Raw genomic sequence first — 144,179 nt, forward strand, 5'->3', positions numbered from 1 at the left:
ATTTTTGATAGCCTTTTGTTACTATGTTAATTTTTGATAGTATATATTAGTTTTTCCCTTGGTATAAATTCAAAATTGCTCTACTATTACTTAATTAACTTGAGTATATGGGTGGTGGAATGATACTTTATCTATTTTTCATTTGATATGATTTTCAATTTTTTAAATTATGTTTATTAAGTTTATATTTTCATTTTTTAATTTACTTATACAAATTTATGGATTGTATTTGTAGGTGACAGGTATTTGACTTTTTCATATGATAGTTGAAGATGGTTGATAGTAAATTAGTTGAATTTTTATTTTATAAGACTTTGTTAGTTTTAGAACTCGATGATTTGTTAGTATTTAGTTAGCATTGAATTCAATACTTTTACATTAATATTGCATTTGTACTTTTGTGATGATGGGATGAATTGTGATGGTATGGTGAATGAATTGGATATTTTGGATGTAAAACGTTTATATTCTTATTGTGGTGAATTGTGATGATGATTAAATTGTGATGATGTATAATTTTTTCTATTATTTGATGAATATTTTGTATTCTGAATAAATATCAGTAATTTATTGTGGTGTATTCTAAATGTTTCTATTTAATGTCTTTATAAAATATTATAATTGACATTTAATAATGTCATTATAGATTATATAAGATGACAGTTTAAAATACCCTTATAAATTATCATTACTAATGTATTTTATTGTCCTTATATAAAAATTTAAAATATTTATAATTGTCAATATAAATTAGTTTAGGTGACATTTATATTTATCCTTATTTAGATAATAAAAAGACATGCATACATGTCCATGAAATATTTTTTCGTGATATTTTCGATTGTCAGTATATTCCTATATTTAAGACACTTTTGAAGTTAGCATAAATATTTTATAATGACATTATACAAATGTTAAGAATACTATAGGGTATATGCTAACACCGTATTTCAATATATTTTTTTTGATGATGTCACCATAGCTTTAGACCTTAATTATAGTAGTGAACCGAAGTTCTAATTGGATGCAACAAATAAGACTCTCCGTAATAGTATCAGTAGTAGTAATTTGAAATAAAACAATTTCTGCAACATAGATGCACTCTCACGGTATCCTTATCACGGGAAGATGTATTTCTACATTGTAATAATTACATAGAAAATGTAACTTGATACAATTCATACATTTTGGATGACTTTTAGTGAAATTTACAAACTCTTTATCTTCAACAAAATATTTATCTCGGATAAATTCATTTTATAATCTATTATACATTCAAGTTTTATTTATATACATTGTAACCTAATGAAAAATAAATTTGTATGGAAATTAACGTGTAAAAGTAAACATAGAGATAGTTTAAACTTGATCTTAAGAACTTAGACTTAATACTATCAATAACACTTAAACTTAAACTAAAACATTAAGTTTGAATTTGACCTCAAAAGATGCGCAGTAGCACTGAAAGAGAAAAATCAGAGTTGAGCTAGTGTCGCCTCCACAACCTGACTAATGTACATTAGAAAATGTCGTATACTTGAAAATAACAAAAAAACAACAAAAAATTTAATTTGCTAATTAAATCAATCACATCACATTACACAATATCTTAAATACAACAAGATATACAACAATGTGAGCTCGTGACCGACCAAAATCGCAAATAGGATTAGCTGAGGTCATGGACAGAATTAGCGATCGGCCAGCCAAAATCCATAGTTGTCGAGGAGATCTCGTGGTCACAAGCTCACAGCCGAACAAGTTTGTAGCCGCAAGTTCATGGTCAGCCATGTTCGTGGCCGCAAGCTCACGACAAGAAACCGAGAGGACAGAGAATGGAAGAGGAGCTAACGTACCGAAGGAGAAGAGTTTGCCGAAGATCGGAGATGAGTTAGTACCAGAGATCGAAGAGGAGAGGAATAGAGGATGACAGGGGCGTAGCCACCTTAAGGAGAGGGGGTGCGACCGCCCCCTCTCACATTTTATTAAAAAATTATATATATATAACCAAGTTTAATGTTAAACAAGTTGGAACGATTTAAAAAGAATTAGGATATTTTTGACGAAATCTTTCATTTTTCTCTCTCTCCCTCTTCTCCCTTCTCTCCTTATGCATGTTACATCCCAACTGTGTTGTATGTCACCCCTTCGCTCATTGCTCTCTTTTATTTTTTTTCCTTTTCTTTCTCATTTGCTTCTTCTCCTTATCTTCTTTAACGTTAGTAAACCTACAATTTTTTCCTCTCCTCTTCTAAACCACAAGAGCTTTTTTCTTCTCCTTTCTCTTCTCCAGCAAGCAAGAAATGTAACAGCAGTTGCTGTCCTCTTTTAGCAACAAGATCAAGCAGTCATCAACCCCCCTATCTTCTTCCTCTTCTGATATTTTTTAGGATTTTATTGGCACGAAAAAATATTTAGTTTTGTCTTACCTTGCTCTCTTTGTATTATTGCCGAGCTCACCGAAATTAGTTAAGGTTGCTAACGAAGAAAATAAAGTTCTCCTTTTTTTTACTTCTTCCTCTCAATTTTTATCTTCTCTATTTTTCTCAAAAGCAATGATCTTCCAAGAGTTTTAAGTTATTCCTTCCTCGTTTCATGAATTTTTGAAAATTGCCCCTCCTAATTGAAAATCCCCCCTGGAGGATGACCAGGTTCGAAGATGGGAGGATGTTGGAAATCACGAGAGCAGATCAGAAGGAATTAAAATTGAAACAAATTAATCCTAGAGGTAACCAGCTCTCTGACAAAAGTCTTTCACCAGCCACTAGGGTAAATCGAAAAATGCTCGAAGAAGTCCAACCAAACGGTCATCATTCTTAAAATTATGATTCTATTAGAAAAAAATCTTTACAATATATCGTAGTTAGAATTTGACCTTTAAATATATGATTAAATATTTGATGTTGCCCGGGGCAATTGAACATTACTGAGATGCCGTTTTTATTTTTTTTTAAAAAAAATCAACATTCGATGTCCCTAATTTAAGGGGAAAAAAACAAGGGAGGCAACCTTCCCCGTTTTTCCCTAGAAAATAAGATAGTACGAGTTGAACATGTCAATTGAATTGACCAAAAGAGGTTAAGTCAGACTAGAAGTTGGACTGACAGGGCAGGGCCACTGTTAACGTCCAAGCAGCGACCGCGACTGCAGCGGCGCCCGACTGCATGCGTATCCTTCCAAGCCGCCGCCCCGCGACGAAGAGTAGCGCACGAAGAGGCTAGGAAATTAACAAGATTTTCGTCAATCGAGAACGTAACTGGCTTTGACTTTTGGTGGATTCTGTCTTTATTTTTCAAATGAGCATGTGTTGCAATGCCGATAGATAGCTAGCTAGCTGTAGATCAGTCGGCTAGGAATTACGGCAGGCAATCGAGACCGCCACCTTCCTCTCTAGCTATAAGTCCACCGATTTCCTTTCCCTGAAATTCCCCACACACACCGCTAATACCTTTAATTTCCTCCGCCATGGAGGACTCCTCCAGCAAAGCGTCCGCCACTCGTACCGCCCTCCTCGTCTTCCTCTTCATCTCTTGCATGCCATCTTTGCATTCAAGAAAACTCCTCGGTGAGCCGCCGGTGAAGAACAGTACCGGAGCAGTACTGGAGGCCGCCGCTTTGGTCCTGGCCATGCTCCCCAGGGCCAGCGTTCCTCCATCTGCCCCTGGAGAAGGCGGCAACGGAGTGGGTGGTCCGCATCACGGGGACGGTGAGAGGTTGCTGGGGTCGGTCCCCAGCCCGGGGATCGGCCATTAATTTGCCCGCACGGATTCACTGAAGTGCTCTATTGCATGCTTCTTGGTATCATTATTTTCTTAATTTACTGTGAGAGATTATAGGAGATGATTGAGAATTAATTACATAGATCAATCAGTGACCTCTGTTATTTGTTTGTTCGCTCTCAATTCTCAAACATGTATGTATCGATAGATTTCTCCTCTATGAATATGATCATATATATGTTTATCAGTACTTCCGATCAGTGATCCTTGGCTACCTCTGATCAGAGGGCAAAACTTCACTGAGAAGTATCCAAACTCAATCTCTTAATGGCTGGCCTCAACATGCCATCGACACTATACCAATCAGTCGCTCAAGTTAATTGTGTTCAAATTTGTTTATTTACTTGTCGAGCTTATTTAAGTATGTTTATTAAAAAGATTACCCGGTAACTCTGAACACTAAAAGTATGAATCGCTCCTTCAGTCGTCCCGTACTTTCTGGTGCAGGCATTAATTATATGCTCTCGATGGGTAAGGTTAAGTTTGAGATCTTCAGTTAAAATTTAAATGGGTGTGATTGATGTTATCATATATAATTTTGATTATATAATTATCAAATAATAATATAATTAAAAAATAAAATATAATTTAATATTATTCAATCTTTGGAATACTCAATTTAGAAAAAATAAAATTGGAAAAAAATCATTTAAGATTTTTTGTTAACTCCAAAATCACATAAAACTTCACACTTTAATGTAATCACATTCCGGATTATATCCTCTATTTGTTGACATGATAGACATACCCTATTACTTGAGAATAACTCATTTAAATCAAATAAGATTAAATAACATAATCTTAGATAGATATATAATTAAAGTTATCATAATATCTTCAATCAAACATGCACTAAGTGACTTAGATTTAATTAAACTTTTGAAATTTACAATAAAAAATGTAAAATTTTATTTCTTTTACCATTGCGTACCATTGTGTCTATTGAGGGATGCGTTTAAAATTATAAAATTTTCAAAAGACACATGTAACTTTTAGATTTCCCAAAGGTTGTATTTGTTTTTAATTTGTTTTTAAGTTTACTTCTTTTATCAACCACTATAATGTTTCATTCAAAGAGTATTACCATTGTGATATTACATTTTAGCATCTTTTTGGTTTTGATTTTAAAAAATCAACACCATATTAGTATTGCATTTTAAAAATCAACACAACTTTAGTATTTATTGTATAAATTTAAAATTGATTTTGAAGATGTAATATCATAATGATACTATTCTTTGAATGCGTCACCATAATTGTTGGTGGAAAAGATAAAATGAGAAAAATAAATATATCCTTTCAGAATTCTAAAAGTTAAGAATTTCATCATTTTAAATTAAATGTGTGTTTTGATCATTATCAATTTTTTTAAATTCTTAGGTCCATTAATTATCCCTCCTAGGAACAAAAAATTATTAGCTTCTTGAAGAAATTAGTTGTTATTCATGTGCATGTGGGGTTTTAGTTTTAATATTAGTATAGTAGTTTTTATTTTGTCTCCTTATAACATTATTTACTATTGCTTGATATGTTGCCAGTGTACCTGTTGTAATCCAAAAAAACAAAGATGCTCTAACGTCTTCAATTTATTACTACGTAAACCACATCGACAATCAATTTCCAAGTGAGGAATTGTCCTTTGTAAATTTAGGCAAATTACCGAACACGTAGAAAGTTACATAATATTAAAATCACGTATTCAAATTTTAAAATTAACAAATCCCGTATTTAATTTTATTTTACCTTTCTGAATTGATTATTGAGTACAATAATATCCTAAATCGATTGTTACACAGTAATAATTAATTAAAAAAATATGACTCTTATTTAAAAAATTATTTTCTCAATAACATATCAAATTAATGTTTGAGAGTGAGGATATAATCAGAAAAACTAGATGTAGGGATATAAATGAACCAAACGGTTCGCGAGTTATTCGGAGCTCGATTCGGTAAAAAGAGCGTTCGAGTTCGTTCGTTTATCTTATCGAGCTGAGCTCGAGCTCGATTTCGAGCTCGACAATTTTATTAAGCCGAGCTCGAGCCAAAGGATATTCGGCTCGTGAACTCGCGAACATATTCGTTTATAGGCTCGCGAGTCAAAAAAACGAGCTCTAAAATGAGCCAAAAAATTAGCTCTAAAATAAGCCTTAAAATGAGTAAAAAAACGAGCTCTAAAACGAGCCAAAAACAAGCTCTAAACGAGCCCGAAAACGAGCCTGAGCTCGCTTAACAAGTTAGACTCGTTAACTTTTATAATCAAGCTAATAACGATCTGAGTTCGAACTGTTCGCGAGCTTGATAATTCTAAAACGAGCCGAGCTCGAGCCCGAATATAACTTAAACGAGCCGAGCTCGAGCCTAATACTGTTCGGCTCGGTTCGGCTCGTTTGCATTCCTAACTAGATGAACACAAATGATCTTGCTCCGAGGTTCTCCAAGAGGACTAGTCAGTGTGTTGGCAAGAGAGTTGACGCGACTGATCAATGCGTAGGGTAATCCCTTTAGAAAAGAGAAAAAAATGATGTCCTTGCCTTTTCTTATTAATATCCTTTTATACGTCTTTCTCTCAAATCTTTCACCTTCTTCATTAATGAGGTTGTATTTATTACAAGAAAATGATGAATCAATTATTGGTTCATTAATTACAAGAGATCTTTTGTCTCTTTCCAAACTTTTAATGAGGATATGATTGATAAGAACATAGTAAATACACATGACTATTAATTTGATGCTTCTGTCCGTTCCCCTTTCTCACGTATCTATGAACCCATAATGAACACTGCATATAAGAGACGTTCGGTATTTAATGTAAGTCACACTAATGTATCAAGTTAATGCAGTAATTCTACCGATCGATGACTCGTTAATTCTACTGATCGGTGATTCGATAGTCCTCTCGAGCAACAAGATGTCCGAGTTATGACATGATTTCTCAAAAACCTAGGAAGGGTACCTGAGTGTCAAGCACCGAGTGATGACTCTACTCTAAACCCGCTCAATAAGGTTTAAAAATGATAAGGGCTTTCCTGGTGAATGAATTGTTCACTCTCGATCAGCTTAATCATTACTCGAGCAGTGTATCTCCCTCCTTGACCTTGACTTTGAATGTCACCTCACTTGCCACATTGACTTCTTGACACATGTGACACCTCCTATGGACCGCCACATCATAAGCCTCCCATTTAGTTCAGTCGAAGGAAGTATACAACTGACTGACTAGAGATATGACTTAGTTAAAAGTTGATTATCGCTACCACATGGAGAGAGAGAGAGAGAAAGAGAAGGAAGCCTTCTGCATTTATTTATTGCTAAAAAAATCTGAGAGATTTATTCATTTATGAGTCATGGCGCCTATTAATGAGGCATGTCATGATTGGTGACGTGCCATCCTCAGCGAACCAGTAACCTCACGAGTCGCCATTTACTAAAATGAGGTCGCATCATGGTCACATAAAGTGATGTGACTATTAGCGATTCCAAAGTGCTAATGCAGATGAGTATACTCTGCACCCTTCTCGAAGTTTGCACCACATCCAACTACGTCAATTAAATCCCACCCCTTAACAACTCAATCTATGTTGAGGAATCAATGTTATATTAGGGTTTCTAAACATTTCATCTCCTTTATCGCCTCTATCTAAGTCGCTGACGTCTCTCTTCATCGTGTCTACTCCCTTATTCTCATGTAAGTCCTCACTTTCATTTGGCTCCCTTTGTTAATTAAGTCTCTTTCTCAAAAGTTTCCAATGACTTTCATCCCATGGTATGACTATGACATTCTTCCTGATTATGTGATTCAGGTACCTAGAAGGGACCATGTGACCTTGATTCCTCCTCCCGATTTCACTACATTCTTTTACAACCAGGTAGTGACCGACCTTCGTTTCCCTATTCCATAGTTTTTTAGAAACATGTATAGGTATTTTGGGATTTCTCTTCATCAACTAACACCGAATGCTATTAGAATTCTATGTGGAGTGGCTGTGATTTTCCAGTTATATAACATCCCGCTCACATCTACTTTCTTCCACTACTTTCATCCAAAGCGAGTTGAGTTAGGAGCTTTTCATTGTATGTCCTGAGGGGGATGTAAGTTTTTAGAAGACAACCCCTCGTTTCACAAAGGTTGGAAGAACAAATTTTTCTATTTGAAATCGCTGAACTCTTTCAACTTCCCAATCGGCTAGAGAGGAGAGCTCCTAGAACCACCGTCGCTCGGGAAGTATAAGAAGAATCCCAAGTATCAATGGACATTAGAGACACTAGTTAGCATGTGCATCAACTATACCACCATCATCCAAAATGAAGGTTTTCTCTATCGGACTCGTTTAAGTCCTAACGCAATCGATTTGGAGAAGTCGCTCGGTAAGCATTTCCTAGTCTTCATCTTATGTGAGAACTAACTTACTTTTCTAATCGACCTGCAAAGGATACAATGTTGGGTGCATTAATAAGCAAGCTCTTGAAGACCAACAAAGCGGACTTTCAGGCTCTGGCGACTCCAGAAGTTTCATCGGATGCCACTGGTGCTGCTCTAGGTGAAGCCGATCTACCTCCCCCTCAAGAGCCCTTGGGCACGGGCGTTGAGATTGTCTGGTCCAATCGAGAGACCACCACATCTGAGCCAGATTCTGAAGCACCACCACCAGTGGCCGAGCAAGTGGAAGATATTGTTGACATAGTCCCTCAACCAATTGTGGATCTAGGTTCTCCCTCTGTAGGATTGAGATCGTGCTAGAAGGGGGGGTGAATAGCACTCGTGGCTTTCACACGTTTCGTATTCGAAAATCATTCGAGTAAATGCAACAAAAATAAAATAAACAAACACACAGAGGACCAAGGTATTTACTTGGTTCGGAGCCTATAGCGACTCCTACTCCAAGGCCCACGTTTGTTGAACGTTTACTTTGGGCAACACCTATATCTCGTAAAAATATTACAAACTAAGTACAATTGGAAGCAGTAATAATAAAAATTATACCGACAACAAAAGACTAAATCTGAAGCTCCAGGTTGTCGGCGTCGAGTTGAAGCTTTATCAGAACGTCTTGTTAGCAGCAGGTTGCAGAAAGATTTTTTTGGGATAAGCTTGATTAACTGCTGCCTCGAGAGCTCCTTTTATACACTGCTGGAGGTGCCTCCAAGCCTGTCCGAGGCAACTCCAAGCCTCCTGAGTTAGCCGTGTGGATCAGCGAAGAAACCTTCGTCGCTTATCCTGCTTAAAGTGCCTCCATGGCCACTCCAAGGCGCCTCTAAGCTCTGTTCCAAGGCTCCTCCAGCTTCATCCGAGGCGCCTCCAGCTCTTCTTCGCAGCCAGCTCACACTCTATACCCGAGGCACCTCCAAGCTTCATGGAGGCGCCTCGGACACTGTTTATCCGAGGTTTGCCTTGTTTATTTGTACCTGCAAAGCATATTAGTTCATCAAACACACACATACCCTGCAAGACAAAGTTATCACACATAAAATATAGTAAAAATAGTAATTGACAGTCTCCGGACTATCCGGGTCTAACTTCGGATTTCCTATATGAAACCCTAGGTCGACCCAACGCCTACTGTTCCTTCTTCCGGGGAACGCACCCTCACCTACTCCACTTAGGAGAGTTTTACCTTTTGCCAGTTTGGTTCTCCAGACCGACTGGACTTTTGCTTAACGCTCGATGCGTTCGGTCTTCATGCTGGACGTCCGGTCCACGACCCATCCAGACTTCTACCCGGTTCGCGACACCAGGATTTTAACCTAGGGTTTCCACCCCCTAGGATTTTTGCCCGAAGCTCCGACCCGCTAAGACTTTCTGCCTAGAGTTATCACCCCCTAGGACCTAAGGTTACCGCCCACTAGGATTTTCCACCTGCCTAACCGCAGCTAGGACTTTTGCCTAAGTACACTTAGGACTTTTCCTGCAAAGCTCATTCAACATATCAGATAACAAAACACCTTAACTTTGAACCCTTTGACATAATCAAAACATAGGTTCAATCATTGATGCTTCCTGTACCAACAATCTCCCCCTTTTTGATTATGGCAATATAGATCAAAGTTAAGAAAATATTGTAGTAATATGAGGAATTTAAAGCATAGGAATAAATGAGATAAGAAAAGAAAAATTCCTTATATTCCCTCCTTACTTAACTTTGATCTCTCTCCCCCTTTGACATAAATCAAAAAAATAAATTACTTAGGGAGAAGGATTCTATTTTTCATGTAATTTTTAAATAATTTTTCAAATAATTTTTAAATAATTTTTCAAGAATTTTTTAAATAAATTTTCAAGAATTTTTAAATAAGTTTTCAAATAATAATTTTTAAAGAATTTTTAAATAATTTTTCAAATAATTTTCAAATAATTTTGAAATTGATTTTGTTTTAAGTTAAAATTAAATTGTTTAATTAAACATTGAATAAATTGAGTTTGTTCAACTAAGTTAACCCTAGGTCCATCTCACCCGATTCTAAGTTATCAATCAGGTAATCTTAAGTAATTTTGTGAGATGTTTATCTTTAATTTTTGGTTATTTCTAAGGATTAATTTACATTTGAGTTAAACTTAGGTTTTCCAATCAGTCAATTAAATATGTCTTTCCATGATTGGTTTCCAGGTCAGGGTGAGGCTCTAGGCCTTCTTGGATATGGGATCATCCACCCCTTCCTAGACAGAACCGTTCAAAGAATATATATTTAATTTTCTTTTTGAAACTCCTAGATTTAACTAGCAAGTGTAAATTACGCCTAGATCCTTAAGCTATCTTAGTATAAGCATGTATATTACAAGGAAAATAAATAAACAGACATCAATCAATTTTATCTATTTATTGAGATAGTTTTTCTATTGGCTCCCCCTGGATCATAGCCTCCATATGGTCTATCAAGGAAATGGATCTGATCCTTGGGGACCCAATAGTGACCAGGTCCAACTTGATTAACCAAGTTGGACTTTGGCACCCATGCTTGGACAATTTTCCTTTTATTTCTATTAACTAAGGATAGATATGCTTTGTATTTTCTTTTGATTTTAAACCCAAGTCTGGATTTGTTGAAAACAGCTCGCTGTTTTCCAAGAATCAGATCAAGATTCTTGGAACCCAGGGTGAACTGTTCCAACATTTCCTTGAGTTCTTTAATTTGAGTTTTCAAATTAGAATTCTCTTCCTCAAGTTGTTGGACTTGAGTTGAGTTTCCAATTTGAACTGGCTCAGTTAAGAAACTCGAGTCAGTCGCTTCCTTAAGGGTTGTTACCTCCTTTAGAAGTGACTTGACCCGGATGTTGAATTTAGCCAACTTCTTTAATAAATAAGGCACAAAATTCTTTAATTCATCTAATTGAGTTTCGGCGAGTAGCAAACTTACAGTGGGGTTCGGTCCTTCGGAAACGGATGCAGATCCGTGGCTTCGCTCGGACTCGCTTTCTCTTGGTTTCAGACTCGAACTCAGACTTGGTTTCGATAATGTTTGCTTGCACTGGTAACGCGAGGAAGCTCGACGGTTCTTCTTCATCAATCTCGGATTCGTCTGATGACTCAGACCATGTTGCTTTCAATGCCTTCTTTCTCCATTGCTTTTTGTTTGGGCAATCCGGCTTATAGTGCCCCTTCTGATTACAGCCGTAGCAGGTGACTCCAGATTTGTCCTTCGGGTTCGTTTGAGTCGCCTTCTTATTTCTACAGATCCTTCGTATGAGCCTTAATAGCTCGGAAACAATCTCGTCGTCATCTTCTGATTCGTCTTTGGTTTCAGGTTTGGTTTTGTGCTTTGCTTTAGTTTCCCGGTCTCTGCTTGTACCTACAACCAAAGCAACATCTTTCTCGACCGGGCGTGCATTAGTCTGCTCATGCAATTCGAAATCAGAAAAAAGTTCATCAAGTTCAATTAAAGATAAATCATTGGAAACTTTGCAGGCATCTACCATTGATGCTCATAATGTATTCCTCGAAAAGGCATTAAGCGCGTACCTTATTACGTAGCGATTTTCTATTCTCTGGCCGATCGCGTGAAGGTCGTTAAGGAGGTCCTGGATGTGCGCATGCAGCTAGCTCGTCGTCTCACTTTCCTGCATTTTGATGTTATATAATTTATTTAAAATTATATCGCATTTATTTACCTTAGCGTCGGGAGTGCCCTCGTGCAGCTCAATTAGCTTTTCCGATAGCTCTTTTGCGCTTGAGAATGGTCCGACTCTGTTTAGTTCTTCTTTTGTTAACTCGTATTGTAGCATGCAAGTTGCTTTGGCGTCGGCTTCAACCTTCTTCTTTATGCTGGTATCCTAGTTGAAATTAGTTCTCCAGCGCCGTCACGTGGAAGTTCGAGACCGGTCTGGATAATAATCCACATCTCGACTTACGTCTTGAGGTGGTATTCCATCCGGTTCTTCCAATATCCAAAGTCCTTGCCGAAAAAGAGTGGCGGGTAGACTGTGCTGAAACTTTCTTGGAGAGCCATTAAAGAATCTAGCACACAATAAAACGAAAAACAAGTCCCAGAACTTGATCCTAGATTAGCAGTGCGGGATGTATGATAAAAGTAAATGAATTCGAGTGGTGTTGCACCAGCTTCGAGAAAAAAATCGATTCAAACGAGAAAACAGATCGGAATATAGCAATTATATTGATTCCGATCGACTCTGAAAAATAGAAAAGACCACAAAAAAATTTGCTTGACTGGTGGTTGCACCAAATCGAAGCGACTCCGCTTTGATACCAATTGTAGGATCGAGATCGTGCTAGAGGGGGGGGGGGGTGAATAGCACTTGTAGCTTTCACGCGAGTAAATGCAGCGGAAATAAAATAAACAAACACACAAAGGACCAAGGTATTTACTTGGTTCGGAGCCTGTGGCGACTCCTACTCCAAGGCCCACGTTCGTTGAACGTTTACTTTGGGTAACACCTATATCTCATAAAAATATTACAAACTAAGTACAATTGGAAGCAGTAATAATAAAAATTATATCGACAACAAAAGACTAAACTTGAAGCTCCGGGTCGTTGGCGTCGAGTTGAAGCTTTATTGGAACGTCTTGTTAGCAGCAAGTTGCAAAAAGATTGTTTGGGAGAAGCTTGATTAACTGCTGCCTCGGGAGCACCTTTTATACACTACTGGAGGTGCCTCCAAGTCTATTCGAGGCGCCTCCAAGCCTCCCCAGTCAGCCGCGTGGATCAGCGAAGAAACCTTCGTCGCTTATCCTGCTTCAGGCGCCTCCATGGCCACTCCAAGGTGCCTCTAAGCTCTGGTCCAAGGCGCCTCCAGCTTCATCCGAGGCGCCTCCATCTCCTCTTCGCAACTAGCTCACACTCTGTACCTGAGGCGCCTCCAAGCTCCATGGAGGCGCCTCGGACACTAATCATCCGAGGCTTGCCTTGCTCATTTGTCCCTACAAACATATTAGTTCACCAAACACACACATACCCTGCAAGACAAAGTTAGCACACATAAAATATAGTAAAAGTAGTAATTGACAGTCTCCGGGTTATCCGGGTCTGACTTCGGATTTCCTACCAGAAACCCTAGGTCGACCTGACGCCTACTGTTCCCTCTTCCGAGGAGCGCACCCTCACCTACTCTACTCAAGAGAGTTTTACCTTTTGCCAGTTTAGTCCTCCAGACCAATTGGAATTTTGCTTAGCGCTCGATGCTTCCGGTCTTCATGCTGGACGTCCGGTCCACGACCCGTCCATACTTCTACCTGGTTCGCGACACCAGGATTTTAACCTAGGGTTTCCATTCCCTAGGATTTTTGCCCGAAGCTCCGACCCGCTAAGACTTTTCGCCTAGAGTTACCACCCCCTAAGACCTAGGATTACCGCCTCCTAGGGTTTTCCACCTGCCTAACCGTAGCTAGGACTTTTGCCTAAATACACTTAGGACTTTTCCTGCAAAGCTCATTCAACATATTAGATAACAAAACACCTTAACTTTGAACCCTTTGACATAATCAAAACATAGGTTCGATCATTGTTGCTTCCTGCACCAACACCCTCCTCCAAATGATCCTTGGAATCGATGAAGGGGAAGCCAACTTTAGAAGAAAGTGGCAAGCACCTTGAGCATCCCAGTCGAGTAGCAGCCTCGCTTGAAACACCTTCCTCTCAACCGAGAATTAGTATTATGATTAGGGAGCCTTCTAGAGAACCCTTAATTAGTTCTCTAGTCACTAAAGAACCCTTTGTATCCGAGACGCTGCCTATTGTTCTAGCAAGCTTGATCGAAAGTGACTTCATACCCAAGCTAGAAGTTTTCCTCAATCCCTGTCTTTCATCGGATTCCTCCCAGTCCCTACCGATCGGAAGAGATGGCGCGCTAGGCTAGTATGCTACAACCGTTGAAGACTGGTGATTATACCAAGTCTTTAGAAAAAATAGACCTACTAAAAGTTAGTCGTCACACTAATGGTTTCATACTTAAGGTATACATTTTACATTTGTTGTCTCTGCTTCCTTATGTGGTCAATTAAGGTAGATGGAAATTCTTCATGTAGCTATGGTCAGAACACATGCATGTCCATAGCCGCATTCTCGTGCTGGTTAACCAAATTAGTCAACTGCTACAACAAATCACCGATCTAGAAGCGTGTATTGAAGAACCTACTCGAGCGACCAAAGAGGCTAAAGCAAAAGTCGCTCGGGCAAAAGAAGAATGTCGCCTCCAGAGAAACTCGGCTGCTGGGCTCCACGAGGAACTCGAACTTTCCAGAGCACAAGTATTTTCCCTCTAAGACGATCAAGATGAAGCAATTCAGAGGGAAAAATCATCGTAGACTAAAGTTTTTCACCGGAGGTTGGTAGGGTTGAGCTTACTTCCCGACTCAATGAACAGGAGGTCCGGCTCACTACCTTGGATAAACAAGTAGCTTATCTGCAAGGCCATCTAACACAGACTGATGGAGAAGCCGCCACCCTTTGCAAGCAGATGGTTAATGCTATTCAAAGCAAGGTGAAGGTGGTGACTTTGCTGGAGGACATTCAATCAGAGGCGACTTCTTACAAAGCCCAAAAGGAGAGTGTCGAGTGGCTTTCAAAGCAAATTTCTTAAAATCTGAGGAATATTCTGATCTGCTAGTCGCTTAAATTTTAAAGAGACCAAAACAAGGTTTCAAAGGAGCTTCCTAACAATTTCTCAAAGCGGGATTGGTTCCCCTAGGAACCAATCTAGATTTTCTAGATTTAGATAAAGTGCGTGAGGAGTTACCTGAGTTTGAAAAAACTCTATAAATAATTTGTAGCTTGGTCAATCTTTGTACAGCTTTTGAACTCTAGAAGTCTTTCAGGCTTATATAAATTCTTGCCTTCCTTAAATCTATTTTAATTATATAGGCTTGTGTCTCTAAGCTTCTATATGTCTATTGTAAGTCCAATTAGAGAGAGAATAATGTGTGTCGAATAGATTGTGGCTACCCTCCCGAGAATATAATCACTTGGAAAATTTTGCTCTTGGTATAACTTTAGCTTTTGTTCGGGAAGGTTGAACCCTCATTTAGAGGATGTTTTTTTGTTAGCTTCCGCTCAGAAAGGTTGAACCTCATTTAGAGGATGTCTTTTGATTAGCTTTCGCTCAAGAAGGTTGAACCATCATTTAGAAGATATTTTAAGATATTGCATAGAAAAGTTGAGTAGTAATAAATTTTTATTTCTAAAAAAGAAGCATATATTTATCTTTAAACAATATGGAAGATATAAGCTTCATTGACTTCTATAAAGATGCAAATGGTTGGCACTCCATGGTCGAGGTAGCTTTTTCCTATTGAGCTCTTCCAGATAATAACTCCCCTAGTTTAAATTGGCGATCACCCAGAAAGGACCTCCCCATGGCAGATCAAGCTTGCCAACATCCCTAACTGGTTAGACTCTTTGCTATACTAGGTCCCCAACTTGAAATGATCGAGAGATTACCCTTTTGTTATACGTTTGTTTCATCCTTTGTCTATATGCAGTAAGCCGAGTGGCCGCTTTTTCCCTAACTTCAGTAGCCAAGTCTAGATCGATGAGGCATTGTTCGACATTAAGTTCTTCATCATAATTTTGTCCCCAAATTGACTCTTCTCCTACCTTGACAGACACCACTTCTTTTGCTTCATAAACTAAATCAAAAGGAGTTTCTCTAGTGCTCTCTCTTGGAGTTGTTCGATAAGCCCACAAGATGCACAGTAGTTCTTCCACCCAATTACCTTTCACTTGGTCTAGCTCGATCTTTAAGCCATAAATAATTTCCTGATTAGCCATCTCTACTTGCTCATTGCTCTGAGGATATGTTACAAAAGCGAAAGGTTGTTGAATACCAAGTCTTTCACACCATTCTCGAAGCTTGCACCCTTGAAATTGTTGACCATTATCAGATAGTATTTTATGAGGTATTCTATATCAACAAATAATGTTTTGCCATAATACCTTAATGACTACTTCTATGATCCGAGCAAGTGCCTCAACTTCTATCCATTTATAAAAATAGTCGATGATGACCAGTAGAAATTTCTTCTGCTTTGTACCGATCAGGAAGGGGCCTACTATATCCACTCCCCATTAGTCAAAGGTATATGGCACAGTGGATATTTTAAGCTGCTAAGTTAGGTGATATGATAGAGGTTGATATTTCTGTCAATGCTCACAAGAGGCTACAAATTTAGCTATATTTGCTTGTAATATAGGCCAATAATATCCATCCAATAATACCTTTTGAGCCATCGATCTTCATCCTCCTATATGATTTTCACATATGCCTTCATGAATTCACCTCATGACATAATCAGTATCATCACATCCAAGGCATTTAAGTAAAGGATGCACAAAGGCACGGTGATATAATTGCTCCCCGATTAAGGTAAATCGAGAAGCTCTTCTTTTAAGTATATGAGCTTTACCTAAGTCGATAGGTAATGTTTTGCTCTGGAGGAAGGAGATCATAGAATCTTGCCAATCTTCTTCCCTCTCGGTAGTATGGATTATCTAAGCTATGTATAGAGTCTAAGAGCTTGGACTATCTAACGTCCACGAGGCTAAAACACTTGCCATCTTTGCTAGTTCATCTGCTCTCATATTCTCCGCTCGAGATATTTTTTGAAGACTTACTTCTTGAAAGTTAATCTTTAACTATTCAAATGCCTCCACATATCTTTTCAGCTACTCATTTCAGATGTCAAAAGTACCTTCTATTGTGCCACGAGCTCTGAGTCAGAATAAATAATTACCGAAGCGACTCCTACCCTTCTTATTCCCTAAAGACCATAATGTGCATAGATTATATACTTTTATGCATACTTTAATGCACATCTACTTGTATTTCATTAGCATAATCTATGTTTAATATACCCTATTTTATTATAATGTCATACTTTCATTATATTCATAGCTTGGTCATACCTAAAAGGCACGGTCATGTCAATTCCACACGGGTGTGTCAATTCCATATAGCCATGTCATTTTCAACACTGCAGACCAAAAGTAAAATAGTCATAACTTTCTGCTAAGTTAGAGTTATGAGGCATTCCAGATATCAAAATGTAGATAACTTCAAGATCTACAACTATTATGAAGACTTCAACCAAAGAAAACCACGTAATGAAGGTCTAACATGTGTTTATATGAGACATGGCCTTGGCACATAGCCGTGCCAAATCATGCATTTTCTGCACTATTTACAAAGAGTAAAATAGGCATAACTTTGTATTCCATTGGAGTTTTGGGTCGTTTTTTATACCGAATTGTAAATAACTTCAAGATATACAACTTTGATGAAGACCTCAACTCAAGAATACCATGATAATAAGTGATAAAATGACATACAAGGCTAGGCCATGCGAGCCACACGACCGTGTCACCCCACCAGCACAACCAAAGCTAGGTCGTGTGAGTCACACGGCTGTGCAACATTTCCAGAGAGAACGAATAGCTAGGTCGTGTGAGCCACACGACCGTGCAGCATTTCCAGAGGTCAAAAAGAGCTAGGCCGTGTGAGCCGCGCGACCATGTAGCCCATGCAGAACTAAAACAGAACATGGTCGTGTGAGCCACATGGCCGTGTCACTAGTCCAGAGAAGAAACAAGACATGGTCGTGTGGGCCACACGGCCATGTGTACGGGTCGTGTCATGACCCGTGTCTAAGACTATAAAAGGGGTTTTTCTCCCCTTTTAATCCATCTTTAGCTTGGGACTCTTCCCTATTGCTTGGGGAAGGGTTGCTCCCTTTGGGGGAGTCCTAGATCTTCCATCTTCGCTGATTCGTCCTCCTTCGGAGCAAGGGAGTGCCTCCAAGGACGCCACGCATCAAGGATAAGCTTTCTCTTCTCTATAACTTCATGTATTGGGTTGTAGTTTGCTTTACTTATCGTCTTTGGTTGTAAATTCCCTTGTAATGAAGTAGATCTCTAGATCTAGCATGTAGAAAGTAGTTGTGATACGATGTGAAGTATGAACTATGTATTTGGATGTTTCCTTATGCTATGAAGTGTTTATATCATATTCTATTATGTATTGTGCCTTGTATGTATTTGACGAAATATGTGTGAGGATAATTCATGTAGATATGAGGGATTTATCTTTATGTTAAGGTTGCTACTAGATTGGATAGCCGGGGGATCCTTGTGATAGAAGGATACCCATTTAACCGGACATATTATATCCTTCATGACATTGATACTTACCTAATTTCTAGAGTCAAAATTGTTGGGACCTTGACGTCTGCTAGAGAGTGGGGGGGGGGGGGGGGGGGGGGGGAATAGCATCTCACCCAAATCGATCGCTTCTTCTTACACTTGTTAGTTACGCAGCGGAAATACAAACAAACAAGTAGAAAGCTAATCTAAATACAAGACAAGAAATACAAACCAAACTACATGATCATTTAACGTGGTTCGGAGATTAGAGCTCCTACTCCACGGCTGTCCGCAAGGTGAACGATCCTGATCCGTCGGTGGATGACTCTCCAGTAAACTCCAGCTAGCTCATGTAGCTCCTTGTGGGTGGAGAAATCTCACCACAACTCTCACAAGAACACTTGAGGCGCTAGGGTTCAGGTAGAATACTAATAGGAGTTAACCACCTTTATTTCGTCAACCTCAACCAAGCTCCCAAGTCTTAGTTATATAGGCCACGGGTTGGAAAATCCTGCCTACCAGTCGACTGCCAAAACCATCAATCGACTGCCCTCTGTGGAAATTCGACCGTTACAGCCCAACGACTCGATACCAACCGTCTGTTCGCTCCCAGTCGACTGCACTAGTCGACTACACCAGTCGACTGATGAAACCACTAGTCGACTGCTACAGTACTGCTACATTAACACTACAGTACTGTTATAGTAACCCTAATCATAGGATTTAACCCCCGAGTACATTCACTCAACGCACATCCTCGCTTGACCAACCTAGACCTAGCCTTCTAGCCTCCTCCATCAGCCTTGCATCCCTCAGATGTCTCCCTATCCTTCACGTCTTGCCTTATGGAGCTTCCATCGGTCTTGTCATTGTTGTCGGGTCTTCCTTTGCCAAGAGGTCACACCTCCGGGACTTCATCCATTGCCAAGTCACACTTGGACTTACGTTGCCAAGATTACATGCTTAGACTTACACCACCAAGACTCATCCTTGGACTTTCCTCCTTTGCCAAGATCACACTTGGACTTTCCTTGTTGTACCTGTATTCTGCACACTCACAATGCATATCAAATACAACAATAAACCTAACTTAAACCTTTTCCCAAACATCAAATTTTAGGGTACTCAGATTACTCCAACAAAAAGATCTTAATATAGGGATTGATCCTTGTTACGAAGATTAGTTAGAGTTAGAGAGTTTTCCCAAATTAATGTTAGGAAGTGATCTGTGTAATCTAGGAATGTGGACCGAGGGCCCTGGTGACAGAAGGATAGCTCTATAAATGGATTTCCTAAATTACCTGTTCTACTTAATTGCATTGATCTATCGTTACGAAATGACTTGTGTAATCTAGGAACGTGGACCGGGGGCCCTTGTGACTGAAGGATAGCTCTATAACCGGACTTCCTAAATTACCTCTTCTACTTAATGGCATTAGAACTTGGGTAAACTCTTCGGTGTGATCTTCGCTAGATTGTATCGAACATTAGTTAGAACTCCTACACGAGTGTAAGAATGGAGTTAGGTAAATGAATAATGCATAGGGACATTAACTAGCATCGTAACGAAACCTAAATCCTAGTATCTATCATCCTTCATTCACTTACGCTCTTTACTCTCTCTCATTTCTCTTTTCTTTATCTTTAGCATTTGTGAACTATTTTAGATTGTATAGATAATTCGTTGTGTAAAGTTAACTAGTATTTAATCAACAGTCCATATGGGATCGTTAATCTTTTATTACTGATGATGAAACCGTGCACTTGCGGTTGCGTAATAGACCATATAACATAGCTTCATATTTAGCTTCATTATTAGATGCTCGAAATTTGAGCCAAACGACTAACTATATGACATCTCCCTAAGGTGAAATTAATAAGACTCCTACTCCACTAGCCAACTGATTGGAAGGACCATCCACATATACCTTCCAAGTCTCATCATAATTTAGATTGGATATCTCTACCATAAAGTTTGCTAGATCCTGAGCTTTAATTGTCATACAGGGTTGATACTGAATGTCGTATTCTCCTAGCTCAGTTGTTCATTTTACAAGCCACTCAGAAACTTCAGGGTTAATAAGAACCCAGCTGAGCTGGCTATTTGTGAGAACAATAATAGAATGAGCTAAAAAATATGGTCTTAAACGTCAAACGGTTAAGACCAATCGTAATGTCAATTTCTCTAATACAGAATATATTGTTTCTATATTTTTCAATAAATGACTAGGAAAACATATAGGGTATTAAATAGTACCTTCTTCTAGTAACAGAACTGAGCCGACTACCTGCTCAATCGTAGATAAATATAGAAACAAGGTTTCACTCGCTACTAGTTTGGATAACACAGGTAATCCAACAAGGTATTCCTTGATTTCATTGAAGGCTTGATCATATTTGGCATCTCACTCAAATTTTAAAGCCTTATGAAGAATTTGAAGAAGGGCGGACTTCAATTAGCCATTCGGGAAATGAACCTTGATAGAACGGTTATTCGGCCCAATAACCTTTAAGTCTCCTAAAGGTTCCGAGGAGGAGTCATATGTTGCAAAGCCTCTACTTTATCTGGATTAGCCTGAATCCCCCTCTCGGTCACCATATATCCCAGAAAAAGGCCGCTCTTCACTCCGAAGGCACACTTCTTTAGATTTAGTTTAAGTCCATGTCACCTCAGAGTGTTGTAAGTCTCCTGAATATCCATGATCAAATCTTGGCCATGCACTGTTTTAATAAGTATGTGATCCATGTAGACTTCAAGGTTTCACCCAATTTGGTGTTTAAATACCCAATCCATCATCCACTGATAAGTGGCTCCTGTCTTTTTGAGATTGAACGACATAAAAACATAACAAAATGTTCTGTCAATAGTGACGAAAATTACTTTTTCTTGATCATTTGGATCCAACGGGACTTGATGATATCCTTGAAAGACATCCAACATACAAATATACTCACACTCAAAGGTTATATCGACCATCTGGTCTATGTGAGGGAGAGGATAATAGTCTTTCGGGTATGTTCTATTAAGGTCCTAAAAATCAATACAGATCAGCCACTTACTGACTGGCTTCGGAACTAATACTACATTTGTCAACTAGATCGGAAATGTTGGGTAGCCCGACGTAGGGTGCGTGCTAAAACATGTTTCGTAAACATGCGCAATGAAAAATAAAAACAATAACACTTCCTAATTATTACATCACACACACCATAGGCATACTAGGATACAACATGTCAGGCATGATCGTATAATTAAAATTTTATGAAAAATAAATTTAGACTAGGTATATCTGATGGATGATGTGTAGAAGATTCCATCGGATGATTCGGAGTGGGAAAGATATCAACCAAGCGATGCACAAGCCTCGTCTCTACTTGTATCTACGTCGAACTATCTTCGAGACGACTTCAATAAGTCCAAATCATGTCTTTGTTTCAGTATTAGCCAAAGGTAGCAGACGGTTAGATCTGAGAGAGGAATCACAGTCTAATTTGTACTGGGCAACAAATGAATCAAACAAAAAAAATCAACCGGCGACAACATCTTTTGTTGTCGCTATTTACCCTCTGTTTGGATGGGGTGAGGTAAGGTTCATTAATGGAAGGGGATGGAAGGGGAAGGGAGGGGAAGGGAGGGAAAGTAATATATTTATCTTGCCCTTGTTTGGAAGGAAGGGAAAGTTCAAAGGGATGGAAATGAAGGTTAAATATACAAATTTACAAAAATATCCTCTTATTTTTTTAATAAATCTGCATGTGAAAATATAAATAAGGATAAAATTGAGATAATTTTTCCTTACCCTTCCTTACATCCCAATTTGGGGTGTAAGGAATTTCGCTGATTCCCGAGCATGCAAGGGGAAGCTTTACCCTTCTCTCCCCTTCCCCTTCATGGCTCACTCTCTCCCAAACAAGTGTAAAAATTTTGTTTACCCATGTTTCCCTTTCCCTCCCCTTTACTCACCTCCTCCCAAACAGAGGGTTAGAGGCAGAACCCCGCTGCCTAAAACAGGACAGTGGGTCCGACATTGGCTCTGTTCTGGCAGAAACAATTGCTGGCCCGAACAGTGCTTCCGGGGAGGGCAGCAATTCCGACTGGCTAAACAAATTTCAGCCTTTGTTGGAATTTCCAGCAGCAAATATTGCTAATCCAGCAACCCCGCATCAAGTCCGGCAGCAGCTCTTCAAGATTGACAGTAACAGCACTAGTCTAGTAGGAGCAGCCCCTTCTCGATGGCGGAGCAGATCCACAGCCGAGGGGCTAGAGCAGAGAGGAGCAACAACCTTTGATGTCTCCTTTGGCCGGAACGGTTGTCGGTGCCGGCGGGGTTGGGTAGAATCCACTGATCTGGCGGCGTCGGAGCTGCCAGCAGCGTGTGGGTAGTAGTGGCGTCGGGCGAGGTGAACAGCTTCAATCGGCATCGGGGCGCCTGGTGTTTTGCTGGAAGTGGTTGGCTGGCATTGGACATTGACCGGCGGAGCTGGGCGGCGGCGCCAGGCAAAAAAGGCAAAGCCCTTTTTTCCCCCTTTCGTCGGCGGTGTGAGAGCAAAGAAGAGGATAGAGAGCAGAAAAATGAAAAAAAAAAAAAACCTTTCGACTTTTTCTTTTTAATCAACTCACGTTTTTTCGTTCTAATATAATAGAACACCAAATCATGTTTGATTCAAAACCAAATCATCAAAGAATTTCTTTTAATTAAATCAAATCAATATGATTTATAATTAAACTAAAAAGAGTCCCAACTTGTTTTTAAAAGACGTGACTCTTCCTTTTGTCTAGTTCAACCAGACTTAATCTCTCTCGATATGAGAATTCAATTCTCAAACTCCTTTTATGTCTCTTAGATAAACTCGTAGTGCATGTGACCTTATAGGTTCCTAGTTATGTTGGCCGCTCATAATTAACCATTAATTATGGAACGATATGAGTGACACCTAGTAGTACATCATAATTCTCAATTAATCAAAAAATTATAGGTTGATCTCGGAACCACTTCCAAACCTTTTAGCAACTACAGTAAGTCGTGTCATGTTTCTTTCACTCGTCTTATACTCAATTGGTTCAGGACATGGTCTATGTGTCAGTCCCCACTAGACTTATTACGTTTCACCTAACCCAAGTAATACTTTCTCGTTCTGCATATTCAAATTACTCTGGCATGTGTCTAAGAGTCTCGTACTTTTAACATGTGATGCTTTGGTCAAAGACTTTGAGTAATAATCCTAACAAGTGACCATAAGGTATACGTCTCCTCGTAAGGAGCGAAAAATCCTTTGTGAGCTATCCAAACACCTTCGAGTACTTCGACTTATACCCAATCATCCTGGGTTCACATTTCCAAGGAGATGCTTGCTTAAGATGTCAAAGTATAAGCCTCCATGACCAAGGTGACTTGTATGCCTCAAGTTGAAAGAAACTTGCACTCGAACTATAATAAGAACTTCACAGACATATCTATATATATGTAGAGAATCATACGGAGTCTTATAGTAGGTCACTCTAATGACTAGTTACCCTAACTAGCAGCCATGTTTAACTTCAGACATCCCAATGTCTCTAACTAATGAGAAATAGATGCTTGATTAGACCAATGAGTATAACCCGTGCTAGTCTATCAGAATTGATAATGTTCGAACTCATCAATTCAATGACTAGGAAATATTCCAATACATTTATAATTGCACATGTAGAGATATTTACAAGTTGTGATCCAAGTATAAGTTCAATCATGCTATGAATCGTATCACGGACATTCAGTACGTGAGTTTAAGATCCAATCATACACATAAAGAATAAGCATCTAAATAGTAAATCTATATTTATCAAATAAATAGTAAAACCATAAGTTGATTGCCTTAGGACATCCCTAAAAAACTAACAGGGAATTGCACCTCTTTTACATATTCTTCCTCTAGGAATTAATCAACCTCTACTCGGATAATTTGATTATATTTTGCACTAAAATGCCTCCTTCTTTGTTTGATTGGTTGAGAATTTGACAATATATATATTTAACGTGTACACCATCAAATTGAGAGAAACACCCTTGACTTCTTTTAGTGATCGAGCGAAAACATCATATTTTTTCTTCAAACAGTCTATTAGTTGCTATTTCAACCCTGGCTCCAGATCGACACATATTCTTTTAACCCTGTCCCCTTGCTCGGGATGTACGCAGATCTCTTCTTGTTCTTTTCCTTCCTGGTGGTGTGACTTTTCTTCTTTATCTAGTCGAGGTAATGGAAACTCTTGGGATATTTGTAAACTCTCCATGGTTCTTCGAGCTTTCTGTGACTCTAGTAGAATAACATCTATGTAGCATTTCCGAGATACTAGTTGATAGCCTTTTACTTCACCTACTCGGTTGTCAATCGAAAACTTGATATTTTGGTGATAAGTGGAAACGACTGCTTGGAAAGCATTCAATGTCGGCCTCCCTAAGATGGTGGCAAAAAGGTGACTATGCTCGCCCCCAGCACCCCCGTCAATCCATCCTAAGACCAACACGGAGGAGGTAAATCACAGGTAGCTATTAGCCTTTGGAATAGTGTTGACGCATGAGGGAGGCATTTACCTCGGCTATGCCAAGATTCAAACCCCAGACCTCATGTGGCAGCACCTCATGCTCTAGCCACTAGACCATCTCGGAACTAGTATTTCTGAGATGCTAGTTGATAGCCTCTTGCTTCACCTACCCGGTTGTCAATCGAAAACTTGATTTTCTAGTGGTAGTTGGAAACAACTACTTGGAAAGCATTCAAGGCCAACCTCCCTAAGATGACATTATATAAGGAGGTTGTGTCTATTACCATAAACAGTGTTCTTCTGGTCCTTTCCAAATCCTGAGCAGCACTCTCAAGCGATAAAGAAAGAGAGATCATCCCGAGCGATTGCACTTGGTGTCCCATGAATCCGATTAGTGGTGTAGTCAATAGTAGAAACTCTTCATTATTGATTTGTATATGGTCGATAGCATTCATGAAGATGATATTCATGAAACTTCCTATATCCACAAATATCCTTTTGATAGTATAATTTGCAATTAAAGCTTCTATTACTAGAGCATCCTTATGCGACGTCTAGATTCCTTCTAGATCTTCAGGCCCAAAGTTGATAGAAGGGTCAACTCTCCATTCGCAACTAGTTCACACTATATGGATTTCTAGCCACTGGCATGGGTTTTTCTGGCTCAGTTTGAATCACCATCAGTTGGTCCTCCCAAGATGATACCTATAAGGCCTCTCACAGACTCCTTAATTATTGCTTTTCCTTTTTCTTGCCTCCTTCGTTCGTCTTCCAACGACGGAGAGGCTTCTCATGGTCATTTTGAAGGTTTCTACTCTGGTTACTCTCTTTGCATCGATCGGCCTTCATTCTGACTGGGTTGGGTAGACCAATAGGAAGCATGCCTTGCATTTCTATATCATGTCCAAGCAGCCACTCATTTCTGTTGATTCTTATAAGTGTAACAGTCTTCAGTGGCATGGCTTCAAGACTGATGATAAGTGAAAAAATATTCTTGCTTTGGAGCTAGAGGAGTTGCCTCTATATTCTGAATGACTCCTCCTGCTTAATGATCCTTTGGTTTGAATGAGTAAGCTTCTTTTGGCTTCAACGGGAGAGGAGGTGCTTTCCTCTCTAGCTGAGCATATTGTTGATTCGACATTCTAGGGTCTTTCTTTCGAGCCTACTGAACTTCCTCCATGTTCACATACTTGACCGAGTGGCCAAGTAAATCATCAAAATTTGCTGGAGGCTTACTTAGGAGACATCTAAAAAAATCTCTCTCTAGAAGGCCCTTTGAGAAGATACTCATTTGTATTTCAGAGGTGGCTAAAGGAACATCTTGCACCATCTTATTAAACCTCTGAATATAGTCTTTCAATGTCTCCTTCACCTTTTGCTTCAAGGAAAATATATTTATGGAGGTTTTCTGATACCTCCTACTATTGGTGCAATTTGCACTAATGATCTAATTTAGATTTTGATAAATAATAAGAGAATTAAAGTTAGAGTGTTTTATAATCTAATTGCTTTACCAAGTGTGCAGAAGTTAATGGATCTGAAGGACCTGACATCAGGCAAAAATCTAGCTAGGTCCGCAGGACCCGATAGCTGGTGGGAAGTCTAGATAGGTCCGCGGGGTCCGATATCTAGAGGGAAGTCCGGTTGGATCCGCAGGACCTAACAACCAGCCTAAGTCCAATTAGGTCTGTAGACGTGACAACTAGTGGGAAGACCTGGTGAGTCAAAGGTAAGTCAAACGACTACATTTGGTAAGTAGAGGTAAGCAACTGGAGGACAAATCCAATAAGAATGCGTTCCCCATTGAGGGAATTGTAGGCGCCGGTCCAGCTTAGGTTCATTTAAAAAACCTAAGCGGAGACTTTGACTAAATCCTAGACTCAGCAAGTAGGATCTAATTACTACTCTTATCTTATTAATATTGTGCTAACTCTATTTTACAGGATAAATATATTTTTTGATTGCTTGGACTAACATTTTGTTGTAAGGAAGAAAAGAGACAAAAAGTGGTCTGAGTGCCCGGACCAGTCTCGCCTGGGCTGGTGTCGTAGGCACTCGGGCGGTCTAAGCACCTAGAATTGGTCCAAGCGCCTAGACCATAAAAGTTATCCTAAAGCTGAGTTGGAGCACGATGACTGGCCGAACTCACATCAGTGGTCCAGACGTCCGGAAGTGGATAAACTTTGCCGATGAAGTTTCGACAAGAGATCGCCATGTTAGCAACGGTCCGGCGCCTGGAGGGATTCCAGGCGCTCAGAATGGGCCTATATAAAGGCCTTCGACCAACAACTTTAGAATAACATTGACTACAACTTTCATATTCAAGTGCTACTCCAAAAAAGCTCTGATGACACCCAAAGATTGCTCCGAAGTTTGAGGAACAAGAGACTTCATTTTCCTTTCTATTTGTCGATAACAAATTTTTTTTTCAGTTCTTGTACTCAATCATTGTAATCCTTTTATGAACTGCTAGTGATTGCCCAACGAAAGTGATCAACGATAGTGGCCCTTAGAGTAGGAGTCATCATAGGCTTCGAACCAAGTAAAATCATTTGTGTTAGCGTTGTTTTATATTTTTTTTATTCTGCTGTGTAACTCATTTTCAATCACAATTTTTGAAAATCACCACCCCCTCTAGCAACTTTATAGTCCTACAAGTGGTATTAATGCGAGGCCGCTCTGAATTGGTGAAATCACCAATCGAGCAAGGGTCCTCTCGGGGCACATTTTGTTTCCCTCCAATGTTTTTTTTTGAAAAATTCTCATTATTTCCATTTTTTCACTAATACTTATTTTTGCAAGATATTTTGGACTAACATTGTTTTGCAGGGAAAAATTACTTTCAAATGAATAGTGTCCGAAGGTGCCTTCAACGGAGATGGAGGGTGCCTTCGTACTGTTCATAGAAAGCGCATTCCTACTGTTCATAGAAGGTGCCTTCCAAGATAAATTTTGACTGAAGTCATGGATAAGTGCTAGGTTGTTCGGGATTAAACTTGTCTCATTGGAGGCGCCTTCCATGGCTATGGAACTTACCTTCCATGCCTTTTATAAGGCTGTCTCGAGAAGGCATTGGAGTACAACACCTATACGAGCTACTACGCATCTGATTGAACTTTTGACTGCTCCAGGCTTCTACTACGACTCTGCTGTGAAGCTCTTGCGCTCAACAACTGTTCCAAGAACTTTTGATCATGGTCGGCAGTCCGACACTGACACACGAGTGGCCCTACTTCTATTTCTAAAAGTGTCGATAACTTTTCATTTGTGTACTTGATTACTACAAAAGGACAAGTGTAGTGTATTACACTTGTTCTGACTTTCTTTGTACTCAATATCCTCTTCCAGAGGTATCGGAAGAGACATTTAGTGGATTACTCGTCGATAGGTCCACGGGACCTGGGTCTTGGAGTAGGAGTCGCCGAAGGCTCCGAACCAAGTAAATTGCTCGTGTCTTCTAGTGTGGTTTTCATTTTAATTTTCCGTTGCGTACTCTACTCTGTTTTTAAAATCGAAAAGAAAAATTTTGAAAACCACATGATTCACCCCCCTCCCCCTCTCACGTGCGATCGTTCGAACACAACGCTCACTTATAACTTGCCCAATCGGGTTGAGAGTCTTTGATACACTCAGTTTGATCCCATGGTAATTTATCTTTATGTGCAAGAGCAACACTCGCTTATAACTCACTCGATCGGGTTGAGAGTCTTTGGCGCATCCGGTCTAGATCCCGTGGTAATTTATCTTCATGTGCAAGAGCAACGCTCGCTTATAATTCACCCGCTCGGGTCGAGAGTCTTTGACCCACTCGGTTTAGATTCGTGGCTATTTATCTTCATATACGAGAGCAACGTTCACTTATAACTCACCCGATTGGGTCAAGAGTCTTTGATACTTAGTAATTTTCATTCAAAACTTCCTACATTCATAGAATGGACATTTTATAAGTTACATAATTTTAGTCGCAAACTTACTACCTAGTCCGACAGGGCTGCAAATGGTTCGCACTTCATAGCTGGTCTCTAACAGCTTTTCAACTTCTTCCTGGATGATCTGATCTCGCTTAGAGCTGAAGTCTCCTTTCTGTTGGAGCAATCTAGGTGCCCTAGATTTTGATGTTTGGGCAAAGGTTTAAGTTAGGTTTATTATTGTATTTAATATACATTGTGAGTGTGCAGGATATAAGTACAACAAGGAAAGTCTAAGGGTGATCTTAGCAAAGGAGGAAAGTCCAAGTGTGAATCTTGGTGGTGTAAGTCCAAACATGTAGTCTTGGCAACATAAGTCCAAGTGTGACTTGGAAATGAAAGAGGTTCCGGAGACGCGACCTTTTGGCAGTGAAGACCTGACAATGATGACAAGATCGAAGGAAGCTCCAGAAAGCAAGGTGTGAAGGATAGGGAGGCATCCGAGGGACGCAAGGCTAATGGAGGAGACTAGAATGCTAGGTCTAAGTTGGTTGGGCGAGGACGAGTGCTAAGTGAATGTTCTCGGGGGGGGGGGGGGGCAAATCCTAGGGTTAGGTTTGACTAGTTGATTGGGGCAGCGCATAGAATGTTTCTGTGCCCAACAGTTGCGAAAACAGTCGAGTGACACTGTAGTAGTCAATTGGCACTATAGCAGTTACTATAGCAGTCTATTGGTACACTGTAGTAGTCGACTGGTACACTGTATCAGTCGATTAGTATCGAGCCATTGGCCTATAACGATTGAATTCCACATAGGACCAGTCGAAAGACAACTTATGTTTTCTTCCAACCTCTATTTAAGAGAGCTCCGGGTGCTTGGCCATAGTTGATGCAATAGACATGGTTAAAGTGTATTAGAAGTCTCCTAAGTGCTCTAAGCTTCTCTTGTGATTTAAGAGTGTTTGGATCAAGGTTGTGGTAAGGTTTCTCCACCAAAAAGGATGTTTGAGCTAGTCAAAGTTTTCCAAGGAGTCATCCACTGATGGATTAGGATCGCCCATCTTACGGATAGCTATGGAGTAGGAGTTTTATCTTTGAACCACGTAAATAAATGTGTCATTGGATTTTTCTTTCTATTTGTTAATTTGTTTTATATTCCGCTATGTACTTTGCAGGAAGCAATCGAAGTGGGTGATCTATTCACCCCCCTCCTCTAGCTGGTGTCAAAGGTCCCAACAATTGGTATCAAAGCGGGTCACTCTTCTATGGACTAATCTCCAAGGGAGCAAAGCGCTAGAGAAAGATGGAGTCTGAAGGACCTCTAGAATGGGATATCCGAATCCCACCTCCATACAATCGAAATGATTTCGAGTATTAGAGGAAGTGGTTGGAGACTTGGTTCCAAATAGATTGAGACCATTGGACCGCATTAGAAGTTCCATTCAAAGCTCCGACTGACAAGAAGGGGAAGCATCTTCAACCTTGGTATTGGACTAAGGAGCAAAGGGAGCAATCGGAGATGGATAAGAAGGTAACTAGAATTGTATTAAATTTGTTTTCTCATGATATTGTGTCATATGTAGGTGAGTACAAGTGTGCTTATGAGTTATGGAGCAAAGCAATCGTGCTTCATGAGAACCCTGCACAAACACAAGAAGTGGAGAAGCCCAAGGAAAAGGGCTCGTTGGTCCAAGAGAAAGACCAATCAGATGTTGACATGTGTTTAACATCCGAGGAGGAGAAAGAAGATGAGGAAGTGTCATCCACATCTTCAAGGTAAGAGGAAGTGAAACTGTCCACATCTTCAAGTGAAGAGGAAGAGGAGCCATCCAAGGAAGAAGAGATCTTGGAAGCTCAATCATCCACCTCATCCACCAAGAAGAGCAGGAAGAGCCACATCAAATGCTTTGATTGTGGTAATATGGGGCACTACAAGAATAGGTGTCCATCACTCCAAAAGGTAAGGGAGGTAAACCCTAAACTCATTAAGGTTGATTTAACTAATGTGAGTTATAGGAAGAAGAAGGAGAAGAAGAATCATATTAGATGCTTCATGTGTGGTGAGTATGGTCACGAACACACTAAGTGCCCAAGGAGAGGGGAGCTCAAGAAATTGGTGCACTTGAAAAAATGATAAAAGAAGAAGAGCTCAAGTCAAGGAGGAGCTTCAAAGGTAAAAGGGAAGGTAATCCCTATTTTGAAGTTTAATCTAAGTTTTAATTCTTATATGCTTGTTAGAAATAATGTAGATTATTTACCCAAACATAATTATAGATTTAGATATAATGATAGGAATAGCGTTAATATAGGTGATAACCCTAGGAGACCTATTCATACTAAATCAAGTAAGGGTAGATCTAATAAGACCCAAACTATTTTGCCTAAGGAAAGGAAAGTGGGTGAAAATCTAGGCATTAATCCCAAGAAGGGGAGACATACGCCAAGGAAGGTGGCTAGGTCTAGGAATGTCCAAGATGGGCATGTTGACTCTAGGGTTCTTGTTAGTTAGAGCCCTAGAGCCAATCAATTGATGATTGGTGTATGGACTCATTGTATCATATTTTTGTATATTAATAAAGGCATTTGTTTTGGTTATTATACTTACTTGTATTGGTGCCAAATAACTAAGTATAATAGCGTCCTTGAGTAGAGGGTTCTTACCTATATCAATCGATTAGTTGAACCGATAGTGAGATGATATAGGGAACACTACTCTTAATCATTCCAAGTTGAGTATTAACATTCAGGGACAATGTTAATGCGACGAGACTAGCATGTAGGTCAACTCGATGACTTGATCTCATAAGTCATGGATATAGAGATATCAAGTTGACACATGGGTATGCATTGGAGAATGTATACTGAATGACCCGCCATGAGAAAGTATCATGGATCGTTATATGAGTGTCATATACTTTCTCATGTGGCTATTAGTATGACTACTAGTCCTTGGACCTGAAGTCACCATGGATTCCTACATAAGGAGTTACGTACTTTGGCTTCGTCAAACGTCACCCGTAACTAAGTGGACTATAAAGGCGATTACTGGGTATGTAACAAATTATACAGAGGGATGTGAGTGATGTAGATGGGATCTATCCCTCCTATATGATGGGAGTGACATCGATATTCTTGATAGAGTGAGACCACTAAGTGCATGGTCATGCCCAAATGAGTCAATATGAGATGTTGAGCTCATTTGATTAAGTGAGTTTACTTGGAGTTCAAGATTTAGATTGATTAGAGGATGACACGGTCTATGCCTCACATTGATCAATATAGATGTCTAGGATAGAAGGACATTGTCATATATTGTGAGGAGGTACAATTAGTAGTCACAAGGTGATGTTGGATCTCAACATTCTTGTAACTTGGGTAGTAATGATGTGTTGCTAGATACTGCTCATTACTTATGCTTTTAAATGGGTTTAGGAGCATTGCCAACATTACAAGAACCTATAGGGTCACACACAAAGGACAATTAGATGGAGATTAGGTTCATATGATAAACCATGAGGATTAGATTTATGTGATGAATCAAATTGGATTAAGAGTAATCCTAATTGAACTAATTGAGTTGGACTCAATTTGATTCATGTGTTCAATGAGTCTAATTTAGATTATGACTCATTGAATCAATTTAATTAAATGAATTAGATCCATTATATTAAATTGTCTTGAATCAAATGGTTGGATTTGATCAACCATGGGAGTTATAATGTCAAGTTTGACTTGACTTGAGAGGAAGAGGAAAAGTCAAGTTTGACTTGACTATATGTCACCTCATTTGTGAGTTGGCATTAAGTGGCCAATAATGGTGTTACACATCATCATGTTTATCACATGTGTGTGCCATCTCATGGAGGTTACAAATCTCCTCTTTAATGGCCACATTAAATGAGAATAGAGGTTACAACTCCAATAGTGGCCGACCACTTATGGTTGAATGAATGGGTTAATTTTTCATTCAAGCCAATTCATTCCTTCTTCTTCCTTGCTCTCATTCTCCTCTCCCTCTCCTCCTCCTTGGCCGAACCACATAAGGTGAAAGTACACCTTTGTTTGGTCTTCTCCACCTAGTTTGTTCGTGTGGATACTTCTAGAGGATCGTACGCTTGATGATCTCGAGATCCGGCGAACCGTTGGACGAGCAGGATTGCGAAGGGCATCGCATCAAGGTTAAATTCCTTCTCCTAGTGTAGATCTAGGCTTTAGTAAACTCATACATGAAATTTTATTTTATAAACTTCGCACGGATCCGGTGGCATGGGAGATTCGGGGTTTCCGCAACGCGAAAAAGCGGTTTTTGCGACCCAAAAATCCCAACAGTGGTATCAGAGCCACGTGCGAAGTCTTGTATGAGTTTAATATGTATTTTTATGAAAAATATCAGTTCTATAATATTCTGTGAATTTCCTATTTTTATAGTTTTTATGGGTATTTTTCTCATAGAAGCGAAGCACAAGTGTTTAGACAATTGTAGGCTTCGGCTACCGAGAAGATTTTTCCGAAACGGCAAGGTTTCGCCCCAAATATTTTTGGAACAGCGGGCTAAGGCGCTGTAGGATCGCTAAGAAACACTCACGATGGTTATATCATGGGTAGGGGCACTGCCCCTGATTTCGCAAGGGGCTTCGTTCCGCGATTGTGCCCGAAAACCCACTAAACGGAATCGCTAGGAATTTTACTCATAAAAATTGTAAAATTGTAGTAAAAGTTACAAAAAATTATAGAAAAACATAATTTAGAATTATGTATTATTTTATTATAGTCATGGCCCAAAAGACCCAAATTGGATTTGAAAATTGTGTTGTAATTCATATTACGGCCTGCGCACCGTCATTTGTGTTGTGTGTGTTGTATACTTGATACGCGACCTGCGCGTCGTGCCTCTCTTTTTATTCTTGTTGTAAATTAGTTTAGACTCGAATGTAACTCGAGTTTCAAAATTTGTAATGTACAAAATTGAAGCGGTGGAAGGTCCACTCGAGACGGAGCTACGAGGCGGGCGCGAGCAACACAAGGTGGTCAAAGGAAGGAGCTTGGGGAAGTTGTTGACCCTAGGTTGACCATCCGATCTTCTCATTGGCTTGAGAAGATCGTAGTAGGGTCATGACTAATCACAAATAGTATAATTAATTGCTTGTGTGTGTGTATTTGATGCATGCTAGTAAAGTAGTTAATTAGCGCCTTAACGATTAGATTAGATCTAAATCGTGTACAAGATGCACCCTACGATTAGATTAGATCTCAATCGCGTCAACTCTAAAATGTCTACCATGCCGTGATACCTATCACTACCTCGATCACATGTGTTGTTGAATCTGCCAAAGCAGAGCAACACATATTATCTTGGTAGGGTACGGAGGGACAATCTTGGTCCCGCCTATCAACGCATGGGTGAGTAGAGACTCAATTTGATTGAGTACAACTAGTTAAATCGAGTTTAACTGTAGGCATTCTTCCAACGGTTGGAAAGATAGGACATAAATTACATTATATTAATTCTTGGGCATATTAGCCAAAGCTAACTCAAGTTTTAATATAACTGCGGATAATTATCCTATAAACAAGAGTTGCATAGAGATGTAATTGGTAAATCATTACCTACCGATCATACTAAATCTTGGGCGTATTAGCCAAAGCTAACTCAAGGATTAGTATGATGTGGATCTTGCCCCACATGAATTATAGAATTCAGTGGGAGCATCATTTAATTAAAGGCCTAATTAAATGATTACTAGAATATGATGTTTATTTATTTTCTGTATTTTTCTGTTGTAGATAACCATGACGTCAAACACGAACACTTTCTCTCTACGTTTTGTCCTTGACAAGGACAAGCTCAACGGAGCAAATTTCCTGGACTGGTACAGGAATCTGAGAATAGTTCTCACCCAAGAACGTAAACTGTACGTTCTGGAGCAGCCCATTCCAGAGGCTCCTCCTGCCAATGCCACGCGAGCAGACAAAGATGCTTACAAGAAGCATCAAGATGACGCATTAGATGTATCATGTCTAATGCTTTCGACCATGAACTCTGAGCTTCAGAAGCAACATGAGTTAATGGGTACTTATGATATGGTTGAACATCTTCGTCAACTATATCAAGGACAAGCACAAGGGCACTATTTCAGTGCAAGATGTCAGATGGGGCTCCCATAGGTCCATATATACTCAAGATGATTGGGTACATAGAAAACCTACAGAGATTGGGGTTCCCACTTGGCCAAGAGCTGGCCACTGACCTGATCTTGCAATCCTTGCCGGGTAGCTATAGTCAATTCATTCTAAACTACAGCATGAACGAAATTGACAAGCCACTGCCTGAGCTGCTTAGCATGTTAAGAACTGCTAAGCTGAACCTTAAGAAGGTTAAGCCCCACTCTGTTCTGATGGTTCAGAAACACAAGGGCAAGGACAAGCCCAAAGGCAAAGGAAAGTCTCAAGCCAAGGGCAAAGGCAAGGCACTGAAGCCTAAAGGAGGGGTCGCCAAGGATGCTACCTGCTTCCACTGCAGTCAGACCGGGCATTGGAAGAGGAACTGCAAGGTGTACCTAGAAGATCTTAAGAAGAAGTGAAGTGAGACTTCCACTTCAGGTATATATATTATAAAAGTCAATCTATCTATTTCTTCATCATGGGTATTAGATACCGGATGTGCTTCTCACATTTGTACTAATGTGCAAGCGCTGAGAAATAGCAGGGCATGGACCTACGCGTAGGCAATGGAGCACGGGTTGCTGTTGTTGCTGTAGGGACTTATTTTCTATCTCTGCCCTCTGGGCTTGTATTAGAATTAGATGAATGTTGTTATGTGCCTGCTTTAACTAAGAACATAATTTCAGTTTCTTGTTTGGACAAGAAAGGTTTCTCTTTTATAATAAAGGGCAAATATTGTTCTGTTTATTTAAAAGATATGTTCTATTGTAGTACACCTCTGATGAACGGACTCTACATTCTAGACCTTGAAAGCTCTATCTATAACATAAATACCAAGAGATTCAAGTCAAATGACATGAACCAAACCTATCTCTGGCACTGTCGCTTAGGTCATATAAATGACAAGCGCTTATCCCAGCTCCATAAGGATGGTTTGCTGGACTCATTTGATTTTAAATCTTTTGAGACGTGCGAGTCATGCCTACTAGGCAAGATAACCAAGACTCCCTTTAGTGGGCACAGTGAAAGAGCGACTGATTTGTTAGGACTTATACATAGTGATGTATGTGGCCCTTTCAATGTCGCTGCTAGAGGCGGTTATAGGTACTTCATCACATTTACTGATGACTTCAGTAGATATGGTTATGTGTACTTGATGACACATAAGTCTGAATTCTTTGAAAAGTTTAAAGAATTCAAGAATGAAGTACAGAACCAGCTTGGCAAGAGTATTAAGATACTTCGATCAGATCGAGGTGGAGAATACCTTAGCCATGAGTTTCGTGACTATCTAGCTGAGTGTGGGATTCTATCCCAACTCACTCCTTCTGGAACACCACAGTGGAATGGTGTATCCGAAAGGAGGAATCGTACCTATTAGATATGGTACGGTCTATGATGAGTCACACAGATCTTCCTACATTTCTTTGGGGCTATGCTCTAGACACGGCAGCTTTTATACTCAACCGAGTTCCATCCAAGGTCGTGATAAAGACACCATATAGGATATGAACTGGGAAAGATGCCCAGGTGTCTTTTATGTGGATTTGGGGTTGTGAGGCTTACGTTAGACGTCAAGTCTCAGACAAACTGGGACCCAAATCTGATAAGTGGTATTTCCAAGGAAACTATGGGATATTACTTCTACATTCCCAGTCAGCACAAGGTAGTTGTGGCAAAAACTGGGGTCTTTCTAGAAAGGGACTTTGTTTCTAGAAAGACTAGTGGGAGTATGTTCGATCTTGAAGAAGTTCAAGATGTGGACCATAGCACTGAAGCCTCGATGGAAGTTGAACTGGAACCACAAAGTGTTGCGGATGATGTTGTTTTACAAAGAGTTGAGGAACAACAACCAGTTGAAGTAGGCATACCTCTTCGCAGGTCTAATAGGGTACGTCATCAGCCTGAGAGATATTCATTTCTCTTGTCTGACCATGATGACGTTGTGCTCATAGAGGATGAGCCCACCTCCTATCAGGAAGCTGTGATGAGACCAGATTCCGAGAAATGGCTAGAGGCCATGAGATCTGAGATGGAATCCATATACACTAACTAAGTATGGACTTTGGTTGATCCATCTGAAGGGGTCAAATCCATTGGGTGTAAGTGGGTCTTTAAGAGAAAGAGAAAGACTGACATGGATGGACTTATTTATAAGGGTCTCTTGGTAGCTAAAGGTTTCAAGCAAATTCATGGTATTGACTATGATGAAACCTTTTCTCCAATAGCGATGTTTAAGTCCATTCGGATCATGCTTGCTATTGCAGCATACCATGACTATGAGATATGACAGATGGATGTCAAAACTGCGTTTCTGAATGGAAACCTGCTCGAGGATGTGTACATGACACAACCTGAGGGTTTTGTAGATCCACAGCATACTAGCAGAGTATGCAAGCTGCATAGGTCTATTTATGGACTAAAACATGTTTCTCGGAGCTGGAATCTTCAATTCGATGATGTGATCAAATAGTTTGGTTTCATCAAGAATGAAAATGAACCTTGTGTCTACAAGAAGGTTGTAGGGGACATAGTTGCCTTCCTCATATTGTATGTGGATGACATATTACTCATTGGGAAAGACATCCCTTTGCTACAATCTGTCAAGACTTGGCTAGAGACTTGTTTCTCAATGAAGGACTTAGGTGAAGCATCCCGCATTCTTGGCATACAGATCTATTGAGATAGATCTAAAAGGATGCTTGACCTAAGTCAGAGTACATATATTGACAAGTACTCCTTCGGTTTGCCATGCAGAACTCCAAGAAGGGATTTCTGCCGATGTCACATGGTGTGAATCTTTCAAAGACTCAAGGTCCCTCTTCTAGAGAGGAGAGAGACCGCATAGATCAGATGCCTTATGCCTCAGCCATAGGATCTATCATGTACGCCATGCTATGTACTCGTCCTGATGTCTTGTATGCTTTGAGCATGACGAGCAGATACCAGTCAGATCCAGGTGAAAGTCACTGGATAACGGTCAAGAATATTCTTAAGTACTTAAGAAGGACTAAAGAATATTTCTTGATATATGGAGGCAATGACGAGTGATCCTGTCCGAATCGTTGAGCCAACGGACGCTGGACACGTGGCGCTCTCCTAGTCGATGACGTAGGTCTCCGTCTGGTCGCACGAACCTCTGGCGAACCTGCACAGAAGTCGGGCCGGGAAGGGGTTCCCGGTGACGACCCTCCGACGCACAAGTCAGGCAAAGCTCAATGAAGAAGTGGCTCCAAAAATATCAGAACGCGTACCTCCGGCGAAGTATAAGGCTCTTTATATAGAGCGGTGAAAGAGCTCACGCACGTCCACTGAGGCGAATACGTGTCCATAGCCCATACCTCGGTATGTGTCTGTCAGAAAGCTTACCTGACGCCATACTGCTACAGTCCAGGCATGCCTTCGATGGGACAGCAGAACACCTCGTCGCCAGACTTGGAGTATGGCCTAATCATAGGACTTGACAACTGTCATAAGATGTTCCTTGTCCTTCTCTACCTACCCCATGCCGGGGCGTCCGGCCGGCCGGCTGGACGGGGCGTCCGTTCGGACGGCACTCATCGTACGCCCGGTCGACCGACACGCACATCACGTCCGGCCTTCCGTATGCATCGATATGCTAGGAAGATCTTCAGTAAGGTGCTACATAGGGACTGCTAGCAGTATGGTACCTTATGTCTTCGGCCCAGCATGACTTCCGCTCGGCGCTTCGTTGCTGTTCAATCGAGCGCCGGAACCCCGACTCCTGTCGGGGCGCCTTTTGCCATCGGTTATTCATCGGTCGGCCGGCCGGGAGGTCGGCCCATCCTTCTCCGGTCGGCCGACCGGTCCGCCCTTCTCCGGTCAGCCACCTGGCCTTTTGACTTCCACGTGGCGTTGTCCCCTCGAAATGGGGGTCCCCTGTTCTAACCGCCGGATCACTTGCCTCCCCCTTAAGTCTAGTCGAAGGAGGCGAAGTCCGACTGACTAGACTGCCGATCTGACTGAGTAACGGCTGCTACACTAGTCCGCTCGGCCCGGCATAGAGATGCTCATACGGTCGACGATGTCTTGCCCGTGCCTTGTATTCCCTTGGAATCCCTGCCAAATCCTCTCCTTTACTGCCAATCACGTGTGCTGCGTACGGTAAGGGGTGCTCATTAAATGTGACCCGTATCCTGCTGACATGTGGCAATCTTGCTTTTATCAGCGTATGGCGGTGGCGTCACCTCCGATGGGACAACCGCCGTTTGAAATGAACGGCTGGATGATGACCTCGCTCTTCACGACCTGAATCGGACGGCTAAGGCCGTACGAGGCTAACGTTATAAATCTCGTGGCCTCTTCTCTCCGCCGCCTTCTTGTTTCATCGACCCTCGACGCACCACTGCTCCTTTCTTCTCCGGCGACCTCGCCTCTCCGACGACCTCGAAGCCCCTTGCGACCATCCTTTTGCTTGTAAGCCTTCCTTTTCCTCGCTTCCTTCCTCCTTTTCTTCTTGTTAGTCATCTCTATCATTCTGCCCCCTCCTTTACTTGCTTTATTTGCTTTTTCTTTTCTTCCGCATTCGCTCCCTGCCCTATACCATGACTAGTACCTCATAGTCGACCGGCGGCGCTCCTGGTCTCTGGTACACGACCATGGAGAGCCGGTTTGACGAGGAGGACGCGCTGCGCCTCGTTCGGACTTATGACATCCCTTCCGACCACCATATAGTATTAGCCACCCCGCCGACCGGCCTCATGAACCGCCGCCCGACACCGTTCTTTTCTTCCGAGACCAATTTTTGGCCGGGTTACGCTTTCCACCTCACAAATTTTTCTTGCAAGTTTGCAACTACTTTCGCATCCCGCTCGGCCAGCTAGTTCCGAATTCTATAAGGCTGCTGAGTGGGGGATAATTCTCTTTAAACTGAACGGTATTCCCCTAGACCCCAAAAATTTTCACTACTTTTACTACCCAAAGCAAGCCAAATGGGGTACCTTCGTTTTTCAATCTATGATAGGTTTTGTTCTTTTTGACAACATGCCGAGCTCCAACAAACATTGGAAGGAGCATTTTTTCTGCGTGCGTTTCCCCGAGCCACCGACCTTCCGTATCAAATGGCAAACGGCGATGCCAACGCAACCGGAGCTCGGCAAGTTTAGAGGCGATGCGGCTTATCTTCATGCAGCCGACCGGCTGGTCAGTCAGCGCTATCACATCGACAAGCTGCTCCTTCCGGGAGTACTGTATATATTCGGCTTGTCTTCTACCCCAGCCGATCTGCCTTGCAGCATGAGTAAGTTCCCTTATCTTCCCGTTTCTTTTGTTCTAACTGATTTATTCTTTGCTTCTGCAGCCGAAGTAATGTGGCATGCCAAGGCTACCGAGCGGCTGAAACTGCGAGCCGCCGAGATCGAGGCGGCCAAGAATAGGGAGGTCGCCGATCGGAGCTTGGCTTCAGTCGGTCTGGCCAGCGAAGAGGGTGAGGTGACTCAGACTATCCCCGAAGCCTTAGACGCTCCTGCCTCTCTTGACGAGGCTGCGGGCGATCTAGAGCCCTCCACTCAAGTCGAGGTAGAGGGTCGTTCGGCCGACGACGTTCCCCTGGCAACTCGGAAGCGCAAACAACCGGAGCCAACATCTCAACCAACTCCGTCTGATGAACCGCAGTCCGAGCGGGGGGATGACGCTCGAACTATCTCTGGGACGGTCTCCACAGAGAGTACCCCCACGCCGCTCGGCTCTCCAAGGGCTACTTCTGAGGTGCCACCCTCCAGTCCTCCAAGAACCCTGCGACGTCTTAGGCGGTTGGGCGACCGTCCTTCTTCCTCCACCGATGAGCCGTCCGGTAAGGCTGCTGCGCCCCAGGGTGATTCGAGCGGCCCGAGGTTGATAAAAATTGTCTTGCGCCTCCCATCAGAAGAATACATGGCGGATGCCGATCGGCCGGTGGTCCCCGAGCAGCAGATCACCCTTACGGGTCCTCTCACCAAAGCTTGGGAGGATGCTTGTCTCCGAATCGCCATGATGACTCCTGGTCAGCTCGGCGACAGCAATCTACAACAGGCGACCGGGGTATGTTGTTTTGCTTTGTTGGTTATTTTGGATCGAGCTTCTAACTTGTTCGTATCCATTCGTAGAATTGGGTGGAGCAGATTGCCATCAGCAATCGCCTAGCCGAGCTGGAGGACGAGCTGAAGAAGCTCAGGACCGTGGGGGAAAGCAGACAATCGACGGCCGCTCTGGAGAAGGCCAAAAGGTTGCTGGAAGCCGAACGGGGTAAGTCCTCCGGCTTGACGAGCGAAGTGGCCCGCCTCGAAGCCTTGGTCAAGCAGCGGGACAAGGAAATAAAGACCGCGACCACCAGGAAGCTTAAAGCCATCGAGGACATGGACCTGATGAAGGTGGAGAATCGGGGACTAGAGCAGCACGTTAAGGAGTTGGACGCCTCGCTGACTGCCGAACGGGAGGGCCGCTCCGCCGACCAGGCTAAAGCAGAGGGGGCTCTGAAGGACCTTCGAGATGCCCTTGACGCTTCCAAGGCTACTCTTAAAGAGTATCAAGATGGGGAGCCCAGTCGGTTGGCGGAGGCGCGCAAAGCATTCGTCCGCTCGGACGAATTTGGCGAAAGGTTTAGCGACAAGCTATCCTTGACTTTTGAAGAGGCTATCAAAGTGGCGGTGGACTACATGAAGACCAAGGGCCACATACCTGCCGAGCTGTCCGCCACCCCCCCGAAGATCTAGCGACCATGATGGGCTCCATTCCCGACTCCCTTTTTAATTTCGATGACTGTGAATGAGGATTTGTGAGGTTTCTTTCAGGTATCTATGATCTTTTGTATGCTTGCCACTCGGGGCAAATATTATTAATTTTGTCTGTCCGCCGCTCGGCGTGAATGAATCTTTTCTTTTGTTGTTTGTTCGTTCGAGCAGTGTCCAATCTCTAACTTTCGTCTCGGTCATAATTTCCCGCGTCAAAGTACATTTTATAAAGGAGCCGCTCGGCCATACGATGGCTTCATTCTCGCTTTTATAGCTGGCCAGCTCACGGGTCGGCCCTTTCAACCGAGGACCACTCAGAGAGCCATCCATTCGATGGCCCTATAGGCTCCGGTTGCTCGCCTTTTTAACGTTGAATTTTACCGTCCAAACTCGACTATCTTCTGATCGGAGGGTTTATAGGCGCCAATTCATCTCTCGATTTTTAACGTCGGAGCTCGACGGTCTTCCGCTCGGTGGTTTATAGACGCCGGCTCGTCTCTCGATTTTTAACGTCGGAGCTCGACGGTCTTCCGCTCGGAGGGTTTATAGACGCCGGCTCGTCTCTCGATTTTTAACGTCGGAGCTCGACGGTCTTCCGCTCGGAGGGTTTATAGACGCCGGCTCGTCTCTCGATTTTTAACGTCAGAGCTCGACGGTCTTTCGCTCGGCGGTTTATAGACGCCGGCTCGTCTCTCGATTTTTAACGTCGGAGCTCAACGGTCTTCTGCTCGGCGGTTTATAGACGTCGGCTCGTCTCTCAATTTTTAACGTCGGAGCTCGACGGTCTTCCGCTCGGAGGGTTTATAGACGCCGGCTCGTCTCTCGATTTTTAACGTCAGAGCTCGACGGTCTTCCAGGCTAATTTTAACACGGATGATATACGCCCTACCGAGCTGCGAGGGGTCTTCGTCTTTGATGACTTGGCTCGGATAATTTTTACGCCCGGCCGAACGACACGGGGTCTTCGCCATTGAGTCGGTGGCTCGGAGCTTATACATCATGGAGATAGGCCGCTCGGCGGATAATGCCAATTGCGTTTTTTAACACTTTGCTTCCTGTATTTCAAATATACAGCCAAATGGAAAATATACAGCATACATTATATTGGCGCACCTTTCACCCTGCCCCGGAAAGGCTGGAGATAATTTGCGCTTCATAGTTGATCCGAGTCCCAATCCATCTTCATCCGCTCGGCGGTGCTCCCCCTTGAATGTCGATTGGATCTTTGTCTCGGGGGAGGCGTCCACTCGGGGAGCCTTGCCTGTTGCGACTTCAGGAGACTCTCGGAATAGAGCCCGACGAAATGCAACCGTGGCAGGTGGTGCTTCCGCTCGGCCACCTGATGTTAACGTTGTTTGTTGCTTCAGCCGCTCGGCTTGCGCATTCCCTCTCTGTTGCTCCACGAGCTTAGCTGCTCTTGCCTTGATTAGAGCGTCGAGCTCGTTCGTGGAAAGCATCACCGTGTGTGGTCGTCCAGCTTCGTCCATTACTTCTGCTCGGATGCAGGTGCGTTCCCACAGACGGCGCCAAATTGATCCTGTCCGAATCGTTGAACCAACGGACGCTGGGCACGTGGCACTCTCCTAGTCGATGACGTAGGTCTCCGTCTGGTCGCACGAACCTCCGGCGAACCTGCACAGAAGTCGGGCCGGGAAGGGGTTCCCGGCGACGACCCTCCGACGCTCAAGTCAGGCAAAGCTCAGTGAAGAAGTGGATCCAAAAATATCAGAACGCGTACCTCCGGCAAAGTATAAGGCTCTTTATATAGAGCGGTGAAAGAGCTCACGCACGTCCACCGAGGTGAATACGTGTCCGTAGCCCATACCTCGGTATGTGTCTGTCAGAAAGCTTACCTGACACCATACTGCTACAGTCCAGGCATGTCTTCGATGGGACAGCAGAACACCTCGTCGCCAGACTTGGAGTATGGCCTAATCATAGGACTTGACAGTTGTCATAAGATGTTCCTTGTCCTTCTCTACCTACCCCATGCCGGGGCGTCCGTCCGGCCGACTGGACGGGGCGTCCGTCCGGACGGCACTCATCTTATGCCCGGCCGACCGGCACGCACATCACGTCCGACCTTCCGTATACATCGATATGCTAGGGAGATCTTTAGTAAGGTGCTACATAGGGACTGCTAGCAGTATGGTACCTTATGTCTTCGGCCCAGCATGACTTCCGCTCGGCCCTTCGTTGCTGTTCAATCAAGCGTCGGAACCCCGACTCCTGTCGGGGTGCCTTTTGCCATCGGTTATTCATCGGTCGGCCGGCCGGGAGGTCGGCCCATCCTTCTCCGGTCGGCCGACCGGTCCGCCCTTCTCCAGTCAGCCACCTGGCCTTTTGACTTCCACGTGGCGTTGTCCCCTCAAAATGGGGGTCCCCTGTTCTAACCGCCGGATCAACGAGCTAGCTGTAAAGGGTTACAGTGATGCCAGCTTCCAGACCGACCAGGATGATTATCAATCGCAGTCAGGGTTCGTGTTTTGCATAAATGGTGGTGTTGTGAGCTGGAAGAGTTCGAAGCAGGACACAGTAGCTGATTCTACTACAGAGGGCGAGTATATTGGTGCATCAGAAGCAGCAAAGGAGGCAGTTTGGATCCGCAAGTTCATCACTAAACTTGGGGTGGTTCCTAGCATTATTGACCCTATTGAGCTCTATTGTGACAACAATGGAGCTATAGCACAGGTGAAGGAACGTCGCTCACACCAACGAACCAAACACATACTACGGCGCTTCCATCTCATTCGAGAGATTATCGACAGAGGAGATGTGAAGATTTGTAGAGTACCTACAGAGGCTAACATCGCAGATCCCTTGACCAAGGCTTTGACACAGAGAAAGCATGATGGTCACACAAGGTCATTGGGGCTTAGAGCCTACACTGATTGACACTAGTGCTAGTGGGAGATTGTTAGTTAGTGCCCTAGAACCAATCATTTGATGATTGTTGTATGGACTCATTGTATCATATTCTTGTATATTAATAAATGCATTTGTTTTGGTTATTATACTTACTTGTATTGGTGCCAAATAACTAAGTATAATAGCGTCCTTGAGTAGAGGATTCTTACCTATATCAATCGGTTAGTTGAACCGATAGTGAGATGATATAGGGAACACTACTCTTAATCATTCCTAGTCGAGTATTAACATTCAGGGACAATGTTAATGCGACGAGACTAGCATGTAGGTCAACTCGATGACTTGATCTCACAAGTCATGAATATAGAGATATCAAGTTGACACATGGGTATGCATTGGAGAATGTATACTGAATGACCAGCCATGAGAAAGTATCATGGATCGTTATATGAGTGTCATATACTTTCTCATGTGGCTATTAGTATGACTACTAGTCCTTGGACCTGAAGTCACCATGGATCCCTACATAATGAGTTACGTACTTTGGCTTCGTCAAACGTCACCCGTAACTGGGTGGACTATAAAGGCGATTACTGGGTATGTAACAAATTATGCAGAGGGATGTGAGTGATGTAGATGGGATCTATCCCTCCTATATGACGGGAGTGACATTGATATTCTTGATAGAGTGAGACCACTAAGTGCATGGTCATGCCCAAATGAGTCAATATAAGATGTTGAGCTCATTTGATTGAGTAAGTCTACTTAGAGTTCAAGATTTAGATTGATTAGAGGATGATACGGTCTATGCCTCACATTGATCAATCTAGATGTCTAGGATAGAAGGACATTGTCATATATTGTGAGGAGGTACAATTAGTAGTCACAAGGTGATGTTGGATCTCAACATTCTTGTAACTTGGGTAGTAATGATGTGTTGCTAGATACCGCTCATTACTTATGCTTTTAAATGGGTTTAGGAGCATTGCCAACGTTACAAGAACCTATAGGGCCATACACAAAGGGCAATTAGATGGAGATTAGGTTCATATGATGAACCATGAGGATTAGATTCATGTGATGAATCAAATTGGATTAAGAGTAATCCTAATTGAACTAATTGAGTTGGACTTAATTTGATTCATGTGTTCAATGAGTCTAATTTAGATTATGACTCATTGAATCAATTTAATTAAATGAATTAGATGCATTATATTAAATTGGTTTGAATCAAATGGTTGGATTTGATCAACCATGGGAGTTATAATATCAAGTTTGACTTGACATGAGAGGAAGAGGAAAAGTCAAGTTTGACTTGACTATATGCCACCACATTTGTAAGTTGGCATTAAGTGGCCAATAATGGTGTTACACATCATCATGTTTATCACATGTGTGTGCCACCTCATGGAGGTTACAAATCTCCTCTTTAATGGCCACATTAAATGAGAATGGAGGTTACAACTCCAATAGTGGCCTGCCACTTATAGTTGAATGAATGGGTTAATTTTTCATTCAAGCCAATTCATTCCTTCTTCTTCCTTGCTCTCATTCTCCTCTCCCTCTCCTCCTCCTTGGCCGAACCACATAAGGTGCAAGCACATCTTTGTTTGGTCTTCTCCACCTAGTTTGTTCGTGTGGATACTTCTAGAGGATCGTACGCTTGACGATCTCGAGATCTGGTGAACCGTTGGAACAGCGGAATTGTGAAGGGCATCGCATCGAGGGTAAATTCCTTCTCCTAGTGTAGATCTAGGCTTTAGTAAACTCATACATGAAATTTTGTTTTATAAACTTCGCACAGATCCGGTGGCATGGGAGATTCGGGGTTTCCGCAACGCGAAAAAGCGGTTTTTGTGGCCCGAAAATCCCAATAGTTCTAACCCTAGAGTTGGAAAATCAAACCTTGAAGGCAAGGTTTGAGGAAATGGAGAAAGTCTTAGATAGGTTCATTATTGGATCTAAAGGACTTGACATGTATTTGGATAGTCAAAGACACAAAAATGTCAATTTGGGTCCCTCCAAGACCAAAAGGAGGTCAAGTACTAGGGTGGCATATGACATTGGTAAGGGAGGAGTGACCAAGGACAAAGGAGTGTCATTCGAAGCCAATGAGAAGAAATATGCTAGGGTTGTATATGTTTATGGCAAGGATGAGGTGTCCAAGGTTAAGGACAAGAAGAAATTAACCAAAGACAAGGTGTTTAAGGTTAAGAAGGTAAGTTTTGTAGGTCAAGTGTCACACAAGGTGCATCGAAGTGGCCTAGTCATAGTGGATGAGTCACCTATGGAGGTGGCTAAGGTTAAGAGCTCTAGGAGGAGCTCAATAAGTTTTTGGGGCATATGGTAAATTGATCTCAAGTGTGTATTACTTGGAAGTCTAGAAGAGTCATTAAATGTGCCAAAGGATTTTGGAGACGAACTTGAGTCTCAAACCTAATGAATTTGTACAATTGGGTTGAGTTTCATGTATGAAAATATGATTTGGGTTCATATTGCCTGAAAATTAGTTTTTGATGTATAGATGTCATATAAACTAATGCTAGGAACACATTATGGTTTAGTATGTGCAGATACATCAAGAGCAAGTCAAAACTAGGACTTTAGGTTAAGGTTTAATTGAACCATTTAGCTAGTCTTAAATTTTATGTTAATCATGGAATCTGTGATAAATATATTTTTTTATATATTTTCCCAAGTATACATTGGTAAAATAGACTTCTCCATAAAATTTGAGAATTTTTGGAGGTCTATGAAATTTTTGCTGTATTTCTGAAAGTGGGTCAGAAAGGCTGATTTTTGCTAAAATAGAGTACCAGTTGAGTGGTGCAGATACCATTTAGTGCAGATACCAGTCGACTGGTAACAGTATTTTTTAACACAGAATATTTTTGTAAGCTCATTTTGATGAGGACAGTTGATTAAGGTCAATGGCAGTCGACTAATACAGACTAGAAGTGTTTTCCAGCAATAGAAAATGACCAAATGATGGTGAGCATGTATGTAACCTTATGGGGATTAATATATGATAATTGTGGTCATTAGAGGTCAAAAAGTCCGATAATTAGGATATTGTTAGAGTTCTTTTTGATGTGTGGCAAAAGGAGAGAAGTGTTGGGTTTAAGTGGGAAACCTACACACCTTTGCAGGAAATCTTAGCCTAACTCAAGGGAGAGCTTAAGTGAAGGGAGAGCAATTACTCATTTATTAACAAAGGGGAAGAAGTTAATCTTTATGGGAAATCCTAGCTCTAGGGGAGCTTAGATGAAAGGGGAGCCTAAGGTTAGGTTCCATGTTTATGCATGAGTTGATTTATATGTTTATTTACATTGTTGCATTTATGTTTGCTTAACTTAAACGGATTGCTAAACATCAAAAAGAAGGAAATTGTTGGAGCAATTTAGGTGCCCTAGATTTTGATGTTTAGGCAAATGTTTAAGTTAGCTTTATTGTTGTATTGATATGCATTGTGAGTGTGCAGGATATAGGTACAACAAAGAAAGTTCAAGTGTGATCTTATCAAAGGAGGAAAGTCTAAGTGTGAATCTTGGCAGTGTAAGTCCAAGCATAGTCTTGGCAACATAAGTCTAAGTGTAACTTGACAATGAATGAAGTCCCGGAGGCGCGACTTCTTGACGATGAAGACCTGACAATGATGATAAGGCTGCAGGAAGCTCTAGAAAGCAAGGTGTGAAGGATAGGGAGGCAGCCGAGGGACACAAGGCTAATGGAGGAGACTAGAAGGCCAGGTCTAGGTTGGTCGGGCGAGGACAAGTGCTGAGTGAATGTTCTGGGGGGGGTGTCAAATCCTAGGGTTAGGGTTTGACTAGTTGATTGGGGTAGGGTACAAAATGTTTCCGTACCCAAAGGCTACGAAAATAGTTGAGTAGCACTGTAGTAGTCAACCATCACTATACCAGTCAACTGTTACTGTAGCAGTCAATAGGGTATTATAGCAACCACTATAGCAGTCGACTAGTGCACTATAGCAGTCGACTGGTGCACTGTAGCAGTAGACTGGTATTTAGTTGTTGGCCTGTAATGGTTGAATCCCACTTAGGACTAGTCGACCTGGTGGCGGGAAACATAACTTGTGTTTTCTCCCGAGCTATATTTAAGACAGCTCAGGGTGCTTGGCCATGATTGACGAAATAGACTTGGTTAAAGTTTATTAGAAGTCTCCTAAGTGCTCCAAGCTTCTCTTGTGATCTAAGGGTGTTTAGATCAAGGTTGTGGTGACATTTCTCCACTGAGAAGGAGGTTTGATCTAGTTGAAGTTTTTCGAGGAATTATCAACTGATGGATCGGGATCGTGCACCTTACGGAATAACAATCAAAGTAGGAGTTTTATCTCTGAACCATGTAAACAAACATGTCATTGGGTTTGTCTTTCTATTTGTTAGTTTATTTTATATTCTGCTGCATACTAACGATTACAGGAAGCAATCAAAGTGGGTGATCGGCTATTCACCCCCTCTAGTCGATGTCAAAGGTCCCAACACTTTTTTCTGCTTCATTAGCCTGGCTTCTGGTCAGATGTGCAACTCATGCTATGCTATGGTTGGCGAGATACCCAGGAGCTCGTGTGTCACCCATGCAAACACATCGTGATTTTATCTTAGACAGGAAACTAGCTCCTCCTTCTTTTCTAGAGCTACGTCATCGACTATGAAAGTAGTGGCCTCCAGTCGGGCTAGATGAACCTGAACTTCTTCTTTCTCATCATATACCAGCGCGGGCGGCTCCTCTAAGATTGCATTTACCTCTAGCCGCTGGGCCTTCTGAGCGGCTTTTGACTCGATCTTGACCATCTTGATGTAGTATTGTCGAGCGGCCAACTAGTCGCCCTTCACTTCTCCGACCGAGTTCTCGACGGGAACTTGATCTTCTGACAAAGGGTGGAGACGACCACCCAAAATTTATTCAGCTCTGTTTGGCCCAGTATGACGTTGTAGGTAGATGGAGCGTCCACCACAATAAAGTTTGTCATCCTTTTCCTCTTGAGCTTCTCCGAGAGATATGGCCAGTCGAGTTTAGCCGATTGGCAATACTTCATTGCCGGTGAACCTATATAAGGGAGTCATCATGGGCCACAACTCACTCCAGTCGATTTGTAGTTGATCGAATGTATTTTTAAAGATGATATTCACCGAGCTATATGTATCTACGAAAGTACGATGAATATTATAGTTAGCGATTACCACTTTGATGATAAGGGTGTCATCGTGAGGGACCTCCACTCCCTCTAAGTCTCGAGGACTGAAACTGATCTCCAGTCCCGATGATGCTACTCTATTGCACCCGATGATGTGGATTTCTAGGCGTCAGGCGTGTGACTCGAGCCCGCTGCGATCATTCTTATGTCGCCTCGAGCGTCGTTATAGCGGTTCTCCTCTTCCAGAGTTGAGGGTCGCGACCACTCGGCTCTCCGGTTCTGTGTCAGCTGTCGATGTTGTTCGGCTGAGGGCCTTCTCTCTTCACGCCACCCTCCTGATTGCCTGTGATGGTGATGGTTAGGGGATGGGGAGTGGCGGTACGATCTTGGCGAGGCCGCTCTGCGAGGCCTCGACTTGATACTGTAATAGTCTTTGGTGTTGTGTGTCACTACCCGATAGAACTAGCAGAAGAGCGGCGCCCATTGTCGTCTTTCGATGGACCTTCCTCACTCGGCTTCCACATGATGGACAGTGTGTGTACGAGGCTCTGGTGCTATTGTGTTACTCCCTCTTGGAGCCCCTTTGGTGGTGGGTTTGAATGGGTCGTTAGGCATTCCGGTATGACTGTTGGCTCAAGGATCAGTTACCTCCTTCAAGCTTTCTGAGCCTCCTCCATATTGATGTATTCGGTAGCACGCTCGAGCAGATGACCGAAGTCATTAAGGTGCCTCCGAATGAGCAAGCGGAAGAATTCACTCTCTAACAGCCCTTGTGAGAATGACCTCACAAGGATCTCTGGCGTGGTTGAAAGGACTTCCATAGCTATCTAGTTTATTCTTGTAATGTAAGCCTATAGTGCCTCCTTGGGCCCCTGCTTGACCGTGAATAGATTGGCATTCATCTTCTAATGGAAGCGACTTCTGTGAAGTGCTGTAGGAACGTCGCTCGGAAGTCTTTAAAGCTACATATAGAATCGATCGATAGTCGCTTGTGTTGGAACCCCAAGGTTGTTTTGGTATGATCAACAAGTTAAGTTAGGTCTTGTGTGTTTCTAACCTTGTGTTTAAGTGTGCAGAAGCTTAGGAGCATAGGTACTCGAGAGGAAGATGCAGCTAGCGAGAAGGATGGCACGCGGTGCGTCAGGGGGACGAGGTGTTGCGGAAGAGTACACCGGCGGGCGAGAAGGAAGCGTGCGGTGGTTCCGAGGGATGAAAATCGGAGCGGAAGATTGCTCAGGGAGCAAGAGACGCAGGTAGCGAGAAGGTCGGCACGGGGTGCGACCGAGGGACAAAGACTGCGGATGAGTACGCTGGTAGACGAGAAGGAAACACGCGGCGATTCCGAGGGACGAGAAGCCGGAGGGAAGCCTACTCGAGAATACCGGAACTTGGGTTCAGGTGAGCCCTTTTCAGGATGGCAGAGATCACCCAAGCAAGCAGATCCGGAGTAGAAGAACCGGACCGAGGCGGGACTGAACCAAAGAAGAGGTCCCGGATGAAAAAGTCAACTCCTGTTGACTTTGGACTCTGGGGCACCTGGAATGCTTTCGGGCGCTCGGACCTTGAATGTTGACCGGATCGAGATTTATCTCGATCTGAACGTTGGGAGATAAAATTTATCCCCCCCAGGGCGCCCGGAATCCTTCGGGGCACCCCGACCAAGGCTATAAATATATCCTTGGTCTAGAAGCTTTTCAACGAACTCATTTCTTGTAATTCTAACGCTTGTGTGATTTAGAGTTGTAGTTAAAGCTTCTTTTTTCTACGCTTCAACGTTGTAAGAGGCTTCTCTGCCTGAAGGAGTATTTAGTGCTTCAACTTCCTTGGATTTGTTGGTGCAACATCCCTTAGGTCAAGGTTGACCTGGTTGACCAAGCTTGAATCTTGGTTTGGGTTTCGATGTTTGACAATGCAAGGTTGATTGAATAAGAGTCAAGTAGGTCAAGGATGACCGGATACTTGACTGGGAAGTCCTAGTGAGTGAAGTTAGGCAGGAGGAAAATCCTGGTGAGTGAAGCCAGGTGAAAGACCTAGTGAGTGAAGCTAGGCAATTGGGAAGTCCTAGTGAGTGAAGCTAGGCAGGAGGAAAATCCTGGTGAGTGAAGCCAGGTGAAAGACCTAGTGAGTGAAGCTAGGCAATTGGAAAAGTCCTGGTGAGTGAAGCCAGGCAAGAGAAATCCAGATGGGTCAAGGTTGACCAGACATTTGGTGAGAGTCCAAGTAGGTCAAAGGGATTGACCGGATACTTGGCACGAGAAAGAAAAGTCCAAGTAGGTCAGAGGGACTGACCGGATACTTGGCAAGAAGAGAAAAGTCCAAGTGGGTCAAAGGGATTGACCAGACACTTGGTGAGAGAGTCCTAGCTGGTCAAGGGTGACCGGATGCTAGGTCTTATGTACCAACAAGTCATGGTTGACTAGATGTTGGTTTAGGGGGCTTTGGACTTGGTTTTGGGCAAAAACTAAGGTTTGGATTGATCCAGCAGGTTTGGATTAATCCGTGGATTGATCCAGCAGCTTTGGATTGATCCGTGGATCGATCCAGCAAATCTGAATCGATCAGTGGATCGATCCAGAAGATTTGAATCGATCCTCCGATCGATCCGGTGAGTCCCCGCGAACAGAAACCCTCTGGATCGATCCGTGGATCGATCCAGAGGTCCCAATCGATCAGTGGATCGATTGGGACGCTGCTGCTTCGCGCGATAAGCGCTGGATTGATCCGTGGATCGATCCAGGCATGTTTCCAGAGCATAGAGGCGCTCTGGATCGATCCGTGGATCGATCCAAAGCCTCCCCGATCGATTGGGAGCAATCCAATCGATTGGGATTCGACCGTTGGCGTCGTTTATAGCTGTTGGCGTGCGATTCCTTCGGCATCTCTTCACCGTTTCATCTCAGATCTTCGCCAGCTCCTCCACAGCACTCTCAAAGCTCGTGATCGCCAGTTCTTGAAGGTTCTTGGAAGCTCTCCGAGTCAAGAGGCGGATCAAAGGCAAGAAGAGAAGCTAGGGTTAGGGTTTTCTGCATTCATTGTAAGCTTTGTGCTTGTATTTTGTTTCCCTTTCCTTCTTCTTGTACTGAGAGTCTTGTAGGGCTTCTCCGCCCTCGGTAGTTACCGAAAAGGAGTGTTTCATAGTGGAGGGTGCGTGCGTGGTGTGGATCCTTGGATTAGTCACTTCCTTTGGAGGTGGATACCAAGTAAAATCCTAGTGTTAGCGTGGTTGTATTTGTTTCTGTATTTTCCGCTGCATATTCTTGAAGAAACAAGCAACACCAAGCAACGCCGAGCAACACCAAGCACCGAGCGAACGCGACGAGCTATTCACCCCCCCCCCCTCTAGCTACTTTTGGTCCTAACAAGTGGTATCAGAGCGAGGTTGCTCTTCACCGGAATCACCGCCGGAAGGGGCAAACATATCAAGAAAAGCTAGAGGGTGAAGAAGTTGGAGCAAATTCTTCAAGTTCAAGACTTTATCTAGCTCAACTTCAAGATGCAATTCCAAGATGGGCTTGGATTTGACACAAGGGTGGCTCCACCATACACTTCTACGAGTTTCGATTCTTGGAAATCAAGAATCGAAAATTTTCTTATGATGGAGATAGAGCAATGGTTTGCTCTAATGGAATGCTTCAAGGCTCCAAGAAATTCAAAGGGCAAAGTTCTAAAGAAAAGCAAATGGAGCCCGGAGCAAGTCCAAAGGTGCGAGGCAAATGACAAAGTGACCAAGCTTTTGGTCAATTTATTGCCAAGCACCATTCTTTGCAAAATTGGAGAATTTGAAGATGCAAAGGAACTTTGGAGCAAATTGGCTAAGCTTCATGAAGAGATCCCCTCCACTGTACAAGATCATGAAGAATCCAGAGAGGGTGACTCTTTGGAGCAAGACCAAGAGGAGGACTCCGAGGTTGAGAGATGCTCAACCTCCGAAGAAGAGGAAATCCAAGAAGCTTCATCCTCAAGGGAATGCAACGAAGGGAACAAGGAGGGAGCATACTCCTTGTTTCATGTTCAAGATGATGAAGCCTCCACCTCTAGGATTGAGGGGGAGCAATCCTTGGTGACGCCGGATCAAGAAGAAGGAGAAGCTTCTACATCCGGGTCAAGTGAAGAAGAAGAAGATGGTGCCACCTCCGAAATTCAAGAAATATCAAATGGAGGAGCAAGTGTCATCCCTATACAAGAAGGTATAAATGTTTCAATTAAAAATAAAAATCATATAATATGTTTTGAGTGTAGGGAAAGTGGGCACTACAAGAGCAAATGCCCTAAATTGGCCAAGAAGAAGGGCCAAGTGGCACAAAAGGGCAAGGAGAAGCCCAAGGAGACCATCCCCGGAACAAAGAAGAGCAAGGAGCACATCGTGTGCTTCTCTTGCAATCAAAAGGGGCATTACCGAAGTCAATGCCCTAAGGGGAAGAAGGTGGTCAAGGCTCATGGAGGAAGCTCTAGTCAAGGGGGAGTCTCTAAGGTAAAGAAGAAGGTAACATTTATTGAGCCTACTCCTTTACATTATGGTAAAAAGCATGATAGTTCAAATTTATATCATTTTAATGCTATTTACCATGAAAATAGAAAGCATGATAGCGTTAAAGAAAAACATATAGCTTTTCATGCTAAAACTACTACACCTAAGGCTAGGATTGTAGGTAAAAATCTAAGCGAAAACTCTAAGGATTTTAGATACAAGCCTAGAAACAAAAATGCTCATGGGTCAAATACTAAGGACTTAGTGAGAGAAAATCAAGTCTTGAGGTCAAGACTTGATAAAATGGAAAAGACCCTAAAAAGTATGGAAAATATCTTAAAAGGGCAAAATGAGCATAGCCTAGGTCTGGGAGCACATAGGTCATCTAATGGCCATAGAGGTTTGGGATACAAACCCAAGGCTAAGAAGGATGTGCCCTCTTACCATAGGGTTCCATATAGTTATGGAACAAACCCTAGGTCTCGTGGTCAAGTCAAAAATACTAGAGAAGTCATCCCTAAGAGTATTTTTGCAACAAATGTGACTAAGACTTCTAAGAAGTCAAAGAAGGTCACAAAGAAGGTCACAAGGGAAGAAATCCCTAGAGTTGACCTAGAAAAAGTGACCAAGGCTTCTAAGAAGCAAAACAAGGTCACTAGGAAGGTATCTAGGGAGGTTATCCCTAGTGAATACCTAGAGCATCCAAGGAGCACCAATAGGTTTTGGGTTCCTAGGAGCATCTTCTCTACCCCATAGATGGGTTAGAGAGTGTCAACTCCGATCAGAAGGGTAGTTAACCCAACTTTGAGGAAATTGACACTCAAGGAGCATTTTCAAGGTTGTGTTAACCTTTGAAAATGAAATGGAATTATTATTTACTCCTTGAAAGAGTAAAATGTGCCTAATGGTGGAAGAATTGATTTTAATCTTAAATGGCACATATTGGGAAATTCATAAGAACTATCAAGTTGGGATTTTGGTATGTTCTTAGGCAATTTAAGGCAATCCGGGCCTTAATTTAAAAGTGCTACTCTTGTGGAAAAATGGAATATGCCAACATTTGAGGAATATGCTTAATTTCAATTGGCATAAATTAATCAAGGGAATTAGAAATACAAACTTAGGCTTTGGCATTTTCTTGAAGCACTTTAGGGCAATCTAGGTTTAAGTTGTAAGTTTAGCTAAGGTTTTAAGGATACTTAGATAGTTAATTTAGGTATATTTTATTAATGCTAAATCTTGCCATGATTGTTTGCCCATCATATGCCATGACATCAAGTCTATTTTTGCATTCATGTTTTATTTTGAAAAAAAAAATACAAAAATACAATGTCATGACATTCATACATCATGTAGTTATAGGATATTTTCTTTTGAAAAGTATTTCATTTTGATGTATGCCATAACATTATCATGCATTAAGTTTAATTCCTTGTAATTAAGGACAAATGGCATTTAACAACACTTATTAACGAGTGACATCCTAGGTGGATGTCTAATATCTCTAAAAATGCCTAGATAGATATGCATGATCCCTAGAATAGGGCAAAACTAAAATCTCACATCTCACAAGGACTATAAGGTGACTTGTATGTGTTTTAGTGCACATTAGATACAAGTGAGATGTTAGGATGATGAACAAAACTCAACATGTTGATTTAGTGCATTCTTTTGAGTTTTAGGTTCATCAAAACACATAGTTATGTGTTTTCCCATCATTGGGAAAGCTAATGTACAAGTCATGTGCATTAAGCCCAAGGAATGTGATGGGATATTGGCTTTGAAAATTATTTCAAAATGCTTTTGGAAAACCTTGGTGAAGGCTATCTTTTGATAGTAATCACCATTGAATAGTTAGACACAAACTTGAAGAAAACGCTAAAGTTTTAGCAAGCTTTCAAGTTTGTGTCAATCTTTGAAAATATAAGGTATTTTCATAGAAAACTATTTTTCCTTGATAGTATATGCCCTAAATAATGCCTACACGAAATTTCATAATTTTTAGATTTTTGTAGAATTTTTTAGGGATTTCTGAAGTTGGCTGATTTTGAATTTCAGCAACTATCAGAGCTCCAATCGATCCATGGATCGATTGGAGTGCCTGAATCGATCAGTGGATCGATTCAGAAGGCAATTCTCGCGAGCAGAATCTCGCTGGATCGATCAGCCGATCGATCCACACATCCTGAATCGATCAGTGGATCGATTCAAATAGGTTGAATCGATTGGAACCCAACTCCAATCGATCCAGGACGCTGATTTTGGCTGGGAAGGTCTGATTTCAGCACTCTAAACCTATTTTAGTCAATGTAACCATTCCTAACCCCTCAAGACACGTTTGTATACCTTTAGAGGGTGTTTTCATGTTGAAAACAAGGATGGATTGGTTAAGGAAGGCTAAGTTGAAGTTTAGGTTGAGGTTTGTTTCAAATTTTGAATATTTGAACCTCAAAACTTCTAAAATTTGGGTTTCCTAAAGTTTTAGGGAGTCCAAGTCATTGTTGGTGCAATGACAGAAGTAACCACCATGTCTTTAGGGGGAGGGACTCTTTAAAGACATAAAAATTACTTTTCATGAACCTTGGAAGGTGGTTAACCTTCCGTTAAGAACATGCTCAAGGTTGAGCGTTTGAACTTTAATGGGGAGTGGATATCCTCATTGTTCAAGTTGCTTCAAGTGGATAATGCTCAAGGATGGGCATTTGCCTACATTGGGGGAGAATGTAGGGTTAAGGTTAATGAAGGGTATGGGACCTTCATTATCGTGTTGGTCACAACGAGTGAAGTTGTGAACAACGATGAGCAACTCTTCAGGGGGAGAGTTTTCAACAATGGGGCATTTGTTGAAGAGTGCCCAAAATTGAGGCACGGGTTGATGTGTGCTCAAAGATGGTTTGATGTGTGCCAATAGGGGGAGAATGAAAGGGAGTAAGTTAGGCTTTCATTACCTAGAGGGAGTTTGCCCTCTTAGGGGGAGAATGAAGGGCTTAACTTATGTATTCATTACCTAGTGGCATGAAGAAGGTTTAGGCTATGGGATTAGCCTAACTTACATGTGGTATTGTAAGTGATAGTGTTGGTATTGTCAAACATCAAAAAGGGGGAGATTGTTGGTGCAACATCCCTCAGGTCAAGGTTGACCTGGTTGACCAAGCTTGAATCTTGGTTTGGGTTTCGATGTTTGACAATGCAAGGTTGATTGAAGAAGAGTCAAGTAGGTCAAGGATGACCGGATACTTGACTGGGAAGTCCTAGTGAGTGAAGCTAGGCAATCTTGAAAGACCTAGTGAGTGAAGCTAGGCAGGTGGGAAGTCCTAGTGAGTGAAGCCAGGTGAAAAACCCAGTGAGTGAAGCTAGGCAATTGTGAAAGACCTAGTGAGTGAAGCTAGGCAATTGGAAAAGTCCTGGTGAGTGAAGCCAGGCAAGAGAAATCCAGATGGGTCAAGGTTGACAAGACATCTGGTGAGAGTCCAAGTAGGTCAAAGGGATTGACCGGATACTTGGCACAAGAAAGAAAAGTCCAAGTAGGTCAGAGGGACTGACCGGATACTTGGCAAGAAGAGAAAAGTCCAAGTGGGTCAAAGGGATTGACCAGACACTTGGTGAGAGAGTCCTAGCTGGTCAAGGGTGACCGGATGCTAGGTCTTATGTACCAACAAGTCATGGTTGACTAGATGTTGGTTTAGGGGGCTTTGGACTTGGTTTTGGGCAAAAACCAAGGTTTGGATTGATCCGTGGATTGATCCAGCAGGTTTGGATTGATCCGTGGATTGATCCAGCAGGTTTGGATTGATCCGTGGATTGATCCAGCAGCTTTGGATTGATTCGTGGATCGATCCAGCAGATCTGAATCGATCAGTGGATCGATCCAGAAGATTTGAATCGATCCGCCGATCGATCCGGTGAGTCCCCGCGAACAGAACCCCTCTGGATCGATCCAGAGGTCCCAATCGATTAGTGGATCGATTGGGACGCTGCTGCTTCGCGCGATAAGCGCTGGATTGATCCGTGGATCGATCCAGGCATGTTTCCAGAGCACAGAGGCGCTCTGGATCGATCCGTGGATCGATCCAAAGCCTCCCCGATCGATTGGGAGCAATCCAATCGATTGGGATTCGACCGTTGGCGTCGTTTATAGCTGTTAGCGTGCGATTCCTTCGGCATCTCTTCACCGTTTCATCTCAGATTTTCGCCAGCTCCTCCACAGCGCTCTCAAAGCTCGTGATCGCCAGTTCTTGAAGGTTCTTGGAAGCTCTCCGAGTCAAGAGGCGGATCAAAGGCAAGAAGAGAAGCTAGGGTTAGGGTTTTCTGCATTCATTGTAAGCTTTGTGCTTGTATTTTGTTTCCTTTCCTTCTTCTTGTACCGAGAGTCTTGTAGGGCTTCTCCGCCCTCGGTAGTTACCGAAAAGGAGTGTTTCATAGTGGAGGGTGCGTGCGTGGTGTGGATCCTTGGATTAGTCACCTCCTTTGGAGGTGGATACCAAGTAAAATCCTAGTGTTAGCGTGGTTGTATTTGTTTCTGTATTTTCCGCTGCATATTCTTGAAGAAACAAGCAACGCCAAGCAACGCCGAGCAACGCCAAGCACCGAGCGAACGCGACGAGCTATTCCCCCCCCCCCCCCCCCCCTCTAGCTACTTTTGGTCCTAACAGGATTAACAACCACATCTGTTGTCACCAAGTAAATACTTGTGCCTCGTTCTTTATATTCTTAATTTAATGCTTTGCTTTATTTATACAAGTGTTAGCTTAAAGAGTTCGAGAAAGGGTTGTTCGTTTTTTTATTTTGCAGGACTATCCAACAACCCCCTTCTAGCCGACCGCAACGATCCTACAAGTGGTATCAGAGCCGAGGCGCTTCAGGAGGACTAACCGCCGTCTGAAGCAACAAAACGATGGCCGGAGATAGCGTCTACCCACCTACATTCGAGGGGGAGTTTGCTGTTTGGAAACAAAAAATGGAGGTATATTTAAATTTAGATTTTGATATTTCTTTAATATTGAAATATGGTTATGAAGCACCAAAGACAACGAATGGAGAAGAACTCGATCTACGCTTCTGGAACAAGAAGCAACGTGACGAGTCAATGGCAAACGGTTGGGCAGAATTTCACATTCTAACCGTAATACCAAATGAAGATCTCGTTAGAGTCGGAGAATACAAAAGCGCAAAAGAACTTTGGGAGAAGTTCTTGAAGCTCTACGAAGAACCTTTGGAAGCCGACAACTTAATGGACACCAAGCCGCCAACAGAACAGTCCGAGAATGAAGAAATTGGAAAAACAGTCGAAGTTCATCCCAAGGACACAGAAAGCCCTTCTTCAATGAGCATCGATGGAGGGGGAGAATCTTCGAAAGAAAGTAATTCAACAGGGGGAGAACCAACGGCCGACGAGGTAAGTAAGGTATGACCTCTACCCTCTGAACAATTAGTTAATTCAATAGAAAAGCTACCTGAAGATTTTTGTGATTTAAAAATTGAATTATCGAAAAAGTGTTTCGGTTTACCAATCATTTTGAAAGATTCTTGCAAATTACAAAATATTTTGACAAAAGAATTTTGCAAGTTAGAAATTTTGCCGAAAGACTTTTGTGAAGTACAAAACATTTTTTCGAAAGAATTATGCAAATTAGAAATATTATCAAAAGAATTCTTCGAATCGCAAAATGCTTTGACGAAAGATTCTTATGAATTACAAATTATTTTGTCAAAAGAATTTTGCAAATCAGAAATATTGCCAAAAGATTTTTGCAAATTACAAAATATTTTGACAAAAGAATTTTGCAAGTTAAAAATATTGTCGAAAGAAATTTTACAAATTATATTGTCGAAAAATTTTATTTAGTTAGAATTTATACTATCAAAATATTTTTGCGAATTAGAAATTCAAAATACAATAGAAAATGACCTGCTACAATTTGTACAAATTTCTACATGTTCAAATTTTCTTGCTTCAAAGTTAAGAAATTATGATAAAGTAAAATGGAATTTTAAAATTTTCAGATAAAAGCATTAGAATAAAATAAATAAATAAATGCATAGAAATTTTTTTTAATGTTATCTGATCCTGTCTGAGAAGCTGAACACGACGGAGATCCGGAAGAAAGCAACCCACCGTGCTGATGAAGAGTAAAGTCTGCCGAATACCAATCCGAGAAACCCAAAGCGGATCGGGAAAAAGTAGAGTCACTAGAGGCTTTCCTCGTATGAAGGCCTGATGACGAAGAAAGAAACCAGATCTGAAGAGAAAAAACCCCGATCCAAAGCTTCCAAGACTTCCTGCGCACAAGAGACCAACCAACACTATCGTCAGTGACCTAAGACCGGGGTGGGAATCCCTGGCTAGGCCCTCTGACGCTCAAGTCAGTGATCTCTCTCGGTGTGGAAGAAAAAGGAGGAAGAAGATGAACAGTAGCTGCCAATTAGGGTTATGAATGTGTGCAATGATATGAACTTGTGAACTTACCTTGCCAACGGAGAGGATTCCTGTAACGCCCGCCCTCCCTGCTAACCCTAAGGGACGGGGCTACGATACTCTACGTACATATTACAGCGGAAGACTTAAAATAATTTTCTTAGTTTAATAAAAAAAAACTTTTCTTTTGTTTTCCTTTTTATCAAATCCGAACTACTCTATCATGGCCTCAATAACATGATAACAAATTTAGTAGAAACATAACATCAAGTCTCACATATAGTACTACAATTCATAATACCAAAGAGTAGTTCTTTAAAAGTTTTAAAGCAGGTTCTTATTTGGTTGCCTAGCCACCGCCACACACATCTCCTTGCCCCTCCTGCTGCTCCTCTAGCTCATCCAGCTTTTTCCTTTATCTGTGGTACAAGGAAAGTAAGCTATGAGCACTCATGGCTCAGTAAGTTCCTTTCCTACTCACTAAAACCGAAAATCATCACATGATCAAAGAATGTCTCAACATAACATGATCTCAACTAGTCATGGCATAACATATCATACTCTTTAAGCATATCATGCAACATAACAAAATCATAACTAGTCATGGCATATCATCTCTTAAAGCATAGCATGAAACATAACATAATCATATCTAATCATGGCATATCATAGTATCATCATAAGGTGGCATGACATATCAAGCTCTTAAAGCATAGCATGAAACATAACATAATCATATCTAATCATGGCATATCATAAATCATAGCATCATCACAACATGATCATAAGGTATATGCAATATGATTTTGAAAACATGTATCCGAAAAACATGTGTATGTCTCATGATCTTTAAAACCATTTCTTCTTACATATATACTTGAACATAATATCAACATAATCAGGGCCCCGGCTTGTACCACACATAGATAAATCACGTAGATATGCGCGCTTCCTAAGTATATTCAAGGTAGCAAGTCTTGAATCATACTAGGAACTAGGTCCGGATCACACAGCCATAGACCTAGGGCGTACTAAGGAGCCCATCCCTTTGTTTTTACTAGCCTGGATCACACAGCCAAAGGCCTAGGGGCTGATTAGGAGCCCGCCCTTGGTACAAGCCTTACAAAGTAAAGTAGCATGTATAAAAATGCATCATTTAGTCACATAGCATATCATAGAAGTATGCATCACTTAGGCATACATTATGTCATAAAAGTATGCATCACTTAGGCATACATCATATCATAAATGGTATGCATCACTTAGGCATATATCATGTCATAAAAAGTATGCATCACTTAGGCATACATCATGTCATAAAAAGTATGCATCACTTAGGCATACATCATGTCATAAAAAGTATGCATCACTTAGGCATACATCATGTCATAAAAACATGCATATTTTTACCACATGGCATATCATGAGAGCATGCATATTTTAGGCACATAGCATATCATCAAAGCATGCATATTTCTATCCACATAGCATATCATGAAAGCATGCATATTTTAAGCACATAGCATATCATCAAAGCATGCATATTTCTATCCACATAGCATATCATAAAAGCATGCATATTTTAAGCACATAGCATATCATCAAAGCATGCATATTTCTATCCACATAGCATATCATGGAAAGTATAAATCACAAGCTTACATGTTTAAGCGTAAGGGTATATCATGTGATTATACTATCATAAGAAACATGGTAACATAGTTAGCTTGGGTTCTAAGCTTCCTAATCCCTTGGGTTCTTATCATGGCGAACCCCTTAGATCTCAATTTAGGTAAAACAACCTCCAAGCATGTGGAACCTAAATTATCATCACATCAATTTCATAGGAAGCATTATAAGCATGATTAACTTGGTTTCTAAGTTCTCCAAGTCCCTAAACTTCATGTGGCCGAACCCTATCAGGTGTGAAACAAGGTCCCAAATGTCATGAAAGCATGGAAACCTTAAACCATATTTATAGCATTTTTTTCCAAGTAACATAGTAAGCATATTTGAGCTAGTTCCTAAGTTCTTCAAGCCCTTAACATATGTCATGGCCGAAATTTAACAAGTATTCATTAGGGCTAAAAGCAAGCATACAAGCATGTGAACTTGAATTAACATCATGTATAAATTCATAATAAGGCATCATACAATGGGTATGGCCGAAACTTACCCTAGCCTCATTTTAGGTCATTAAACAACATATAGCATGAGAACTTTGGCTTTCTACTTATCATATTTCATGTAGAGTGACATGAGCATATTTAATTTTTGTTCTAGGGTTTCTAGGGCATCTATACCTTCATGGCCGAAACATACAATGGTCCATTTAGGTCATGGAAAAATTATACAAGCATGTGACACAATCAACATATTATCATATTTCCATAAGAAGCATTTTTAACACAATTGGTTTCAATTCTAAGGCCTCTAGGTCATTTAAACCCTACTTGGCCGAGACTCATCAGTGTTTAAATTTGCTTCAAATAGCCTAAAAGCTTAGGAAATCATACAAGTTTCATAGCATGTATAAAGACAAGCATAATAAACATACATGTGAATTGTGTCTTAGGCTTCCTAGGTTTCTTTCCTTTTTCTTTTATTTTTCCTCATGGCCGAAACCTACCAATCTCTAAACTAGGTTTTAAGTGGCCCAAAGCATGGAAAACCTAAGTAAGTTTCATGGCAAAAATTACTAAGAACATCATATACAAATTTGGTTCATAAACAAGCTAGGACCCTTGTGATCTTACATGTCATATATCATGTAACTAAATTCTCTATACCCTAATTAAGCATGAGAGCATTAAACAACTTTCATATCTTAATATCACAGAGGTCTTGAGCATGTTAAAATTTTTTTTAAGCTTTTCTAAGCTATCCATCTTATCATGGCCGAAAATCTTAATGAAGAGTTCATGAATTTCTAGCAATATTCAACATGCAATTCTTTAAGAGAACTCTATATTCTATCATATAAACATGGTTACTTAAATTTAAAGGTCTTCCTAACCCTAAGATCTTTTCTTGGCCGAAATATATGAGTGGATTTCTTTTGGTTCCAAGTAACTTTCAAGCAAGAAAAACCAATAAAAGACCCTTAGTAATTCATGGAGGGAATCTTATACTAGTTTGGTTAAACCATGATTTCCCTAACCTCTTTAAAATATTTTTGGTCAAAATTCTAGGGTTAGGTACTCCTCTGACCAAGCATCATATAGGTATAAAAACATGAAGGAAAAACCTTCCTACATAGCATAGAAAAATATCATGAAATGAGGACTTGTTTAAACCTTCCAAGATTTGAAAACTCTTCTTTGGCCAAATTTTTCTTAAATTCTATTCTAGGTTTTCTAATCCTCATAATATCTGAAAATCACATAAAAAGCCTTGTACCACAGGTGAGGGGAAGCTTACATCCTTTTCGCTTGTGGATCTAAGGTGTGGTGATGGAAGAAGTAGCCTCTTCTTCTAGTTCCCTTCCCTTGATTCTCTTGCTAAGTCCTCCTTGTATCTTAGGCTTTCTTAGGAGAAAACCTTGGCTTGGGGCCGAAGATGGAGGAGAGGGGGCTGGGGTTCTCGGTGAGGGAGAGGGAAGAATGAGAGAAATGAGAGAAAAATTAGAATTCTTCTCTTTTCTTGCTCCCTTTTATGTTAAGGGGGAAGAGGTAGCAAAATTGGTTTTTGCTTTCCTTCTCCCTTAACCCATTTTCTATTTTTCTTTTATTTATTTTATTTTCTAATTTATTCTCATCATTTATGATGAGAACAAAGGGGAATGAATCCCGTTAATTTCCTCTTTAAATCTCGGCAAAAGAAGAGAGAAAGAGGGAGAGAAAGAAGGAAGGCAAGTTGCCTTTCTCTTGCTCTTTTCTTGTTTTCTTTTGGCTAGCTTTTACTCTCACCCTTATCATGAGTTTCCCTCCTTTGCTATCAATATCTAATTTCTATCCCAACTGGTCATTACTCCTTAATCCTATTATTTACATCATGAGAGGTTCAAGGTTCAATCCTTGACAACTCCCTATTTTTATTTCTTTTTATTTCTTTTTGGTTCAACATTCTACTAATATTTTTCTAAGGCAAATTCATCATTCTCTTATTTATCTTACAATCTTAGTGGGTGTTACAATTCCCCCTTTTATACCACTTCATATAACCTCCGTAGTCATGAAGTGGACCCCGGTTTGTTAAAGTTTGTTATGAGATGACGTCATCTGTGTACTTGTCATGAATTACTTGTTAAAGAATCTCTTTTGTACCCCAGATGTACCTTCTTTGTCGTTTAGCACCTGCAAAATAATATACAACCACATTTCCCACCAAAATATACTTTCTGTCATATATTTACATATTATAAATATCTCTATCATTTCATCCCTTCTGTTGTAATTAACTCCATCTACCAGGATTCTTTATATCTATGGAAGTCCATATATTCTCTCAAGTGTTTTTTTGGTCAATAGACTGGTCTTTTTCTAGGAGGTATATTTTGGTCAATATAGACTTATCTCTTATATGTCGGTCGATATTAGCCTAGTTTTATCTAGGAGGCATGTCTTGGCCGATATTAACCTAACTTCATCCCCGCGATATGTCCCGGCCGATATTAACCTAGATTTGCTTAGGAGGCATATCTAGGCCGATATTAGCCTATTTCCATCCTAGCAGTATGTCCCGACTGATATTAGCCTAGCTCTGCTTAGGAAGTATGTCTTGGCTGATATTAGCTTAGTTCCGCCTTAATGGTGTGTCCCGACCGATATTAGCCTAACTCTGCCTAGGAAGTATATTTCGGCCAATATTAGCCTATCTCCTTCCTGAAGGTATGTCCCGGCCGATATTACCCTACCTTCATCATAGTGGCATGTTCCGACCGATATTAGCCTAACTCTGCCTGGGAAGTATATTTCGGCCAATATTAGCCTATCTCCTTCCTGAAGGTATGTACCGGCCGATATTACCCTACCTTCATTATAGGGGCATGTTCCGACCAATATTAGCCTAACTCTGGCTGGGAAGTATATCTCGACCGATATTAGCCTATCTCCTTCCCGAAGGTATGTCCCGGACGATATTACCCTACCTTCATCATGGAGGCATGTTCCGACCGATATTAGCCTAACTCTACCTAGGAAGTATATCTCGACCGATATTAGCCTATCTCCTTCCTGAAGGTATGTTCCGGCCGATATTACCCTACCTTCATCATGGGGGCAGGTTCCGACCAATATTATCCTATATTTTTTGTTTTTCTTTCTTCCTTTTCTTTCCTCATCGGGAGACCCAAAAAACCTAACCCATATCACTAGCCTTCCCTTCAATTCTAGTCGAAGGAGGTGTAAACGACTGACTAGACATAAGTATGGTCCTGTCTTTTCCTACCCGTGACTCTGCTCCAGATTTTGAAATGACCTCACAGATTTTGTATACCACTGTCTTGATAAATTAAGTATAGCAATCCTGTGAGCCTTTTTCTCCTTTAAATAGGGCTACAACCTTCTCTTCACCCGCAACCCCTCTCAGTTCTTTTCCTTCCTTGCCACCTTTTATTACTAAGGCCATGGTAGTGGATCTTCCTTTTTGGGGGCAACTCTTGTTGGACAAGGTGAGATCTATATATGAGTTTATTGGAATTTTTGCTCCGGCTACTTCAGGGGTTCAAGGGATCGTCTTAAGAGAGGAAGCTTCACAGTTCAGATCTTCTATCCAAAGATGTAGGTGCTCTGAAGGACCCAAGAAACTTCAGAGAAATTTTTACTACTTAAAGAGGGGCAGCCAAATGACCCATGGGTGTTGTGTGAAGGGCACAGCACATGTTACCCTTGGGCTAAGATTGGTTGCTCCACTAGCTGAGCTCATACGGCTTGAGAGGGGAAGTGGTTTTTACATTTATTTTTCCATTATGGAATGAATCAATGTTTCCCCGTCTCATCGCCCTTGAGCTTTTGTCTTTTGTTGCTTTCTTCGTCCTGGGCAAAATATGCCTCTTATGTGCCTTGGCAAGCTCGGACGAAGTGGGCTGGTTCCATCTCTGCTCCATGGTAAGTTTGAATCCGGTGGGACTGAAATTTTCTAAGTGCTCTAAGAGTTTATGCTTGTAATATTTGTTATCCATTTGAGGTTTGCTGTTCCTGGGGGAAATGTAATGCTATGTATTTGATCAGATTCTAAGTGTAAAAATAAACTTTTGTATCTAATCAAAGGATTCTATCGAATCCTTCTATTATTTACAATGTGGTGTTATGTTCATCATTCCTTCATGTATCCTATATGTCATTTATCATAGCTAAGGCTATCTTAATTGTTAGTATAGTTTGATATTATAACCAATGTTATACCAACTGATGTTGTCTTATTGACTGAAGTCAATATCATACTTATCTAACATAACCACAGCTTCCCCCGTCAATATAAATTTATTTCGACAAACACTAAGTCGTGTTTTATAAGGATAATTTAAAAATTTGTTATTCTCCTAAATTTCTATCCTTAAAATGTTTTTGTCTATAGCCTGGGTTTGGTCAAAAAGCTCAGTCCTTTCTATTTTATTATGCCCAGTCGGTCACGTCTTCTTTCGAGATTTCTGAACTGGTGATTAGCTCTCCTTCGGGTGAGAGAATGTTCGAGGCACTACCAACCCCATCGCGATCCGATTCGTCACATCTGATATAAATGCCCCTCTTTTTTTTTTTGATGACCTGACACATACCTTTTCTGATCACCACGTCACATAGGCCTTTTGCCTTTCTATTGTGATCCTCAGCGTCTTCTGAGCTACCAACGTCATAATCTGACGACCGTCGTGCGTTTTTCAAACCCTAAACCCTTCGTCTCCTTTTTTAAACCTCATCCTTCCTTTGTTCTTCTCTAGAGTTCTTTTCCTGTTGCTGCCTTCGACCAGATCTTGAGCTCACCGTTTCTTGATGATCCTCTTTCTTGGCTCCAGTAAGTAATCTATTGTTTCCCTAGCCTATACCTTTTTCCATGGCTGAGGAAGCAATTGCTCCTTGGTATGTTCATATGTCTTCTATCTTTAATAAGAATGCTAGATTATCCATCCGTCATCAATATGAAATTCCTAAGGAATATAGAATCATAATCCCAACACCGAATGATCGACCTCATCATCCTCCTGATAACTGCGTGACTTTTTTCAGGGATCAGTTGATAGGGGGCCTAAGATTCCCCATTCCTCCTTTCTTGATTGAGATAAGTCGGTATTTTGATATTCCTTTGCAGCAGTTTGCCCCTAATGCATTTCGTTATCTGTGCGGTACTTACATGTTGTTTCGTCTACGAGATATTCCTCCTACTCCTCAAAATTTCTTCATGTTTTCCTATCCAAAGTACTCGGAACCTAGTGTCTTCTTATTCCAGTCGCGCACTAAAATGGTCCTTTTTGGAGATATGTCGTCGTCTCTCAAAGCCTGGAAATCTCGTTTTTTCTTCTTAAAATTTCCGGGGCCTATTCCTTGGTCTCATGCTTGGAAATCTTTCTTGCCTCCTTTGCCTGACGTTAGAGAATTTCATCTTCTTCCCTCTTTTCCTGTTTATTGTGAGAAATTATTAGATCACCGACTCTCGATCCCGAAATGGTTGAAGGTCGAGCTTCTATACCTATTTGGTTTAAGCCCCGTCAAACCTGATACCCCCATTTCCTTAGGTAACATCTTGTTCTTTTCTTCTCGCTTTTAACTACTTAAACTGTTTTTCTTTTCTATACAGTGGAGAGTTTTTATGATGCTCTGATTGATGAAGAAGTGCCGGCTTCCTTAGCCGAAGTACCTAGCTCGTCAGGGGCTCGTGAGGCTCCTGAAGGTTATCCTGAGGATCCTGCTGTAGAGATCATTCCCCATCCTATACCCACTGTTACCTCTCCAGTGGTTGCTGCTGTCTCCTCATCTACCTCTCTTCCTTTAATCGAGCTCACTTCTCTTGGTAGCTCGGGTAAATTGATAGCTGAAGTCTCCGCAGGCAAGCGTCCAGGATGCAAACTAACCAGGGCTCCTCCCTTAAAAAGGAGGTTCATTCTTCCTGCTGACGAGTTGGTTTTAGAAGGCTTTGCTTCGGGTAGTCTTCCTTCTGATGAGCCGACACTGGAGGAGCTCTATCCTTCTCTCAACTTTCCTGCCTCGCCTTTCTCTAGTGCCAGCGCCTCTGGAGATGTTTCTTTTTCTTTCCCTTTATCTATACCAACTTCGGGGTCTTTACCTTCCTCGCCTTCCTCTTACTTAGTCTTTGCTCCCCCCTCTATTTCTACTTCTTCCTTCTCGGCCGGTTCTTCTGTCATTCCTGTTCTTCCTATATTATTAGGGGGTTCTTTTGCCAGCTCTTGGGATGAAGTTCGTCCCCTTTTTGAGGAGCTTTCTATTGCTGAGGCGATCGATCGCTTCTCTCACAAGGAGAATCAGGTATGCTTATTAACGCCTATTTTTTATTTCTCAACTATTATCTTATGACTTTTTATTACATTTCCAACGATGGCTAGAAAATATGGGTATCTCTCGACTACTGCACAACCTATATACTGAGAACCAGAGGTTGAGATCGGAGAATGACAAGCTAAAGCAAGAGGTTGTTGAATTGTCTTCTACTGCGTTTTCTACTGCCGCCAAGAAACAGTTCGAAGTACAAATGGAAAACCTTCAGGCAAAATTTAAATCGGTTACGGACCTCAATCAAGAATTGACTTCCAAGCTTGGAGAGCTAAAGGCTAATTATGAAGCGGAATTGACTGAGAAGCTCAAAGCCTTACAGCTGAAAGAGGATGAGGTAGCCTCTTTGACCACCTCTCTTGATTCGGCTAAAGTTGAGACTTCTGCCAAAGAAGATGAATTAAAAACCTTTCAGATAGCGTTGGTAGTCTACAAAGGGGGCGAGGATGTTCGTTATAAGGAGCGAGCCACAGCCATGATTGAATCTCCCGAGTTCAACAAACCGATCGTGAGGTCCATTCTATCCGCTTTTACTGCAGGAGCTCAAGGGGTGATTCAGCAATTAAAAGAAGAGCATTATTTATCTCGCGATCCTCCTCCTAATTTCTTAAACAAACGTAAACTAATTGAAAACAAACCTCCTGATCTGTACCCCAAGCTGACTTTAACTTAGGTTCGAGTTGTTGCGATTCAGTACTGATAAGCTCATGTGACTTTGGTTACTCCTTTTGGGCTATAAATTTTACTCTTTCTCAGGATAAATATCTGTTTTCTATAAATGTATCTAATGTTATTTGGTTTATCATAACGCGAGATTTCCCTGTGAGTCTTTTCTTAATGATCGACCGGTATATATTAAGATTGATAAATACCGCCCGATATTTTATAGCTTAGTTACATCCCGCCCAATTTAACACGGCTTAGTCATGCTATCCATGATATTGGTCGATTTGTTTTACTCGACCGGTTTACCCTTGTATCCTCATATGTCTTTTTTCCGCATAGTAATTGAGTTTCACTAGGTTTTATCATAACATATATTATTTGCCTTACTATAATAAACCTTTAGTTGATATATTTTGAACGATCTTTAGTTCGGCTGGTTTGTCAAAACCGTCCGATTTTCATCTACGGATTTTGTTTATTAACTTCTATCCGACGCTTGACTTCCATTTTACTAATTACTATCCGACGCTTGACCTCCATTTTATTATATCCACACCTCAAACTTATAGTTTATCGTACTAATTTCTATCTGTCCTTGTCAGGGTTTTCTAAGAATACTTCTGAGGAAACTCACACCTGTTTCCGAGGTAGTTTTTTTAACTTCACTTTTTTCTCCTGATTTTAATATTATTACCTATTTATGACAATTGATACTCCAAGCACCTTTTTCCCCCTTTTGCTGTTTCATCTTAAGGGTTTTAGCACAAGGCAAAAAGAAAGATAAGGGCTTACGAGGTTTTCTCTTGTTTTTCTTCATCTTTCGTCTTCTTCCTTGATTCCTTTTTCTGTGATTGCTTCTCCCTATGACGGTTTCTTCTCTTGCGTGGTTTCTCTCATGCTTTCTAATCGTTGTCTTTGAGTAGTTTTCTTCTATATGATTTTCTATCTCATACTCATCTTAGTCTATGTAGTTTCTATATAAGCCAAGTCTCATTACATGTTAGATTTCCCTTCATCCTTTCTGAAGCCATGGATGTCAGTTGGTATCCTAAGAACAAGACTCGACTCCCTCCAAATCTTTTCCTTCCTAATGGGTTTAGGATCAATAGCTAAATTTCCCGTTGTCTCCCCGTCTTTTTCATCACTTCTTCATTCCTCGCCGGGTAGATGTGGGCGTTTTCAAGTTTCAGTCTCGTCCCAAGGCCATTCTATTTAACCGCATTCCTCCTCAAGGTGAATGGTATCGTCAATTTTTCTACATGCGTCTTCCTTCCCCCCCCCCCCCCCCCCCCACCCCATATCCAATGGATACATGATTTACCTCCACTTCCGGATAGTCATGATCTTCTTAACGATCCCTCTGTTGCTTCTGCTTTATCTAAACTGCGAGGAGCGAAATTCAGTTTGCCACATTTAATTGAAGAGGGCTTAATGTTTCCCTTCGGGATAAGCAACATTAACACCCCTTTGGATAGTTCTTTTGGTGAGTATAATTATTTTACTTCGCCTTTGCTGATTAGTATATCTCTATAATAATGATGTTTATCCTTTGTTTTTCAGCCGATGCTATTCTTCCGGCTTTTATGTACAGGAATTCTGCTATGACCAAGTCCTTTATCAATAATCTTGGAGAAAAATGGTTGTTGGCTCGCCAATCCGATCCTAATCCTTCTACTTTGGGCTTGCTTTCCGAAGAAGAATGACGAGCAGAGGGTGTCGCACTCATGGAAGAGGAAGAAGAAGAGCCTTTTGTTACTTTAGTAAAAAAGCCAAATCTCACCAAGAATTCTCCCTTTGGCGATTTCTTTGGTACTTTTGTACAAGCTCCTCTTGTTCTGGCGCCAATTTCTTTGGAGAGAGGTAAGGCACCGATGACTCCCACCAATATCATCTCCAATCCTACTCTTCGGATGATGAGGCCCGGTCTACTTATCTCTTCTTCTTCTATTGTTTCAGCTCCTCCTGCTTCTGCCTCTGAGCTGGCCGTTATCCCTCCTGTGCCTTCTACATCTTTGGCATTGGCCTTGCCTCCCCTGGCTTATAGGCCTCGAGCAAAACGAACACCTTGCCGGAGATCTTCTCCCAGTGTCAGCCCTTCAGCCGTTAGTGTTTCCATAATTGCAACAACCCCTCCTACATTGCTACCTTCTATTCCATCTAGTTCCTACCCTGCTCCTCCTGCTTCTACTATCCCTTTTCCTTCCATTGCCTCCTCTTCTTCTCCGTCTCCGGCTTCCTCTAATCCCCCTCCTTTATTTAAAGTGGCTGCGGGCTTACCTTCCCAATTGGGACAGCCTTCTAGTCCTCCTGGTTATGGCACTTTGCAACTGCAAGGTTTATTGGCCGAATCTTGGATGCAGGGTTATGAACAACTACGAGGCCTTAGTCTCCCACATCGAGCGGATCGCCATAGTCGTCAGGCAGTGGCTGTAAGTATTCCTAGTTATGTGTTATTAGCTTTGTAACTTCATCTTTAACTTACATTGTCCTCTTATTTAGTTTCTCGCCACAAGTCTACATATCGATCAACTACTTACAGCTAAAGATCATGAGAACAATAAGTTGAAAGCTCAACTGGAGACATTGAAGGCTGCTTCGCCTTCTTCTAGTAGTGATATGGCTCAGTTGCAAGAGAAGGTGGCCTCGCAAAATCAACAATTGGGAACCTTGAAGCAAGAATTGGAGGAATGTCAACAACTGTTGAAAGACAAAGAGCTTGATAGGAGGACATTAGAATTACAGGTGGAGAGGTTACACTCTGGTCTTCGACTAGAGATTGCTTTGAAAGAGAAAGCTCTTTCAGATGCTTCTCAAAAAAGCCTTATTTTAGAGAAATTAGAGAAGCTCTATAATGACTGTCTTTATGACCAAGCTCAGGACTTAGCCTCTCATGATTTCACTCTCCTACAGGAACAAGAGCAAAGGAAAGCTCAAGAGATTGAATTGTCATCGCTTCAAAAGGAATTGGAGCAGCTTAAATCAGAGAAGAACGCTCTGAAAGATCAGAACGTCAAGCTACAAGCTGATTTTCAAAGTTACAAGGAGCAAGAGAAGAACCAGTGGGAGGAATGGCGTCAGGCTTATTTGAAGTCTTCAGCCTTTGCTCGGGAATTTTTTCGTAGGATAGTAGGTGCTCTAAACCATTCTGTATCGGGAGTTCTTCAACAATTAAGGGAGGGTGGTTATTTACCCCAAGAACCTCCCCTTTCTTTCATAAATCGCCACAGGCTTAATGAAGAGCTGCCCGCGGATTTAAAAGGCCCCTTTCCAAATGTTTAAAGAAATTATTTATAAAAAACTTGTACTATAGGAGCTACTAATGAAAAAACAAGTATAATTAAAGCTTGTGTAATTAAGTACTTGCAGTGTATAAGAAAATTTTGATACTTACTTGCTTCTTCATCGTGCTGATTTGAGAATATCCCTTCTGAAATATTTTTGATTTGTTGAGTATAAGCTTTATGCGAGAATTCCTGGTTTGTCTTGTGAAGTTAAACCCTGTCCCGATGAATTCTCCTGCGGACCACATTTGGTAGATTTCATAATTCCAAAAGAATGCATAATTTCAACTGATCTCCGGATAGAAAGCTGTGTAAGATTCTTGAGTTCCGAGCTGGATGTATTATTCTAGGCGAATTTTAAATAAAGACTTCTAAATGGACAGGCCTCCAAATGAATAATGCATCATATGTATAGTATCCCTTTTGAATTCCAGCCTCAGGTCCACGTAATCTCGATTGATTAGGTCTTGAAATTATAAGATCGCTCACTTGTGATTTGTAATGATTTAGAAGACCCGTTCGAGTTGCAGACAATTTTGCTCAGAGATAGTTCAAAGTCTTCGGTTCCTCCTATGAAGACCCGACCGAGTTACTTCATAGAATTTCTAGATCGACTTTTGCTCTAGAACAGTTTAGAGTCTCCGGTTCCACCTATGAAGACCCGACCGAGTTACTTCATAGAATTTCCCGATCAACTTTTTCTCTGGAACAGTTTAGAGTCTCCGTTTCCTCCTATGAAAACCCGACCGAGTTACTTCATAGAATTTCTCGATCGACTTTTTCTCTGAGTCTCCTTCCTCCTAGAAGACCGACCGAGTTATTCGTCCTGAATTTTTTTCAGCAGTTTCTGAGGCAGTTCCTTCCTATGAAGGACCGCGAGTTACTTCAGAATTTCCATCGACTTTCTGGAGCAGTTTAGAGTCTCGGTTCCTCCTGAAACCAGAATAGCAGTTTCCCGATCGACTTCTTTCTGGAGCAGTTTAGAGTCCGGTATGAAGACCCGTAAAGTTACTTCAAATTTCGACGACTTTTCGACTTTAGAGTCTCGTTCCTTTCTGGAGCAGTTTAGAGTCTCGGTTCCTCATGAAGACGACCAGAGTTACTTCTATTAGAATTTCCGATCGACTTCTTTGGAGTTTAGAGTCGTTCCTCGAAGACAGGAGACGTTCGAATTTAGAGTCTCGGTTCCTCCTATGAAAACGTAGGTTACTTATAGAATTTCGATCGACTTTTCTTTTTCTGGAGCAGTTTAGAGTCTCCGGTTCCTCCTATGAAGACCCGTTACTTCATGAAATTTCGATCGACTTTTCTGGAGCTTAGTCTTGTTCTAGTTCCGACGTTACTTCATAAATTTCCCGGACTTAGTATGAAGACCGGAGTTACTTATAATTTCCCTCGACTTTTCTGGTTACTTCTAGAATTTCCTCTTTTAGAGTCTCCGGTTCCTATGAAGGACGTAGAGTTACTTCAATGAATTTCGATCGACTTTTCTTTGGAACAATTTAGGTTCCTCCTATGAAGACCGTGAGTTTATCGATATGGAATTTCCCGATCGACTTTTCTCGAAGCAGTTTAGACTCCGGTTCCTCCTCCACCGTTTCTGAAGCTCCTCCGATTACTTCAGCAGAATTTCCGTCGACTTTTCTGGAGCAGTTTAGAGTCTCAGGTTCCTCCTATGAAGACTGCAAGGGTTCACAGAATTCAATCGACTTTTCTTTGAGTTTAGAGTCTCAGGTTCCTCTATGAGACCCGAGTTCTTTCATAGAATTTCGATCGACTTTTTCTGGAGCGGTTTAGAGTCTCGGTTCCTCTATGAAGAGGCCGTAGGGTTACTCGGTTCCTCTGATAAATTACTTCGATCGACTTTTCTCTGGAGCAGTTTAGAGTCTCAGGTTCCTCCTATGAAGACCGGTTACTTCATAGAATTTCCGATCGACTTTTCTTGGAGCAGTTTAGAGTCTCGGTTCCTCCTATGAAGACCGAAGTTACTTCATGAATTTCCGATCGACTTTTTCTGGAGCAGTTTAGAGTCTCCGGTTCCTCCTATGAAGACCCGAGGTTACTTCATAGAATTTCGATCGACTTTTCTCTGGAGCAGTTTAGAGTCTCGGTTCCTCCTATGAAAACCGGCCGCGAGTTCAGCGATTTAAGCTCTATGAAGACCCGAGTCGACTTTTCTGGAGCAGTTTAGAGTCTCGGTTCCTCCTGAAGACCGAGTCTGACTTCATAAATTTCCCGATCGACTTTTCTGGAGCAGTCGATTTAGTCTCTCCTGAGACCGTCCAGTTTCCCTTGCCAGAGTTACTTTAGAATTTCTGTCGACTCGGTTAGTCTCCGGTTCCTCCTATGAAGACCAGGTTACTTAATAAATTTCCGATCGACTTTTCTGCTGGAGCAGTTTAGAGTCTCCGTTCCTCCTATGAAGACCCGTTTCATGAAATTTCCGATCGACTTTTCTGGAGCAGTTTAGAGTCTCGGTTCCTCCTATGAAGACCGAGTTACTTCATAGAATTTCCGATCGACTTTTCTGCTGAGTTTAGAGTCTTCGGTTCCTCCTATGAAGACCCGGAGTTACTTCATAGAATTTCGATCGACTTTTCTCGGAGCAGTTTAGAGTCTCCGGTTCCTCCTATGAAGACCCGAGAGTTACTTCATAGAATTTCGATCGACTTTTCTCTGAGCAGTTTAGAGTCTCGGTTCCTCCCTATGAAGACCCGACCGAGTTACTTCATAGAATTTCGATCGACTTTTCTCTGGAGCAGTTTAGTCTCGGTTCCTCCTATGCTTTAGAATTTCGTCTCGTTTCTGGAGTTTAGAGTCTCTCCTATGAAGACCGGCCAAGGTTACTTCATAGAATTTCGATCGACTTTTCTGGAGCAGTTTAAGTCTCGGTTCCTCCTATGAGTTACTATAAATTTCCGATCGACTTTTCTGGAGCAGTCTCGGTTCCTATGAACTATAACGACCGATCGACTTTTCTGGAGCAGTTTAGAGTCTCGGTTCCTCCTATGAAGGTTAGACTTTTCCTCCTATTTCGATCGACTGAGCAGTTTAGAGTCTCGGTTCCTCCTATGAAGACCCGAGTTACTTATAATTTCCGATCGACTTTTTCTGGAGCAGTTTAGAGTCTCCGGTTCCTCCTGAAGACGACCAGTTTCTCGACTTTTCTGCAGTTTAGAGTCTCGGTTCCTCCTTTCTTGCTTTTGCTAGTTTAGAGTCTCGGTTCCTCCTATGAAGACCGGTTACTTCATAGAATTTCGATCGACTTTTTCTGGAGCAGTTTAAGTCTCGGTTCCTCCTATGAAGACCCGACCGAGTTACCGCAGAATTTCCGACTTTTTCTGGAGCAGTTTAGAGTCTCGGTTCCTCCTATGAAGACTTCAGTCCTTTCCTGAAGGAGCAGTTACTCCGGTTCCTCCTATGAAGACCACCGGGATTACTTCATAGAATTTCCCGATCGACTTTCTCTGCGAGTTTAGAGTCTCCGGTTCCTCCTATGAAGACCCCGGCCGAGTTACTTCATAGAATTTCCCGATCGACTTTTCTCTGGAGTAGAGTCTCGGTTCCTCCTATGAAGACCCGTCGGAGTTACTTCATAGAATTTCCGATCGACTTTTCTCTGGAGCAGTTTAGAGTCTCGGTTCCTCCTATGAAACCCGACCGAGTTACTTCATAGAATTTCCCGATCGACTTTTTCTCTGGAGCAGTTTAGAGTCTCGGTTCCTCCTATGGAGAGCAGTTTAGGTTCCTCATGAAATTTCGAGACTTTTCTGCAGAGTTTAGAGCAGTTCCTCCTATGAAACGAAGTTACTCGACTCGACTTTTCTAATTTGATCGAGCGGTTTAGTTTAGAGTTCATAGAATTTCCCGATCGACTTTTCCTCTGAGACCAGAATTTCCGGTTTAAGTCTCGGTTCCTCCTATAAGAATTACTTCATAGAATTTCGATCGACTTTTCTGGAGCAGTTTAGAGTCTCGGTTCCTCCTATGAAGACCGTGAGGTTACTTCATAGAATTTCGATCGACTTTTTCTGGCAGTTTGTCCCCTGAGTTCGACTTTTCTGAAGCAGTTTAGAGTCTCGGTTCCTCCTGAAGACCCGACGAGTTACTTCATAATTTCCATCGACTTTCAGCAGTTTAGAGTCCGGTTCCTCCTATGAAGACCGTTACTTCATAGAATTTCCCGATCGACTTTTCTCTGGAGCAGTTTAGAGTGACCCGACCGAGTTACTTCATAAATTTCCCGATCGACTTTTCTGGAGCAGTTTAGAGTCTCGGTTTCCTCTATGAATGACGTAAGACTTCTAGATCGACTTTTCAGGCAGTTTAGAGTCTCGGTTCCTCCATGAAGACCCCATAGGTTACTTCATTGAATTTCGATCGATTTTCTGGAGGAGTTTTCTCCGGTCTATGAAGACCGTAGAGTTACTTCTCTTTTTCTGGAGCAGTTTAGAGTCTCCTGACCCGGCCAGTTACTTCATTTTCCGATCGACTTTTTCTGGAGCAGTTTAGAGTCTCGAGTCCGGCCAGACCGAGTTACTTCATAGAATTTCCGTCGACTTTTTTCTCTGGAACGAGTCTAGGTTCCTCCTATGAAGACCCGTAGGTTACTTCCAATTTCGATCGACTTTTCTGGAGCGAGCAGTCGGTCTCCGGAACCGAGAGTTACTTCATAGTCCGGCAGAGTCCTCAGATCGACGAGTTGCTCCCGATCGACTATTTAGAGTCCCGGTTTTCCTCCTATGATTACTTCATAGATTTCTCTGAGTCTCTCCCATGAAGACGTCCATAGAATTTCCTATGGAGCAGTTTAGAGTCTCGGTTCCTCCTCCTATGAAGACCCCACCAGTTACTTCAGAATTCTGATCGACTTTTCTGGAGCAGTTTAGAGTCTCGGTTCCTCCTATGAAGACCCACCGAGTTACTTCATAGAATTTCCCGATCGACTGGTTTAGAGTCTTCGGTTCCTCCTATGAAGACCTTACTTCATAGAATTTCCCGATCGACTTTTCTCTGGAGCAGTTTAGAGTCTCGGTTCCTCCTATGAAGACCGACCGAGTTACTTCATAGAATTTCCCGATCGACTTTTTCTCTGGGAGCAGTTTAGAGTCTCGGTTCCTCCTATGAAGACCCGAGTTACCATAGAATTTCGATCGACTTTTCTGGAGCAGTTTAGAGTCTCCCTCCTATGAAGACCCAAAATTTCCGATCGACTTTTCTGGAGCAGTCTTCATAATTTCCCAGCGAGTCTCTCGAATTTTCTCTGGAGCAGTTTAGAGTCTCCGGTTCCTCCTATGAAGACCCGAGTTACTTCATAGAATTTCGATCGACTTTTCTGCGAGCAGTTTAGAGTCTCATGAAGACCGTGGAGTTACTTCATCCGAATTTCCGATCGACTTTTCGAGAGCAGTTTTCCTCCTATGAATACTTGAATTTCCCGATCGACTTCTCGGTTCCTCCTATGAAGGAGCAGTTACTATTGAGACTCCTCGGTTCCTCCTATGAAGACCCGAGCATGAATTTCGATCGACTGTTTAGAGTCTCGGTTCCTATGAAGACATGAAGAGAAATTTTTCTTGAAGACGGTTTTTCCTTTATGAAGACGGCCAGAGTTACTTCATAGAATTTCCATCGACTTTTCTGGAGCAGTTTAGAGTCTCCTCCTATGAAGACCGACCAAGTTACTTCATAAATTTCCCGTCCTTTGGTGCTTTAGAGTCTCCCTCCTATGAAGACAGAGTTACTTCATAGAATTTCCGTGATGCAGTTTAGAGTCTCCGGTTCCTCCTATGAAGACCGAGAGTTACTTCATAGAATTTCGATCGACTTTTCCTGTCGAGCAGTTTAGAGTCTCGGTTCCTCCTATGAAGACCCTTATATGAATTTCGATCGACTTTTCAGTTTAGAGTCTCCCTATAGGTAGGGTTACTTCATAGAATTTCCGATCGAAGCAGTTTAGAGTCTCGGTTCCTCCCACAGAATTTCCCGATCGACTTTTCTCTGGAGCAGTTTAGAGTCTCTTCCTATGAAGACCCGACCGAGTTACTTCATAGAATTTCTGATCGACTTTTCTCTGGAGCAGTTTAGAGTCTCCGGTTCCTCCTATGAAGACCCGTCCGGGTTACTTCATAGAATTTTCCGATCGACTTTTTCTGGAGCAGTTTAGAGTCTCCGGTTCCTCCTATGAAGACCCGACCGAGTTACTTCATAGAATTTCCCGATCGACTTTTCTGAGGTTTAGAGTCTCCGGTTCCTCCTATGAAGAGACCGAGTTACTTCATAGAATTTCCCGATCGACTTTTCTTCTGAGCAGTTTAGAGTCTCCGGTTCCTCCTATGAAGACCCGACCGAGTTACTTCATAGAATTTTCCGATCGACTTTTCTCTTGAGAAGACTTTTCTTCTTCTCTTTCCTCCTATGATTGAAGATTCTCTGGAACAGTTTAGAGTCTCCGGTTCCTCCTATGAAGACCCGACCGAGTTACTTCATAGAATTTCCCGATCGACTTTTTCTCTGGAACAGTTTAGAGTCTCCGGTTCCTCCTATGAAGACCCGACCGAGTTACTTCATAGAATTTCCCGATCGACTTTTTCTTTGGAACAGTTTAGAGTCTCCGTTTCCTCCTATGAAAACCCGACCGAGTTACTTCATAGAATTTCCCGATCGACTTTTTCTCTGGAACAGTTTAGAGTCTCCGGTTCCTCCTATGAAGACCCGACCGAGTTACTTCATAAAATTTCCCGATCGACTTTTTCTCTGGAACAGTTTAGAGTCTCCGGTTCCTCCTATGAAAACCCGACCGAGTTACTTCATAGAATTTCCCAAACGACTTTTTCTCTGGAACAGTTTAGAGTCTCCGGTTCCTCCTATGAAGACCCGAATTTCTCGATCGACTTTTTCTCTGGAACAGTTTAGAGTCTCCGGTTCCTCCTATGAAGACCCGACCGAGTTACATCATAGAATTTCTCGATCGACTTTTTCTTTGGAACAATTTAGAGTCTCCATTTTCTCCTATGAAGACCCGACCGAGTTACTTCATAGAATTTCCCGATCGACTTTTTCTCTGGAACAGTTTAGAGTCTCCGGTTCCTCCTATGAAGACCCGACCGAGTTACTTCATAGAATTTCCCGATCGACTTTTTCTCTGGAACAGTTTAGAGTCTCCGGTTCCTCCTATGAAGACCCGACCGAGTTACTTTATAGAATTTCCTGATCGACTTTCTCTCTGGAACAGTTTAGAGTCTCCGGTTCCTCCTATGAAGACCCGACCGAGTTACTTCATAGAATTTCCCGATCGACTTTTTCTCTGGAACAGTTTAGAGTCTCCGGTTCCTCGTATGAAGACCCGACCAAATTACTTCATAGAATTTCCCGATCGACTTTTCTCGGAACTTTAGAGTCTCCGGTTCCTCGTATGAAGACCCGATGATAGAATTTCCCGATCGACTTTTCTCTGGAACAGTTTAGAGTCTCCGGTTCCTCCTATGAAGACCCGAGAGTTACTTCATAGAATTTCGATCGACTTTTCTCTGGAGCAGTTTAGAGTCTCGGTTCCTCCTATGAAGACCCGACCGAGTTACTTCATAGAATTTCCCGATGGTTTAGAGTCTCCGGTTCCTCCTATGAAGACCCGACCGAGTTACTTCATAAAATTTCCCGATCGACGTTTTCTCTGGAGTCTTCGGTTCCTCCTATGAAGACCCGTTGAGTTACTTCATAGAATTTCCCGATCGACTTTTCTCTGGAATAGTCTCCGGTTCCTCCTATGAAGACCCGACCGAGTTACTTCATAGAATTTCCCGATCGACTTTTTCTGACAGTTTAGAGTCTCCGGTTCCTCCTATGAAGAAGTTACTTCAGAATTTCGATCGACTTTTCTTTGGAGCAGTTTAGAGTCTCCTATAAACCGACCTTTGATCGAAGCTTTAGAGTCTCCGGTTCCTCCTATGAAGACCCGCCGAGTTACCAGAATTTCCCATCGAGTTTAGAGTCTCCGGTTCCTCCTATGAAGACCGAAGAGTTACTTCAGAATTTCCGATCGACTTTTCTCCGCAGTTTAGAGTCATGAAGACCCGACCGAGTTACTTCATAGAATTTCCCGATCGACTTTTCTCTTTAGAGTCTCCGGTTCCTCCTATGAAGACCCGACCGAGTTACTTCATAGAATTTCCCGATAGTTTAGAGTCTCCGGTTCCTCCTATGAAGACCCGACCGAGTTACTTCATAGAATTTCCCGATCGACTTTTCTCTTGATGGTTTAGAGTCTCCGGTTCCTCCTATGAAGACCCGACCGAGTTACTTCATAGAATTTCCCGATCGACTTTTGCTCTGGAATAGTTTAGAGTCTCCGGTTCCTCCTATGAAGACCCGACCGAGTTACTTCATAGAATTTCCCGATCGACTTTTTCTGGAGCAGTTTAGAGTCTCCGGTTCCTCCTATGAAGACCCGACCGAGTTACTTCATAGAATTTCCCGATCGACTTTTTCTCTGGAACAGTTTAGAGTCTCCGGTTCCTCCTATGAAGACCCGACCGAGTTACTTCATAGAATTTCCCGATCGACTTTTCTCTGGAGCAGTTTAGAGTCTCCGGTTCCTCCTATGAAGACCCGTCGGGTTACTTCATAGAATTTCCCGATCGACTTTTTCTGGAACAGTTTAGAGTCTCCGGTTCCTCCTATGAAGACCCGACCGAGTTACTTCATAGAATTTCCGATCGACTTTTCTTCTGAACGGTTTAGAGTCTCTTGTTCCTCCTATGAAGACCCGACGAGTTACTTCATAGAATTTCCCGATCGACTTTTCTCTGGAGCAGTTTAGAGTCTCCGGTTCCTCCTATGAAGACCCGACCGAGTTACTTCTAGAATTTCCCGATCGACTTTTCTGGAGCAGTTTAGAGTCTCGGTTCCTCCTATGAAGACCGACCGAAGTTACTTCATAGAATTTCGATCGACTTTTCTGGAGCAGTTTAGAGTCTCCTGGTTCCTCCTATGAAGACCAACGAGTTACTTCATAGAATTTCCCGATCGACTTATGTTTAGAGTCTCCGGTTCCTCCTATGAAGACCCGACCGAGTTACTTCATAGTATTTCCCGATCGACTTTTTCTTTGGAGCCTCCTATGAAGACCCGACCGAGTTACTTCATAGAATTTCCCGATCGACTTTTCTCTGGAATAGTTTAGAGTCTCCGGTTCCTCCTATGAAGACCCGACCGAGTTACTTCATAGAATTTCCCGATCGACTTTTTCTGGAGCAGTTTAGAGTCTCCGGTTCCTCCTATGAAGACCCGACCGAGTTACTTCATAGAATTTCCCGATCGACTTTATAGTTTAGAGTCTCCGGTTCCTCCTATGAAGACCCGACCGAGTTACTTCATAGAATTTCCCGATCGACTTTTCTCTGGAATAGTTTAGAGTCTCGGTTCCTCCTATGAAGACCCGACCGAGTTACTTCATAGAATTTCCGATCGACTTTTCTTTTGAGATGGTTTAGTCTCCGGTTCCTCCTATGAAGAACCGACCGAGTTACTTCATAGAATTTCGATCGACTTTTCTCCTGGAGAGTTTAGAGTCTCCGTTCCTCCTATGAAGACCGATCGAGTTACTTCATAGAATTTCCCGATCGACTTTTTCTCCGGAACAGTTTAGAGTCTCCGGTTCCTCCGACCGAGTTACTTTATAGAATTTCCCGATCGACTTTTCTCTGGAGCAGTTTTCCTCCTCTGAAGACCCGACCGAGTTACTTCATAGAATTCCCGATCGACTTTTCTCCGGAACAGTTAGAGTCTCGGTTCCTCCTATGAAGACCCGACCGAGTTACTTCATAGAATTTCCCGATCGACTTTTCTCTGGAACAGTTTAGAGTCTCCGGTTCCTCCTATGAAGACCCGGACCGAATTACTTCATAGAATTTCCCGATCGACTTTTCTCCGGAACAGTTTAGAGTCTCCGGTTCCTCCTATGAAGACCGACCGAGTTACTTCATAGAATTTCCCGATCGACTTTTTCTCCGGAACAGTTTAGAGTCTCCGATTCCTCCTATGAAGACCCAACCGAGTTACTTCATAGAATTTCCGATAGACTTTTCTCTGAGGTTTAGAGTCTCCGGTTCCTCCTATGAAAACCGACCGAGTTACTTCATAGAATTTCCCGATAGACTTTTTCTGAGAGCAGTTTAGAGTCTCCGGTTCCTCCTATGAAGACCCGACCGAGTTACTTCATAGAATTTCCCGATCGACTTTTCTCTGGAGCAGTTTAGAGTCTCCGGTTCCTCCTATGAAGACCCGACTGCTACTTTACATAGAATTTCCCGATCGACCTTTTCTCTGGAACAGTTTAGAGTCTCCGGTTCCTCCTATGAAGACCCGACCGAGTTACTTCATAGAATTTCCCGATCGACTTTTTCTCTGGAATAGTTTAGAGTCTCCGGTTCCTCCTATGAAGACCCGACTAAGTTACTTCATAGAATTTCCCGATCGACTTTTTCTCTGGAACAGTTTAGAGTCTCCAGTTCCTGCTATGAAGACCCGACCGAGTTACTTCATAGAATTTCCCGATCGACTTTTTCTCTGGAACAGTTTAGAGTCTCCAGTTCCTGCTATGAAGACCCGACCGAGTTACTTCATAGAATTTCCCGATCGACTTTTTCTCTGGAACAGTTTAGAGTCTCCGGTTCCTCCTATGAAGACTCGACCGAGTTACTTCATAGAATTTCCTGATCGACTTTTTCTCTGGAACAGTTTAAAGTCTCCGATTCCTCCTATGAAGACCCGACTGAGTTACTTCATAGAATTTCCCAATCGACTTTTTCTCTGGAACAGTTTAGAGTCTCCGGTTCCTCCTATGAAGACCCGACCGAGTTACTTCATAGAATTTTCCGATCGACTTTTTCTCTGGAACAGTTTAGAGTCTCCGGTTCCTCCTATGAAGACCCGACCGAGTTACTTTATAGAATTTCCCGATCGACTTTTCTCTGGAACAGTTTAGAGTCTCCGGTTCCTCCTATGAAGACCCGACCGAGTTACTTCATAGAATTTCCCGATCGACTTTTTCTCTGGAACAGTTTAGAGTCTCCGGTTCCTCCTATGAAGACCCGACCGAGTTACTTCATAGAATTTCCCGATCGACTTTTTCTCTGGAACAGTTTAGAGTCTCCGGTTCCTCCTATGAAGACCCGACCGAGTTACTTCATAGAATTTCCCGATCGACTTTTTCTCTGGAACAGTTTAGAGTCTCCGGTTCCTCCTATGAAGACCCGACCGAGTTAATTCATAGAATTTCCCGATCGACTTTTACTCTATGTAGAAAATATGACTTTGCTACTAACCTTTTTACAGTTTTTCTTAACCTTGCGGGGAGCTACATAGGACGGTTAGAATTTTCCTCTTATTGATTGTCCCAAATAGAAAATGAAGATTCTCTTGATATCTGTCAATCGGTATAAACCATACTCATTTCCAGTGATGATATTCATCTTGCCTGGTTTTATTTCCCAAGTGCCTCAAATAATTTTCTTAAATAGTGTGATCTGGTCAGGTTCGGTAATGCTGTGAATGATTAGCGCTCCAAGGGTGTTCCAAAATTCTCTCTTCCACATCTTGAAGATAATATGAATCTGATGCGAGCTTTTCTACCACTTTGTAAGGTCCTCCCCATTGTGGTGCCAGTTTACTGACATCCCCAACAGGTTTAATTCGTTTCCATACCAAATCCCCTACTTGGAAAAATCTGGGTATCACTCTCTTGTTATAGTTTTGCCTCATCCGCTGTCGATATGATACAAGATGAGTGGCAGCTTTATCTCTTACTTCCTCTATCAAATCTAACTCCATAAGTCACCGACCTTCGTTGTCCTCATCATATAATCACCGTCTATCAGATTCTACCCCCACTTCGATGGGAATTATTGCTTCTCCTCCATAAACTAATTGAAAAGGCGTGATTTCTGTAGCTTCCCGAGGTGTAGTACGGTAAGCCCAAAGAACACTAGGTAATTCGTCTACCCAGCTACCTCCCACATGATCCAATTTGGTTTTTAGACCTCTAATGATCTCCCTATTAGTTGCTTCTGCTTGGCCATTGCTTTGTGGGTAAGCTACAGAGGTGAAGGCTTGAATAATGCTGTAACTGTTGCACTAGTCTAAAATCCTATCCCCTTGGAATTGTCTTCCATTATCAAAGACCAATTTATGAGGAATGCCAAACCTGCAGATTATATTTCTCCATAAAAATTTAATAACTGCATCTTCAGTAATTCGAGCAAGTGGCTCTGCCTCTACCCATTTAGAAAAATAATCCACTGCTACCAATAAGAATTTTCTGTGTGCAGCTGCCATAGGAAACGGTCCTACTATGTCCATGCCCCACTGATCAAAGGGACATGCAACTATAGAGGTTCTCAATAACTGTGTAGGATGATGTGAGATATTTTGATGCTTTTGACAAGAAACACAAGTTCTTACCAGTTTGTTAGCATCTTCACGTAAAGTGGGCCAAAAATACCCTGCTAGCAGAATTTTACGAGCCAAAGATCTTCCCCCTATATGACTACCACACGAGCCTTGGTGAACTTCTCGTAAAATAAACTGTATATCTTCTGTGCCAATACATTTGAGCAAAGGTCTGGAAAAAGCCCTTTTATATAACTGTTCTCCCACCATAGTATATTGAGCGGCCCTCTTCTTAAATACTCTCGCCTGTTCTACATCACTAGGAAGAATACCTTGCTGCAAATATAATATGATCTGAGCCCTCCAATCGCTTTGAATCTCTGCTTCAGCATGTCTTTCAATACAGGATACTAACAGAGTTTGTTCCACGGGTCTGTCTAGACTCCACGGTACTATAGCAGAAGCCAATTTAGCCAATTCGTTTGCTACTTGATTTTCAGATCTAGGAACCTTTTGTATATTTACTTCTTGAAATTGAGACTTCAACTTATCAAACGCTTCAGCATATAACTTAAGCCTATCATTATTGATTTCAAAATTACCTGATAGTTGTTGAGCTGCTAATTGAGAATCGGAATAAATAAGGACTCGAGCTGCCCCTATATGCCGAGCAGCTTGCAAACCGGCTATTAGGGCTTCATATTCTGCTTCGTTGTTGGTAGCTCTATAGTTCAACCTGATAGAGAGTTGCAATCTGTCTTCCCTTGGTGATATAAGAAGAACACCAATTCTACTACCTTGTCTAGTTGAAGAACCATCTACATAAACCTTCCAGGTGTTTTCTTCCTCGGGGCCTTGTACTTCTATGATAAAGTCTGCCAGAGCTTGTGCCTTGATGGCTGAACGAGGTTGATACTGAATGTCATATTCCCCAAGTTCAGTTGTCCACTTAATCAGCCGTCCCGATGCCTCTGGGTTGAGTAATACTCGCCCAAGAGTGCTGTTAGTTAATACAATAATCTCATGTGCTAAGAAATATGGGCGCAACCTCCGAGCAGTCAGTGCTAGGGCATAAGCCAATTTTTCTAATGTAGTATATCTACACTCAGCTCCTTTTAATAAATGGCTAGAAAAATATACAGGTTGTTGCTCCTTTCCCTCTTGTCTAACTAGTACAGAACCTACAGCGTTCTCATTAGCCGACAAGTATACCCACAGAGTTTCTCCTGCTATAGGTTTAGCCAACACAGGAAGAGTAGCCAAATAATCTTTCAATTCTTGGAAAGCCTTATCACACTCCTCATTCCATTGAAACTTATTAGCCTTTCTGAGTATTTTAAAGAAGTGAAAACTACGATCAGCCGATCTAGAAATAAATCTAGACAAAGCTGTGATTCAGCCTGTCAATCTTTGAGCTTCCCTCATGTTGCGTGGTGGCTCCATGTTCTGCAATACCTTGACCTTGCTTGGGTTGGCCTCTATCCCTCGTTCGGACACCATATATCCCAGGAATTTTCCTCCCTTCGCGCCGAATAAACATTTGCTGGGATTCAACTTGAGCCCATATTGTCTTAGAGTCTTGCAAGTTTCCTCTATATCCCTGCATAGATCAGCAGCTTGAAGAGATTTAATTAAGATGTCATCAACATATACTTCCATATTTCTACCAATCTGCTTCTGGAAAACCTTATTCATAAGCCTTTGATAAGTTGCTCCTGCATTTTTTAGTCCAAAGGGCATAACATTATAGCAATAAGTACCTTTAGATGTTATAAAACTGACCTTTTCTTGATCCTCTTTGGCCAAAGGAACTTGATGATAACCTTGATAAGTGTTCAACATAGAGATATATTCGCATCCGGCGGTGGAGTCAACAAGCTGATCAATCCTAGGTAACGGATAATAATCCTTCGGGCAAGCTTTGTTGAGATCCCGGAAGTCAATGCAGACTCGCCATTTATTTCCTGGTTTAGAAACTAACACCACATTAGCTAACCAACTTGGGAACTGTACTTCTCTAATGTATCCTGCCTCCATAAGTTTGGTAATCTCTTCTTTGATGATTTGATTTTATTCTGCACTAAAACTTCTTTTTCTTTGCATGACCGGGCGAGCATCTGGGAAGACATGCAGGGAATATTCCATGACGGTAGGAGAAACGCCCGAGACTTCTTTGGGAGTCCATGTAAAGACATCATTATTCTCTTTCAAACATTGTACTAATGCAGCCTTTAGAGTAGGCTCGAGATCGACCGCGATATATGTAGTAGCTTCAGGCCGACCGGTCTGGATCTGAATTTCTTCCTTCTCTTCGTAAACCAGGGCGGACTGCTTTTCCCTAATGGCGTTAACTTCCATTCTTTGTATCTTTCGGGCGGTGTTAGCTTCAGCTCGAATTATCTCTACATAACACTTTCGGGCTGTCTTCTGATCACCTCTTACTTCTCCAACTTGATCATCCACAGGAAATTTGATCTTTTGACAAAAAGTAGAAACGACTGCCCTAAACTCGTTTAAGGCAGGTCGACCCAATATCACATTGTAAGAGGATGGCGCGTCTACCACCATAAAATAAGATCTTCTGGTTCTCATCAGAGGTTCTTCTCCCAATGAAATGGCCAACTTTATTTGACCAAAAGGTTGTACCTCATTACCTATGAATCCATACAGAGGAGTAACAATTTGTTGAAGCTCACTTGGATCAATTTGTAACTGATCAAAAGCCTTCTTGAATATAATATTAACGGAGCTACCCGTGTCTATGAAGGTACGAGCAATGGTGTAGTTAGCTATCACAGCTTTAATGATCAGAGCATCATCATGAGGTATTTCTACCCGCTCAAGATCTCTAGGCCCGAAACTTATTTTAGGGCCAGCTGCTTGTTCCAGGCTGCATCCTACTGCATGAATCTCCAATCTTTGGGCATGCGCTTTTCTGGCTCTATTAGAATCCCCATCAATGGGTCCACCCGCAATCATATTGATATTGCCTCGAGCAGCATTATTTCTGTTTTCTTCCTGTCGAGTCATCACAATTTCAGAAGGTGCTTTTTCTAATACTTGACTAGTACCGGCCGGGACTGGTATTGCCTCCTGCCGAGTCTCAACCGGACGATATTCCAATTTGGGTGGACTTTGTTGCCTGGGGTATTGTTGTCGATAGTAGTTCTGCCTCTGATATCGCTCTCTATTGACCCGTCTATTTCTTAAAACAAAACAGTCTTCAGCATGATGACTGCTGGTTTTATGATAAGTGCACCACCTCCTGGGTGCCTCTGGCAGTATCTCCACATGCTATACAGCTTGTGGGCGATACTCGGGTTGTCGATGGGGTGGATGAGTTATTCTGGGACCTCTTGGTGGAGGCACAGGAGCTGGAGCTTTCTCTTTAACTTGGGTAGGAGAAGAGGTGACACTCTCCTTTCTACGAACAACTTGAGCTTCTTCTACATTAATAAACTCAATAGCCCGCTCAATTAAGGAATCAAAATTAACAGGGGGATTTCTTACTAAATCTTTAAAGAAATCTTTAAAGAAAGACTTTCTTGAAGTCCTTGAACTTCCGAATAGATTTTTCTGGTAATCTCTTGAACCAACGCTATGCTGCTCCTCCGAGGGTAGTAAGAAACATCCGACACTTCACTCCATCAGAGAATTGTTGTAACAATGCAACGTTTTCAAATTTCAACAGATGATCTTCTAGATCTGTTGTTCCAGTATATTCCCTGATTTGCAAATTTTGATACCGCTTGGGAAGAGGATCATCCAATACACTTTGAGAAAATGGGGAGATGACCTTCTCAGGTGAGCTATCGCTAGTTATCATTTTGATCTTACCCTTTTCTTTATCGGGTGCTTCACCCGAGGATTCTTGGAACACAGGTCTTCTGCCCCCTTGCTCCATAGGAGTATGAAGGAAGGCTCGAGGACGCCTCGTCGGAGAAACTGCAGTTGGAGGAAAATATGCATGTTCCTCTTCTTCTAATTCCTTTCCTTTCCGCTGCTCAGTAGTCGATATTGCCGGATTATGAGCTATCGGCAGAGTAGCTCCAGTATGAGCTTGAAGTTGTTGTTGTTGTTGCTGCAAGGCTTTTTGGACATGGGAGTTGATGAGAAAATCCAAATCCTCCCGACTGATAGTAAGTAGGTTTGATTTCCCGGCCTCTTCCATCATGTAGTCTCAGATTCAGGTGAGATTCCCACAGACGGCGCCAAATTTGATCCTGTCTGAGAAGCTGAACACGACGGAGATACGGAAGAAAGCAACCCACCGTGCTGATGAAGAGTAAAGTCTGCCGAATACCAATCCGAGAAACCCAAAGCAGATCGGAAAAAAGTAGAGTCACTAGAGGCTTTCCTCGTATGAAGGCCTGATGACGAAGAAAGAAACCAGATCTAAAGAGAAGAAACCCCGATCCAAAGCTTCCAAGACTTCCTGCACACAAGAGACCAACCAACACTATCGTCAGTGACCTAAGACCGGGGTGGGAATCCCTGGCTAGGCCCTCTGACGCTCAAGTCAGTGATCTCTCTCAGTGTGGAAGAAAAAGGAGGAAGAAGATGAACAGTAGCTGCCAATTAGGGTTATGAATGTGTGCAATGATATGAACTTGTGAACTTACCTTGCCAACGGAGAGGATTCCCCCTTTTATACCACTTCATATAACCTCCGTAGTCATGAAGTGGACCCCGGTTTGTTAGAGTTTGTTATGAGATGACGTTATCTGTGTACTTGTCATGAATTACTTGTTAAGGAATCTCTTTTGTACCCCAGATGTACCTTCTTTGTCGTTTAGCACCTGCAAAATAATATACAACCACATTTCCCGCTAAAATATACTTTCTGTCATATATTTACATATTATAAATATCTCTATCATTTCATCCCTTCTGTTCTAATTAACTCCATCTACCAGGATTCTTTATATCTATGGAAGTCCATATATTCTCTCAAGTGTTTTTCTGGTCAATAGACTGGTCTTTTTCTAGGAGGTATATTTTGGTCAATATAGACTTATCTCTTATATGCCGGTCGATATTAGCCTAGTTTTATCTAGGAGGCTTGTCTTGGCCGATATTAACCTAACTCCATCCCCGCGATATGTCCCGACCGATATTAACTTAGATTTGCTTAGGAGGCATATCTAGGTCGATATTAGCCTAATTCCATCCTAGCAGTATGTCCCGAATGATATTAGCCTAGCTCTGCTTAGGAAGTATGTCTTGGCTGATATTAGCTTAGTTCCGCCTTAATGGTATGTCCCGACCGATATTAGCCTAACTCTGCCTAGGAAGTATATTTCGGCCAATATTAGCCTATCTCCTTCCTGAAGGTATGTCCCGGCCGATATTACCCTACCTTCATCATAGTGGCATGTTCCGACTGATATTAGCCTAACTCTGCCTGGGAAGTATATTTTGGCCAATATTAGCCTATCTCCTTCCTAAAGGTATGTCCCGGCCGATATTACCCTACCTTCATCATAGGGGTATGTTCCGACTGATATTAGCCTAACTCTGCCTGGGAAGTATATCTCGACCGATATTAGCCTATCTCCTTCCCGAAGGTATGTCCCGGACGATATTACCCTACCTTCATCATGGAGGCATGTTCCGACCGATATTAGCCTAACTCTGCCTAGGTGTTGGTTGCTACTCGGAAAGCCTAGAGGTTCCACTGTACAAAAATTTTGTACAAAGATCTGAACCTTTTCCTAGCTACCATGTGTTCTTTTAAATTAAATTTTTGATCGCCTGCGGAACTTAACACGTTTGATCCAAAACTTAATCTATTTGTTCTTTTAGGTTTTGACTTGGATCTCCTGCGGAACTTAACACGTTCGACCCAAATCACCTTAAGTTATTAATTCCATTAAATATTAATTTACATAATTGGTTCCCAGTACTGACGTGGCGAGGCACACGGCCTTCTTGGATATGGGAGCAACCACCACCGACTAGACAAAACCTTTTATAGAAATCTAATATTTAATTTCCTAAAATAACTTTAGGTTAACCGAAAAGAACAATCAAATCACAAGGAAAAGAAAAAACAAAAGAACACAACATCGAAAAACATATTCGAAATTCTAGAACGTAAGCCTCTTGTATTTGGTATTATTTCCATAAATAACTAGCATGATGCGGAAAAGAAAAAACTACTAGTTATACCTTCTAGAAAGACCTCTTGATCTTCTACCGTATTCCTCTTCTAACCTCGGACGTTGTGTGGGCAACGATCTACCGAGATGAGAAACCACCAACAACCTTCTTCTCCTCCAAGCAAGGTTTGGCCACAAAGGAAAAACTTCACCAAGGAGGAAAACCAAAATACTAACCAAGCTCCAAGAGATGCTAGCTTTCTCTCCTTCTTCTTCTTCTTCTCCGAGTAGTATCCGGCCACCACAAGAGCTCCAATGAAAGAGGGAGATTCGGCCACCACAAGAGGAAGAGAGGGAGAGGATGGCCGGCCACACCAAGGAACAAAAGAGGGAGAGAAATAATAGAGGTTGTGTCTCTTGAAGGCACCCTCACCCCTTCTTTTATATTCCTTGGCCTAGGCAAATTAGGAAATTTAATTATAATAAAATTTCCTCAATTTCCTTGACATGATTTAATTGAGAAAAATAAAATAAAATTTCCCCAATTAAAATCTTATGGCCGGCCACATCATTGGAAAACAAATTGGACAAGTTTCAATCAACAATTAAAACTTCCTAATTTGTTTCCGGAAATTTTAAAATTAAAATTTCTCTTTAAAAATATCTACATGGTTAATAAAAGAAATTTTTATAATTTTAATTTTATCAACATGTGAATAATTTTTAAAGAGAAAATAAAATATCTCACCAATCTACAAATAAGGAAAGAGATCTAATTTCTTCCTTTAATCTTTTGTAAATTTTACAAGAGAGATAATTTAATTTTAATTCTCTTTAATAAATTATTTCTTCCACATAATAAAAATTAAAATTAAAATTCTTTTTAATTTATTTTGGTCGGCCCCACTACCTTGGGTTCAAGCTAGGGCCGGCCACCTAATCTTATACCTAGGCCGGCCCTAGCTTGTTTCCCAAGCTAGCTTGGCCGGCCCTATTGAGTGAGTATAGAAGGTGGGTATAGGTGGGTATAGAACTCTATAAATAAGAGGCTACGATAGGGACCGAGAGGAGGAATTGGTTTTGGTCTCCCGATAAAATTAAGCATCCCGTGTTCGCCCCGAACACACAACTTAATTTTATCAATGATAATTCATTCCACTAGAGAACTATCATTGAACTACCGCACCAATCCCAAATTATATTTTTGGGCTCCTTCTTATTATGAGTGTGTTAGTCTCCCTGTGTTTAAGATATCGAATGTCCATTAATTAAGTGAGTTACTGACAACTCATTTAATTAATATCTAAGTCCAAGAGTAGTACCACTCAACCTTATTGTCATGTCGGACTAAGTCCACCTGCAGGGTTTAACATGACAATCCTTATGAGCTCCTCTTGGGGACATTATCAACCTAGTATCTCTAGGACACAGTTTCCTTCTATAATCAACAACACACACTATAAGTAATATCATTTCCCAACTTATCGGGCTTATTGATTCATCGAACTAAATCTCACCCATTGATAAATTAAAGAAATAAATATCAAATATATGTGCTTGTTATTATATTAGGATTAAGAGCACACACTTCCATAATAACCGAGGTCTTTGTTCCTTTATAAAGTCAGTATAAAAGAAACGACCTCAAATGGTCCTACTCAATATACTCTGAGTGTACTAGTGTAATTATATAGTCAAGATAAACTAATACCTAATTACACTACGACCTTCTAATGGTTTGTTCCTTTCCATTTTGGTCGTGAGCTACTGTTTATAATTTATAAGGTACTGATAACATCATTTTCTGCATGTGACACCACATACTATGTTATCTACAATATAAATTAAATGAACAACTACAAACAAATGTAGACAATTTGACCAAATGTGATTCTTTATTCATAATGAATGTTTACAAAGCTTAGGCTTTTAGTATACACTCCAACAATCTCCCACTTATACTAATGACTAAGCTGCCATATCTTCTACCATACATCTGATTCTCATTCCCTCCACATGTCGATCGAAAGCTTTCTCCGGAAGGGCCTTAGTGAAAGGATCTGCTAGGTTATCCGCTGATGCAATCTTGGCGATGACAACTTCTCCTCGCTTCACGATATCTCGTATCAGGTGGTAATTGCGCTCTATATGTTTACTTGCCTTATGAGCTCGTGGTTCCTTCGAGTTTGCAACTGCACCGCTATTATCACAATAAATTGTGATGATTTTGGGCAAACCAGGAATCACATCTAAGTCCATTAGAAAATTCCTGAGCCATACTGCTTCTTTAGCTGCCTCAGAGGTTGCTACATACTCAGCTTCTATGGTTGAGTCCGAAACGCATTTCTGCTTAACACTCCTCCATGAAATGGCTCCACCTCCTAAAGTAAACACATAGCCTGATGTAGACTTACTGTTGTCTCTATCTGATTGGAAATCTGAATCTGTGTAACCCACAGGGAGCAAATCATCTGCTTGATAAACTAGCATATAATCTCTAGTCCTTCTCAGGTACTTTAATATATGCTTTACCGCAGTCCAATGTCCTTGTCCAGGGTTACTCTGATATCTGCTGACCATGCCCACGGCAAAACAAATATCAGGTCTCGTACATAGCATTGCATACATAAGGCTTCCTACAGCCGAAGCATAAGGAACTGCTTTCATGTCTTCTATCTCCTTTGATGTCTTTGGAGACATCTCTTTAGATAGAGCTATTCCATGCCTAAAAGGTAAGAAACCTTTCTTGGAATCTTGCATGCTAAAACGAGCAAGGATTGTATCTATATATGAAGCTTGGGACAGACACAACATTCTTTTCTTGCGATCCCTTATTACTTTGATCCCAAGAATGTGTGCACACTCTCCTAAGTCCTTCATATCAAATTGTTTGGACAACCATACCCTTACGTCTGATAATACCTTGACATTGTTGCCAATTAACAAAATATCATCTACGTATAGTACAAGAAATACCACCACGTTTCCGTTACACTTCTTATATACACAAGACTCATCCGGACTTTGAATAAATCCATATGACTGGATTACTTCATTAAACCGGATGTTCCAAGATCTTGAAGCTTGCTTTAGTCCATAAATGGACCGATTGAGCTTGCACACTAGATGCTCTTTGCCTTTTTCAATGAACCCTTCTGGTTGCTTCATATGGATGTTCTCTTCAAGACTTCCATTAAGGAAAGCTGTCTTGACATCCATTTGCCAAATCTCATAATCCATATGAGCAGCAATGGATAAGAGTATCCAGATAGACTTAAGCATGGCTACCGGTGAAAAGGTTTCCTCATAATCGATTCCCTCTTTCTAAGTGTACCCTTTCGCAACAAGCCTAGCTTTGAAGGTTTCTACCTTCCCGTCTGTCGCTCTTTTCCTTTTGTAGATCCACTTGCATCCAACGACTTTTACACCATCAAGTGGTTCTACAAGCTCCCAGACCTTATTAGAGTACATAGACTCTATTTCAGAATTCATCGCCTTTTGCCAAGATGCTGCATCTATATCTTGGAGTGCTTCGTCATATGTCCGTGGATCAGGTTCATGTTTACCCAGGATCAAGTCCGAAGACTCTCCCAAAAACATGAATCTTTCAGGCTTCCTTACAACCCTCCCACTACGACGAGGCTCTGTCTGTGGTTGTGTATCATGTGTGACATGTGTTGCAGTCTCTTGTGGTACTTCATCTTGTACTGTTGGTACTAAACTAGACATGTCCTCTCTAAGTTCTTCTAAAACAACTTTACTACTGGGTTTGTGATCCATTATATAGTCTTCTTCTAAAAACTGGGCATTGGTGCTAACAATGACCTTCTGGTCTTTAGGACTATAAAATAAACCACCTTTCGTTCCTTTGGGATATCCTACAAACACGCGAACTTCTGTACGGGATTCTAACTTATCAGCATCTGGTTTCAGCACATGTGCTGGACTACCCCAAATCCGAATATGTCTTAGACTGGGTTTTCGCCCATTCCACAATTCTATGGGAGTAGAAGAGACTGATTTAGAAGGTACTAAGTTCGGAGCGATACGTTGTTTCCGAGCATATTCCCAAAACGAATTTGGTAATTCAATAACTCATCATTGATCTAACCATCTCCATAAGAGTCCTATTCCTTCGCTCTGCTACACCATTCTGCTGGGGTCCAGACAGTTGGGATTGAATCCCGGCCTCTGATAAGTAATTCCTAAACTCTCCTAAGAGGTATTCGCCACCACGATCAGATCGTAGTGTCTTGATACTTTTACCTAATCATTTTTCCACATCAGCCTTGTATTCTTTGAACTTATCAAAGCACTCGGACTTGCGGCGCATTAGGTAAATATATCCGTATCTTGAATAATCGTCTATGAAAGAGACAAAATATTCAAAACTTCCTCTTGCCTGGACAGACATAGGACCACACAAATCAGAGTGAACCAATTCTAACACTTATTTGGCTCTATACCCCTTGGCCTTGAAAGGTCTCTTGGTCATTTTACCTTCCAAGCAAGATTCACAAGTTGGAAAATTTTCCAACTCAAATGAACCCAAAAGTCCATCGGCTATAAGCCTCTGAATCCTACTTAAGTTAATATGACCAAGCCTTAGATGCCAAAGATATGCTTGGTTCATTTCTGAAGGTTCTTTTCTCTTATTTGAGTTAGAAGATGAATTATAAATTTCCATGTTTTGCTTTGTGGAAGAAATTGGATTTAAAGTATACAAATTGCCAACTAATGTACCAGAACAGATAATCACTTTATTTCTTTTAATAACTACATCGTTACTGAAAGAAACTGAATATCCATCTAAAAATAGTTTAGAAACTGATATTAAATTCTTTCTAAAACTGGGTACATAAAGACAATTTCTTAAAATCAAATTTCTATTTCTACTAAAAGATAAGTAGACGTCTCCCACTACAACAGCCGCCACCTTAGTAGCATTGCCCATGTAGATGAATCTCTCCTTCGCTTAGTCGTCGGGTTTCGAACCCCCAGGAATTGCGACATGATCGATGGCTCCGATTCACACACCGGTTGGTAGATAACACCGCTAAACATGTTTCAACAACTAGAGCATGAGATATACCTTTTGTTAGAGTCCGCCTTCCAATGCCCTATCTGTTTGCAGATGAAGCACTTGCCCTTCTGCTTCTTCACTCCACTTTAAATCACGTATTCACTTTCTTTGCCGAACCAGCTTGTTTCTTCTTCTTCTTCCTGCTAGAAGTAGAACCATTTTCAAGATAGTGAATTTGAGAATTGTGACGAAATAATCCTTCAGCTTCTCAGTAGTTTCCCTAATGAATAAATCCTCTTATTCATATTATAGTTCAAACGAAACTTAGCGTTTGGAGGATCATATCGATCCGGGTTTCCCATCAATTTCTCCTCCAAGGATCTCGTATCTCGTTCGGATAAGCCATCATCTTTAGGATATGATCCTTACAGGAGTACCCTCTTGCATGGTGGCTGTCATTATCTTTCTCATAGCTTCTTGTCTAGAAGCCCTATCCTGATGACCAAAGAGTTCCTTGAGATTGTTCATAATATCATAAGCTGTTGGTAAATCTTTATGCTGATGTTGCAATACATTTGACATTGAAGCCAAAATGTAACACCGCGCCATCTCATCTGCCTTTACACATCTCTTATGATATTCAATCTCCTCTTGGGTAGATTCACCAGTGGGTGCATCAGTCAGTACAAATTTATAGCTTTCAGCAGTCAGAACAATGTCCAGGTTCCTTTTCCAATCTATGTAATTTGGTCTAGTAAGTCTATTTTGTTGAAGTATGATGGACAGTGGGTTGAAAGTCATCCTAAGAATCACAAATAATTTTTGGTCAGAACTCTAAATTTAGAATAATATTGATTCCTCAAACAATACTATTTTAAATTAACCAACACCTCAAAACACCGTGAATTTTGTATGCCACGTTAGTGTGGACGTATACAAATTCAACATTTGTAAAAGGAGGGTTTTAACCCATTAATTTTATTATCTTGTCAACCTAAATTTTTGACAAATAAAATTAATAGTTGGTATCATTTGGTCACACAGTGACTCCGTTGGGGAGGATACTATTAGATGTGTCTAAGTGTATACCATTACTTGACACTAAGTCCATTAATAAGATTATGCCCCTTCCGTTGGGGAAGATCACACGCTCTTAATTAACTTCCTATAGTCATCCAAAAATGGAAGTCTGATCTAGTGATCCGCAAACAAGCTCATCCGTTATGGAGGAAGGCACTCAGAGCCAACGCGCAAGCTTGTTTGCATCACTTACAAGCCAGTAATGGAGACCATGGGATTTACTTAAAAATCCCTCTCCCACTTAGTTATTTATAAATGAGGAATTTTAACTATGCTAGCCTACTAAAACTTGTAAACTAACATGCACACGCAGCATCATATAAAAGCAATAAATGGAAAATTTAATTTTCAACTATTATGGCTTTTATCTCTTATTTTCCTCCGTGTGTTGTCATCCCAAGCTGCTGCCATATTTGGCCACCGCCACCGGGTCTAGCTGTCGCATCCATCTTGCTCCTAGTTCCGCTGCGCCTCTGGTCCTTAGAAGGTTCCACGCTTTGCAAGAATCGATCCGCGACATAAATAGAATTTTACATTTTGATCCTATATTCCATAAAAGGAATGTACATGTATCTAGATCAAAAAATAAAATCCTAATAAAACTAAATACAGCTCCTGCTGTATTTTAATACAATCATGCACACACAAATAAATGCCCTTGACATGTCCAAGGGTCTAATCACACACATAAAAACTAAAAGTCATAATAGTTGGATCCTGCATCCACAAAGTTAGAACATCCTACTATTAACCTGCCTAAATTATGTATGACATGTGCATAATTAACCTAATACCAAATACACAGAGGCAAAACCCTAGCTCTGATACCAATTGTTCGTTGCTACTCGGAAAGCCTAGAGGTTCCACTATACAAAAATTTTGTACAAAGATCTGAACATTTTCCTAGCTACCATGTGTTCTTTTAAATTAAATTTTGGATCGCCTGCGGAACTTAACACGTTTGATCCAAAACTTAATCTATTTGTTCTTTTAAGTTTTGACTTGGATCTCCTGCGAACCTTAGCACGTTCGACCCAAATCACCTTAAGTTATTAATTCCATTAAATATTAATTTCCATAATTGGTTCCCAGTACTGACGTGGCGAGGCACACGGCCTTCTTGGATATGGGAGCAACCACCACCGACTAGACAAAACCTTTTATAGAAATCTAATATTTAATTTCCTAAAATAACTTTAGGTTAATCGAAAAGAACAATCAAATCACAAGGAAAAGAAAAAACAAAAGAACACAACATCGAAAAACATATTCGAAATTCTAGAACGTAAGCCTCTTGTATTTGGTATTATTTCCATAAATAACTAGCATGATGCGGAAAAGAAAAAACTACTAGTTATACCTTCTAGAAAGACCTCTTGATCTTCTACCGTATTCCTCTTCTAACCTCGGACGGTGTGTGGGCAACGATCTACCGAGATGAGAAACCACCAACCACCTTCTTCTCCTCCAAGCAAGGTTCGGCCACAAAGGAAAAACTTCACCAAGGAGGAAAACCAAAATACTAACCAAGCTCCAAGAGATGCTAGCTTTCTCTCCTTCTTCTTCTTCTTCTCCGAGTAGTATCCGGCCACCACAAGAGCTCCAATGAAAGAGGGAGATTCGGCCACCACAAGAGGAAGAGAGGGAGAGGATGGCCGGCCACACCAAGGAACAAAAGAGGGAGAGAAATAATAGAGGTTGTGTCTCTTGAAGGCACCCTCACCCCTTCTTTTATATTCCTTGGCCTAGGCAAATTAGGAAATTTAATTACAATAAAATTTCCTCAATTTCCTTGACATGATTTAATTGAGAAAAATAAAATAAAATTTCCCCAATTAAAATCTTATGGCCGGCCACATCATTGGAAAACAAATTGGACAAGTTTCAATCAACAATTAAAACTTCCTAATTTGTTTCCGGAAATTTTAAAATTAAAATTTCTCTTTAAAAATCTCTACATGGTTAATAAAAGAAATTTCTATAATTTTAATTTTATCAACATGTGAATAATTTTTAAAGAGAAAATAAAATATCTCACCAATCTACAAATAAGGAAAGAGATCTAATTTCTTCCTTTAATCTTTTGTAAATTTTACAAGAGAGATAATTTAATTTTAATTCTCTTTAATAAATTATTTCTTCCACATAATAAAAATTAAAATTAAAATTCTTTTTAATTTATTTTGGCCGGTCCCACTAGCTTGGGTTCAAGCTAGGGCCGGCCACCCAATCTTATACCTAGGCCGGCCCTAGCTTGTTTCCCAAGCTAGCTTGGTCGGCCCCTATTGGGTGGGTATAGAAGGTGGGTATAGGTGGGTATCGAAGGGACCGAGAGGAGGAATTGGTTTTGGTCTCCCGATAAAATTAAGCATCCCGTGTTCGCCCCGAACACACAACTTAATTTTATCAATGATAATTCATTCCACTAGAGAACTATCATTGAACTACCGCACCAATCCCAAATTACATTTTTGGGCTCCTTCTTATTATGAGTGTGTTAGTCTCCCTGTGTTTAAGATATCGAATATCCATTAATTAAGTGAGTTACTGACAACTCATTTAATTAATATCTAAGTCCAAGATTAGTACCACTCAACCTTATTGTCATGTCGGGCTAAGTCCACCTGCAGGGTTTAACATGACAATCCTTATGAGCTCCTCTTGGGGACATTATCAACCTAGTATCTCTAGGACACAGTTTCCTTCTATAATCAACAACACACACTATAAGTAATATCATTTCCCAACTTATCGGGCTTATTGATTCATCGAACTAAATCTCACCCATTGATAAATTAAAGAAATAAATATCAAATATATGTGCTTGTTATTATATTAGGATTAAGAGCACACACTTCCATAATAACCAAGGTCTTTGTTCCTTTATAAAGTCAGTATAAAAGAAACGACCTCAAATGGTCCTACTCAATACACTCTGAGTGTACTAGTGTAATTATATAGTCAAGATAAACTAATACCTAATTACACTACGACCTTCTAATGGTTTGTTCCTTTCCATTTTGGTCGTGAGCTACTGTTTATAATTTATAAGGTACTGATAACATCATCTTCTGCATGTGACACCACATACTATATTATCTACAATATAAATTAAATGAACAACTACAAACAAATGTAGACAATTTGACCAAATGTGATTCTTTATTCATAATGAATGTTTACAAAGCTTAGGTTTTTAGTATACACTCCAACACTAGGAAGTATATCTCGACCGATATTAGCCTATCTTCTTCCTGAAGGTATGTTCCGGCCGATATTACCCTACCTTCATCATGGGGGTAGGTTCCGACCGATATTATCCTATCTTTTTTGCTTTTCTTTCTTCCTTTTCTTTCCTCATCGGGAGACCCAAAAAACCTAACCCATATCATTATCAATTTTCTTAAATTTTCTTACATAAAGTTTTGGGCTTAGAAAGATTCTTCTTGACGGCGAAAACTAAGAAATTTTTCAAAAGTTATTTTTGACTTAGAAATTTTTTTTTTGACTTGGAAATATTTTTTTCCTGAAAATCATTGAAATAGACTTTCATAATTTTTCTAAGTGTCAACCCTTAGATTTTTTTTGTACTCCATTTTTTATGTGATCAAAGGGGGAGAAGAAAGTATAAGTCTAGGGGGAGGTAGAAATTTTTTGAAATTTAATTTTTCTATCTTGTTACATATTATTGCAATATAAACTGTTTAATTTTCATGTCTATTTTGACCCTAGCTTAACTTGGGTTGATCCCATCAAAAAGGGAGAGATTGTTGGAACCCCAAGGTTGTTTTGGTGTGATCAACAAGTTAAGTTAGGTCCTGTATGTTTCTAACCTTGTGTCTAAGTGTGCAGGAGCTTAGGAGCGCAGGTACTCGAGCGGAAGACACAGTTAGTGAGAAGGACGGCACGTGGTGCGTCCAAGGGACGAGGTGCTGCAGAAGAGTACACCGGCGGACGAGAAGGAAGCGTGCGGTGGTTCCGAGGGACGAAAGCCGGAGCGGAAGATTGCTCGGGGAGCAAGAGACGCAGCTAGCGAGAAGGTCGGCACGGGGTGCGACCGAGGGACGAAGACTGTAGATGAGTACGCTGGTGGACGAGAAGGAAACACGCGGTGATTCCGAGGGACGAGAAGCCGGAGGGAAGCCTACTCGAGAAGACCGGAACTTGGGTTCGAGTGAGCCCTTTTCCGGATGGCAGAGATCACCCAAGCGAGCGGATCCGGAGTAGAAGAACCGGACCGAGGCGGGACTGAACCAGAGAAGAGGCCCCGGACGAAAAAGTCAACTCCTATTGACTTTGGGCTCCGGGGCGCCCGGACCTTGAATGTTGACCAGATCGAGATTTATCTCGATCTGAACATTGGGGGATAAAATTTATCCCCCCCAGGGCATTCAGAATCCTTTGGGGCGCCCTGACCAAGGCTATAAATATAATCTTGGTCCAGAAGCTTTTTAACGAACTCATTACTTGTAATTCCAACGCTTATGTGCTTTAGAGTTGTAGTTAAAGTTTCTGTTTTCTGTGCTTCAACGTTGTAAGAGGCTTCTCTGCCTGAACGAGTATTTAGTGCTTCAACTTCCTTGGATTAACAACCACATCGGTTGTAACCAAGTAAATACTTGTGCCTCGTTCTTTATGTTTTTAATTTACTGCTTTGTTTTATTTATGCAAGTGTTAGCTTAAAGAATTCGAGGAAGGGTTGTTCGCTTTTTTTATTTTACAGGGTTATCCAACAACCCTCTCCTAACCAGCCGCAACGGTCCTACGGCTTGAATACCTCTGGGCCGATCCGGAGAGCGTAGTGAGAAATACTTGACATTTGACCCCGTTGGAGTAATGATGGAGTGTGGCCATGTTGTCGAATTTGATGAGGTGATCCTTGGGGTTGATCGCCCCTATGTATTTTTTGATTATTAGCAGCACATAATGTCATGGCAGCTGGTCATCCAGGATCTCCTGAAGAATTGCCTATTTATCCGTTCGAGGGAATCATCGAACGTTGGTGCTTTTCCCTTACGCTCGTCCCGAGCAGGAGCTTCCTCAGATGAGGATCCTTGGGCCCTATCCGCTCAGCCTTGTTCCTCTAAAGGGGTGCAAAATAATGCCTGATGATAGGAGATTGGTGCATTTGGTGTCCGAATGTGCCGATCAGCTTGTTGTTCGGATGATGAGCGATGACATTTCTAGCTCGGCCTCCATGATCGGCTCGTTGTCCTATTGCTGATGTCGCTTGTTCATTTGCTTGGCGATCAACTATTGCTTGCTACTGCTCCAACATCTTAGTTGCCCATGCTTGTATCAGTATGCCCAACTCCTCTTGCGTCAACGTCACGGTGGTGAGTCGTCTAGTATCCTCCATCTATGCATTTTGGATTCAGGTAAGGTTCCCACAGACGATGCCAAATATGATCCTGTCTAGAAATAGCAAAGATGGCAAGATGGGGATGTGGCAGCGCAGTTGACGCGGTGAAGACTGCACATAGCCCTGTAACACAAAAACGTCAGTGTCGGGCTGGGAAGGGGTTCCCGATGTGGGTCCTCCAATGCTCAAGTCAGTCTCGGGCGATCTCAAGAAATGAAGAATTGTAGCTAAAGGATTTAGAAGATGAAGTTGCGCATACCTTTCCCTGTGGATGAGAACCCCCTTTTATAGTGTTACTGTAGTGCTCGTGTATGTGTTCCAATGTGTACTCATGTTTTCCTAGGTGTCCGAGAAAAAGACAAGACGAAAAGTGTCCCTGACACCATTCCTTCTTAAGCAATCGTGCAACTCTCTAACGTGACAACCTAGAAGCTTCTAAAGTACGATTTACCTGCTAAATATGCCCTGCTGTTAGCGGTACAAACTCTCAAAAGGATATGATAAGATATTTGACGGGACCATGCTCGACCGATCGACATTCGCTCGGCCGAGCTTCTCTCGCTCGGTAGTGTCATTAGGCCTGCTGGCTTATCCCTTTCAGAGCTTCCCGACTGTTCTCAATTATCTTCGTCTGATCGGACGTGGTGCTCAGTCGGCAAGACTAGTGGCTGCTTATCTTTCTTTGTGGTTGGAGGACAATTTACCCGATCGAAAAAGACTCAGCTTACTTGTCTCTCAAGTTGGTACCATTCACTTGGCAGTACTCGGTCCACTCGATAGTACTCGATCCGCTCAATCGTAGTTAGTCTGCTCGATAAATTTAAATACCCCGCTTAATTTTATCTTCCACATAATTTTTTTTTTTTACTTTGATATATTTTTAATGGGACCTCTCATGATTACCGGATCAATAATATTTAAAACCACACCAATATTTCACAGCTTGAAAGTATACATAAAAATATTTGTCTAGTATTTTTTTTAAAAAAAAAAGGTCAATTGTACACTTATATCAACAAACTTCTATTTCTAAACATCTTACTTTTTATTTGATACATATTTTATACATAAAAATTTAACCTTTATTAATGACCTAAAAGTTTGGCTAACTTTTTTTAATATTTTTTTATCTTTTTATTGCTGATGAAATTTAAATTTAAAATTATTTTTTAAACTATTTTTACGAAATTTATTTGCTATTGTGGAGCCATCATGGTTCTTGCAAAATCAATTGGTCATCATCCCCATCGATTTAACGCTGCCCTCGCTTTCCCTAACACGACGTGCTCATCGACGACGCTCGTCTCCACCATGTTCGCTTCCATCAAGCTCACTTTCTCCCCAGCATCGCCCGCCACCTGCTCGACCAATTGTCTCACAGAATAACAACATCGCATTAAATCCCATCCCCAACCACCCGCCCGATGACTCGGCCGCCACTGCCCACGCCAAGTACCCAAACCACGTTAACGCTGCAGCCTAAAGCACCGACCACTCCTCTCCCCCTTTCAAACCCCTGCTCATCCCGTGCCTCATAATGATCGTTGTTTGTTTTTTTTTGAAAGAAAAAGCAGGATGAATTTGAGGGAAGACAGTTAATGGCGCCGACATTGATGATTGAAGCCCACAACTCGGGGACAAAAACGGCGCCGTGTCAGACGACAAGCAATTATTAGATTCGACAAACTAAATCAGAAAAGAAGGTACATGAATCGAGCAAGAAGGTTCCTCCAATGGTCGGATGATGCCTATACTGCACGTTATGATTGTGCAACGAGAATAGGTTCGCAGTTTCTTCACTCAGCTCTGTTTTGAGAATCTTTATGGAGTATAATAGGAACAAAGATATAACTTTGTCTTTCATATAGTCGATCTGAATTATAATTGACAGTTAAATTTTCCAAGGTTTTGTTGAACAGAGCATTGCTACTACTTGCTCGACGACATGATCGAAGCAATGCCAACAAAGGAATGTATTGATTGTTTAAAACTCAATCTATACGTCGACGGAAGAGAAACAGAACTCCGGCCGAAAATAATGCACCGAATGAGACGAGCAGAGACGGCAAGGGATGAGGAGGCTTCTTATTCCAGTCGCGCCGCGGCTCACCCTTCACAGGTGCAGCAGATGGCGGCGCGGTTCTGTGTGCCCTTTGTTGCTGGGCCCCGACGGCGGGATGCACTTCCTGACGAACACGTGGAAGGCGTCCGCCTCGGCGGCCACGATAAGTTTTGGAGCACGGAGATCTTCTTCGGCAGGGTGTGGCCGAGCCGAGGAGACGTCGCCGGCCGTTAGTAGTAGGAGGAGTAGGAGTAGGAGGAGGAGCGACGCCAGTTTGGGGCGGAGGGCCGGAGAGCGAGGGAGGAGAACGGCGGCCATGTCATGACCAAGGCTCAAACGATGGACGGAGTTGGCGGCGAGGGAGATTTAAATACGAGGAGGGAGAGTGCTGATTCGTTGCGTGAATCTAAAGAAGATATTGCTTATTACTAATTTTTCTATTTTATCCTGTCATAATTAATATGGTGCTGCATTCAACTGTTAAATTTCAAAGAACAACAGAGCTGATTCTAAAATTTATACACATTAAAATAATGATCTTCGAAATATAGAACTACAGTGGTTTTATTCATTGAAATTCAGTATATGTTTTTTGAATACAGCATCACAGTAATTGATGGGTAAACTAAAAAATAAATGTTTCTATTGGAAAATCAAAATATTAAATGCGTCCTTAGTATAAATTGTCATTAAGAATTTTAAAATAAAAAATATTGATTACAAGTAAAAATAAACTAAATATAACATCAAATTTGGAATCCAAATGGAAATTTGATACCACCTTTATGTTTTTTTAAAGGTGTCTCCTCTACTCAAATGACTCCTCACCTAACATGTTATCCCATCAAAATCTACTTGTGTTTTCACATTTTGGAACATGTGAATACAACAAAAATGTATGTATAGATTTGAGAACGTGCTCGGAACAGGAGAAAGATCGTTTATATTCAAGATTAATAAGTTTAAACATATGAATTATTTAAAAAAAATTAAGAAATTCATAAAATTTAAAATTCCTATTGAGAAAGTTTGAGATATTCTTCAAAATAGTCTTGATAAACTTTCTAGTTCATCAATTTCTTATACCGAGAGGGGCATTGTAGTAAGTATAAAATGCGTATCAGTGAAATTTTGAGTAAATCTATTTGTGCAAATTTTGGGATAAATTATATTATATTATTATATTTATGTTTCAATCATGTCAAAATACAGTAGAATATGGCTATTAAGGAGAAAGAATTCTTGATGGACATTTTCTTAAAAATCTAAACTGTCATATTATTATTTTTAGCATTCATAAGAAAAGGTCATTTTCTTGTCTAATTTATCATATTATTACTTTTTAAAATAGAAGTCTAAAATTTAGAAGAAGAAAAAAAAATTAAATGTTTATTAATCCGGTCTAAAATTGGTGAACGGTGGACCGTTGGCGAGAAACTTTTGAAGTTGACCGCAAGAAAACGTGGATCACCTGTGAGGAAGAAATATCTTGAAGGGGGATCATCTGCACCGTTGGCGAGATACTTTTGAAGTTGACCGTAAGAAAACTTGGATCACCTGTGAAGAAGAAAAATCTTTAAGGGGATCATCTGCAAGATCACAAGATGGAGAAGGAAGATGGGCGTTTGTAAGTAGACCAGACACTTAAGTTAGTGAAGTAAAACAAACTGTACTTGCAGCTATTGGTAGAATCCTTTTTATAGTACTTCGTAAACTCGGTATTAATTAAATGTCATATCATTATATGTGATATGTTAAATCCGTATATTTATGCTATAGGCGTGTGGTACCATCATCCATATCTTATTGGTATCATGTATTAGTATAGATTGCATTAACAATATGTTTTTGATATATGATAAATACGTTAAAGTTAGATGAATTATTTGTCAAGTACTTCTACTAAGTGTATAAGAGTTGACTGGTCTGAAGGACCTAACACCAGGCTAAAATCCAGCTAGGTCCGCGGAGCCCGATAGCTAGTGGACAATCTAGCTAGGTCCGCAGGGCTCGATAGCTGGTGTGAAATCCAATTGGTTCCACGGGACCTGTCAACTGGCTGAAGTCCAGTTGAGTCTACGGACCTGACACTTGGCGGGAAGACCTAGTGGGTCAGAGACAAGTCAAGTGACTGCAAGTAGTAAGTAAAGGTAAACAACTGGAGGAGAGATCCAGTGAGGACGGGTTCCCCGTTGAGAGAACTATAGGCATCGGTCCAGCTTAGGTCCATTTGGGAAACCTGAGCTGAGACCTTGATTAAATCCTGGTCTCTGGGAGATAGGATCTAATTACTACTCATATTCTATTATGTTGAGGTAACTCTGTTTTATCGGGAAAAATCTATTTTTTGGGTTGCCTAGGACTAACCTTTTCTGCAGGAGAAAGCTGCTGAAGAAAAGGGGTTTGGGCGCCTAGAGCTGGTCCGGGCGCTCGGACCAAGCTCACCCGGGTGGGCCACAGGTGCCTAGGAGGGCGGGGCGCCCGGAGTTGGTCCAGGTGCCCGGACCCAAAACTTCATCAACAAGCTGACGTGGAGTGCGTCGGTTGGCCAAGCTTGGTCCAAGCGCCCAAAGGGGTTCCAGGCGCCCGGAATGGACCTATATAAAGGCCTTCGACCTGGAGCTTCACAATAACAACTACTACAAGTTTTCTTCTTGATCGGTGCTCCGAAAAGGCTCCCGCAAAGCTGCTACGCTCCACTGACAATCGGCGACCAAGACTTTTCAATTTTATTGTTGTTGTTAGTAACTTTTTCCTGTAATATTTTGCGAACTGTTAGTAGATTGCCCAATGAAAGCACTCGATGAGTGCGAACCTTGGAGTAGGAGTCGTCAAAGGTTTCAAACCAAGTAAAACTCGGTTTATTAGCATTGGTTTATTTTTTTCCTTTCGCTACGTATTTCGATTAATTCACTATAAATTTTCGTAATCGCTATTCACCCCCCTCTAGCATTCTTTTCGATTCTACGAGTGGTATCATAGTAGGTACCGCTCTGAATTGGTGCAACCACCAATTAGGCAAAGGAGGTGATAATTTTTTTCTTTTTTCTTCTATCTTTTCTTTGTTGTTTAGATATAATCCAAATTGGTACAATTATCTCTTTGGATAAATTTTTTTCGTTGCAAACTACTCTGAATTGGTGCAATACCAATTCAGTCTTAATATATTAATTTTTCTCCCACACTATTAATCCAAGACCCAGTCTTGAGACCACCTTTTCTTTTTCTCTTTGTGTGCAAGATTCATGGCCCAAAACAAGGGATACAACATTGTCCATCCTCGTCGCTTTAACGGTGACGACTTCTCGTACTGGAAGAAGCAGATGGAGGTATACCTGAAGACCGACTTTGACTAATAGTTCAACGTCACCAAAGGCTACAAGGCGCTCGTTGACAATGCTGGAATTCCAATGGATTCGGAAAATTGGAATCCAGAAATGAAGAAGAAGACCCAAATCAACTTCAAGGCTCTCAATACAATCTAGTGCGGATTAACAAAGGAGAAGCTAAACTGCGTCAGCCCACACGAAAGTGCAAAGGAGCTATGAGACAAACTTATCGAACTTCACAAGGGAACAACGACGCAAATGTAACAAAAAGGGGCCTTTATTTAAATAAATTATTTAACATAAAAATACAAGAAGGAGAATTTGCGAGTTAACTACATGCAAGGATTAAGGACATGTTCAACGGACTTCATGCAATCGGTCATCAAATGGAGAGCCGAGACTTGATAAGGTATGCTCTAAACACGTTTCTTCAAAATGCACTGTGGGCATCTTTCGTGAATGCTTATAAAATTTTGAGAAACTTATCTAAATTAAAACTCGATGAATTATTTTTGTGAACTTGAACTCCATAAACAGACTAACTCAAAATAGGTTAAGCAAGGTATTGCTCTTTTTGTAGGTCCTTCAAAAGAAGCTAAATAGAAAAACAAACTAGAACCAGAATCTGAATCTAACTCAGAAGACAAATAAGAACAACTTGTGAACATGGTTAGAAAAATGTTCACAAGAAGGAAGAACAACTTCTCAAAGAAGGACCTACAAAAGATAGTCAAGTCAAATGACACGAAGGTGAAGATCATATGCTACGGGTGTAACAAGAAAGGACACTACAAGCACGAGTGTCCAAAGGTGAAAGACGACAAATCCAAAGCAACCAGAAAGAAAAAGGTACTCAAGGTGACGTGGGACGAATCATCTTCAGAAAAATCAGATGTCGAAGATCTGAAGCACCACAACTACCTCGCACTAATCGCAACAGGACCGAAATCAGAAAGCGAGTTGGAACAAGATGACGAGTCCGAATACGAATCAAGCCACGAGTCCGTACTCGTTTTCGAATGTTCAAACGAGGTATCTTCTATCCTAACTTCAAAGTTCTTTAGAATTATCGCATGTTTAAATAAAAAATTAATTAAATATGAAAAACAATCCGAATCGCTTCTTGAGAAAAATCAATGCCTCAAAGAACAAGTTGAAAAAAGGAATCCAAATTAAGATATACAACTTAAGGCGGAAAACACAAATTTAAAAAGTGAAATTAATAATATTAAAGGATTATTAGAATCCTTCACAACTAGATCAAAAACTTAGACCTAATTCTTAAAACTCGAAAAGGTGTATACAATAAATCCGAGCTTGGATACAAGTCCAGCTCAACAAACAAAACTTTTATATCACTGATAAGTCAAAACAAAAATCTGACTAAAGCTTAGGTTCCGAAAGCGTGTCTTACAACACAAGTATAACTCAATAAATTTTATGTACCCAAAACTGAAATTTATTATCTAAAACCAAATCTTAACTCAAAACTAAAGAATAAAATAAATCAAATAATAAAATAAAATCAAACTCAAATAAATCAAATAATAAAATAAACTCAAACTCAAATAAATCAAATAATTATCATTAAGTTTATTATAACTATAAAAATAGACAATGTAAACCTAAAACATAAAAACTTAATAATTCAGGAGATACTTCAAATAAGTTGGCATCTCCAAAATATTAGTTTACCCGGCTGGGTAATTAGAATTAGATCAAATAGAGACAAAAATTTAGCTTGAAAAATAGTACTGGAGAAATTTTCGATGATAGTAAGTTAAGAAAGTTCTGTCTATGCATGTCTAGGAAGACATGACTTCAACCTAATGCATTTGACTTAGTGGAACTAACTGAGATTATCCTCTATCAATTCTAGCTAGTTAGACCAAAGTTTTATAATTAAGTTCAGTAGACAGGACTATTTGGAAAACTTCGAAGGCATGCTTACTCTAATGATATCCAAGTGACTCACCATAGCCCAGAAGTTTATCCAAAGAATGCTTATTTGTTGAACCCAAAGTTAAACTTGAATCAAACACAAAGTTAAACCAAACTCTGAAATTCAATTTAACTCATCTCACAAAACCATAAAATTCCTCTTGTTTGAAAATTTAGACTGGTGAGATGAATAAGGATAATTTAAAAGTAAATTAATAATCAAACTAAAATCAAAATAATTAATTCATTAATATTTTGTGCAATTAAGTTTAAAGATATTGTTTGTGTCTAAAAAATCTTAGATTAAGGGGAGAATATTTATTTGGATATGATCCGGCGGTAAGAATGGGGGACCCATTTCCTGAAGGGTCTCAGCTTGAGGACCGATGAAGGGCTGACTAAGCGGTTAATGGCCACGCCGAGCAGCTGAGTAAGTCCGAGCGGAGCTAGACATAACCCATCCAGGGGTTTGGGTTTCCGACGCCAAGGCAGGAGGATCGAAGGGCCGAGCGGGATTCCGCTCGGCTGGAACCGAAGGGCCGAGCGGGTCGTCCGTTCGGCCAAGATAAGGCGAGGGTACAAAGGGGGCCGAGCGGCCTATGCGCTCGGCTCGGGATATGGGATATCAGCTAAAGCATGTCTGATGATGAGGCCGTACACAAGATCGCACGATGGAGGACCTTGCCGTCACATCATGGAAAGGTTGATACAGTAGCAGTATGGCCTCATGGACATCTTCCTGACAGATCCATATCTGGGCATGGCCCTTCTGACAGACCCATACCTGGGCATGGTCAAAGGCAGGTGATTACTTTGATTGGTGCGCCCAGGCTTCTTCGGGAGGTCTATATAAGGCCTCCATTTCTTCACCGGAGGTATGAAAAATCTTGATTTGGAGACCACCTTCTTGTTATTCCTCGCCTGACTTGAGCGTCGGAGGGCCGTCGCCGGGACACCCCTCCCGGCTCGGTTTTGCTGCAGGTTCACCGGAGCACTAGAGGACCCAGCAAGGAGCGCCGCATCCCCAGCGTTCGTTGACCCTTGGTTCGAACAGGATCAAATTGGCGTCGTCTGTGGGAACGCACCTGCATTCGAATAGGAACAATGGACGAGGCTGGACGACAACACACCGTGACGCTTTCAACAGAAGAACTCGATGCTCTAGTCGAGATGAGGGCCACCAAACTTATGGAGCAAACACAAAAAGCATCAGCCGAACGACCGGAGCAACAAGCAACATCTGCGTCTGGTGGCCGAGCGGAAGCACCTCAAGCCACCGTCGCATTCCATCGGGCCTTATTTCGCACCCCTGAAGCCGCACCAGATAGGCTCTTCTTCAGACGAAATGCCAAGGCGGGATGACAGGAAGGGGAAAGCTCCCCGAGCGGACTCATCTCCCGAGCGGATCAATCGTCAATTCTCGGAGGCTATTCTACGAGACCCTCTACCCAAGCACTACGTGCCTCCGACGATCGGCGAGTACAACGGAACAACGGACCCGGATGATCATCTGGGTAAGTTTGATAACACGGCTACGCTCCATCAATATACAGATGGAGTAAAGTGCCGCGTCTTCCTTACAACTCTCTCGGGATCGGCTCAACGGTGGTTTCGGAGGTTGCCGGACGGATCCACCACTAGCTTCAAGGACTTCCGAACGGCCTTCCTCCACCACTTCGCTAGCAATCGGCGTTATCAGAAGACAAGTGTCAGCTTGTTTGCCATCAAGCAAGAGTCGAGAGAATCGCTTCGAGCCTACATCCAGCGATTCAACCAAGTGGCGATGGATATCCCAACGACCACATCGGAGACGATGATGAATGCCTTCACTCAGGGCCTTGTGGATGGGGACTTCTTCCGGTCGCTCATCCGAAAGCCGCCCCGAGATTATGATCATATGCTACATCGGGCCAACTAATACATAAACGTGGAAGAAGCACAAGCCGCCCGGAAAAAGGAAACTCCCACCAAGCGGGCACCTATTCATGCCGAGCGAAAACAGCACGCCGCTCAGCAGCCACCTAGGGGACCGAGAGCTGAAGCAATCCGATCCCCCCACACCAGGTCGCACGTACAAGAAGTGGCTGTCGCTCGGCCCAAGCCAAAGAAGAGGTGGACCCCTATGTTCTGCTCCTTCCACCAGACGAATACGCACAACACGAAGGATTGTCGAAGTCTTCCCTTCGTGGCCAATCCCGTTCCCAGGAATGCCGAACGATGGTCTCCTCCCATCTACAGGAGACAAAGGACCCATGAAGCTGACCGGACCCGCACCGAAAGGCGACATCAACAGACACCCGATCGGCACCGATCTCCGAGACAGGAGAATCGCCGGGCGTCCAGAGAACGGTCACGACCGTCCGCTCGAGAAGAGGAAAACAGAAGCAATACTTCCCGGGGCGAGATCAACGTTATTGCTGGCGGGCCGACCGGAGGAGACTCCAACCGAGCCAGAAAGGCGGGCATCCGGCAGCTGCAGATCCACGCAGTTGGTTGTAGCCAAGAGCGGGCAAGTGGACCGGAAATCACTTTCGGGCCCGGAGACTTAGAAGGAGTAGACGTGCCCCCACGACGACGCTCTGCTCATCAAAGCGGTAATAGCAAATTACACTATTCATCGCGTATTTGTTGACACAGGGAGCTCGGTCAACATTATATTCAAGAAGGCGTTCGATCAGCTGCAAATTGATCGAGCCGAGTTGCTGCCCATGATAACGCCGCTCTACGGGTTCACGGGTAACGAAGTGCAGCCGGTCGGACAAATACGGCTGGCTATCTCATTGGGAGAAGAGCCGCTCAGGAGGACGCGAACAACAAATTTCGTGGTGGTGGATTCTCCCTCATCATACAATGTCATTTTGGGACGACCGGCGCTCAGTGAGTTCCGGGCGGTCGTCTCCACCTTCCATCAGAAGATGAAGTTCCCCGTCGAAGACAAAGTGGGAGAAGTACGGGGTGATCAGTTAGCAGCTCGGCGATGCTATATCGAGATGGTCCGAGCAGAATCCAACTCTGCTCGGAAGGCACCCCGAATCGAGGTAAATGCCATCACTGAAAATCCGCCCTCTTTAATTTATGAAGAAAAGGAGGAAGTACAGATTCACCCAACCCGATCGGAGGCTACAACTTTTATCGCCTCTGATCTGGAGGAGGAGCAGAAGAAGGAACTGATCCAATGTCTCCAACGAAATCATGATGTCTTCGTCTGGTCGACACATGAGTTGCCCGGAATTTCGTCGAGCCTGGCGCAATATGAATTGCATGTCCGACCGGACGCTCGGCCAGTGAAGCAGAGAAAAAGGGATTTCAGTGCCGAGCAGAATGCCATCATCCGGGCGGAAGTAGAGAAACTTCTGGAGGCCGGCCACATACGAGAAGTGCAGTTCCCGAGCTGGCTGGCTAACGTAGTATTAGTCTCCAAGCCGGGCGGCAAGTGGAGAGTCTGCATCGACTTTCGGGATTTGAACAAAGCATGCCCCAAGGACTTCTATCCTCTGCCCGTGGACTCTACGGCCGACTGCGAATTAATTTGCATGCTTGACGCCTATCAAGGATATCATCAAGTGCCGCTCGCCCGGGAAGATCAAGAAAAAGTAAGCTTCGTAACGGCCGACGGCACATATTGCTATAATGTGATGCCGTTCGGATTGAAGAATGTCGGGGCCACCTATCAACGCTTGATGAACAAGGTGTTCAAGGAGCAGCGAAATCTGGAAGTCTATGTGGACGACATTCTTATCAAATCTGTCCGACGGCCGATCTCTTCGAGGACATGGAAGAAACCTTCCGAACGCTAAATGGAGTCAAGCTAAATCCCCAAAAGTGCCTCTTCGAGCAAAAGAGGCGTTTCTTGGGGTACATAGTGATCGAGGGGAATTGAAGCCAATCCCAACAAGGTGAAAGCTCTACAAGACATGCCGCCCCAAGAAATACCAGGGAAGTGCAGTCGGTCGGATCACGCTGCTGTCCAGATTCATCTCCAAACCCGACCGGAGCCTTCCATTCTTCAAGATCTGAAGGCTACTAAATTCCAGTGGGATGAAGAATGTGACCGAGCTTTCGGAGAATTGAAGACATATCTTAATTCTCTGCCAGTATAGCCAAGCCGATCGGGGTGAGTCACTTTATATTTATTTATCGTCAACCGAGCATCTGTAGGCTCAAGACTTGTGAGGGCAAGCGGCGAAGAGCAGCCGGTGTATTTTCTAATCCACATTTTAAAAGATGCTGAATCTCATTACACTCGAGAAGTTGGCCTTTGCTTTGGTTCTAGCCGCTCGGCGTCTTCGACCGTATTTCTTGGCTCACACCATCATTGTCCGGACGAATAGCCCATTGGTAAATCCGAAGCGTCCGGACGGCTCATCAAGTGGACGAATTAAGTGAATTTGACATCCAATATCAACCCCGCCCGGCGATCAAATCACAGTCCTTACCGAAGTGCAAAGGCCCGAGCCGGAAGCTATGTGGAGAATATGTGGATGGGTCCTCTACTCGGCTCAGAGGATTGGAATATTGTTGCTCTCACCTCAAGAAGAGAAGATGCACCTATCCGTCCTGGATTACAAAGCTACCAACAACGAGGCAGAATACCATGCAGGCGGCCCGGCATGTGGGTGCCGGTCGGGTGACTCTATTCACAATTAGCGGCTCAACAACTTTCCGCACCTTTGAAATCAACAATGTTCGGCTTAAACTCTACGTTGAGGCCTTTGAAAACTCAAAGCTACTTTCAGAAGATATCCCGAACGGAGAACCAGGCGGCAGACGAGTTAGCCAAACTCGCAAGTTCAATAACACCGGTTGCCATTCAGCAACCAATTGATCTTTGGTGGCACACGTCGATCGGATGAAAGGCCTCATGTTTCCAAGCGACTGGAGGACACCTATTATAGAATTCCTCCGTTCGGGCACCACACCCTCCGATGAATATGCAGCCCGACTCCTCAGGAGAAGAGCCGGTCGGTTTACACTCATTGGAGATCAGCTTTACAAGAAAACTTTCTCGCGCCCATTGCTGAAATGTGTAAGCTCGGAGGACTCAGCTTACATCCTCCAGGAAGTACATCAAGGATCATGCGGGGGTCATCCTGGCGGGCGCTCATTGGTCAAGAAGATCCTCTTGGCCGGATACTTTTGGCCAACTTTACAAACAGATGCCGCTCGGACAGTATCTACCTGCCTTTCATGCTAGAAGTATCACAACTTCTCCCACCGACCGGCCGAAGAAATGAAGGCGTCAAGCGTTTCATGCCCGTTCAACCAATGTGGAATGGATATTGTCGGTCCATTTCCGATGGCGTCCGGACAGAGGAAATTTTTACTAGTGGCGGTCGACTATTTCTCCAAATGGGTGGAGGCTGAGCCGCTGGCAAAGATCACTGAACAAATGGTTAAAAAATTCATCTGGCAACGCATTATTTGTCGTTTCGGCATCCCTCGTCGACTAGTGTCCGACAACGGGCGGCAGTTCACAGGGAAGATGTTAGAGGATTGGTGCAAGAGCTACGGCATTGAGCAACATTTCACATCCGTGGCCTATCCTCAGAGCAACGGTCAAGCTGAAGTGGCCAACCGGGAAATTCTCCGTATTCTGCGCGCTCGGCTCGACCACTTGGGAGGAAGTTGGCCAGATGAAGTGCCGAGCGTTTTATGGGCCATCCGAACAACTCCTAAGGAAGGAACGGGCGTTACACCTTTTCATCTGGTGTACGGAGGTGAAGCGGTCATTCCGGTTGAGGTCGGCGTTGAGTCCATCCGGGTCCAGTGTTATGATGAAGGCAACGCCGAGCGGAGGAATATGGAGCTGGATTTGGTCGACGAAGAGCGTGCCAAGGCATCCGTTCGGCTGATGGCGTACCGTCAATGGATGAAGCAAAACTACAACCGGCGTGTCATTCCCCGATCATTCCGGTCGGCGACCTTGTCTGGAAGAAAGTCAAGCCGGTCGGCGACGTCGGCAAGCTTGAAGTGGGCAAGTCCTTCAAAATCATCGAAAAGCTCCGCTCGGGCGCGTATTATTTGGAGGATGAGGACGGTCGGCAGTTAGATAGGCCGTGGAGCGCGAACCACCTCCAGCCTTACCGGGCGGGGTGAAAGGTGTGCCAATGTAAATCATCCTATGTACTTTTTTCGACTAATACTGGAAATGCAGAAATGAAGAATCAAGAGAACAAATATAAGGCATTGGCAAGAAACGAAGGCCACGAGCCGCTTAGCCGGAGGTAAATGGGTCGAGCCAAGCGCTCGAGGATCAAAGACCCAGTACCTTCCGGATGGAGATAAATTATCCGAGCCAAAATGCTGAAACACTCGAGTCCGCTGAGCGGCTCACCGTTCGGAAAGGGCATATGGATTATCCGAGCCAAGCACCCGAATAAGTGAAGGCCTCCCAGCCGATTAGGTTCGCAAGCAAATGACCCATGCCGTTCGGCCGGGCACAAAAACTGTTCAAGCGCGAGATAAGTTATGAAGGCCAAGGTCGCTCGACCTGGTAAGGAGTTAGCCTTGAAGGTCGTCTAGCCCAGACGTTAAACCGTAGAGCTGCGCCGACCGGCTATAAATAATCGCGCCGTCTAGCCCAGACGTTAAAGAGCCGACCGACCGCTATAAATAACCATAGCCCAGACGTTAAACCAGTAAGCCGGCCCGCCTATAAATAACCGGACGCAGAGCCGCCTTAAAGATCGAGAGTCGCGCCGATCGGCTATAAACATCCGCGCCGACAAGATAAAGATCGAGAGCCGCGCCGATCGGCTATAAACATCCGCGCCGACGAGCACCGTCGTTAAAGATCGAGAGCCGCGCCGATCGGCTATAAACATCCGCGCCGACGAGCACCATCGTTAAAGATCGAGAGCCGCGCCGATCGGCTATAAACATCCGCACCGACGAGCACATGATCGTTCACAAGTACCAGATTGATTAATGCCGGTCGGCCGTCGGTATGGTTAAGCGCTAAGTGCAAACAGTATGGTTAAGCGCTAAGTGATTTTGAGGAAGCGAGTCAATTGATTAACCCGATCGGTCGTTTAGTAGGAAACCCGGGGAGCCCAACAGATTATACGAATAAGCAGCAACGCATTAAAAAGGGGCAATGAAAGGCAAACAAAAAATACAAGGCACATAAGGGGGCCAAACGACACGTACAATAAAGTTTTTGCATCCGCCGAGCGGATGAAATACAAAAAGCACTTGAAAGAACTCGCCTCACTCCGGGTCTTCAAAATTAAAAAAGGCGTCCGGGATGTCATCAATCATGGCCGCCAGGTCGGAGGCGGGAATATGCATTCCCTCGGGAAGGTGGCCACCCTTCTTCAGGTACGCCATGGTGACCTTGACCGCTTCGGCGAATGTAGAAGAGACATTGTCGCCGAATTTTGCGCCGAACCGCTCCGAGTGGAGATATTCTTGGCGCGCCGCTGCTAAGCGACTCGGCTCTCCCTCCTTATACCTTTTAAGCACCGTCCGGGAGGCAATTAGGGAATCTTGGACTGCCTTCAAGTCCATCTCAACTTTTGTGCGTTCGGCCGAACGGATCTCCCGCTCGGCATTCAGCTCGGCCTCTAGCTTTTTAGATTGCTGATCCAGGGCCCGAACTTCAACTTTCATTTTATCCAGATCAGCAATCGCCCGCCTTTTCCGGCCACTGGCGCGCTTCACGTCCCCGTCCCGCTTCTTCACCAAGTCTTCGAGTCGGGCCACCTCTGCAGCCAGATCGGCAGCCTTCTTCTGTTCGGCCTCGAGGGTTTGTTTCTCCCGCTCGGCCGATGGACCCCCCGACACTTGGAGTTTTTCCAGGAGATCCTCCAGCTCGGCTAGCCGGTGGCTGGTGGCGATTTGCTCAGCCCAACGCTATAAGGAAATAATAAAATCAGGAATCAAACAATAGCCTGGCACATGAAGAAAGATGAATTTACCTGTGTGGCCTGCTGCATATTGTTATCGCCGAGCTGCTTGGGCGTCATGAGGGCAACCTGAATCTGGGCATCCTCAAAAAGCTTGGCGAGCGGACCCGTCAAGGTTATTTCGTGAACAGGGCTCGAAGGCCGATCGACTGACAGTAAATATTCCTCCGATGGGAATCGGAGGGTAGTCTTGATGGAAGGGTGGCCGGCCGGCGCTTCTTCAGTCGCGGCCGCCTGATGTGAGGACTCCCATATGGTGGAAGTCTCGCCCAACCGACGTAAGCGGCGACGAGTCCGGGGAGGAGAGCCGGAAGGCTGTGCGGTAGGCGAGGCCGCTGGAGTCCCGATCTGTGATGGCGTGCGAGCAGGCGAAGTTACGCCGATCGGCACCTGTGGTGCTCCCTCTTGTGGCGGCGGAAGGCTGGAGTCCCTTCGACGCTTTCGCCGAACTTCCAGCGGTGGATCCCCGACTTGAGGGACCCCCAGCTCGGCGGGGGCTGAGGAAACAAGATCCGCCTCAACCTTTGTTGAAGCGGATGGGGCAGCATCTGTTTCAGGGGCGGACTGCGCCCCCCCCTCTCCCGCATCTGCCGGGCGGCTGGGGATGAGACCCCGCTCGGCGAGCTCCTTTTTGGTGGCCGCCTCAATTTCCACGGCCTTCAGTTTCAAATGAGCGGTAGCCTTGGAGCGCCACATGACTTCAGCTGCAATAGAAGAAATTAAAATCAGTTAGATAAAAAATATGAAGGGAGTAAAAGAGTCTCTTACCCATGCGGTAGGGAAGATTGGCCCGAACGGGAGATAACCCAAAAATATACAACACCCCCTTGAGAAGCAACTGGTCTATCTTGTACCGCTGACCGGACAACCAGTTCGCCGCATAAAGATATGCCGGGTTGCTTCTGAATTTGCCGAGCTCCGGCTGAGTCGGCACGGTGGTTTGCCATTTGGTTCGAAAGGCTGGCCGCTCGGGAAGTCGGATGTAGAAGAAAAATTCTTTCCAATGCTTGTTAGAGGTCGGCATATTATCAAAAAATTTAAAGCCTATTCTACTCTGGAAAATGAAAGTGCCCAACTCGGATTGTTTAGGGTAGAAAAAGAAGTGGAATATTTTGGGGTCAAGAGGGATACTGTGCAGTTTAAAGAGGACGACCACCCCGCTCAGCAGCCTAAAGGAATTCGGCACAAGTTGGCCGAGCGGGATGCGAAAATAGTTGCAAACCTCTAAAATAAAGGGATGGGTAGGAAATCTAAGGCCGCCCTGGAATTGGTCTAGAAAAAAACAAATGGTGCCGATCGGGGGGTCATGGGGCCGGTCAGTCGGGTTGGCTACAACTATTTCATAGTTATCGGGAATCTCATATGTCCGAACAAGGCGCCGAGCACCCTCCTCATCAAACCGACTCTCCATGGTCAGGTACCAAGGGCCGTGAACACCAACAGCGGGTTCGGAGGAGCTTGCCATCTCGAAGGAGCAAAAAGACAGCGAGAAATCGAAGGAATGGGAACAAAGGAGGCAGAACAAGTTGGGAAGGCCTTGTAAGGGAAGGGAGAAGCTTACTGAGGGAAGGTAGACAGAAAGGATCACCAAAGAGCCGAAGACCACCAAGAGGCGAGAGCTGGGACGGCCGGAATGATGCAGCAGCAGCGGGCACCTTCGACGGAGAATACGCAATGAAACAGAGAATGCGGCGTAAAAGGCGAAGACGAGGGCTTTATACGAACGAGGCTGGTCAGCCTCGTCCGTCGGATGCAGGTCACGGAAGACGAAGTCATCATCTAGCCGTCCGTTTCAAAATGACCAGCGTCCCATCGTACGGATCATCACCGCCACGCGAGAAGAGCCACGTGGCGCTCTGTCGCCAGGCACAATTAATGCGCCCATACCGCGCATGCTTCGACTTAATGGAGAAGATTTGCATGATTTTCGAGAAAATCTAGACAAGCAAACATCCATGTTGAGCGACAAGACAACCGGAATGAAGAGCCGAACGGCTGAATTTGACAGAAGGGCCGAACGGCACCAGGGATATTATAAGCTACGGAAAGGCGGCGACCGCCCGCTCGGACACATATAGTCCAGTCAGTCGGACTCACTGCCTCCTTCGACTAGACTTGAAGGGAAGGCAAGTGATCCGGCGATAAGAATGGGGGACCCATTTCCTGAAGGGTCTCAGCTTGAGGACTGATGAAGGGCTGACTAAGCGGTTAATGGCCACGCCGAGCAGCTGAGTAAGTCCGAGCGAAGCTAGACATAACCCATCCAGGGGTTTGGGTTTCCGACACCAAGGCAGGAGGATCGAAGGGCCGAGCGGGATTCCGCTCGGCTGGAACCGAAGGGCCGAGCGGGTCGTCCGTTCGGCCAAGATAAGGCGAGGGTACAAAGGGGGCCGAGCGGCCTATGCGCTCGGCTCGGGATATGGGATATCAGCTAAAGCATGTCTGATGATGAGGCCGTACACAAGATCGCACGATGGAGGACCTTGCCGTCACATCATGGAAAGGTTGATACAGTAGCAGTATGGCCTCATGGACATCTTCCTGACAGATCCATATCTGGGCATGGCCCTTCTGACAGACCCATACCTGGGCATGGTCAAAGGCAGGTGGTTACTTTGATTGGTGCGCCCAGGCTTCTTCGGGAGGTCTATATAAGGCCTCCATTTCTTCACCGGAGGTATGAAAAATCTTGATTTGGAGACCACCTTCTTGTTATTCCTCGCCTGACTTGAGCGTCGGAGGGCCGTCGCCGGGACACCCCTCCCGGCTCAGTTTTGCTGCAGGTTCACCGGAGCACTAGAGGACCCAGCAAGGAGCGCCGCATCCCCAGCGTTCGTTGACCCTTGGTTCGAACAGGATCAAGATAATTTTTAATATTCTAGGAAAAATTATGTACTTATATTTTCTAAAAATTTACTATTTCATTAGATTTCCAAAAGTTTATTTTGGCCTTAGCCTAAATCAAACCCCTAGAAAGCATGATCCTATAGATGTAAGAATTGAGTATCTCACAAACACACTAGGTTACCCTGATTGTGTATGTATAAACATAGAACGGTGTGAGATGCGTAGGCATTTTGCTTGGACTTTAGATGCTTATATCAGTGTATTAACATAAGTTTGGGAGAAAAATACAACAGAATATTAATCAAATCAAGTAGTCCTTTTACAGTAAATATCTAATTGGACATAAATACTTAATTTGACCAACCAGGTAAATACTGTTATCTTTTGATAGTTAGTTAATAACCAAGGGTTAGACAATTAAGGACCAATGATAGATGAATAGTTTTAACTAAGTTTTTATTACCATTACTCTTCTTAAATTTTTATCTTAATTAGTCTTCTAACACATGTTAACTTAATCTTTGACTTAATTACTAACTTAAATTAATCTTCAATTAATTAATTAATAAAATTAACTCAAAATAACCTTTAAACTTGAATTAATTAATCCTCAAGTTAATCAAGTTAATTAACCATTAATCAAATTCATACTTTTTCTTAAATCAATCTTTAATTAACTTCTTAAGCTAATTAATCATCAAAATTAATCTACGTTAATTAACTTAATTTCACAACTTGAAAGTAACTTATAACTTAGACAACTTATTAATTTAATCAATTCTATAAATCTACTAAATTCTTAACCTAAATTAAAGAATTGACCTAACGTAATTATCTCTTAACTTATTTAACAAATTAATTAATCTATTAAAACTCTCAATTAAAATCCTTAACCTTAACAACTAAATTAACCCTTTTAACTTAATCATCTTCTTTACTTAATTTTCCAAGTTCACCTAATAAAAGTTAATTAAACAATTCATCTTGAATCAATTTATCACTTAAATTAATCTTTAACTTAATAAATTTTAAATTAAATAGATCCTAAAACTCAACCCCAAACTAATTAATTTAATGTGTGTGGTGTGTATATATATATATAAAATAAATAAAAATAAAAAACGCACAAATAGGAGCCCAAAACCATGGGCATTCGCCCTTAGTATCTGGATCAAGGCACCCTGCATCGCTCCCGAATCCAATCGCCCGTACCCCATCCGGGCGCCCGAAACACCCTATAAAAAAGGGGTCCCGATGCCTCGGTAAATTATTTTTAACCTTAAACTTTAATTTTTTTTCTTGCTTAGAATTTCATTTTTGGGTTGTTATTTGTTAATTAGGAAATGATCCCGTTCTGGTGTTGGCCCCTCGACCGCTAGTACAGACCCTAGGTTCCCCACTGATGAACTTAGGGATAGATTTTCCTCTACCATCTATGTTCTGATAGCTTTTAGACTTTTAGATAGACAATTTTTCATGCGATCATACATTCCTACTGTAGAAATTATTGATTGTTACAGCTTGCATCGATTAGTTTATTGTTCCAGTTCAGTTAACATAGGTTGGTGTGTTAAGTTGTATAACAACCTAGTTATAGTCGATGATTTTACTTACACTACTAGGGTTGCTGGTACAGATATGACCTTATCTCCCACTATTATTCGTGCAACTTTTTGGGATTGCGTCCATCTGCATATCCCTTCTAGTGCTACCCTCCTCGGGATCCATCATTTCCACCAAATGGTGGATCCCTACTCACATATCACACTTGATACGATCTATTCAAATTTTTTGGGGGGGTCAGCATGTACCGACTATGACCCTATTAAGATCAGTTACCCTTAGAGTCCAGGACTATGTCCTCTATCAAGTCCTAATTATATGCATTTTGCCCCTGACCACTCAAGAACGCAGTGATGATGCGTCCTTTTTTTTCCTTTCTCATTTATGCATTATGTCATATATTAGATATAGATATTAGTTTGCATATATTTCAGACCATCCTCTATTTGGCTAGTATTACCACTAGTCAGTGGGTCCACATGCCTTATTGCTATATTTTGACCGCATACATTGCCTCATTGGACATTGATGTCGCCGTAGGTGATGTTAGAGCCCTAAATGAGTTTAACATGATAGGTCCTAGGAACTTCTCCTTATGGGGTGTATATATAGATAAAGAGGACGTCTTGTCAGCCTCATCCTGAGGCCCAGGATCAGCCTGATCCAGCTCTAGATGAGGAGGCAGAGCTAGATGCGTACGTTGCTGATCTCTTTGGGGCACCGACACTGGCACCTCCAGTCCCTCGTACGTTAGACGACTGAGTTACCGAACTTGAGGCTGCCATGACTAGTTTTCGACAGGAGGTCTCCGATCATCGACAGTACATGTCTAGTTTTTGAAAGGAGAACTAGACTCGTCATACTAAGTTGATGGACTTCTTGCGCTCCTGGGGTTCCGGTCCGTCTTCCTCAGCTTCGCAGTAGTACAGTTCTTGATTATTTTTTTTGCTTGTACTTATTGACTTAACGTAATTTTACTTTCATTTCAGTTACTAGTACTTCATTTTTCTTTAGCCAGTTTCACTTTAGTGATTTGACTTACTATTACTTATTACATAATGATTAATCTGACTATATTATCATATTAAGGGGAGAATTTACTTATATAAGTTAAAAATGATCTCTCTATGTTTTTTCTTTAAAACATCTCTCTTTGAAAAATATTTTGAAAAATAAATTTATAATATTTTGAAAAATTATTCCACCTTGAATTTTTTTTAAAATAAGTTTTTTTAAACCTTTACTTCAACAATGCTCTTATATACATACCTCCTTAGAAGTTTTACTTTAACTTCCTTTTACTTAGACATTTCTTTCAAAAATTTTCTACTTAGAAAATTTTGAATTTTTGAAAATTATTTTGACAAACAACTTTAAAGTATTTTTTGAAAATTATTACTTTTGAAAATCTTACTTGCAAAATTTCTCAACATATTTTTGAAAAGTTATTATTTTTTCTTACTTGCAAAATTTCTCAAAATATTTTTAAAAAGATATTACTTTTGAAAATCTTACTTGCAAATTTCTCAAAATATCTATTCCTCCCTCCAATTAAACCCTAACTATTTAAAGTAATTAGTGTTCAAAATTCCTTACATTGCCATAATTCTTTGAAACTTGTTTGAAGATCTCTGCTTGTAATATTTTCCTACTTTTTTTATTACATTATGCCTTAATTTTTTTGATGTATGTCAAAGGGGGAGGATAGTGGGTTAAGTTAAGAAAATTGAACTCACTTTTAAAACACTTTATGCTTTATTTCTTTATTGCATTTTTTTTTTAAACTTTAACCCAAGTTGTCATTACATCAAAAAGTGGGAGATTGCTGGTGCAAGTTGTTCTAACAGTTTGGTTTTAATGTATGACAAATAGGTTAAAGTTAGATGAGTTGTTTGTCTAACGCTTCTACCAAGTATGCATGAGTTGACTAGTCTGAAGGACCTGACACCGGACTGAAATCTAGCTAAGTCCGTGGGGCCCGATAGTTGGTGGCAGATCCAACTAGGTTCGTGGGGCCCAATAGCTGGTGTGAAGTCTGGTTGGGTCCGCGGGACCTGACAACCGACCGAAGTTTAGTTGGGTTTACAGACCTGACAATTGGTGAGAAGACTTGGTGGGGCAAAGGCAAGTTAAGTGACTGCAAGTGGTGGGTAAAGGTAAGCAACTGGAGGAGAGATCCAATGAAAACGCGTTCCCCGTTGATGGAACTGTAGGTGTCAATTCAGCTTAGGTCCATTTGGGAAACCTAAGATGAAACCTTGACTAGATCCTGATCTAGGGGAGACATGATCTAATTACTACTCATATTCTATTATGTTGTGCTAACTCTATTTTGCAGGAAAAAAATCTATTTTTTAGGTTGCTCAAGATTAACCTTTTCTGCAAGGGAAAGCTATTGAAGAAAAGGGGTCTGGGCGCCCGGACCAAGCGCACACAGGTGGGCCATAGGCATCCAGGCGGTCCAGGTGCCCGGACTTGAAACTTCATCCACAAGTTGACGTGAAGCGCATCGGGTGGTCGAGCCATGTGGTCCAAGCTCCCAGAGGGATTTCAGGCGCCTGGAATGGACCTATATAAATGCCTTCGACCCAGAGCTTCATAATAACAACTACTACAAGTTTTCTTATTGCTCGGTGCTCCAAAAAGGCTCCTGCAACATTGCTACGCTCCACCGACAACCGAGGACCAAGACTTTTCAATTCTATTGTTGTCGTTGATAACTTTTCCCAGTTCTGTACTTAACTCTTGTAATCTTTTGTGAAACTGTTAGTGGATTGTCCAAATAAAGCACTCGACGAATGCGGGGCTTGGAGTAGGAGTTGTTGAAGGCTCCGAACCAAGTAAAACTCGATTTGCTAGCATTGGTTTATTTTTTTTCTTTCGCTATGTACTTCGAAAAATTCTCTATAAATTTTCGCGATCACTATTCACCCCCTCTAGTGTTCTTTCGATCCTACATTTTGTACAAAGATATAGTCTTACGTGTCTCTGACAATTCCATACACAATATTAATTGTGGAATGGGCTCTGAGTTGAAAGGCCCATTGGGCCTTCTCGGCTTGACCCAAATAGTAGGATAGAGGGTTAGTATGAGAGGGGGCCCAATCTCTCATCATGGGCAAATATGTTTGCTCATGTGTGCTCATCTTATAGGGAGGAGAACATGGCCTTGTGAGTCGGAGATCCAATCAGGACTTGAGCAAGAGGATGTAGGGGAGCAGATTCTTATGAGTCAGATATCCAATCGAGAATTGAGCAGGAGGATATAACGGAGTAGGGCCTCGTGATCCTGTGAGCTGATCGGAAGGATATAGGAGAGCAGAGCTCAATGAGTTGGAGATTCGATCAGAAATTGAGTGAGAGGATATAGGGGAGCAGGGCCCTGTGATATTGTGAGCCGATCAAGAGGATGTATGGGAGCAGAGTCACGTGAGTTAGAGATCCGATCGGGAACTGAGCAGAAGATGTAGGAGAGAAGAGCCTCATGAGTCAAAGATCTGATCGGATGGAGATCTTTGATATCCCAATCGACCATTCGCTCAGATTATCTATTTTAAATTTTAATTGTCATGTTAACCAAAAGATTAACTTTCTAATCCTACGTGGGACCCATTTAAATATGCACCATATCATTTATAATTAACTTTTTTACACCATTCACCTCTAATACATTTAAGTCTTTAAAAATAATAATAAATTTTTTTATTTTTTTTATTTCGTCTTTTAAAATAAAATTAGAAGTTATACGGGTAAAAATAAAAGTCGAATCTTCTATAATGCTAATATCATAATTGAATCAAGCAAAAATAACACGTTTTGCATGCAGCAGTGAACTATAAAACCTCCGTAAAAATACTTTGGGACTTGAGACGGCTAGCCCGACACTGACTGGATGTTACACGGGATAATAATACAGAGAAATTGAGAGAAAATACCAGAAATTGACGAAGGAAAAAAAAATCACTTTTAGACTGCTAGCAAGTCACTAACTGAATGTAACCTCAGATGAGACAATGGTTATCCTGTGGATAGTTATTTAAAGGAATTAAGAGAAAATAAGACATGTGAAATTGACAAACAAAAAGAAAACACCTTGAGGGTACTAGTAAGACACTGACTGAATGTGACGTCAAACGGGATAGTTAAGCCATCTCAACGATTCTTGAGTCCCTAGGTAAATTTTTTTTAAAACTTAATATTTTTTTAAAAAATAAATAATATTTAAAAAATATATATTTTTATAAAATATTATTAGAAATATTTAATTTTATTAATAAAATTTAAAATGGAAAGTTATACATTAAAAAAAATCACAATTAAAAACAATGACCATTTAGGTCACTTATCAATAATTTTATCTTTGGTCAAAATTCACTTCTTTATTAATAAAATTTTTTTTAAAAAAATCTTTTATGCTAAACTTTAAGCATAATTTATTAAAAAATAATATATTTATCTAGTAAATAATTTTAATTAAATAAGTAAAGTTAAATTTCATCAATAACATGTTAAAAATATTAATTAATTTGATTAGTAATAAATTATAATAATGTTATTAATATAATTGTAATTGTTATTTAAATTTTTTTATCAATCAATTTTAACTTAATGTCTTTATGTGTAAAGTTATTATTATGTATCAAGAGATAATATGTTTGAATAAGAGATATACCCACTGCGTATAATAAATCTTTTCCTGAAATTCTGAATGTTTTATACACTGAATTATCTGTTTATTAATTTTAACTTAGATAAATTATCAATTAAATTTATTTAGTTAAAAAAATTATCTTGTAAACATATAATGATATAAAAATAATAATGAAGAAAAGAAAGTATGGTTTTGACTTTTAAAAATATTTTATAAAAATATCAAGTATAACAAATAAATATTTTTAATTTATTAATCAACTTAATTTTTGCCCCTAAATTAAATTTTTATTAAAAAAATTAAATTATCAATTAAATCTAAATTTAATGAGTAAAAAAAATAAAAACCATCAAATTTAACTTTAATTTATAAAAAATCAAATAAAAAAAATAAAAATTATTAAAAAATCTAATTTGATTAATAAAAAATTAAAATTATCGATAAAAATAAATCTGGATTAAATTTTATTTTAACCATAATTTTAAGTATCATTGTCAAACTCATATATTTTTGAAATTATATATATAAAGAGAGATGGACCAAATATAATAGGGACCCTAGACATAGATCTTAATGGCTTATACCTTAAGCCAACCTTAGGGATAGTGATATTGATCCGAGTGGTACTTTATAAGAAATGAGAGAAAACATGAGAAATCGATAAACGAAAAGAAACCATCATCTCTAGGTTTTACCCAAAAAGAGGAGTTTGATTCAATAATAAAAGTTCATCCCTAAAACAACTAAACAAATATTTGAATAGACTCTTGAATCCTAAAATAACTTACAAAAGATGAAAATATCCTAAATATAAAAGAAAAACTCAAAATTATAAAAAAATAGTAAAACAAATTGGAGCCTCCGAAAAAGTCCTAAATAATATTTTTTTGACCCAAAACTTGGTTGGTTACAGGTTCCATGTTCCATCCGATAACAAATATAGTTCTTTAAATGAGTTTTGATTTGCATTATATATTGTCTCATTCTGATATTCAAGTCAAAAGTTATTATTAGTTTACTAATCATATTTTTCACATTTTCTGGATAAGCTCAATCTTTTCGAATGAAAATTTCAGACTTCAATCATTTCGATCAAAGAAACATCTTGAGCAAATGCAAAGTGACCAGCAATGATGCACATACACTATCAACTGTCTTTTTTTCGTGTCAATGATGCACAAACACTATCAAGACATTCACAAACACTATCAAGACATACACCGACGTGACATAAATTTTCAACTTCCACCCAATCCTGCTTTCCTTCTTTTAGTTTCATCAGTGTGCACACATTGCAGTATGATCGACCAAGCTGATAATGAAACTTTGTTTTTAGGGTAAAATGAAGTTCCTCCACAAAAGCCAGATCACACACAACCTTCTAATACTATTCCACCAGCCCTTTCGAGATGTTGTGCTCTCTTTCCTTCTTTTTGATGAGCTCTACTTTATTCTCCTTGTCTTCACGCATGATCAGTCGCAGTGTTTAATCTTTCAGCTTGAGGATGCCAAGAGGGAGGCCAGAGCCGTTCAGTTGCCAATCAGTTGATTACCAACTGTATTACTCTGCACCTTGTCATATCATGGCTCACGAGTGAGAGGGCAGCGAGTCTTCTTTCTGCACAAAAGTTTCTGCCATAGACAAGCCAAACAAATGAAGTTGGAGTGTACAGATCGCCCGTGTTTAAGGCCAAACTTACAGCAACAAGGCATGGATTCTTGTTTCTTGAAACAGGATCGTGCACGCCGCTAACCAGGTGAAGCATTTCAAAGTGAGCATCACTTGAGCAACCATGGTGCTGAGTGCTCGATTATCTGTGTTTTACCTGAAGCAGAGTTGCAATACTATTGTAGAAAAGAAAGATGTTAACATAATGTATATTGAATGAATTATTAAGGATACGTATGATGATGATGTAATCATAAAAATAAAAAATTTTAGGTGGAAGAATAAGTTTACATCAATAATCAACTATAAGTTCGTATCTTTTTATACTAATCATAGACGAACTCACTTGACACATCTAACCTACAGTACCGTCGTACTTGTTGTTTGCAGATAATATTATTTTGGTAGATGAGACACGTAAAGAGTAATGCTAAACTCGAATCATGAAAGGAAACACTAGAAGTGAAAAATTATAGATTTAGTAGAATAAAGACAGAATATATAAAATTTAAGCTTAGTAATATGACGTAATGAGAATTATTAAAATAAAAGATGACGAGTTGTCTATAACTGAGAGTTTTAAGTATTTATGATTATTTTTGTAAAAGGATAGAGAGATTGAGAGAGTTATCATAGAATGCAAATAGGATAGTTAAAATGGAAGAAAACATCAGATATTTTTTATAATCGTAAAGTACCTCTAAAACTAGAAAAAAAATTTATAAAGCGATGATTACATTTGTTATGTTATATGAAATTGAATGTTAGATTATGATTCAAGTACATTAGGAGAATATAGGATGTTAAGATGAATGTGTGGATATATAAAAATGGATAAGATAAGAAATAAAAATATTAGAGAGAGAATCGAGATTGCACCTATTGAAGGAAAACTATAAAAGACATGTTTAAGATGATATAGACATGTATGTAGACGATCAATAGATGTTCCAATTAGATGATTTAGAACTATTACAAATGTGCATATCAAATAAGGAAGAAAGAAATCAAAGAAGATTTGGTTAGCAATAAAAAAATAAAATAAAATTTATTTAAATATAAATAATGAGATAATAGGGAATATAACTCAATGCTATTGAAAAATTTATATACCCCATCAAGTGGAATAAAACTTGGGTGTTGTAGAATTGCAATACTGGTAGGCAAGTTACTAACACATCATGGTTCTTAGTTACATGATGAAGCTTGCCTTCTCAACTTCCTTGAAGATGAGCTAATCTTTTAGTAACGTTCTTGCTATGACAATTCTTGTAATATAAGAAAACATTGTTGAGCTAAGTAGCAAAACAAAACTGTGACCTTCAATTTCCAGATCACCATGTCCACTAGAATAATAAGCAAGAACACACTCTCTTATGCTAGGAAAGTCGAGCTAATATCATTCATTCTTCAGGGCATGGAATGTTATTGGATATCCACACTGCCACTTCCTTGTGGAGTTCTAAACTGCATATATAACATTTGCAGATCCTTCATATGCACAAACAAAAGTCCCCCAATTGCATGGTTAGAGCTTTGTTAGTCGAAACAAGAAGGTGGTCTTGGCTTGAGGGACTTAAAAGCATGGAATCTTGCTTTGCTAGCTGAGGTTTTATGGTGGATATAGGACAAACAAGACATACTGTAGATACGATAGGTGCATGACACATGCTTATAGCATGTGGGGATATGCGCATGGCAAGCTAGACATACATGGTAGGGTCGATTGATGCTAGAGGGGAGGGGGCAGGGTAAATAGCTCGTCGCACTCTGATTGCTTGCTTTGATGATGTTGTTGCAGCGGAATACACTTAAGCAACTCTCACACTACTAACACAAGGGATTTACTTGGTATATATCTCAAGAAGAGGTGACTAATCCAAGGATCCATCCCTCACTCACTCATCCACTATGAAATAAATCTTTCTCGATAACTATCGGAAGCAGAGAAGCCTCGTACAAGCTCACACACACAAATATACAAGAGGAACGAAATACAAACCAATACAATATCAAATCTTGCAAGATCTACAAAACCCTAGCTTGCTTCTCCTTCTTGTATGGAACGCCTCTTGACCTTGGAAGTGCGGCAACATTTTATTCCAAGAAAGCTTCAAGAACTCACGTGAACCTGGATCTCCACGTGCCTGGCTTCACTCACCAGGTCTTTGTTGGTTAGTCCTAGGAAAAAGTACCGATTTCACTGTACAAAAATTTTTTGTACAAGTGTCAAACCTTTTCTTAAATAACCTATTGTGTTCTTTAGAAGTTAAATTAGGAATTGCAGACGGAACTTAACATCATTGATTCCAAATTTAACTTATCTGTTCTTAATGGTTTAGATTTGAATCGCAAGTGGAACTTAACACTATTGATTCAAATCCACCTTATTAATTCCATTATATATTAATTTTCAAAATTGGCTTCCAGGACTACATGGTGAGACACGTGACCTTCTTGGATATGGGAGCAACCACCACCGCCTAGACAAAGTCTTTTAAGGAAAGCTAATATTTAATTTCCTTAAATAACTGTAGGTTAACCAAAAAGAATAATCGAATCACAAATTCGAAAAAGAAGAAAACACGAACTCGAAAAACTAATTCAAAAAATTAGATCTAATGCCTCTTGTGTTTGGAATTCATACAAAGAAAAATAAACTAGCATGATGCGGAAAATAAATATTAGTAATACCTTTCTTTATGAACTTTAATGATTTCTTGATCTTCTACCGTATTCCTCTTCTAATCTCGGACGTTGTGTAAGCAACGATCTTCCGAGATGAGAACCACCAAACACCTTCTTCTTCCTTCTAGGTTTCGACCACCAAGAATCCTTCTTGATGGATAGGTTCGGCCACCACCAATGCTCCAAGGGATGCTAGAGACTATGCTTCCTTTCTCTCCTTCTTCTCCTTGCTTGATCCGGCCACCAAAGCAACTCCACCAATGAAGAGGTTTCGGCCACAAGAAAGGGAAGAGAGAAAGAGGAGGGGCCGGCCACACACAAAGAGAAAAAGAGAGGAGAAAAATAGAATAGAGGTTATCAACTTTGAAGGCACCTCTACCCCCTCTTTTATATTCCTTGGTCTTGGCAAATAAGGAAATTTTAATAAAAATTTCCTTAATTCCTTTGCCATGAAAAAGAAAATTTAATTGATTTAAATCAATTTCCTTTTCTCAAACCATATGGCCGACCACTATTTTAATCCCAATCAAGGAAAATTTAATTCACACAAGAATTAAAACTTCTTAATTTGTTTCCGAAAATTTATAAAAAATTTCTCCAATAATTTTTCCCTTCATGGTGGTTTATAAAAAAGAAATTTTATAAATTAAAATCTTTCTTTTAAACATGTGGATAATTTCCAAAAAGGAAAGTTATCTCTAAAAATTAAAATCTCCTTTTAATCCACAAATAAGGAAAGATATCAAATCTTTTCTTAATCTTTTGTAGAAATTAATAAAAGAGAATATTTAATTTTTAAACTCTCTTTTAAATCATGAACATGGTTAAAAAAGGAAAGTTTTCTCAAAAATAAAATCTACCTTTCAATCTACAAATAAGGAAAGATTTAAAATCTTTTCTTAATCTTTTGTAGAAAGCTATAAAAGGAAAGATTTAAATTTTAAACTCTCTTTTAAAACCATGGAATCCACATAAGAAAAATTTAAAAAGTAAAATTACTTTTATTTTAATAGGGCCGGCCACCTAAGCTTGGGTTCAAGCTAGAGCCGGCCACCTCATGAACCCATAAACCATGCCTTTGGCCGACCCTAGCTTGGACTCCAAGCTAGCTTGGCTGACCCCTATAGGATGGGTAAGAAGGTGGGTATAGGTGGGTATAGTACTCTATAATTAAGAGGCTACGATAGGGACCAGGAGGAGAAATTGGTTTTGGTCTCCCGATGAAATTAAGCATCCCGTGTTCGCCTCGAACACATAACCTAATTTCATCAATAATAATTTATTCCACTAAAGAACTATTATTGAACTACCGCACCAATCCCAAATTATATTTTGGTCTCCTTCTTATTATGAGTGTGTTAGTCTCCCTGTGTTTAAGATGTCGAATGTCCACTAATTAAATGAGTTACTGACAACTCACTTAATTAATATCTTAGTCCAAGAGTAGTACCACTCAACCTCATCGTCATGTTGGACTAAGTCCACCTGCAGGGTTTAACATAACAATCTTTATGAGCTCCTCTTGGGGACATTCTCAACCTAGATTACTAGGACATAGTTTCCTTTTATAATCAACAACACACACTATAAGTAATATCATTTCCCAACTTATCGGGCTTATTGATTTATCGAGCTAAATCTCGCCCATTGATAAGTCAAAGAAATAAATATTAAATATATGTGTTTGTTATTATATTAGGATTAAGAGCACACACTTCCATAATAACTAAGGTCTAGTTCTTTTATCAAGTCAGTATAAAAAGAACTTACCTAAAATGGTCTTGCTCAATACACTTAGAGTGTATTAGTGTAATTTATTAGTCAAGATAAACTAATACCTAATTACACTATGACTTTTCTGATGGTTTGTTCCTTTCTATCTCAGTCGTGAGCTACTGTTTATAATTTATAAAGAACCGATAACACGATCTTCTGTGTGTGATACCACACACTATGTTATCTACAATATAAATTAATTGAACATCTACATTTGGTATATATAAATGTAGACACTTGACCAATGTGATTTTTATAAATGTTTATACAAAAGCTAGACTTTTAGTATACACTCCAACAGTCTTTCCATCTACCTAGCTTCACTCACTAGGACTTTTCATCTGTTCGGCTTCACTCACCAGGACTTTCCCACTGCTTGGCTTCACTCATCGGGACTTTCTGTAAAGCCCGAAAATTCTCAAAACTATTTTTAGAAATATAGTATGATTTTTCTGGGATTTTTAGATATTATTCCGGAATTTTCCGAGTAGCGGAAGTAGCAAAAATAATTAGAACCGTAAAATAGCTTAGGCGGGAATCGAACCCGAGACCTATGGTTTACGGATAAGTTTAGTAACCGGTGAACCCAGCAGGGCCGTGCTGAAAGAAAGAGGAATCAGTTATATTTATATTAGAATTGGGCCTAGTTACCCACTCAATATAAATAGAAGAACTTAAGTTGGGTTGGTTTATTTTAGGATTGGTTCGGCACCTCCTCACCTCACGCCACTTTTTCCTTCCAAAACCTCACCGCCGCCTCTCCCTCCTTCTCCTCTTCCTCACGCACGGCACACCAAGGCAAGGGTCCATAGGTTCATCTTCCGGCGAAGACTCCAACACGAAAGAGGTTCTTCTCCGCGAGAGGAACGCGAAGACGTGATCGGATCGTCGAGAGGATCATCTCCACCGGAACTCTAGCGAATAGAATCGTAAGAAATTACGATCAAGAGGTAAGAAACCCCTCACCTGTAGTATAATAGCTCCGTTTGGGATTTTCTATGCATTAGATTAGTAATATGCAGATTTTGTTGACATGTAGGGTGTTTTAACCCTCCTCTCAGATTTAGGAATTAGTTGAGCACCTTTAGATGGGCCGGACACGCCTATCCTCTTCAGTTGGGGTTGTAGACGTTGTTGGGTGCCTAAAAGTGGTCTTCCTAATAAAGAGGAGAGTTGGGGCACATTAAGTGTTCGATAAAATAACTAGATCCGTAAAATGCAACTTAGGCATTTTAATACTACAGTTAAATGCATTAGAAGCGTTTAAAGCAGTAAATCAGTTTGTTGTATGGGACTACGGTCCAATGGGTGGGCTCCCACACGCCTCTAGGTTCAGACAACCTAGCTCTAGGTTCGAGATAACCTAGAAACAACATGTTATAGCAGTTAGCTATAGATATCGATTTTCATTTGGCACTGTATCGGATTAGATATCCATTGGGTTGGACTCCCATGTCGTCCCTAGGTTGAGATAGCCTAGACAACCTTGCTAAATTCGGGACTTGCAACCCGGGTCTAGTAGGGATCCGCGCACAGCAACAGGATGTTTAGTATTTTCACTTATTACGTATTAAATTTCAAATCAGTTATGCTAGTTGAGTTTGTTTCCAGTTACCGATTTAGTTTAGCCTATATCTAGTTCAGTGTTCATTTGGTTGCTTTGCCATGATTCAGTGCTTATGCCATGCTTATATGTTATGCCTTATGATTTCAGTATACCATGTCTTAGTAAGTTCAGTGCATATTTTCAAATAGCATGATTTAAAAGCATACTGCATCGAATGCATGATTTTGTGAGGTAGATGGTTTCTTACTAAGCTTTTTGGCTTACAGATACTATTTTCCTTATACTGCAGATACAGGTAAAAGGAAAGTGGACTAGCAGAGGAAGCTGGAGGGCAATGCAAAGATGGTGGGTGTGTATGGAACTGGAATCAAAGGTCCTTAGGGGACGTAGCAAATTGAGCATTAGACTTTTAGCATTTACTTCAGCATTTTATTTATTGGTTTTGGTTTCATGTTCTAAGCACTTTTAGTTGTGTGTTGCCATGAACTCCTAAACTATGCCCTATGTTAAGTTAGATTTCTAGTTTATGTCGTTAAAATGTTATTACATGTTGTTAGAATAGTTTATGATGCATTAGTTAGATGTTGTGTGGGGTTTTGGCACGCCAAAGTGCTGAAATCAGATTCCCCGGGTGAAATCAGACCCTGATCGGTCTCCAGACCGATCAGGGCCTGGCCGTGTCACTGGATCGGTCAGCCGACCGATCCAGCCAGGTACAGTATGCTACTGTGTCCTCCTGGATCGGTTAGCCGACCGATCCAGCACGAGACAGTAGCCACCAGGAGATTTCCAGGTGCCTGGATCGGTCAGCCGACCGATCCAGACATACCTGGATCGGTCGTAGCGACCGATCAGGCCACCCCTGGATCGGTCTGCAGACCGATCCAGGTGCTTACAGGAGCGATGTAGCTTCGGGATCGGACAACCGACCGATCTAGGGCCTTGTGAACGTACCAGTATCAGCAGATCGATCTGTGGATCGATCTGGAGGGGGTCACCAGTTGAAAATACCTCCCCTAGCCGGTGTACAACTCCAAGGTACACCCGGAATGTTAGTGTCAGAGTTAACATTAATCAGATGGTTAGTAAAATTTTAATTAGCACAGCTTTCCGCACAGTATAGCACAGCAAAACCGTTCGTTACAGAGTGGTATCAGAGCGAGGTTCCATACTTCCTACACACACATCAGCATTGTACCTGCAGCTTCCAAGTAAGAACACCTCTACTTTATTTATGCTTCTGGTTTATTATTACAGTTCATGTTTATATACCTACTGCTTGTTAGTATGTGATAGTTTAAACATGATATCAGTAGTTAGATAACTGTGATAGTGTTAGTTATACCTATGTTCTCTATGTCTTTAGAAATGGCACGAGGACGCCCAGCTAGAAGGGCACTAGCTACTGAGCCCCAGCAAGAGGCAGGCAGTTCAGCGCCTCCTCCAGACCTTACAGCACTAGTGGCTCAGTTACAGCAGCAGCTCGTTGAACAGCAACAGGAGATAGCCACCTTAAAGGCTAATCAGCAGAACACCCCCACAGTCACCCCGTAACCGAATTTGAGCCTGCAGCACCAGCGCCAGCACCAGCAGTCCCAGCAGCTGAGCCAAGAAAGGAAGCCTATCTGATCCAGTGGCAGCGAGTCAAGCCAGAGAACTTCTCAGGCGCTAGTGAACCATGGGATGCACAAGCCTGGTTCAAAACACTGGAGAGCACGATGGAGCTTCTGGACTGGCCAGAACACGAGAAGGTGAAGTGTGCCTCCTTCTGCCTGACAGGAGACACACGCATGTGGTGGGAAAGAATCAGAACGAAGCGCTCAATGAACCAGATGACATGGGCCGACTTTGAGAAAGAATTCTTTGAGGAGTTCTTTCATATGCGGGTTACAAACCGCCACTATGACGAGTTCACTGAGTTTCGGCAGGGCAACCTCTCAGTTGAGGAAGCCGTGAAGAAATTCAACAGGTTGGCTCGTCTATGCCCAGAGCTAGTCAGCACGGAAAAGGAACGGATCAGGTTGATGCTCAAGATGCTGAGGCCAGAGATAGCAGTGAACGTGGCTGGTGGCATACATAGGCCACAAACCACAGAGGAGTTAGTGAGCAGTGCCTTGACCACAGAGCATTACCAGAATAGCATGAAGCAGCAGAAGCAAGCCTCCTCAGAGTTCAAGGGCCAAGGAAACTCTCACACTCAAAAACAGCAAGGCCACAGCTCTAACTGGAAAGGGAACTCCAATAGCAAGCGCAAATCAGGGAGTGACTCAAAAGGAGGACCATCTAGCAAGCGACCCAGTTATCCAAAGTGTGCCACTTGTGGGAAATTCCACCCAGGGGTTTGTCGCAAGGGCACACGAGGATGCTTTGAATGTGGACAAGAAGGGCACATGGCCAAGCAGTGCCCGAACAAGACCGGCCTTCCTCAGCCACAGCAGATCCAGTATGCAGGCCAGCCAGCTCAGTTACATGCATGCCGCTCTAGAAGGTCCACTTATCGCCGGGGCCGATGAAGCCCCTCCAGCTATGGCGAACGCGAGGATCTACTCACTCACCGGAGAGGACGTAGCAAATGCCTCGGCAGTCGTCACAGGTCATTAGCATTTTTGCATAGTGCTACTGTTTATTTGATCGGGCAACCCATTCATATATAGCCGGGGTGTTCGAGAAATTAGAAATACCCCGAGGTACTCGGTGGTCGGTTCACGGCACTACCTTCAGGAGAGGTCATGGCATCCACGCGGCTCGGGCGGTGCAGTCATTATAGCGCATGGGGAACTCTTCGTGATCCGATCTGCTGGAAATGATCGACTACGACGCGTCATCCTTGGGATGGACTTTCGATCAAATACGGTGCTTCCATAGAGTGTGGTAAACAGAAAGTCGTATTCCAACCCGAAGCACAGTTCGAGTACATCGGAGAACCAAAGAGAAAAGCCAGGAAATTTCTCTCAGCTATGAAGGCACAGAAGTTGATGGATTCGGGATGTACGGGGTACCTAGCACATGTAGTCAATACTAGCCAGGACGAGGACCAACAGCTAGCAGAGGTCCGAGTTGTATGTGACTACCCAGCAGTCTTCCCGGAAGAGTTACCAGGCCTAGCACCAGTCAGGGAGATTGAATTTGAGATAGAGCTCTTCCCCGGCACCAATCCTATTTCCAAAGCGCCCTACCGCATGGCTCCAGCAGAACTGAAGGAACTTCATGAGCAGCTACAGGAGCTACTTGACAAGGGCTTCATACGCCCTAGTCACTCACCATGGGGAGCGCTTGTGCTATTCGTGAAGAAGAAGGATGGAAGCATGCGGCTATGTATAGACTACAGAGCACTGAATCAGGTCACGATCAAGAACAGGTATCCTCTTCCCAGAATAGATGACCTGTTCGACCAATTAAAGGGAGCAGCAGTGTTCTCAAAAATTGACCTCAGATCAGGATATCACCAAGTCAGAGTCAAGGAGGGTGATATACCGAAGACAGCATTCAGGACCAGATACGGACATTACGAGTTCGTAGTCATGCCTTTTGGCGTGACAAATGCTCCAGCTACATTCATGGATCTCATGAACAGGGTATTCAGGGAGTATTTAGATAAGTTTGTTATTGTGTTTATCGATGACATTCTTATCTACTCAGGAACTCAGGAAGAACACTCAGAGCACCTGAAACTAGTATTGCAGACCCTTCAGCAGAACCAGCTATACGCCAAGTTCACGAAATGTGAGTTTTGGCTAAATCAGGTGTCCTTCCTGGGTCACGTAATCTCAAAGGATGGTATTATGGTAGATCCCAACAAGATAGAAGCAGTAAGTAACTGGAGGAGACCTAGGAACGCCAGCGAGATCAGGAGCTTTCTGGGATTAGCAGGATATTACAGAAAGTTTGTAGAGGACTTCTCCAGGATAGCCTCCCCACTGACAGCTCTCACCAGGAAGAACAAGAAATTTCAGTGGACAGAGGACTGCGAGAACAGCTTCAGCGAACTCAAGAGGAGATTGACTAGTGCACCTATTCTGACACTGCCAGAAAATACAGACAGCTTCGATATATATAGTGATGCCTCTAAATTGGGATTAGGAGCAGTGCTGATGCAAGATGGCAAGGTAATCGCCTATGCCTCTAGACAACTCAAGGATTATGAGAAGAACTACCCTACTCATGATCTTGAGCTTGCAGCAGTAGTGTTCGCTCTCAAAATTTGGAGACATTACTTGTATGGAGCTCAGTGCAGAGTGTATACAGATCATCAGAGTCTGAAGTACTTCTTCACTCAGAAGGATCTGAATATGCGACAGCGCAGGTGGCTAGAGCTAGTCAAAGATTATGACATAGACATCCTCTACCACCCAGGGAAAGCCAATAGGGTAGCAGATGCACTTAGCAGAAAATCTAGCGCTACCTTATTATCTCTAGCAGCCATGTCACCACCCCTACAGAAGGAGATCACAGATTTTGGTCTCGAACTCATCGTCGGACAGCTCTCTACTATGACCTTAGAGTCTACCTTGCTTGGTGACATTCAGTCAGCTCAGGACCAGGACCCTGAAATTCAGAAAATCAAGCAAGGGCTAACAAAATCAGAAAGTAGAGAATTCAGAGTGTCCGGTAGCGGGGTGTTGTATTTTGGTGATAGACTCTGTGTTCCAGATCAGCAGGAAGATTTTAGATGAGGCTCACAGGACTCCTATGCGATGCATCTAGGCTCCACCAAAATGTATCAAGACCGAAAACGTTTTGGTGGCCGGGATGAAGCGAGACATCGCCAGATATGTTAGCACCGCCTCACCTGTAGAGCACCAGAACACCAGGAGGAGTTCTGCAGCCTATCAGATTCCCGAATGGAAGTGGGAGGATATCTCGATGGACTTCATAGTGGGGCTACCCAACCACGAATGGTTTTGATGCCATCTGGAATAGTCGACGGGTTGACTAAATCAGCCCACTTTTAGCTATCAAGATATCCTACTCCATGGAGAAGCTAGCTCGGTTGTATCTTCAGGAGATCGTCCGACTACATGGAGTCCCACGAACCATCATTTCGGACAGAGACAGCAAATTCACAGGAGTGTGTACAGTCAGATTGGGCACCAAATTGAAATTGACTGACCTTCCATCCTCGACATGATGGTCGGGAGCAAGTAAATCGGTACTCAAGATATGCTCCGGCGTGTGCCCTAGACTTCAGGAAGTTGGTGCAAATATCCGAGCTTAGCAGAATTTGCATACAACAGTTATCATGCCACTATCGGCATGGCACCTTATGAGGCACTCTATGGGCGGAGGTGCGGATCACCAACTGTTGGTATGAGTGGTGAAGAAGGAGCTAGAGCTTGAGACGGATCTAGTGGCGAGATACCACAGCCATACAGAGATTCGCGGAGGATAGAGACAGAGCCGCCAAAAGCTATCTTGATACAGCGAGACCCCTAGAGTTTTCGATTGGGGATAAGGTTTTCCTCGAGTAGCTCCCATGAAGGAGTCATGCTTTTGGGAAGAAGGGCAAGCTAGCTCCCGGATATGTGGGACCATACCCTATCACGAAGAGAGTGGACAAGGTAGCATATGAGCTAGAGCTACCTCGGGATGTCAGCCGTCCACAACGTATTTCATGTCTCCATGCTGAAGAAGCAGACGCCACCCAGGTGATTGAGCCCCAGTTGGTACAGGTCCGTGATGATCTCAGCTATGACAGTCGGCCTATTCAGATAATAGACCGAGCAGTGAAGAAATTACGGAACAAGGAAGTACCATTAGTCAAAGTCAGATGGCAAAATCACACAGCAGCAGAGGCGACTTGGGAGACAGAGGCCAGCATGAGACAGAAGTACCCAGAATTGTTTTAAGTTCGGGGACGAATTTTTTATAAGGTATGGGGGATTGTAAAGCCCGAAAATTCTCAAAACTGTTTTTAGAAATATAGTATGATTTTTCTGGGATTTTTAGATATTATTCCGGAATTTTCTGAGTAGCGGAAGTAGCAAAAATAATTAGAACCGTAAAATAGCTTAGGCGGGAATCGAACCCGAGACCTATGGTTTACGGATAAGTTTAGTAACCGGTGAACCCAGCAGGGCCGTGCCGAAAGAAAGAGGAATCAGTTATATTTATATTAGAATTGGGCCTAGTTACCCACTCAATATAAATAGAAGAACTTAAGTTGGGTTGGTTTATTTTAGGATTGGTTCAGCACCTCCTCACCTCACGCCACTTTTTCCTTCCAAAACCTCACCGCCGCCTCTCCCTCCTTCTCCTTGTTGGTTGCTATTCGGAAAGCCTATAGGTTCCACTGTACAAAAATTTTGTACAAAGGTCTGAACCTTTTCCTAGCTACCATGTGTTCTTTTAAATTAAATTTTGGATCTCCTGCGGAACTTAACACGTTTGATCCAAAACTTAATCTATTTGTTCTTTTAGGTTTTGACTTGGATCTCCTGCGGAACTTAACACGTTCGACCCAAGTCTCCTTAAGTTATTAATTCCATTAAATATTAATTTTCATAAAAGGTTCCCAGTACTGACGTGGCGAGGCACATGGCCTTCTTGGATATGGGAGCAACCACCACCGACTAGACAAAACCTTTAATAGAAAGCTAATATTTAATTTCCTAAAATAACTTTAGGTTAACCAAAGAGAACAATCAAATCACAAGGAAAAGAAAGAAACAAAAGAACACAACTTCGAAAAAACATATTCGAAATACTAGAACGTAAGCCTCTTGTATTTGGTATTATTTCCATAAATAACTAACATGATGCGGAAATAGAAATTACTAGTTATACCTTGTAGAAAAACCTCTTGATCTTCTACCGTATTCCTCTTCTAACCTCGGACGTTGTGTGGGCAACGATCTTCCAAGATGAGAAACCACCAACCACCTTCTTCTCCTCCAAGCAAGGTTCGACCACAAAAGAAAAGCTTCACCAAGGAGAAAAACCAAAATACTAACCAAGCTCCAAGAGATGCTAGCTTTCTCTCCTTCTTCTTCTTCTTCTCCGAGTAGTATCCGGCCACCACAAGAGCTCCAATAGAAGGGTAGGGTTCGGCCACCACAAGAGGAAGAGATGGAGAGGTTGGCCGGCCACACCAAGGAACAAAAGAGGGAGAGGAATAATAGATGTTGTGTCTTGTGAAGGCCCCCTCACCCCTTCTTTTATATTCCTTGGCCTAGGTAAATTAGGAAATTTAATTACAATAAATTTTCCTTAATTTCCTTGACATGATTTAATTGAGAGAAATAAAATAAAATTTCCCCAATTAATTTGTGATGGCCGGCCACATCATTGGAATACAAAAGAGGACAAGTTTTAATCAACAATTAAAACTTCCTAATTTGTTTCCGGAAATTTTAAAAAATAAAATTTCTCTTTAAAATCTCTTCATGGTTAATAAAAGGAAATATCTATAATTTTAATTTTATTAACATGTGAATAATTTTAAAAAGAAAATAAAACATCTCTTCCAATCTACAAATAAGGAAAGAGATCTAATCTCTTTCTTTAATCTTTTGTAGATCTTTTACAAGAGAGATATTTTAATTTTAATTCTCTTTAAAATATATCTTCCACATAATAATAAAAATTAAAATTAAATTTCTTTTTTTAATTTTATTTGGCCGGCCCTACTAGCTTGGGTTCAAGCTAGGGCCGGCCACCCACTTATTCCCAAGCTAGCTTGGCCGCCCCTTTGGGTGGGTATAAAAGGTGGGTATAGGTGGGTATAGAACTCTATAAATAAGAGGCTACGATAGGGACCGAGAGGAGGAATTGGTTTTGGTCTCCTGATAAAATTAAGCATCTCGTGTTCGCCCCGAACACACAACTTAATTTTATCAACGATAATTCATTCCACTAGAGAACTATCATTGAACTACCGCACCAATCCCAAATTACATTTTTGGGCTCCTTCTTATTATGAGTGTGTTAGTCTCCCTGTGTTTAAGATATCGAATGTCCACTAATTAAGTGAGTTACTGACAACTCATTTAATTAATGTCTAAGTCCAAGAGTAGTACCACTCAACTTTATCATCATGTCGGACTAAGTCCACCTGCAGGGTTTAACATGACAATCCTTATGAGCTCCTCTTGGGGACATTATCAACCTAGTATCTCTAGGACACAGTTTCCTTCTATAATCAACAACACACACTATAAGTGATAGCATTTCCCAACTTATCGGGTTTATTGATTCATCGAACTAAATCTCACCCATTGATAAATTAAAGAAATAAATATCAAATATATGTGCTTGTTATTATATTAGGATTAAGAGCACACACTTCCATAATAACTGAGGTCTTTGTTCCTTTATAAAGTCAGTATAAAAGGAACGACCTCGAATGGTCCTACTCAATACACTCTGAGTGTACTAGTGTAATTATATAGTCAAGATAAACTAATACCTAATTACACTACGACCTTCTAATGGTTTGTTCCTTTCCATTCTGGTCGTGAGCTACTGTTTATAATTTATAAGGTACTGATAACATCATCTTCTGTATGTGACACCACATACTATGTTATCTACAATATAAATTAAATGAACAACTACAAACAAATGTAGATAATTAGACCAAATGTGATTCTTTATTCATAATGAATGTTTACAAAGCTTAGGCTTTCAATATACACTCCAACACTCCTCTTCCTCACGCACGGCACACCAAGGCAAGGGTCCATAGGTTCATCTTCCGGCGACGACTCCAACACGAAAGAGGTTCTTCTCCGCGAGAGGAACGCGAAGACGTGATCGGATCGTCGAGAGGATCATCTCCACCGGAACTCTAGCGAATAGAATCGTAAGAAATTACGATCAAGAGGTAAGAAACCCCTCACCTGTAGTATAATAGCTCCGTTTGGGATTTTCTATGCATTAGATTAGTAATATGCAGATTTTGTTGACATGTAGGGTGTTTTAACCCTCCTCTCAGATTTAGGAATTAGTTGAGCACCTTTAGATGGGCCGGACACGCCTATCCTCTTCAGTTGGGGTTGTAGACGTTGTCGGGTGCCTAAAAGTGGTCTTCCTAATAAAGAGGAGAGTTGGGGCACATTAAGTGTTCGATAAAATAACTAGATCCGTAAAATGCAACTTAGGCATTTTAATACTACAGTTAAATGCATTAGAAGCGTTTAAAACAGTAAATCAGTTTGTTTTAGCTGTATGAGACTACGGTCCAATGGGTGGGCTCCCACAGTCGCCTCTAGGTTCAGACAACCTAGCTCTAGGTTCAGATAACCTAGA

This window comes from Zingiber officinale, chromosome 2A (assembly GCF_018446385.1).
Source record: "Zingiber officinale cultivar Zhangliang chromosome 2A, Zo_v1.1, whole genome shotgun sequence".
Classification (NCBI taxonomy): Eukaryota; Viridiplantae; Streptophyta; class Magnoliopsida; order Zingiberales; family Zingiberaceae; genus Zingiber; species Zingiber officinale.